The sequence below is a fragment of the Phaethon aethereus genome (genome assembly GCF_964289735.1).
Source record: "Phaethon aethereus genome assembly, chromosome: 3".
Taxonomy (NCBI): Eukaryota; Metazoa; Chordata; class Aves; order Phaethontiformes; family Phaethontidae; genus Phaethon; species Phaethon aethereus.
This window is the reverse complement of record NC_138576.1, coordinates 1,957,255-2,101,433: the sequence shown is the minus strand read 5'-3', so window position 1 is coordinate 2,101,433 and position 144,179 is coordinate 1,957,255. Positions and strand designations below refer to the sequence as shown.

The 144,179-nt window shown below is 44.5% G+C and overlaps 1 protein-coding gene across 2 annotated transcripts; it reads right to left on the bottom strand.

Moving 5' to 3' along the window:
* Nucleotides 1-73,869: 73,869 nt before the first annotated feature.
* On the bottom strand, nt 73,870-132,275 carry FZD3 (frizzled class receptor 3; the record flags this gene model as incomplete). Of its 2 annotated transcripts, XM_081998655.1 has the most annotated exons (6): nt 73,870-74,083; nt 74,784-75,017; nt 76,896-77,044; nt 100,125-101,142; nt 102,696-102,892; nt 132,087-132,275. In XM_081998655.1, 6 exons carry the CDS (start codon nt 132,273-132,275, stop codon nt 73,870-73,872), a joined length of 2,001 nt encoding a protein of 666 aa, XP_081854781.1. The 2 variants fall into 2 exon arrangements, with proteins under 2 accessions (XP_081854781.1, XP_081854782.1); XM_081998656.1 differs by lacking the exon at nt 132,087-132,275 and having other exon boundaries at nt 100,125-100,371; nt 102,756-102,892.
* Between the last annotated feature and the right edge of the window lie 11,904 nt (nt 132,276-144,179).

The following is a 144,179-nucleotide window of genomic DNA, read 5'->3' as shown; positions in this document are numbered from 1 at the left end:
GCTATACACTGCAGAATACCACCACTGAGAAGTCAGCTTTGTCACTGCCCCACGCAGGTGGCCACCATCTTCTCTTTGCTAATCCAAGGCAGAGGCAGTTCCTAAGACCCACGAAAACCTGAAAGATAGCCAAGAAACCAGGTAGCTGGTTGTGCAATTCTAGCATCACATGTGCTGTTGCAATCTGGCACTGCCAAGAGACATCAGAAAATTTGGGGTAGAGCCAGCAGATGCTTGCTGCTGCATTTAGTTACCCCCTCTCCAACCCTTTGCAGGGAGGCAGGACCCACAGTGAACCCCAACGGCTTGCTCCACCCAGCCCCACGTGCCAGATCCAGTCCAGGCTCTTTCCATGCAGATGCTCACTTCCTTTGCCATCCACCTCAGAGCTGCTTCTCCAACCTGCGCACTCAGCATGGTGGCTAAAATAACACACCTCAACTGCATGTATTAGTTTTTAGCGATAGGTAAGTGTCAAGTTTCTAGGCTCGATATTTCATCTATGCCCTTAGCTTCTAGTTAAATTACGACTGCACACAGTGAGGTAGATATTGAGACGTTATTAAAGGTGTCCATCGCATTCAAAGCAATTCCCACAGAAATGTATGTATGTGCAGCACTCTTCATCTTGATGACAATTTTGAATCAAGGTAATGCCAGATGAGAAATGTTGCTGTGTTTTAACACATACTGCTGTGCAAGGCACTTGCACTGACCTTTCCTGCCTGCCATTCAGGGGTCCTTCCAACAAACATCTCCACTGCCCTTTGAAGACACAGCACAGAGCAGCACACTCTGGGCAACACGGCACACATCTGCACAGTGCAGCAACAGCTGACTGGTACCGGCTGAGAGGTGGCATAACTGATGATCTGTATCCTGTACAGGGAGAGGATGGGAGGCCTGGCACCACTGAGACCTGGGGCAGCTCTGCCCACAGGGATGGTAGAGGCTGAAGACACCCAGGAGATGAGAGGCCCCAAATTCACAGCTCACTCCATGCACAGGGCACTTTGCCATCTCAGCAGCCCTCCTCTTCTAAACTTCAAGGAGAGGTTTGAGGCTCAGCACTCAAGGCTGCAGGAGGACCGGAGCTAGCACGGGGTACCCCCATGCCTGTGTAGGCAAGGGGCAGGGGCCAGGCTTTGTTATTTTTTCTTTATGATTAGAGACAGAGAACATTTTTGGCCTTCCCACACAAATCCATAGTTGTATGACTGCCAACTCTTTATCGCTTCCCATTTCACTTTTTTGTTTAATTGTTTTAAACTATGCCCAAGGTTACATTCAGCAAAGGCTTCTCCCTCAAAATACAACATTAAAAAATACTACCACATTAACATCTGGAAATGGCATTAAAATCCTTCTTGAAAGTCCATGCTTTTCAGAAAAAAGCCCCAGTCAAGGAAAAGAGCAGCAAAATTTTTTCCCCAGGTCCCTTTTCAGGTAAAGTATTTTGCCAAGGTCACCTTGCAGGCTGTCCTCATGACTTTCTACATATCAATAACCCTCCATGTGTGCTCAGCCTCTCCTGCCTTCATGGGAAGCAAACACCAGGTGCACACACACATCTATCACACAAAGCAAGCATTACACAGTATCCTTGAATCTTGATAGTGAGTATAAACAAGCATGGGACAGCTCAGGACCTCCTACATCAAGTACAACCTGCTAGGGCCACCAACTCAAAGGCCTCTCTGAAAAGCATCAAACCATTTGAGAAAGAGCCTAACTGGCTGTTGAACTCACCTTCTTTTTCCACCCAAACTCCTGTTTTAAAGCTGCATATCTCATGACTAAAAGACTTTTTCTAACTCTCAGTCACCGCTTATTTGCAGGCTTATAATATCATTTTTCTTTTGGGGATCAACACTGCCCTTTAAGTTAAAGGATTTTTAATTCCCCGCTGTATGGTATCATCTGTATTAAGTATTTAGAGAGAGAGAGGAGAGATAGTAACCCTTCTGCTGCCCAGGCACACCTCTGTTATCGCCCTGCAGCTGCTCAGGGATGCCTGACAGGGCCCCTTTTGCAGCTTCCCTGTCCAGAAAATCACAGAATCACTAGGTTGGAAAGGACCTTCAAGATCATCAAGTCCAACCATTAATCCAGCACCACCATGTTCCCTAAACCATGTCCCGAAGCGCCACATCCACACGTTTTTTGAACACTTCCAGGGGATGGTGACTCCACCACCTCCCTGGGCAGCCTGTTCCAATGCTCAACCACCCTCTCAGTGAAGAAATTTTTCCTAATATCCAATCTAAACCTCCCCTGGCGCAACTTGAGGCCATTTCCTCTCGTCCTACCACTGGTTACTTGGGAGGAGAGACCAACACCCTCGTCGCCACATTTCAGAGAAGCAGCAGTTTCTTATGTGGCAGACTCTTCCAGATCATCTTCACTGAGTCTAATGACTCCAGAGAGATCCCTGGGGAGGGAGCGCTTTACTGCCAGCAAGCTCCATTAAGTATCCAACAACACCACCAAGAAACAGCAATTTTTTTTTTTAATTATAATTTTTTCAAGTTGGCCATAACACACAGAACATCACAGAGCACATGCCTTATAAATGATCTGCACACAATTCTCTGCACTTAATTGGTGGCTGTAAGCAAATGCAGCTATTTCCAAGAGAAGTAACTTAACTCAGGATAACAAAGTAGTATGAAAGCACTGCTTTTACGATGGTTGCCCCACACATCACTTATCAGAGAGGAGAAAGCAGAACAACTGCAAATACTTTTCAAATACTGACACACGGTACTGGCATGAGAGACTTCATTGTTGATGTGGTTTCACGCTGTCGCTCAGCGGATCTAATGGCCTGTGGCTGCCAAAAAGAGAGATCTCTTCCCCAGCTTCCAAGCCTGGATCCACAGCGAGCTGATTCAGGGAGTTAAGCTGGAAGGAAACTGTCTGTACCGAGAAGGAAGGAATCAGATACCTACCAGCACAAAAAGATCAGTGGGAGCACAAAGCTGGGAGCAAAACCTTTCCTTGCAGCACCAGCTTGACATTGTATCAGCTCAGCTACAATGCACAACCACACTCTAAATTTAGATAGCTTTATAACTATAAAGCTGTATCTCACTACCATTATTCCCCTCCCAACACAAGAATGAGCCATTCTGTTATAAATGCTTTTATATCACCATAGCACTCTCCACCCTACAGAAGCACACATCAATAGTGGATAAAGTGGTTCAGCTTTTGAATGTTGGAAAAAACTGAGACAAAGCTAGTGGTGGTAAAGGACAGGTTCCCTAGGGAGGGAAATGATCATAGGCAGAGGAGGGAAAAGGAAAAAAAAACTACACACGATTTACCTGTGCTTGGGTCAGCACTCATTAATGGTCTGAAGAACATCACTTTACGTGTTATAAATTATGCTGCTCTTGGCTTTCTCCCTTATTATCCATCTCAGACAGCATCCAGGATCCTTTTATACACACAATCTAATGGAAACACTTACTCTGAATATAATGAACGTGAGGGGAAGAAAAATGGGGCCCTCTTTCTGAGCAAGAAAAACCATCCAGAGACCCAGCAACGGCATCTGGTTTCACCACTCACTTCTAAGTCACTCTGCATTTCCACCTTCTCCAGAAAAAGGAAGACCTCTCTGAAAACAAACTCTAGGCTATGCAGGCAGAAGACGTGGTTGTTTTCTCCTGTTGAGATTTCTATCTACCCCCTACTGATTTGGGATTTCCAACAGACATTTTAAAAGCTTACCCATTCAGGCTGCGCTCCATTTTAAGAAGTTTCTGGAGAGAGTGAGCTGTGTTCAAGGCAGACATATAAAACTTTAAATTTTGGCTAACAGGCAAAGCTCAGTGTTCAATAGCAAGTAGCCAATTTCTGTCCCAATTTTTTTTGCTTTCTAATCATGGCTTGAAAAAAATGCAGCTATAACATACATTTCACTACTTTCATTTCAATACAGTAAAAAAAAAAATCTTAAATATTTAAATTCAACATCAGACAGTAATCTACCAGTGATATGCCCTTGCCAGCTCTGATAGATCATTCTTTTCCCACATGCTTTCTCATCTTCTGCTAGCATCACTGATAAAATAAACTAATAATGATTGAAGAGTGCTTTAGTCTAAAGGTTCAAGGTTGAAAGACTCCACAACTTGCTGAGAGAACAAAACCCAACTTTGACCAGAAAAGCTAAAACATCCAATTTCAGCCCAAACATTTTGTCAGCTCTCCCTCCCCTTCCTGCTAAATATCTAAAATTATGAACTGTGACAGCAGCAGACTGACACTTCACCTCGCTCTTACAGCATGATGTCAAAGGTAAAAGCATATAGAAACAAAGACACACTTAACTGGCGAACCCACGAGTACCAGTGTAAATTAGTTCCCTAGAGACCTAACGAAGGCTTCCTCTCCTCCTCAAAGGCATCAGCACTGTAATGCCTCACAGTGAGCGCTCTAGACAGAATTAAAAGGACACTAAATCTTCCACAGGGAAAGGCAGCAGCTGGATCAGCAGGATGAAGCAGAGGATCCAGGCGGCCTCATACAGAAGACAGGAGGGGAAAGGGAAGAAGTGCATCCTCCTTTCCTTCGGGGCAGTTTCAGTGCAGCAATGCATTCACCTTCCACCCCTCCCAACTTCAATCTCTCTTCTGAAAATGCTTACAAAGGAACTGCCTTATAAGACCTGAATTATAGTCTGTAAGCTCTATACTGTCCAGAGCAGCAGCTACCACTGGATGCTTTTACAGAGGGCTGAGGCACCATGCAATGCCTCTCAACTCATTCCAGATCCAGACTGACTTAGCACCATCTTTCAAAATCTTCTCCCTCTCTTTTCAACAGCGTAAATACTAATACACAAAACAATAACCTGACTCTTCATAGATTACTAACAAAGATTCGAGTCTTCGGATAAGTTTTTCTGCAGTGCTGTCTAATGTGGGTCCAGGCTGAAGTTCGTTCACAGAGGCAGAGATGAAACCTCTTCTGCCCAACAGCCTTCCCAATGAGTTAAGTCGCACCCCTCGCTCACCACTCTGGACCAAGAGTTCCTCTTTTAAAATTTTAAGCATCATCTTCACAGTGATATGCCCACGACTTCCACATCAGCCTTCCTGCTGCCTGCAGAAAGTACAAATCTTGGCTTGCTTTTAGCTTGTGTGTCACTTTAGAGGTGGTAACAGAAGGAAGGTCTGTAAGAAATAAGTATCCTCTAGTCATCAGCATCAGCAGCTAAACACCCAGAGAGCAGCAGGAGTACAGGAAGCACATGACACAAACATTTCTAGAAGTGAAAAATGTAATATCATTGTTACTATTTTTGGAAAAATAACAACTCTGGTTCCCACTCTTCCTTTGATTTGCAACAGGAGGAGGAAGGAGTGTGAAGGAGGGAAAAACAAGTTGTTTAAACAACAACAGCTGTTACATCAATACCAGCGTAATGGAGTCACAAGCATCCTGTTCTTGTCAGAGCAGTCACTGTTTAAATAAGAGCTCTGCCTTTTGAAGAGGACTTTGTAATCTCAAACACGAACATTCAGCTATATTTTCTTTCTAATCAGAAGTCAATTATCCTGCTGAGTGATGACAGAACAATTCCACAAAGTAAATCCTTTTCATATCAGGGCCTTCTGTGATCAAGTTGCACTGGAAACTTCCCTGCTCACACAAAAGCAAGGAGGATTTCACTTGTGCTTCCCACAATTGTTCCCAGGGGCCTCTCTCCAAACTACCACATGAACCTTCAATGTAGAAAAAGCTTCATCTGACAATGCGAGCTAATGACTTTTATCCAAACCGAAACTTCACTAGTCAATCTTTTATCAAGTCTGAGGCTATCTAGAAAGCATCCAGCCGACTATAGATTTTACACACAGAAGCAAATTAGTGCTACTGGCAAACATTGTTCCCTACTTCCCAATCATTACTCTAGTAGTAGAGAGTAATGGAGAGTCCCTTTAATACTTTTTTAAACCACTTTGAAATAGCTTTATTATAGTAAATCATTACTGCAATATTTTCATATCACAAAAAGGTTTTAATCTGTTCGCAGGCTTTCTACCTTGGAGTATTCTAGTCTCCAGCACCATTCCCTTCCTAGGTGCCCAAGTCCAGATATACTTGCGTTACTTCCAACAGAGCAGGCTCCCAGTACCTGCTTTTGGATAAACAAATGATATCGCACTCATGAGAAATTGAGGGAAGACAGAACTTCTTAAATCAAACCGAAATCTGGCCAGTCCTCAGGGTTACTGACCCCATTCTGACGACAGAATCTTTCAATGAGCACAAACAGTCAAGGCCTCTGCTTTACAAATCACCTGGAAGCTGAAGCTTCCCGCAACACAGAGCCCTCTTGCCCCTCGCACAAGGCGGGGCACAGACATGCTCCTCAGGAGCGGAACCACCTCCTGAACCATGACACGTCACTGCTACAGTACTTGGGGTACTTGATGGAGCAAAGCAAACCAAAGGAACCGTCAGGCCAGATTCAACGAGACTTGTCTGACTACAAGGAGTCACTCACTGCAGGCTCAACTCCTTGCCCTCTGTCCAGCTTCCAAGATGATCTATCATCCACATGCAACATCCTTTTGGCAAATCTGGACATAATTTGAATTTGGACTTATTTGCCTGGCCAGGACACAGGTTAGAACCAAGGTATCCTTTATTTTGCAGGAAAGATCCCATGTCATCCCACAGTTCTCCACGATGGCATAATCCAGCTCTACTTCCAACTCATTCTGTAAATAGCTCTACGAAACTGCCCGAGCAAGCTACCTGGCCTCCAGGGGACATGGTTTATGACCAGATGCTGTTACCCCCAGAGCGGAGAGCACATGTTCAGTTACAGGTTCCCACAAACCATGCTTATAGATAAGTATGAAGAAAAAGCTGGCAGAAGATGGTCCCTCACAGCAAACGTGTGAAAAGCGTAATGATCACCTCAAAAGCATAATGATCACCTCAATGTAAAAACTGCAGGTACAAAGTTCAATAACTCTCTGCCTATTTAGCTCTGCTGCTTTAAGAGTGTCAGTTAATGTTTATCCTTGCTTCAAAAGGATCATATTTCTGAACAGGAACAATCAGATTCTTCCCCCCTCCTTTTTAGATGGGGGCACAAGACAAAGGAGAAGGAAACCGGTCTAGAGCCCTGTCCTTGTAGCAGAGACAGCATGAAAAATACAGCTATGGAATCTGCTCAGACATCCTCTCAAGAGCAGTTCAGGAATGAACCCAAGAAATAGCCTGGAGAAGAACAGCAGGGGAGCTGGAACCACAGCCCAACAGGGGATAGCTGAGCTTCGTTATTTAATACTGGAAAAAACAGCAACACCAAGAGAGTAAGAGCGGTGGAGAGTTGCAGGCCTACATTAACACATTATGGAGGATCTTGTATGCAACATGATGGTTTTAGCCTCACTCAAGCTCTCTTCCTCTAACCCGCTATGTGTATAAGGAGAAAAGAAAGAAACACACAAACACACAAACAGTGACTTATTCTACCTAAATATGAACCAGCTCCTGGAGGGGAAGGGAGAACAGAACCCGAACTGATATTACAGGCTTAGCAAGCAGGAGCACTTCAGCACATACTGCCGGCTTTGTAACTCTCCCACAAAGGCAGCCTGTTACAGCTCCACCATTACAGCATTGTCCGACGCAGCCTCAAGTCTAAACTTCAATGGCTGTATTAAATGAAAAAGCCTCCTGCGTAGTGGTGCTAGCTGGTTTCTCGGAGCTCCCCATTTATAGCATACCGCTTCCCAAGCGCCCCTGCATCACAACAGGGATCCCAGCAAGGTCTCGAAAGTTTCCCTTGCTCCAAGCTAACACATGAGCTTTCCTCTACATGGAGTCTCTCCATCACAAGATATTTTCCTGGGCAGAGCAAAAGTCCAACACATAACTCAGCATTTTACAAGCCCTTTCCGTGCTGGCTAATTATTCAGCCAATATACTTAAATAAATAAAAATAGATGCAGTGTGTTCCACTGCTGTCCAGGAAGAGCTGATCTGATCCCTCTTTCAGACAGATCGATGTCTGGCACATTTACATCCTCTAAGGACTGCCCAGCTAAAAATAACACTGAAACCAACACAAGAAACAGCCTATTTGGCTGTTCTTATCCCAACCAGATTAAAAATTACTCTCCATTTACTATTTTACTAAACTACATCTGAAATTGTTACAGTAGGCTGTCTGCAGGCTGGCAAGCTAGCTTGCGTGCAACTTCACATAAGCACGCATAAAAAGAAGAATGAGAAAGAACCATAAATATATATATTCTATATATGAAGATGGCAAGAAATGAATGAAAAAAACTCCCAGCAACAGTCCTTCACTTCGAACAAGCAGGGGATGGGATACCCTGGGTAGTGCTGGACCCCAGATCAACCTATGGTTTCTGGATGTTTTTCTCTCCCTCTATCTTCCTCCTCCTGCCATACATGTCCCCTGTCCTGGGGGACTCCGCAGCTTGGATTCAGGACTGTGTGAGGCAGCTCAGTGTACCCAGGGTGACATGTCTTGGCAGGCCAGGGGAGGCTTTAGGCAGCTGTTGTTTTATTACCAGTGCCTGGACAAACCTGTGCAATGAGATGATTTTACATTTGTTGACATACTTTCCTGGATACAGCAGCAACACCGGCTTTTCAGCAGGAAAGTGCTATGAGGGCTTGGTCTGCACACATCCATAGGTCTAATTTACAGTACGGTGATCCCACAGACTGGTGCAGAAGAGTTGGCATCAGCTTTTGGCATGGTAGTGGCATAGCAGAAACAGTCACCATACCCTAACAGTGATCAACATAGGCCCCTTGAAACAAGGGGTTGGCTGGGGCAGACAGAAGCCAGGTCCTTTGGCTTCTCTGAACAGAACAAAAGCCACCAGCAGAGCACAGGCAGGCCCAAATGGCTGTGGGTTCTTTGGTTTCAAAAGCAGGAAGGAAGCACTGGGGAAGGTGGCAGAGAGGAAAGAGGAAGAAAAGCCCAGTGGCAGGAAGAGCTGTGGGGCTGGGAAGCGTGGGGGAGGGATGCCCCAGGACTTGGAAGATAAGACCCAACACAGGGAAAAACTGCTCTGAATGATCCATAGAGTTCTGATTCAGTGCTGAGGAAGAGCAAAACACCCAAGTGCTCCCTAGCCAGGTTGCCCAGGCTGCCCACAGGGCAGGACTTCAGCCACCCCTGTGGGAGCCGTGATTCACCTTAGGGCAGCACAAAAAGCCACAGATATGAGTCAGGGCAGATATACAAAACCACAAACTTGTCACAGCCACAGGCATGTCAGTCTGCAGACCATCATTGCCGACCTGCAGCTACAACCCTGGATGTTATAATCACCTTGTATTCCAGTTCTCCTTTTTGGAAGCCACAGCACTCGTAAAATAAGTACCACTTATGCAAAGCACAGGGGATGGAGGGGCATGCCTTTCTCTTGCAGAACCAGTACCTGTTTGACACTGATTTACGTTTATCTAAATAAGACTAATTCTCTCTTTTGACATCATTTTCCCTCTTAACCAATGGAGGGGGGGAAGTTTAACATCCAGAGTGTTTCTTGTCCCCTTTTAGAAGATGCAGTACACACCAGCAACCATTTAGTTTCACAAAATTGCTGCAGGATACAAAGATACATCTCATATCCTGGCTGACAGCTTTAGCACAAAGCCACACAATGTCTGCCAGGGCTCCCTTGTTAATACTATATTGTTCTAGTGACTCAGTGCACTGGAATGTATCAGGTTTAGTCATAGCTCTTCTGATAGAGTCTTTAGATTAGACACATAAACTTCTGCTTTTTAGAAAAAAGTAAGTCTATGGCTTATTATTATGTGGCACATACCAAATTCCTAGTTGCTTTTCTGTGGTTATAAATACAGACAACTGAAGCAAAAGGACAGGCCCTCAGAAACCTAATGGTTCTTTCAAGCTTCTAATAAGTAGACTGTAGGAACATTCAAGAGGTGAAAAAACAGACATGCACCATGACCAAAAGTTATGGAGCATCTTCCGTAAGGACAGCTGAATTGGGATGTTTTAGTCTGGAAAAGAGACCTCTGACAGGGGACACAGTAGAGATGTACAGAGCCCAAAGCAGCGTGGAATTGGCAAACATGCAAACAACAATTCCCTAAATAGGAGTTTATTACAGTAAACTAGTTGGCAGCAGTTTCAGTTACCAAAAGGAGGTGGTTCATCACACAAACATTGAATTAAACTTTGAAATTTTTGGTAACAGGACAGAGGCCAAAAGCACATGTGGGATCAAATAAGAGCTAAATAAATTGATGTGAGATGAAGGCCATTTCTACCGGCCACTGCTGACGACAGGACAGACCTCCAGCCTCCCACAGCTCAGGTGTTTGCCATGTTCTGAGTTTTTAATGGAGCAGGCAAGAGTCTATAGCATCTTCTGATAAGAACAGCAGCAAGAAGCAGAAATTCATCTCCCTCACTGCCCAGTGCTCCTCAGCAGGACTGCAGGCAGGAGGTACAGGCAGCACAAATCCTCACTGCAATACCAAACTGATCTCACTTAGCCTTCTTAATTTGCAGTTGCGAGCGAAGACCACACAAGCACGTACACAGCTAAGCCCAGTGTTTGCATGGGAGGCATCAGACCTACGCTCACATTCATACAGATGATGCCACATCCTCATAGGAAGGGACCTGCAACACAACCTTCCACAATACTTAGCTTTGCTGCCAAGCCAGGAAGCCTTAGGTGATCCTTGAAGATGAGCCTCCTGAAAATATTTTTATATTCTAGCTGCAGCCCTGTTATTTAGATATTTAGTGCCACAGAGACAGTCTTGCGTAAGAATGACTCGTTAAGGACTCCCCTGAAGCAGGTTATTTCCCCATTCTGTTCCATGGCAATCACAGACAGCGTTTCCAGCATCTCTTCTGTTCCAGCCCTCTGCCAAGAACAGCCCTTCACTCAGCTCTCTCCTACTGACCTAAATTCATACAAGTAGTCTTCTTGCTTTAATCACAGTCTTCTGCCCTAAAAAAGGATTCCAAACCTGAAATCCTTGTCTCCTATGTTCATTCTTCCAGTCATCAGGCCCACAAATGCCTAACAGCTTCTGAAGGTCAATGCCGAGCCTGCTGTGCATAACACCAGCCATAATAGATGTTCTGCAGGCCAAATTATGCCCTTGGGGAAGCCTCTGCAGCCCTGTGGCCTTCTGCAGATTGCACAGCTGTCAGGCTGCAACTTACTATGTTCTACTTAAGATATGCAAGGAGAAAGAGAATTCAATGGTATCGACTTATTTTAGCTACTGAAGTCAGCTGATCTGACTCTAAACACACATCGGGATTAGATCTGTCGATTAAGACCATGGCACGATGGCACCCTTGGTCAATAACAGCATCATTTGTTCTTCACATGACCTCTCTGCTACTTCCAGTTTTATTATTCACTACTGTGTGTGTTACAGTAGCTATGTACCAGCTGAGAAGAGAGCCCCCACTGTGTTTGGCACGTTACAAGAGTAGGGTAAAAAGACTGTCCTGAATCCAGACGTGTAACAAGCTAAATCAATGCTGTAATACACAGGAATAGAACATCTGAATCAAAGACATCCTGCATGTCATGCTATACTGGCCAGATCTAGGAGAAGTTAGGAAGCCACAAATAAGTAATCCTCTTTTTCCCGTTCTTTCACAGAAGCACAGGAATTCTCTACCCTGCTCCCAGGATGTATTTAAACCAACCCGATGACACAATCCAGTCTCAAAGTGTATTATTTTGTCCTTGTCTTTCAGTAACAAACACCTTCTGTTTTAAAATTCATCATCCCATGTTATCCTTGGGGGAGTCACCTGCTAGGACTGTTACAATAAACTTAATTGTGCAGTGGTTTCAGTCAGTCAGTGCAGCTTCCACACTCACCTCCTGTGTCTGCAGCTTACATCCAGAAGTAGAGTGTTCTCCCGGCTTGCCGACACCTACAGCAGGCAGTTAGCTGTTTCAGTCTGGCTATGCCACTGCACCAGATGGGCCAAGGTGTTCCAATGAACCCACACTTATTAGCTAGTCCCTCACAGTAGCAAGTTGAAAAATACTTGTGGACATCTCATAAAGCACGAGCTCATTATTACAGTCCATTAGCATGCATGCAAGATATTTTAATGTGTACAAATTCCCCATGAAATAACGATTTTCTCCTCTACTTTCAGAAAAAACCCTGCCACCCTTACCATGAACTAGGCAACACTTTCCCGTTCTTTTTTCTTACCCTTTCCAGCCTACAAGTCAAGCCAAGCCTCATTTGCCCAATTTCACAGGATGCCTTTATGAGTAACCCCTACATGTGCTGCGGCAGGTCCCTCATCCACCTTCCTTACTGAGTTCAATGCCTCTGACAAGGCTGGAATAGAAGTGAACCTTTGCTCTCCTGACCCTAGAGCCTCCTCTGCTCTGCAGCACAGGAAAGCCACACATGACACACTGCTAAATTATGTGGCAACACCTTTAGCGTTGATTCCCCACAGCCTTGAGCAGGTAAAAGACATAACTGCATCAGTTCTCCGCTCTGCTGAAACGTGCACACTACTGGAAGTGGGTTACGAAGAAAATTTACCGCTTCAGATAAAAGGAGCTGGAGCACGCTTCTCCCAAAACAAGAGTTAAGCCAAGGAAGCTTCTATTTCTAGGACAACATCGTCCAAGCATTCAGACTTAATGCTGCTCCCCAAAGAAGTCAATTTTAAGGCAACGTTAGGCACTGCAGAAAATCTTATTCTTGAAATGTTAAGGTACTTACTGTACAAGGTGATCAACTGGAAAACTGGAATCTGTCCCTCTCTGTACCCAACTCTGTACTCATTTGTCTGCAACCTATTGGAGAGGAAAAAAGTTGTAAATGTAAACAAAGCAACAAAATATCCCCCCCCATCAAGTAGGCCAGTTAAGCAAAGCAAAGTAAAACAGACACAGACACACCTCCAACACTGAGGTCAAGAACTGAAAGAGCTTGCAAAGCTCACAGCAAAATCCCTTAGGTAAATGCAGTGATGTTGGAAAACAACTACAGCACCAGCTGCCTCTGGAGGTTCTCAAGATGGTCAGACCTGATCCAATCCAAGAGTAAAGCAAGATACTTATATAAGAGAGTAGCAGCAACAGCTACAGAAACCCAGTTACTACAGAGACAGTGAATCACAGCTCTTTGAGACACATGCTGATCACCAATGCGCCAGTACACACGTGGTCAAGAGCATTACACAGGGAAACAAAATTTTTCCTTACTGGCCGCAAGAACTACTTTATCAAGACACAGTCCTGAAAAGTTAGATTGGCTGTAGTGTAACATGCACCAAAGTTCCCTTAATATATTGGTTGTTTCAACACACTTTATCCCCTTAAGAAGGGGCCTCCCAGCTTCTGCTTAAACCCATTTTGATTAAGCAAAAGATTACCGATAGAATAGCTCTGTGACGCAGAGAAAAGGAAAACCTATTGCTAGACATACACGTTAATATACATCACACACAGACCAATTATGCTTCAGGGAGACATTAAATCCCCGTTCAATTAATAGAAATGCCTCTTAAGATGAGCATTAAATAATTCCCTACGATGTAGCATGACAACTGGCTACTTCAGTAAATTGGAATAGAAATAAGTCCACATCTACCTACCAACAAAATCCCAGTCAAAACTTTACGTTAAAACAGCAAGAGGCCAGTAAGAAGGGATGGGGGGCAGGAATGTTACTACTGCAGTGCTATTACATGCTTATATTAAAGACTCCTCATCAGAAAATTAAACGAAATGGATGCCTTTCATGTTTATCAATAACAGAGCTAATGGTTTTTATGTAAATGCCATTACTTTCAGCCAGATCTGCAAGAGACTCGAGCCATATAGCCCCATCTCGCCTTGCAAGTGACTCCCCTTCAGGCAGCCAATCTAAATGCAAATTATTATCAAACGGCAAAACCAAGAGTTTTCTGGATGATACTGAAAACTTAAAACTAGGGGAAAAGCATACATATTTGAGAACAAACCTCCTCTTTTGGAAAGACCTGCTGATCTCACATTGCTTTTTCATCCTGAACATACATAAAAATCAAAGTATAACTTGGTTCTCATTTACAGCCATATTATTTACTTACACAGCAACGAGTATCATCTTCTTCCATCCTATCGCCCTCAGTGTTAAAACAAGGAGATGGAAGTTTTTTTACCAAGCTATAAAGAGAGGACACCTCTCAGAGGTGTTTCACCCACAATGGGAGCATCCCATCAGCAAGGATATTAAATCAAAGCAATAATTAAGCCCCAACCGGACTTGTCAGAACAAACAGTACTTCCACATTTTCAGGGGGAAATTGCTCCTTGAAATAGAGTTGTTTCATCAATCAGAGGAAGAAGGTGTTATCATGGGAGACAGAGAGGAGACAGAGATACAAAACTGTTGTCAGCACAAGGAGCACCATTCTTGTAGCATAAAAGCTTTTTTGAGGAACACTTAAATCCCAACCCCTACCTGCAGCATACATGAAGTCAAGTACTTTGTGAGCACTGATTAAAACAAGGAACTAATGGCAAATCTGAAAATAACTATTAGAAACTGCACTGTTTAGTAAGTAGAATGCACAGAGGAGAAACTAATAATTAAAACAAAGGTGAAAAATCTGCCAACCTGACTATGGCACAAGTCTGCAAGTGAGTCTCAGAGGGGACTTGCTCTAACTACCACAAGCAGCTAAACACTAAAACTACAGTTCCCAAGAGGGGGACACGTCCTCAGAGGGATGCAGCTAATTAACAATACAGCTAAATATATACACGCTCGTTACATGGGTGAAGAGCTTCGCACTTTGTATGTTTTGAAAGCACATACTACAGGAATATTCATAGAGCACAACCTCACTAATTAACATTAATAAACGAGAGACCACTGCTGCAAATGACCAGATTTTGTGAATTAGCCAGTGAGAGGGTGTGCAAAGCTGGGAAGCAGAGGGACAACGCAGCCCAGCAGGTACCTGGCTCACTTCTTTGGATATCTATAGTTAAATAATTTATCATTGTGCCTCAATGTCTATAAGTGAATGTGCAGCCTGTAAATAAAGCACCTCTTATTATCCAAGGCCCTGCTAAATCTGATTAGTGGGGTTTGACTGCCCATCTGAAGAGGTCATTACATTAAAAAACGCAACCCTGACTACCTTCTCTTAGAAACTTTTCATGTGAGCCAGCATTTCAGAAAACTCATCAACTTCTTTTTCAGCTGTTCTGGCATACTTCAGTTACTCACAGATCTATTGTTTCATACACCAAGATGCTGGCTTTCAATTCTTGATCACAACTTGGAATTGCTAAGGCTCCCTCCTCCTCTTCCTCCAGAACCCTGGTGGAATAAGCCTTGGTGTATAGCCACATGGTGGACCCTCTCTTGCAAAAGGAGGCTGAGGCCCCAACTTAGAGCTTGTCACCACACCGACCACACACGGGATCAACCTGTGAGCAGTGGTTAAAAAAAAAAAAAGGAAGAAACCCTTCCAAAACAAGCACATCTTTTTTTCTCCCCGTGATTTGGACATTTCAGCAACGCAGTCCACAGTACAAGCCTGCAAATAGATACCCTGGCAGAAACGGCAAGCGGCAGCGCTGGGACATAAACAAGCGTTCAGGCATGGCAACTCACAGAGACAACTCTGTCGCTCCAGAAAACATGTGCAACTGCACAGCAGTGCGTCGGTGACAGTGCCACTCAGTCACCCGGGATTTCACACCCGGCCACCATGTGCGAGCATAATCTGATTTAGCAGTCATATTCTGACTTCAGCTGTCAAACCACAACCATGGTACGTTTGCTGCAGCAGCGTGTGCAGCAATGTGCTTGCAAACCAGAGCTGTTCCTGTAGCAAAGCTATTTTCTCCAAGAACCAAAGGTTGAAAATCAGAAATGGCATATCCGCACATCAGTGCCTGGCTGTGTCACACACACCCCAGCCACCACTTGCACGCTGCTGCACACAACCTCAACCACCTATCTAACCAAGAAGTCAGGTGCCAGTGATATAAAGATCTCCCTTTGGGTGGCAGAAACTTCCAACAATCACTTAAATTTTGCAATTTTGCAAAGGGCAGGAACAAAATTGGAAATATTTCCCCTTGCAAACTGCTTCCTAATGACTCCTGTTCCTAGCTGTACAATTCAAGACCATGCTAAACTTACAGCACTATATTTTTTACTTTTTCTTTATCACCAAAACACTTCCTATTACCACATACACTCAAATGCAGCCTGTGGCTTCCCGTGCTAAAGCGCAGGTTTTTCCTTTTGCAAGAGTTCAGGTTTATCCATACCAAAATGGTCTGTTCAGCAGTCTTTTCTTACTGCCTTTTGTGAGAGGCTTCATGCTATGATGAATGTGTAGAAATGCAAAGCAGAAGTCCATACAAAAAGAAGCCAGTGTGTGAGGTGGTTTTGTCTTAAAAAGAAGAGAGGCAGGAATGACTTATTGCCTCATTAAAGAGCTCCAGTCTGCATTTTTATTAGACATATTTAGACTACAACAGTTAAAAAGAGAAAAGAAAAAGCAGTTATATTCTTAAGATATGGCTCAGGACCAGTCACATGGATATAAATGAAAATAAGCACAGCAGATTCTCCAAACACAGGCATGGAAATCATTTTAATGGTGCACATGACCTAAAAAATTTCAAGTAATACCAATCTACACACAGGTGTGACACAATTTAGCTAACTTCAGGGCTGTGTCTTGCCCCCATTCTCTTGCATTGCATATGCCTGTGCGTATATACAGATACTACGGAAGACAGAAAGAGGGAGAAAGGGCAACTCCTGCTTGCTCCTAACACACTCACAAACCCATTCTATCCTTCTTTCTAAGGAAAAGAAACTGCTCTCAGCACGCCTGCAAGCGAAAGGTCCAACTAATGCTGAACTTCGCAGCAAACCGTATCTAAGGCATCAGCGCTTGCTTCAACGTGGCTTGGAAACACACCAAGACTAGGCTTTTCACCACTCTCTCGCCCTAGGATCTCACCACACCTTGCAGTTAAAGGTATTTCTCCAGTGCTCGTATTTGCCAGTTTCCTGATTTCATTACACAGAGTTTGAAAAGTTTGCAAGCTGTCCAATGCAGTTAAAAGGCACGTCATGCTGTACTTGTTTTCCAGTGGAGAAACTGAGGCACAGAAGAGGCATATTCTGCCTAAATTAATTTCCTATCTCAGTGGTAAAACTGAGCTGATATCCCAGCCATCAGCCTCTTCAGAAAGTGTCTTCTATGGCGCTGCTGCAGCCCAGTGTCATCCCAGGCAGCTCCCTCCTCACACTGTTGCCTCTGTTCTGCAAGAAATGCAGCTCCAAGAAAAAACTTACTTCAAAAATCTGCTCTCAAGGTATATATAATCCTGACCTGCACAAAGCAAAAATTACTAATATAAATGATACCTCCCTAGCTTAACGGCAACAACAAATTATGGCCAATCATATATGTGGACACTTGCACTAAACAAAACAAGGTGGCACGCCCAGAGCAAGCATGCCTCACAACCACTAAACACACATCTCTCTGCTGTATGTGGGCAGCAACTGCTGTCCAGAATATTTTAACAGCAGAAACTGCACTGCTTGTTGTAGAAGGAAAAAAAACAACCACCAAACCACCACAACACAAAAACACCTGAATACATTCCTCCTTATAGTCAAAGCCAGAACATAAAAAACAAGCAATATAATTACTTCCACACCAGAAGGAAAATAAACCCAAGAACACACATATGGAAAGAAACAAGCCTCCAAAACTGGAGGTACTTAAGAGTTCAGGGGCTTCTGTGCAGGGCTACAACCTCACAGCAGAAGCTGGGAGGGGCAAGAACTACAGATAAGCCAACTTCAGGGCTGATGCACCACCGCAGGGCCCATAGCACCCCCTCCTCCACTCCCTTCCCCACCTCAGCACTGCCTGGTTCAAAAAGAAAACCTTCCCTGGCCAGCACCCCAACAGTGGTGAAAGTAGCTGCGACACGTGCCGGCCCCAGTTCAAGTGCTGGCTCCATTTCTGCCCCCCACTAGTGGCCTTTGTCATAGCCTGCAACAGTGTCTGTACTGAGGCAGTGCCCCCAAACCAGTGCAGAGCCTGTAATAGTAGGTGCCCCAAATACTGAACATCCTTCAGCGCGTGACCAAGTTTCCGTTTGCCTGAAGTCACCCTTCCTGCAGCACGGCCTCTGTTACAAGCAGAAAGAAAAATATTTCCCTGCCTTCTGCATCAAGCACAAAACACATCAGCCCCGTCAGTGAATGCTAGTCCACCCACCTGCCCAGAGATGCTCATCCACGAGAGGTACGCCATCCCCTGCATCCCAAGAGAATGCATTCAGTGCATCCCGCCCAGGTTCCTCAGCTGGGATAGCACTGGACCCAAAATCCTTGAAGGCTGCAGGCAAACAAACCTTCAGCAGGAACAGAAACTGGGCTCTCACCCCACTATGATTCCTCCAGGTAGTGGAAGCACACTCACTCTTCATGGACAAGTAAAAGCACTTTAAGGAGGGCTTTTTTCCCTCCCTTCACTTTGTTTTAAACAGCTGAAGAATTTCCTCTGTGAATGCTCCCAATTGTGGCTCACGCTGAGTTATTTTTAAAAGCACAGAACCAGATTTTCAAGACCCTGAATGAGGAAGTGCAAAGCTTTTATTAAGCAATAATAGCCCAGACAATGGTCACAATTTCCCAAGGGTCTGAACACCACAGCTGACAAGAAGCTTTATTCCTCCACAAAACCCTCTTCACGAGCTCGGAGGGTTTGCTTTGTATGATCTAGGCTCAAGTTAGAGAGTTAAAACAAAAAGCTCTGTGGTGGTTTTCGGTGCGATTTCCTCCACCAATGACATCTGACCAGAGATACAAAAATCACTGGGAAAAGACCTTTTACGCTATCGTGTTCCTCTCTTTGCTAGTGCAGTTAAGACCCCTCCAAGCTTGCTACCAGGACATCACACCATCCAGCTGGACCCTTTCCTTGTGCATGGATCACAGCTGAGAAACTGGTCAATCCTTCCAGGTTCAAGAGAGTTAAACAAAGCCCTTCAACTTTCTTCATTGATATTTAAGCCATCACACAATGATTCACTTAGAAGGGCCAGAAACATGCTTCAGACTTCAGACCTGCTACCATGTGGTATAATCAGATCCAGTGACCACATCAGCTCTTCCTTTTTCTGAGAAAGAGGAAATTACAGCTACGAGGAGGTTGTACAATCTCCAAAACCACCCAGCAACCAAGGTTTGGCTTTGCGTTAGCCACTTCTCATTCAATAAGGTGTCACGGTGGGCTACAACCGACCACCATTACATTTAACTAGATGGCCTGGCTCTCTCTAGCAGAAGCAGCAGGCACTTCTTAGGCATATAAAACTTGATTCCTTCAAGATGTCTGCTTAGGAGAAGATGAACTGTGCTACAGAAATGGTTGTTCTTCTCCGCTGACTATAAAGCGGCCCTCAGAGAAAGAAAAAACAAAACAAAAACCCCCACAACTTTGTAGTCAACTGCATCTGTATGAAAGAGTCCCAACCTAAATGTCTCCCCGTCAAATGCTGCCCTCACCTTAAACTGCAAAGACGCTAAGACCATAAATTCATTAGCTCTTCAAACCAAAATGGAGGGAGTATTACCACCTCCCGTCATCTCTCCTCTTCCTCATCCCAGCAAAAGCCCAGTGTGGCTGCACAGTGAACTGAGGTTACAGCTAACCTTGCCAACAAGAAGAAAGCTTAGATTCAATCCGATCACTTCCCAATCTGGTCTACGACACAGCCAGGAGAGAGGGACCACAGAACCTCTTTTTTCCAGCTTACCACAACTTCAAAGGGTTGTGAAAACATTTCCTAATCTTCTGCGTATCTGTCAGTCAGTCTGTAACCAAGAGAGCTTCTGCAGCCAAAAAAGAAAAAAGAAATTCTTTAACATTCTTCACAAATACCTGCACCACTGCTGCTACTGGTGCGCCCTCACCAGAACAGCCACCATAAGTTGCAGATGCGAGAAATGCATGCGTCCTGCATCTCGTTTCCCCCTCCACTGCTCATACAGGTACAGACACTGGAAAATGATTTCAAATTTCTCTACAACTTCCTAAGGGAGGGAAAGAAAAGGTGTTTAGAGGATTTAATTCAAAATATGCTTCATCCCTTTCCCTTTTTCAGCCCTGTCTGTAAAATTAGACAAACACCAATAGCCTCTATCATCCTTTGTCTTTTTTACTGTAAGCTTCAAAGACTCTTGACCCAATGTAATCCCTCAACCTGGCTTAAAACACTACTTAAAAATTACTAATAATCTGCTTGTCTGTAAAATGGCTGTCCATATTATATGTGCAAGCAACTGCATATTCTGTCCAGGAAAGTATGCAGAAATTCAGGATATGTTCAGAACGGATGTACTCAGAAACTGAGGATGCCAAACAGATCCAGATATTGCCATTCAGAGAATTCACAGAAGCACTTTTTGTGCAGCAACATCTGTAAATCAAAGCATATTATTTTCCACCCTCATAATCAAGAGATTTTCTAGATTATCTAGAGATCTGTCTGATCATGACAGACAAAGCTGTTGAACCTCATGCAGCTGCCTGAAACGCACACCCAGGCAAAGAGCTTCCTCGTGACACCGAACAATAAACACTGCCTCTTCAATGCTCACTTCCAATTAGCAAAACTCTCGGTGCGACGAGGAAAGAGCCCATCACAGCAAGAGGAGTGGCCACAGGTGACAAATGTGCATGCCAGCAGCCACTGCTTGGCAGACAAACCGCAGTCCCCGTCTAACAAAGCAAGGATCAGAGGCAGACTGCAGTCAGCGCTTCATCTGCAGTCAATGAGAAGCCAGAGAGACTGGAGTATTGCTGGGAGGACAGACAGCAGAACTTAAAAAGGCAGCCTTGACAGCGAGCGTAGCTTCAATTAACAAGCTGTATTTGCAAGACCAGATCCAAAATGCTCCTCAGCAGCCAATCATCTAACTGTTGCTTAAAGACATATCATTGTAAGAAGGAATTGGGCATCAGCTGGCTGAACAACTGATTCTAAAACTACCAGCAAATAGGTCAGTCATATATCCTACACCATTCAAGGCCCTCATATGGGGAACAGTCACGCACAACCACTCATGCACCTGCGAAAATGGTTTGAGAGGTTCCTCGCAGTCTCAAAGCCATTTGCCAAATGACACTTCATTTTGTGGTTCAGGGAAGGCAAATCACAGCCCACCTCATTGCTGAGCATCCTTTTCATTGATATCTTTCCAAATCATGTTATGCAACAAGTAATTCACTCCTATACATGCAGGAGCAAAAATGCCCTTCAGCATTAATAACAATTCTAGATTACTATAATCTTAATAGAAATAAGATCATAGAGATTTTATTATACAACTCTGCAAATTACTTAAATCACGCAAAAAGGTACAAGGTTAAATTAAGACTCCTTTCCTGCTCTACCCTTCATGCCTGCCTGTGAGAGCACACATGACAAAATTAAATACAGATGTTAACTTTCAGATGCAGTGTAACACCTATTTATGGACCTATGGAGGATCCAAGGACATCTCAAAAAGCGTGTGCCAAGGACAAGTTATTCCAGGTGCTTTAAGAGACACTGCTTTCAAAAGGGAGTGATGACAGATACCATCTTTGGAGAGATTCAGGACTGTATTGTACTGAGCTTTCATTGCTGTCAATGACACGATAAATATTCTAGCATATAATGAATTTGCTGCATTACATTTGCTCTCTGGTCTCATGAAGATCAGCTAGGAACTGATCAATTGTAGGCATAAAGCTCCCACAAAACCGAAAGCTACAATGGAAAACTTACTGCCTGCATCAAAACTGCAGCAAAAAGCTGGGGAGGGAAGAGGGGGAGTGAAGAGAAAAAAGGTATCTTTAAAAAAAAAAACCAAAAAACTTATGAGCTCACAATTTGCATAAGCTTCCACCAGATTCACAGTACCAGCAGTGAGATGCCCACAGTCACTCAAGCAGGATTGGTCCTGAAGCTGCATCTTTATTGTTTTGAATCCCAAGATCTATTTATGCCAGCAACAAACCCCTCAAAGATAACCTCAAAAAAACCTGGAGTTTGAAGGACAGGCTGCACAGTAGCTCTGAAACACAAGGAAAGCTGCACATTTTACCTCCAGTTCTGCCATCAGCTCATTCAGATGACTCATACAACTTGAGACACCTCTTGGCATCTCCATTTCTTTGCCTGCTCGGAGGCATCAGTGCTCTGTCATTTTGCAGTAGCATCTCAAAAAACACATGGAGTTGTTCATATCTCCCCAACCCAAGGAAAGGAGATGCCACGGTCTTTCTGGATACCCTTATCTCTGCAGAGGGTAAAGCTTACAAAGAACGCACGAAGCCAGCAGATATCAGCACTGCGTCTGTTGATCTATGCTGGAACCTCAGCCAGCCAGATTGTCTCATTTTTTTGCATCTTATTTTCAACAGATTAAGAAAAATTATCCCAGGGGTATGGCAATGGACCAGAACACAGGAGATCATTTCAAGACATCTATAATAGCACACAATTAACAACAACTCCTCAATTTTGTCTTATGACCTCACTCATTAGGAAGAGTTTTTATCACCCTCAAATAACATCTTTTCAAACACTCCCCCCCATGTCTCTGCCAAGTCTTTCCTTACTGCCACTATAAGCCCAAGGCTTCGCTTTCCTCCCCTTGAGAGGGGAGTCAAGGTAGCATCTTAATTTCCTCTACCATCTGCAATGAAACTGCTTATACACACATGCCAAACAAGCTGGAGTTACACCATTAATTTCAGCTTAGTCAGCTCACACCACAGACTAAGTCAATATTTGACAGATATTTAGCAAGAACTACAAATTATTTAAATTCGGCACATTGTGCCCACATGAGCAGATACAGCAAAGGATGAGAGACAGCAGGACATGCTGCTTGGGATTTGGGGGACAAACACTAGATAACCACAGACTTCTTTCGGCTGGAGACCTCCTGTTGTCAAAAAAGGGGTTGAGGGATGAGAAGGACCAGTGTCTCCCGAGATCAGTCCTCCAAACCAGGCCTGCTTCATGAGAAGCAGCCAGCCTTCCTGCGAACAACACTATGTGTGAGTGAGAACATCTATCTCATCTTTCAGAGAGGCAGGGTTGCTAAGGCAATCAAACAAAAGGCCTGCTGTCTGCGCAGTCCAGAGTTTCTCAACACATCCCCATCACTGCTAGCTATAGGGCAGTTCAGCCCATACAAGAGGCTCCAGCTAAATCCAGTCTCCATCACAAAACCATGCATCTCTGAGCAGTTGTTAAGAGCAGTTAATGTTTTCTGGTATCTTCACAGCTGCTCCACAGCTGGCAGAGAACAGGGAAATTCTGAGCAAAAGGATTTACATGACAATAATGCCAAAGAGGAGGAAGTCAAGTCAGCAAGCAGAGTGAGGACTAAAATAATAATAAATAGAACAGATTAAGCACAACTCCACCATAAATTGCAACCGGCCCACTACTCTTACTCTTGGTTTTCAACAGAAACCATGGAAAAAATAAGAATTTGCAGGGCAGTGTCTCAGCTTCCCACTCCCTTCTGCAACCTTTATAAGCTTCTGAAATCCAGTTGTTTAAAACAAGCACATCCCAGCAGATATCGATGCTGTGAGTCAGCAACGTCTCTTCACAGATGTGATCTCTCCCAAAGTGAGTGTTTTCCAGAGCAACATCTCCAGACCAAGCGCAGCGTCAGCGCAACTCGCTCTTGAGTTTTCTGCCAGCACTGTTTAAAGGAAGAAAAACTGCTGAAACCACCCAGCATGCCAAGTTGGTTAATGACATAGCAAAGAAATAGGTGTCAACTTTCATACCAAGCAGCTCCAAGTTAGACGACTGACGTTTTTTTTTTTCCTTTCTCAGTATAAAAAGCTAGAGAAAATAGAAGCAATTCCTTAAACTGCCACTTCATTTTCTCACGATGACATTGTCTCCCCTCCTCTGCAATTGCAGGCAGATACTAAAGCTTCTGGATCTCTCTAACAGTGTTGCACGTGCTGATTCATCCTGCTAGCTAGCAAAGTTCTTTGCTCACACGAGCCCTGGGAAATGGTGCCAAAATTGAAGACTAGAAGAATATGTCAGTGAAAAATCCCAATAAACAGAGCATCCTGGGGCAAGGGGGGAGAATAAAGTGTTGATACAAACTTCCCTCTTACACAACAAACCACAGTAAGTCCCCTCCTGCCAGCAGACACAAAGCATTACACAGGTCAGAGCTGCCACCAGCAGAGAAAGCAGCTCATAAAAAAAAGCTACATGTGTGAAAAGTAAGTGTTCCTTGTTTTGTACATAACTGTCTGGAAGAGGAGAGTCCAAACACCAAGTAAATGGTCCATGCACAGCCCAAACCAGCTGCAGAGCGCAGAGCCTCCCACCCTGCAGTGTCCCCAGGACCTTGGAGGGAGCTAGTCTTGCTTGGTGAAGGGAAGGTGCCTGCAAAGACGCAAGATCCAAATTCAGGAGAAACTCTGTTTCGCAGTGCTGCAGCTCACCGAAGGCACTGTTTTGTTTTTAATTCAGTCACAGAATAAAACTTAAAAACAAACAGATACATGTCAAGGTTTATAGCAACAAAAGGTTTTAGCATAGCAACATTTTCTCTCACCCCTGGATAAACCCTTTAGCTACAGAAGCTGAAGGAAATTTCACTGACAGCAGTGGACACACATACGTATCCTGCATCTGAAAGCAGAATGAACAAAGCTCTGCTGAATCTGGGAATTAGGAAGCCTGACAGATTTAACTCTGGTTTATCCCCTGGCAAATTAGCTACTGTTTAAACATGGGTCTTGGGCATTACATCATCTTTTTGCAGGGGATTTTTTTTTTTTTTTAAAGCTAAACCATTCTTGTGTTCACAGCTTGAGGAACATCATTCATTCCTAACAAACTCAACAAAATGAAGGGGTGGATCAAACTCTGTGCAAGAGCCCTGAAAGCAGGGAAGCACACACCTAAACTACTTTGCAAGTTCAAACAGTAGAAGATCTTATCTAGAATTTAGCAGGAAGTACCAAGTGCCCCTCAGGTCTGTCTATTCAGATTCAAGGATGAAAAGCCCACTTCTTCAAGTTATGATGTGCAAAAACCAGCCTGATAAGATGGTTGAAATCACACACTCTTCTGCCCTCCCAGCTCCAGTTCTGAGTGGATCTAAGGAGACATGTAGTTGGGTCCTGTTTGGTTCTTCCACTCATTTCTGTCATCTATGCAAGTAACTCCAGCATTTCAGTCCTTCTAGCTACCACGCTGCCTTAACGGACCAGACACAGGCAGGGAAGGACCAGCTGCAAACTGAGCTACTGGAGATACTTCTGGTGCCTGCTCTCTTATTCCAGCTTGGACAATACACTCATCTTAGAGACCTATTTTCCCTTGAGAGACACAGATCTCCATCAGCATAATTTTGTTTCTCAAAACTTGGCAAAACCCCGATTTTGCAGTACCTGCTCTTCAAGGCTTGTTTCACAGAGCTTTCTCGGGTATATTTAAATCACCAAGCCCTCACAGCCTCTCCAAGTACAGCTTTGGAAAACACAGAGTGCGATGGGCTCTCATGTGAAAACTCAAACATTGAGTTGATCTGAGAGGTTTCACACAACCTGTTTTTCTGACCTGTCGATCTCAAGAATTGTCAGATTTTAGAGAGGAAAGAGGAAAACTGCCAGAAGAGACATTTTGAAAGCCTAAAAGGAGGAACCATTGGTTTCGTCCCCAAGAAGAGCAGGTTTTACACAGACACACAGTTTGTGTGGAGTGTGGCCTCTCAGATGTTTGACATTTCCCCATATACCAATGCCATAGTGGGCTATGACCACAATCCAGTGACATCGAGGAACAAGATTTCACAAGACTTTTGCTAAAACTTTGGGGGGGGGAGGGAAGGGGGGGATTTTTTTTTCCTAAACCTGATAAGGTTCTATGATCTAATCATACTATGACCTCTTAAGATAAAAAAGCCAAAACAAAAAAGCCAAAACACCCCACCAAACAAAAAAAACAAAACCCCAAACAAAATCCAACAACAAACCACAGCCCTTTCATCATCACACCTCTAGACATTCAAAAATAGTGAGAATTTTCTCCTTAGATTAAATAAAGAAATAAAACATTATTTTGAAATAACACCAAGGACAAGCAATTCTGGCTCAGTTTAAACAAACAAACAAAAACACAACACCCCAACCAAAACAACAACCCACCCCCAAGTTTCAGAAAACTACATCTGTGGAAGTCCTGTTACAGACACCCTTAACCTTTAAAAAAGCCAGAACTGTAACGCACACAGAAGAATAGGCTTTGCTATTGGAATGTAATTAAAAATAAAAACAACTCACTTCTGCTCTATATGAAGATAGCCAGGAGCTGATCTGGGAGCAAGTCAAGCAAACAAATTTCCTCTGAGATTCCAAAAGGTCATTGCAAACAATTACTAAAATACAATACTGAAAAGAACATATGCCTATTCTTTTTTTTTTTTTTTAGTTTAACAAGGTATCTTTACTGCTCTGGTTATTACTTGGAAAGAGTAATAATCCCAAGGATCACATAGCCAGTTAAATAATTATATGAATACGAGGGAACCATTAAAACTGCATTTCAAAGTGAGTAGGCCACACAACTGTTTGTTTCCTCTTCCTCTCCCTCTGCTTTTGCATAATGCAGTTCCCAAAACAGATCTCATCTGCAGTTAAACTGGGGCCAGAATGAAGACATTCCTTCCCATGTATGGAAATAAGGGAGATTATTAATTTCACTTCTCATAACAGAAGAGCAGAAGTCGTAGTAAGGAGGCCTCAATTTTTTTTTTTCATAATTGCCTCAGACGGCAATAAAAAGAAGCGCCAAAGTCTGAAGAGATTTGTACCAATACCACACGTCTTCCCAGCTGTCTCACTGCCAAGCAGCCTTCAAAATGGGGCATTTTCTTCTTTCAGTGCAACTCCAGTCCCCATTAACAGATACTGCATGTGTCAGCACAAACCTCCGTTTGACCCAGCAGCATGCAGGAACTGAAAAATGAGCATCCTATTCTAGTGACCTTCATAGTCATATACAACAGCAAACCATTCTTGCCCATTCAGCATGTTCATTTATAACAAGTCCCCCAGCTTCATTAAATTACCCTCGTTGGTCCTGAGCAGTCTCCAGCTTTGCAGTCAAGATAAAAGAGCACTGGAGCAGACCTCTGTGCCACTACCCACCCTACATCTGCCCAAGCCTTGCAACACTCAGCCACTCCTATCACTGCCATGGGAAGGGGCCAAGCACATACAGGCACTGCCCTCCTTAAGTAGCAGCTGCCCATCCCCACCATCCCCTCCAGCAGCAAAGCAGCAGCAAGTCCAGCTTCTCCCTGCTCTGCCTCTCACTTTGCCTTTTGAGAAACAGGAACAGGTCAGCTCATACCAGGCATCTATCCCTCATAGCCTTGGGGCAGCAAAATTCAGAGTACCAGGGCTGGGTAAAAATAGCAAAATACAGAGATACTCCCTGCCAAGTAAGCAGGTCTCCTCCTCAGGCACTACCAATGCTCGTATCTCACATCTTGGGAAGAGCCAAGTTGAACTCAAGACAAGAATATCCTAATGCAGGAACACTAAGAAGTAAACTAACAGTAAGGGAGAAAGGGTGCCTAGCAACTCCCCTCATCCTACTGCTAAAGAAACCCCCTCACCTCTCCCCCAAAAAACCCACAACCATTTTTCTTTTGGATTATCAAACTGAGTCACCTCACTGAGGCATCATATAAGTGACAAGGACTGCAAAGGTGTGAGAGGGAAAGGGACCAAGGCCATCCCTTCCAGCAGCAAGCTATGGAATCAGTTCAACCATGTCATGAATCTCAAATCCAAAGGTCAGTGTCAAGAAGTACTGGGCAGTACTTCCTTACGTCCCAGAAGTACTGCGATATGCTCAGATATTATGGAAACATTAACGTCTGTTTCCTACAGATTTATAAAGCACAAAAGCAGGAGAAGGTGACAGAAGAGCTCAGGTATAATCCCCTCCCTCCCCAAAAGGTTCCACATAAACAAATAGTCCGTACACAGTGTGAGTTAACACAGCACTCCCTCAATACGCACACAACAGCTTTTGGTAAACAGGCTAAGAATAGTCACAGGGACAGCAAAGCATCCAAGCAAAGCAGCATTAAGCTTGCAACAGACACTGGCAATGCTGCTTTTGCTTTAATCAGTTTTACAAAGAGGAAATTCACTTTGGTTCTTTTTATAATACCTACTCTATTACATTTGTCAAAGAGCTGCCACTTTCTGTCCCAGATACAGCTGCTTTCAGTGGTAACCAAAAGGATCGCCGTGTCTACACATGTATTATAGATCAGAGATGCCTGTATTAAAACAGACTCAAGATCTGTCTAGAGATTACACATCACTCCTTCCAAGTCAATGGAATTACACAGAGACAAAAGTCGGTGCAAAGCCTGGGTCGTACTTATATAAACTACTCCGGAAGATGCTCTGGGCCTTGCTGCTGGAGTAACATCATCTGAAACGCAAGCTCAGTAAGACAGACATTCAACTGATGCAAAATCATCTTCTTCCCCAATAGTTCCTTTGACAAGGAAGAGGTAATTGCGTTGCTTGGTCTTTCTAATCAAAATCATCGTCTTGGCAATGTAAAAGTAATTTCCAGAGAAAAAGCAGATCTGATTCTAAGGGGTGGGGGCAAATTAGGTTCTGTACAAAAGCCTTGAGATACCTGCCAGCTTCAGCTCAATCGTTACTCCTAACTAACTACACCCTTGAGACTCTTGCAAAAGGCTTGGTGCTATTCATCACTGCCACAAAGTAAAAACAAAGTCAGAAGTCCCTGGAGGCAAATGCGAGAAACCAACTGCAAGATTTCTTTGAATCTTTTTATCATTATTATTTTCATTAAATCTTAATTTTTGTTAAGAATTTTACGATTAACATCAACACTTTGCAGACATTACTGATTTACCGCTTTCCCGTGAAGAAAGGTAGCCTCAAACCCCTTTTATAGGTAAGAGGCGCAAGAAGTTTGCAGGCTGTGACAGAGCCCGACAGCAAAAAACCAAAGAGCTTCTGGATCCATCAAATCCTGCCTGCTCCGCCAGAAAGGAACCACGTCAGAATCAACTCTATGTTCTGCTTTTAGTAAGATCAAATATACCAAATAGAACGAAATAACAACCACTCAGAACACTTTTTTCTTTTTTTTTTTTTTTTTTTTTGCACAACATCGTTACAAGAACAGCTCTTGCCTTTCTCCAGGTCCTTGTTTTTGTTTCCTGGTGCACAGTTGAGAACTTGCAAGGAAAGGCTTAACAACAGCTAATTGTCAGACGCCACAGGAATTAGTGGCAACCTTCCAATGCATCCATCTCTGGCTGGTTTTCTGATAGCTGGCTCCTCCTCAATCCCCACATTAAAATGAAGGTACACAAGGTAGGCGGCAGATTCATTTCCAAGCACCAAGGTCTTCCCAGGAGAGATGCCTAAGGAAAGAAATATCTTACCTAAACAATGCCTGGGATGGGGTTTTTTCCTTCCCATTTGCTATGGGACTGCTATCTTTATTAATAATCTGAGAATTATGTTAACCTATTCACTGACATCTATTATTAGATGTACAATGCATTTCTGGGAGTCAATGGGATCTCGTATCGCACGTTATCTCTGACCAGCAAATTACCTCTAAAAGAGGAAGACGAGATGATACTGTCCTGTCTTCTGCCCACCTGCTGGTTACACACCACAGCTTTGATGTTACTACTCAACTTATATCAAAGGTTTCCAGCCTATTTTATTTGCAGACCCTTACAAGTTTCCCTGCACACAGAAAGGCTTCCAATACTGAATTCAGGACTGCTTTGCTTAGACTTTATAGAGCCCTTAGAAAGAGGCTTACACCATTGCTCTATATATTTAAGCTCTGCTTTCAATTCCGAGGCTCCCCACTTGTTTGGCAGATCTTCTTGTCACAAGCTCCAACGCTTTCATGCCAACCTTTTCCAGGCGTCATCTGCATGTCAGCAGTACTCCACAGCATATACTCCACTCAACACCAACACAATCCAGAACACATCACTTCCCACTAAATGCCTACAGAGAGCAGACCTGCAGTATAATTACTTCCTCACGCCCATAATAGAAACACTAAAAGACGTGTACAAATTTCATCCCAATGCACTCCTGCACTACATATGATGCGGAGGCATTTAATCAAAGAAGGAAAAGATAAAGAAGTCTTTCCCACATTCAGTGACGTGCTTCATTCCATCACATTCAAATCGGGACCCACCAGGTGGGATATATATGGGATGGGGAAAAGAAAAGCTTATCATCACATTGCAAATTGAGACATGCTGATGGGACAACGTAACAGAGGGTGTTGATGGTTGATGTAGTTTGTAGTTTTGTTGTAAGGTGTTGCAGTTGCAAAACCTTTAAAGGCCATCTAGTCCAACCCCCTGCAGTGAGCAGGGACATCTTCAAGTACAGCAGTTGCTCAAAGCTCTGTTCAACCTGGCCTGGAATGTTTCCAGGGATGGGGCATCGACGATCTCTCTGGGCAACCCGGAACAGGGTTTCACCACCCTCGTTGCCAAAGAGTTATTCCTTATATCTAGTCTAAATCTGCCCTCTTTTGGTTTAAAACCGTTACCCCTTGTCCCACCACAACAGGCCCTACTAAAAGACAGAGAAGGCAGCTTCAGTTTGTCCCCATCTTTCTTAGAAACCCCCTTTAGGTACTGGAAGGCTGCACTAAGGTCTCCCCAGAGCCTTCTCTGCTCCAGGCTGAACCCCCCCAGCTCTCCCAGCCTGACCTCCCAGCAGAGCTGTTCCAGCCCTCGGAGCATCGCTGGGGACTCCTCTGGCCCCGCTCCAGTAGGTCCATGTCTCTCCTGTGCCGAGGGCTCCAGAGCTGGATGCAGCACTGCAGGGGGGTCTCCCCAGAGCGGGGCAGAGGGGCAGAATCCCCTCCCTCGCCCTGCTGGCCACACAGCTTTGGGGGCAGCCCAGGACATGGGTGGCTTCTGGGCTGTGAGCACACATTGCCGGCTCCTGTCCAGCTTTTCACCCACCAGGACCCCCAAGCCCTTCTCTGTGGGGCTGCTCTCCATCCCTTCATCCCCAGCCTGTGCTGATACCAGGGGCTGTCCCAACCCAGGGGCAGGACCCTGCACTTGGCTTTGTGGAACCTCATGAGTTTCACCCGGGCCCATTCCTCAACCATGTCCAGGTTTATCTGTTGTTCTGGAGTTTTAAGATTCCCTCCCACCCAAAAAACACAAAAGATTGATTTGCTTGATTTATGAGTCTCGATTTTCTGTATTTCCCTTGATTTTATCAATGAGGGACAAGTCACTTTGTAGTGTTATTGGTTATGTCAACATAGTCCTGAGAAACCAATGTCCACTCACCACAAGTTAGCAGGGACAGATGCCAGCAGAGGGAGCACAGCACACCTACGCATTTCTTAGATGGGAGACTCAGTATCTTAAACTTCCTCAGCAAACACTAAATTAAAAAAAAAAAGGGAACTTGCTTTAAAATTGCTGGATATTCCCTACAAGACTATATCAAGTCAAGGCAGAAGCTACAAGATGTCCTTTCAAATCCATTTGTCATAGATTAGTCAGTCCTCTAAACTGCTCTTGCTGGTAACAGACATCAATTAACTAATAGCAGTGATTTCACAAAAATGGGATTTCAATTTGCACTTCAAAACTTGCCCTGTAACTGCCGTATAGTAACATCAATTTACCTGGTCGGCCAGTGCTCAAGGCTTCCTACGCCCAGGCAATCCAGGGATCGATTAGCTGTAAGCCACAGAGCTGTACATGCTTCTGTCTTTATCCTTCCTAACAAACCCTGAAACCTCAAATTGGCTTTGCACTTCTTCTCAGGTAACATCCACCAACATCGTTTGCATCTGACAAACAGCCACCTAAGCTGCAGGAGCCAAACTCAACCATGACAATCCCCAGTAAACAGTACTTTCAGGTATTCTCCAAGAAGAAAACTATGGGCTCTTTGCTTTTGAGGATATGTCTAAATTGCAACCACACAACTGCAAGCATACTCATGCTCACTTTAGTCCAGTAAGCACAGCCTGTGTCAGGATGGGTTATATGAGACAACTGGAAGTCCCAGCCATGTCTCCCAAATCCCATGTGAATGCTTCCCCTACAGCCTAGCCACATTCTAGCAGAGATATCTGTACTGCAATGGCACGTATCTAAATATGCCTATGAGTATCACTTGCCCTTTTCACAAGGAAGCAAACAAAAACCCCGCATATTTTGCTCGTTGGGTGGTTAAGACATAGGAATCCCAGTCTGGGTTAAGATTCGTTCATTACAGTAACAGCAGAAATTCCACCCTGGGTTAGGAACTGCTTGAAAATGTTCACAGTCTGTTCCTGTCCAAAAAAAAAAGAAGTGTTTAGCACAGATCACAGGTAGAGAAGTGAGACAGCAAGCACTGGGAAAACCTATCTGCTGATGAGGAGACAGGATCCAATGATCAGGAGGTCCCTTCCAGTTCAAGTGTTTTTGTGGGGTTTCCAAAGAAAAAAATGACCCCTGGACTAGGAACCAATTCAGTCGATTGCTGTGATCTTGGCTACAAACAGCTAGCATATGTTGTTAGCTGCATTTCCCACCCCGGTGAAATCATTACGGAGGGCAGGGGGAGGAATATCCTGGAAACAGACAAGGCAACTGGGGGAGGTGACAGGCATCAAACAGCAAGGAGGAAAAAAAAAAAAAAAAAAAAAAATCAGGCAGCAGAGACTGAAAGGAAAGAAGGACAAATACACACAGCCAGAAGGAGAGAGACAAACTCTAAAAACTTCAGATGATGGTATCATGGCATTTCAAGACATAGTAGTCATGGAAAGCAGACTGAAGATGGGCTCCACATATGCCAGCAAGCCCCGGGAATGCATCGACAACATTCAACTTATCAGCTGAAAAGTCCCAGAGCTACAAGTCCCATGCTACAAATATTCAAGGGAACATGATGACGATCTTTCCCATCCCATCTTAACAGCACACAAACAATCCTCCAATTTTGCCATATATTGTTGAGAAACTGTTGAGAAACAGTCTAAGCGAAGGCAATTCAACAATCATGTTTTTCTTGTTTTATTTGCTGCTTTTGCTCTGACTTAACTGCCAAAATCCATCCTCACATGCAAACAAACATGAGAGCTAAAAGCCTCCACTTGAAAAATTAGAGAACTTCAGAAAACTATTTTGGACTTCCCTTCTGCAAGAAGCCATCAACAAGTTTAGGAACTGTCTGTAGCACAGCTGAGCTGCCAGAAGAATTTGGCTGTACTGTGCTCAAATGAAGATAGTCAGTTACCCCTGCTCCAGAAACTCTTAACACTGAGCTGAACTGATGCAAACTCTCATTTCTGGAATGAAAAACTGAAAAGAAGAGGCATCCCAAAGCCATGAGTGAATACAGATAAAGCTACATGTAATGACAGGACTCTCAGATGGTACACGAAGTTAAAGGATTTGTGGAGGGAGAATATTTTTCTCTCTCCCCATCACCACATTATCAGCCTGTGGTTCATTTCTGATGCTATTCTGCATGGAACCTAGCTTAAAATTACTCATTACTTGATAAAACTGGACATATACAAAACATACCCTGTATTCCAAGAACCTTACCATCTTAAATATAAACACCACCCAAAATACATTTGTAACATGTTTTAGACTTTGACATCTCATAGATAGAGATTTCTCCAGAAAAACAGCAATATCTGTAAGATAATAACCTGCATGTGACGCTCCTTTCAAGAAACAAAGTTATTTAATCTTCTTCATGCAGATGTTCAACTTGCAACACAGAAACCCAGACACTTCAAAGCCAAGCTATCATATCAGGATATCAACACACAAAATTTATCAGGCACATGCATAAGCAACAAGAGATCACAAACTAGTCAAGGAGACTCTCAATGTTCGAATTTTAACACACACAGCAACAGCACAGTCTATCTGGAATGTTTCTCAGCATTTTTGTGAATCCTCAACACTATTTTAACCATTTCCAACTCCTCCAGGCTCCAGATTGTTTGGTTTTGGACCCACATAACTGGGTGTTAGCCAGTCAGCAGCAATGTATTAGCCCTGCACTGGTAAAATTTTTGACTGAGGAAAGACCCCTCTGTTTTTGAGCAAGAAGAGACCTCACGCGGGGAAACCAGCTGGGCAAAAAAATAACATGAACCTCAACTTCAGCAAACAATTCACAGGAGCACAACACAAGTGTACCAGAAATGCTGAGAAGCCCAGAGAGACGGCAACAACCTTGTTGTTTCTGTCCTCGCAGTCTTGCAAGGCAAAAGCCCAGCGAAAGCAACAGGGAGTACGCACTGATCCGGGGGGAACTTGCTGCCACAGGAAACTTTGTCAAGTTTCCAAGACACGGGACAACCCTGCAAGGCGGCAACAAGCACGTCGGGGTTAGCGCTTTCGGCGACCGTCGAAGCCGGACCGGGCGCTAGGCCTCAAGACCCCGCGCCGAAACCTTCCTCAGAGCGGGAGGAATGGACTGCACCGGCCATGGGGGAGGCGACGTCCCCCCGAAGTGCAGGAGATGCCACGGGGAGACGGGACGAGCGGGGCCTGCGCCCTGGCCCTGGCAGAGTTAAGTTGAAAGAGGCGGGAGGGAAGGCAGGCGGGAAGGCTGGAGCCTGTCAGCAGCGCCTGGGCGCCAGGTGCCATCGCAAGCCCTCCCGCCATGAGGGTCCCCAGCCTTGTGGGGACACCCCCCGCCCGGCAGCGTCCCTCGCCCTGTGAGACCCCTCACGATGTCACTCGCCCTGTGAAGGACTCTTCCTCCCAGCGTCCTCAGCCATGAGGGACCCCCTCACCGTATCCCCAGCCCTGAGGGACCCTGTGTCCCCCCGGCCTGCCCCTCAGGGACGCCCCAGCCGGGCCTTCCCCCCCCAGCCCCTGGCGCCTCGCCGCCTCAGGGGGCCTCCTCCGGACTGTACCACTCCCGCCACTCACCCGGCCCCACGGGCTCCCCCGGGGGTGGTGGTAAGGGGGTGTGCTACAGCCGTGAGTCGCTCTTTCCCCGCCCTCCCCCAACGTGGTACGGTCCACCCTACCTCTTGGCGCCCTCACTTCACCCTCCTGGCGGAGCCGCGGTCCCGGCGCCCGCTGCGCCGCCCTTCGCGAGTGGCTGGGGGGGGAGCCATAGCCGCTGCCTTGTCTTCCCCCTTCGTCTGCCCTCCCCTGCTCCCCCCCCCCCCGATCCGGACACAGTTGGTTTGTTCCGAGAAGCCGGCCGGTCTTCTCCCCCTAAACCGCTGGATCTCTCACGTCTTCGGCCATTTCCGACTGAACCGGCGGAAGTTGCCGAAGTGGCAGCGGAACTTAACGACCTTAACCGAAGGGTGGGCGGAGATAACCGAACGGACGGCGGAGCTAGCCGAAGGGCTGCAGGGGCGGGGAAGCAGGAACAGCGGAGGAGGAGACTTTTGGATCCGGATCCTGCCGAGAATAGCCGAAGCTCCCCAGCTGCGCTCCGTCTCCAGCGTGGAGAGAAAGGGCCCGAAGCTGGCAAGGACGCGCAGAGACACCACCCGCTCTCTCCCCGCTCTGAGAAGAGGTGTAGGGCGGCAAATCGAAGGGCAGATCTGCCCCTTTAAATGGTGGAGGAGGCGAAGCAGCTGCTCCCTCCCCTCCCAGAGCCCGCCCACCTGCCCTTGCGCATGCGCACTGCGCGGATGGGCTTTTCCCGCCGAAAGGCAGGCACGTGGGCAGCTACCCCTTTCCCGGCTCCTCACCGAGGAGCCGCCATGAGGAGCCGCCGTCCCCTCAGTGCCCGGCAGTGCCTCGCACGGGCAGCCACATCCCAGCCCTTTAGCTATAGCAGCCCCGTCTTTCCCCTGCTGTCCCCCAGCACCCTTGCAAGGCTGGGGATGCCGCCATGGGGCTCTGTCACACGTCAGCCGTGGGCGTCAAACCACAGCAGTGACTGCAAAGCTTGCCACTGATTCCCCCAGAGAGAGGTCCCGGAGACTGCTGGCAAAAGGGGTTATGAAAACAACTATATTGTGCGAAGCTGACCTAAAGACATAAAGACACTGACTGCAAAGCCTGCTGACAGGTACTAGAGTACCACTACAGATTTGAAGTCCATCAAGATCCAACCTGGGGGGTTTGCATTAACAGCACAAATTGTCACTCATTCTGGACAAAGTACTTTTAAATACTAGAGTGGTAAATGTCATTAGTGGTTAAATGTTGTAAGTTAACAGCAGCTATGTAAAATTTAGGGCGACAAGTAGTGAACATACCATACAACGGATGGCGATTGAAGCAAGAGGGGAAAAAAAAAAGCAAGTAATGGTGCCAGCCATCTTCTCACAACAAAGCCAAGTCAAACAGGTTCAGTACCCTGCTTCCTTGCTTTATGCACTTTAACAGTAATTTTGTATCTTAGGGGCTCCATGAAAGGCATTGGTATCTATGGGGATCAAATCTCACCCCAAAGCACACAAACTGGCAACTTTTGGGGAACTAGAGAATTTCACGGTTAGAAATGGGTTTTTCTGTGCAGGAGTGGAGAGGGTGGCAACTGTAGTGTGTCTCCGGCCCCAAAGATCCAGGAATCTCAGCTTTAATAAAACATGAGCACTCAAAAACAGCAAGAAACCACTTTTCTACCACTCTGCGCTTTTTAACAGTCATTTACACGTGTGTAGAGAATGCAAGAGGAATTTAACTTTTGTACCGACATGAAAAAACGGTGGGGGTAAGAGGTCTACCCTTTGATAAACAATACAAAATCCAATCTCACAAGCAGGGGACATGCTGTATTGATGGCCAGGAATAGGTATTGCAAGTTCAAAGGCTCTAACAAACAATACTTTATATTTTCGAGGGGAAAAAATGATGGACTATGACTGCACTGCCAGTATAAAGACAAAATTAACATCCGAATCATTGAACACTCCCACGTTGTCTTAGCACACACAGATATGTTCCCACTCTACCACGGCTTGAGGTTTTGCTCTTCCACCGTGCTCTACCTGGAGTTCAGGCACAAGGAAATGGGGAGACAATAAAATTCCGTCAGGACCTCGCTGAGGAAGAAATACAAAATGGCGAACGTGCACTTCAGGACACGACTCCAGAAAAATTCTTCTCCCAGCTCCCAAAAGGAAACAAGCTTTCAGATACAGCAGCCGGTCTGGTAGGTCTTTCTTACAGAAAGCACTATCAAGGCTATTACACATTATATTAACGAAGACAACTTCAGATTTAATCCCCTTCTCTGTGTACCTACCCTTCGTATTCTAATGTAACAGGAGTTCAGTATTAAAGGGGAGTTTTCTGTTTCCCTTCCACCAAGCCACAAATCCACTGCTTGACTGCCTTCCGTATATCCCAGCAGAAAAATTACCATATTCAAGTATCTTGATTTTCCACCCTTTCTGCCATTTGGGCTTTTTGTTTTCCAGTATCCAAGAACACACATAAAATTTTGATTCAGAAGTGAATCCTAACGGGCAGTCTATAACCTATGATGAATAAGCGTTTAAACAAGAAATTAAGTTGCATAGAAAGTTGCCTGACTCCTTTCCTACAGAGGAGAATTTACTCCTACCAGCTTCTCAGCCTGATTTCCCAAAGGAACAAGTTTAATGCACAGAGCCGACTGGCTGCACAGTGCCAGTCCTGTTAAAGACTTTGAAAGTCCTTGGCGACTTTTAGTTCAATCTGACAGAGGCACAGAGGTCTAAAAATACTAAATCCTGCTATATGAAAGCATGCAGGTGCAATGCGAAGACACCCAAGAAGCAAGAGCTGTTCAGATCTTGCCCCTTCTGTTCAACCTGCTCCCCAACCAAGCAGCCACCTTGTGTGTGAAGCCCACCCAGCTATCCAAGTTGGGTATTTCCAGCCAGCAGCCTAAAGAGATCATAAAATCACAGAAGGGTTTGGGTGGGAAGGGACCGTTAAAGTCCATCTAGTCCCACCCCTGCAGTGAGCAGGGACATCTTCACCCAGAGCAGGTTGCTCAGAGCCCTGTCCAGCCTGACCTGGGATGTTTCCAGGGATGGGACATCGACCACCTCTCTGGGCAACCTGGCACAGGGTTTCACCACCCTCAGTGTGAAAAATTTCTAGTCTGAATATCTAGTCTGAATCTCCCCTCTTTTAGTTTAAAATCATTACCCCTTGTCCTATTGCAACAGGCCCTGCTAAAAGACAGAGAAGACAGCTTCAGTTTGTCCCCATCTTTCTTCTAAGCCCCCTTTAAGCACTGAAGTAGCGATAGGAGGGTTGGAATTCGGGGGGTGCCGGGGGCTACCGCGGAGGCAGTGATAACGAGGGATCGGGGGGGTTACAGTAAGAACAAGAAGGAGGGAGGTTTGGGGGTGGTAGGAAAGGGAGATGGGGTGATGGCCTGTGATGGCACACACCCTAGGCAGAAGAAATGCTAGTCAGAGGCTGCAGGAAAAAGACGAAGTCTAAGAAAAAAACTCATCATTAGTCCCACTGCTCACAGAACAACCTATTTGGACACCTCTGTATGATTTCATGCTGGGAGCCTCCCTTATATTACCTTTTAAGTAGCTCTGCAGTCGGCAGCTGCAATTTAACACAGTGAATGCCATCGCACCTTTGTGTCCTCCTTTTCTCTACTTGAAATGGTCCCCGCTTTACCTCTTTTCCTTACCTGCACCTAATTCCCTCTTCCTCTTCCCACTTACTTGTGTGTGTTTCTCACATCCAACATACTGGTGTCTCCTCACTGCTATAAATTACATCAAGTCCTTTCAAGCAGGTATTAAGGAGTTTCAGAGCCAGCTAATGCACAGTTCCATGGCACACTTCCATGGCCTGAAATAAACCTCATAAGAACATCCATTGCTCCTCAAGGGAATAACAGTCTAAATGGAGGACCCTGAACTTTCATCTCTTCCCTGCTATAGTCCTCTTGGTAAATCTTTTTTAACTTCCCCCCCAACTTCCACAGGAGACAGTACCAAGAGCGGACCATCTGCGGATTTTACAAGTTTTATGGAATGTTTTTAGACCGCACTCTTAACCTCAGACACTTCTATCAGATTTCATAGAATTCAGTCACTTTTTAGCCCCAGGGTGCTGTAGAAGCTAAATAGATAATATACATCTCTCAGCCACTATGGAACGACGACACAGCAATGCTCGATTTTTAATCCTGCTGAGACTCTTGACTGCTTTCGGCCATCAGGTATCCCACGGCATGCTTCATGAGAGAGGAAATGTTAATCTGGAATGCTGGCCAAATTCCAGTTTAAGTAATTAGATGCTGACAATTTACATTCTCCCTGCAGCTTTTAATGGATATGGAATTTTTTTTTTTTTTTGCTCCTTACTTCATGTCATAAAAGCAGTGGCCTGGTCCTGCTCCTGCTGTTAGAGCAGCTGCCAGGCTTTGCAGCGTAAGTAGCTGCATTTCAGTGGTAGGTGAAGCCATCTCGGTACCTTTAAATAAAGCTCTTTGAAAACCCCGTGGGCACAAGAAGAGTTGTAACAACACACCCTAAAGCTGGAGCATGAAGTGAAACACTCAGTGGCAATATCTGTGTTGGGAAAGGAGAGGTTACTGTAAGAACGGACATACGGACATAAAGACTTTTCTCTCCCAAATGCTAATTCAGGTTTTGACCCAATGCAGCCCCACCTGGGGTCCAAAGAGCAAGTACAATGAACTATCAGCATCCTGCACAAGGGAACCAGATCCTGACAGCAAAAGAAAGTGAGTGTATAAAAGCAGCAAAAGGTTTTGACAAGGTGCTGGGATACTGGAGGACACTGCCTGGTAGTAAAAGAGAGTGAGGGAAAGAAACGCCCATTCCATTAATGAAGGCACAGCTACTGTTTTTTATTTTACCCAGCTGTTTGAAAGAACAGGGTAGAAGGTTTTGTTTCAAGGTGGAATATTATGGATCACACTCAGAGTATGTCGAGTTGCACTGCCACACATTTGATGAGGAATAAACTTTCTAGATAACTAATTAAATGACTGTATTATGCTTAGTTTATTAAACCAGACATAACCACACTATGTTATTTTCTTCATGAGAACCACAATGCCTAAAAGGGTAATTTTCGTATTTCAGCAACAATGAATTAAGTTAAGAGAGATTAGGACAGTGGTTACAAATAAACCGTGAGAGACCAGATGGCTCAGAGAGAGACATATAGCTTTCCCTCCTCCCCCAATATGTCCCAGATCATTAGCAACCAAAGGCCGTTACTAGCACTGAGTGAATATTTTTCACAAGTAGTTTGTTGACCAAAATGTGGGTTTCCCCATTCCCAAAACTGCCAACAAACCAGTTTCAGCATGACAAGTCACTCCTGGCTATGGTGGAGCTAGACCCAGTGTGAGCAGGTGAAGGTAGAGCGGGTTTTCTTCCCCTTGTGTCTATAACCACTCACAGTGAAAGCTAACTAACCAACCGAGCTACTTTCTCAATCTTACAGTGTCATTGCTCTCCCACCCTCACCTGGGCCCTTGCAGGATGTACAGTACAGAAAGGGAATGTGTCTGTACAGGCTACTTTTGTTTCATTTTTTAGCTAGACTTATCTCTGCCATTCCAAAAAAAACCCAGGTGAGTCACCCAGCATAAAAAAAAATCTAAAACATATCTAAGTAAGATTTATCTACAGAAATAGTTTTTAAAAATCCCATTAAGAGACTTCCATATTGCAATACTTCTCGAAATTTCAGTGACTGTTAAGAAAGACGTGATCCAAAGCAGAAAGCAGCAACCCAGCCTGGTGACAGCCAAGCAAAACTCTGAGTGGATCTTGGCAATGACTGAGTAATGGCACATAATACCAGCGCTGCCTCTGTGCTTAAGGCTCTGTCCTCTTCCAAGCCCTGCTACACTAAGGAATCAGCTGCATTCTGTAAAATTCCCTTGAATTCCTTGAATATTACAGCTAACCATGCTTCCCCTTTATCTCAAAACAGATGCTTTGAAGTCTTCCAGAGATACCCAAGAAAGACGACACATCCAAATACCTACGCTACCCCCAAACTCCACCCTGGAACAGATGGTGAGGTTATAAATACAGAAGCAGCTGGTAACCACTGGTATGAAAAAGCTGGCAAGCAACAGCTTTTCCTATTCTACTAAATATTCCATAATTTGAACTATATTTAAACAGGAGTTAAAAATAAACAATCATTTTGTATGTATATAACATAATCCCCAAACACCTACATATTGTAACTGCAGCATAGCTTGGGCGTTACACTCTTGTCTACCAAAAGCACTTTTTTTAATTAAGCATTCAGCACTGTCTAAACTGAAATCAAAAGTGACTGCAAAACAAGCAGTTCAGTAAAGCATAAAAGCATCATTTTAAGCACGTGCTTTGTTGCCCCAGACTACCAGACTCAAGGCTGCGAGATTCCAGCACTTCAGTTCACCCTTAAGTCCATGCAATTTGAGGGTCCTTGACAACCTGCCAGATTGCTGAGAGTGCTTGAAAAGACAGAAGACTCGGGGAACGCAGACTCCGCTCACAAGAGACCTATGTGCTTAAGCCAGCTGTTTAATTTGTCCCCAGGTTCAGTTACTGCAATGTAAACTGAGGATAATTCTTCCTACATGACTGTCAGAAAAACAATCTGTTAGAAATTATAGTCATCATATAGTAAGAAGGCCAGTAAACATGTATACAGGCGGTTAAAAAAACCCACCACCCTTAAAGCTCCAAACTAAAGTCAGACTCAAGCATGCACGCTACTACCCACATAACCTCAAATCCACTTCCACAACTCTATTTTAATAATCTTTTGGGACACTGCTCTGCGGTTCCTTCTGTGAACTGAGTGAATCATCTGTGTTTGCTAGAAATCCAAAGCGATAGCATGCATAAAACGATCGTTCTGGATTGAAGTCACTTTGGGAAAAGACTGTAAAAGGCTGTCTGCTGGGATTGTGTTAGAGGACCGCTGGAGACCCCACCAATGGATTTGGAAGTGTGCGGAGAGCTTTAAAAAATGACAAGAGAGAGAAAGAAATACTCCCAGGAATTGGCTGATAAGGGAGTCTTACATTCCAGATACGGAAAGAAGAACAAATACTAACAGCAGGGCCCTGTAAGTCCGGGATGTAATAGCCAACAGAATTCTTTACAAAACAGGCGCTGAGCAAACGAGAGGTGATTCTGCTGTAGACTTTCGGCAAATAGTGAGGATGTTGTAATAAAATGTTGTAATAAAAACTGCTTCTGATCACTCAATTCAAGCCAATTTTCCACAAATTGGTTCAGTTTAAGCAAAATAAAACCAGGTCTGCAAGGTTTTCAGTTTCAAAAAGAAAAGTTGAGGTAATTAACGGAACTAGTTTGTGAAGCTGATGGGGTTGAATGGCTGAAAGGCTCCAATGAGAAGACCTTGAAACCAAACAAGAAAAACCATCTGCCATTTGCATCCTGCATAGAGGCGGCAAATAAGAACCACACGCAGGGAAGCAACGAGAACATGCTGGAGATTGGAGATAGTCATGGTCAAGCCTGCAGACTGAATACAGATGCTGCCTTGCTGTTGAGTTACGAGGAGAGCATAGAACATAGCGGTAAAGGCAGGGTGAGCTACGAGGAAGTCTGCCTGCAATTTCTCCAGCCAGGGGAAAGTCAACTACACTGCTCAGTGCACTCTGTTCCAGGCTGCCAAAATTTCAAGTCCGTTAGCAAGGACTTCTAACAGGCCTACACAGTCCCTCAACTAAAATTCAGAAACCTTCTTAATAAAAGCTTAGAAGTGCTGAAATGAACCTCCCCATCCCACAGCCCATGTCTGAAAGTGCTGATGTGTGTGTCTGATGTTCTCACGTAACCACACGGCATCCCATCAATACCAGCCTACTTCAACCAGCAGCTCTCCCAAATCTCAGAGACCTCTACGCAGAATATCTCTACTTAAGGAAGGAGGGCTAGAGACGGCAGCGCTCGGAGAAGCCACAGCTATCAACTGCAGGCACGACTTGAGAACAGAGTCTGAAGCAAAACATAAAAGGCATGGAAATATAGAGTGTAAAGTGCACCGTGAGATCAAAGTTACATTGTGCTAAAATAGCTTGGCACCCATCTTTGATAAAATAACCTCTTTCTTTTGACAAAAAGGCAGTTGGTCTTATTTATTGGGATTTTAGCAAAGCGACAAAAAATCTGGGAACTATTAGTAAAAGGGGAAAATGGGAATCGATAAAGAGAATGGTGAGATCAATAATAAACGCTAGCGTGCATTAAGTGCTGCAGGTTTTTTAAAAAGCATCATTACAAAGTTAAATAATAATAAAACATTGTCAGCATTTTGAGCACAATCTATTTCAAGGCCTAACTTTACTGTAATGTACCAAAATGATTTAGATTAAAAAAAAAATATATCTAAGCAGTACAGGCCTGCTGCCAAAATCGACCACTAAAATAGGGAAACAGTTGCCAGCTGCTGCTTTTTCCCAGTGCAGAAAGGATACTTCCTTCTTTCCACAGTTCGCTCAGTTATTAGTGCATTAGAAACAGAGAAACCAACTTCAAGCTGAATCATTATGAAAATACGTCTTAAAATAAAAACCTTCTATGTTTTTTCTCATACCTGCAGGATTATTAAGTGTATTTGCAAAAGCACAGGACCGGAAATCCTGAGTCTGATCCCATAATACTGAAGTCAACCACATTGTGTAATCTCATTAATACATTTATCAGGCTCCATCTTCACAGTAATCAGGTTTTTAGCTCCTATTACGCAATTCCCATTAGAAGGCTATTCAAGAACCTCACTTGGTTTGAAGCCATTCTGCTCATTTCCAGCCTGAACCTACTCGGAGCCATTTGTTCTTGTGCCAGAATTGTCATTTAACTTAAATAACTCTTCTCCCTCTCTGGTATTTACACTAGTGTATTTATAGAGAAGGAATATATTTTTCCTCTGCCTTTTTTTGTCACTGGCTTACCATCCAGGCTCATTTTGTGAACCAGCTTCTCTGTTCTCCAGATCGTTTCTAGCAGACACCCTCCTCTGCACCTTTTGAAAGCAATCTTTCCCCTACATGGTCCAGGAACACATGGTACATTTTAAACAATGCCTCACTAAAACCTGTTGCAGTGGCATTCGCATTTCCTTGTCACTAGTGGAAGTAACTTGGTTGACAAATGTGATCCTGGTTTGTATCTTTGTCATTGGGACATCAGAATTACCCTATGATTGATGGGTACGTTCTAATTCCAATATAGGAAACCCAAGTTTCTATCAGAGCTTGCATTACAAGGCAAATAGTCCTAAAGTCATTCATTCTTCTGGCGCGACGTCCTATTTTTCGTCTTTTGATGACACCTCCAAACCCATTCATTTCTGCTGTATCATTAGTCAATACATTAACACTGGTCTTGAGACCAGTCCTTGAGAAAGACTATTGCTAACTTGCCCAGCAATCCTCTTTCAACCATCCTACCTTTTCTCCTGTGACTACAGGATTTACTGATGGAAAACAGAGAGCAAAATACCTCAGTTCTAATTGATTTAAACTGTCTTGCTTTGCATTTTTTGTCTTCTCTTTCTTAACTAAAGGCTGACTTTTGCTGGTGGAGAACAACAAAGGCATATTTCTCCGTAAATCAGGCCTTTGGCTAAACTGGGAAGCTGTCCTCTTTTTACAGTTGGGCATCTGTAAAATTAATAAACTATGCAAGTCAACACGTTTTATGTTAAAAAAGGTAAATGAAGTTTCTTAATGACTAGCCTGATTTTTTAATTGTACTTAGGATTTATGTCACAAATTTAAAAAACAATTAGAATGTATGAAAACAGCATGTAAAACTTGTAGTTAAATAAAATTAAGCTAAATGTGCTGAATACATAGTTTAAATTAAAACAAACGGGTTTATTGTACAAAAGAACTCTGCAGCCTATAAATAGAACCAATTTCTATCTGTTCAGCATGTCTTCAGATTTTCAGAACTTGAAACATAATTAATTTCTGTTCTCATGCAGAGGAAGAGCTGATGCTCAAGTAAAATGAATGTGGCAAAAACTACTTCATCAAACATTTTCTTTTAACTCAGATCACTTCTGCAGTTCAGTTGCCCATGCAGCTGTGCCTGTGTTGTTAGCAATGCTTTTGTTAGCCCGCTGAAGGAAGAGCACTATCAGCAAGCAAAGGTGGGCAGGGGGGAGCAGGTTCTGCTAATTGTAGTCCTGCCTAAAATGTTCATGAAAGTATATTCACGGGCATAGTTTTGGGGCAGACTGAGCTGATGTAGACTGTACTCGCTGCAGTCCTGTGAACTTCAATGGGCAGTTGCGTTTGCAGTGTCTTATGTTGGCACTGGTGATGGCAAGATTGCAGAGCAAGACAGTTCCAGGAGCTAATAAAAAACTAAGTCTGCCAAGGAAAGTGATTTCTTTTCTGTTTTTTTCCCAAATGTAAAGCCATGCATTCAGAGCTGGGTGATGGGTGTGCAAATGCTGGCTTCTTAAATTTGGTTATTTCTCATAGATCTCCTTAGCAGCAGATTGACTTTGACAACAAAAAAAAGTCAGTAAAACTGTGGTTCTCAGCAGAGGTGGATGCAAGCTGCTTGGTCCTAGTGGAAGAGAGGACCGTGCACTCACACAAGCCCAAGCACACACACTGTCCTTCTCCCATCCCATCTCTCCCCCTCTATAAATTCATATCTACTCACAGGAACCCTGCGGAAACACATAGGCTGATGACACCACGTCAGTTTGAAATCTCATCAACTACAGAACCAGGCAAGGAAGCTTTTTACAGTGTAAATGCAGAAAAGCAGAGGTCAATGAGAGGGGTAAACCAGAGAATAAACATGGAAATCACTCCAGCAGATGTGGGAAGGGATTTGATCTAGTGCAATAAATATGCTGCTATGGATCAGGGGTTGTTGTCCCCAGTAGTTGCTACCTCAACCTGAGCCCTGGAAAGTTCCTTCAGTTTCCTTATCGGTAGAGGAAGTATGGGTGACATTCTCCAAGTCTTCTTCATTCACCAGTCTTGAAGTGCGTTGAGATCATCCAACAGATGGCGATACTTTTGTTTAATCAGTACTAGTACTGGCTCTCAAGAGAGCAAAGAACAAACAATAATCTGCCCTTCCGATTATAGCAATGTTCCACTAAAACCACAATGTCGAGTTTTAAACTCAGACAAATTTAAAGATTAAGAAAAATCCTCCCTTTCTCTCACCAGTAACAGAACAATACTACACTTTGTCTTTTTTTTTTTTTGTAATTAAAAAATAGGTTGAACTTGAGGAGTGTTATTGCACTTGAAGCAGCAGAAGCAGCTGAATAAATTGCATCATAAAAAGATGCCACTGGGATCAGTTAAAGCCAACAAAATTGAAAACATTTAGAAGGAACGAAGCCAAAAACACAGAACCAGATTTAAACTTGGCGTATGCTGTGGCAGGAGGCCAGTGGAAGGAGAACTTGCTAGAGGAGTAACGAGAGGGAGGGCTCCCCACTGCAGCCCGCAGATGAGGTATGATGGGCCAGATAATCAGGTGTCATCAATGGGTGCAGCTGGGATGAGATCAATGAAGCAATGCCAATTTCAACTTGCTGAGGCTCTGTCCTGGCGTATCTAAACTCAGCTGTAAAAAATTCTCATCACATTAAGCCATGCCATTAATAAACATTGAGCTGTTATACACCACTTGCCATCTTCAAAGAGCTTTAAAACCAATGACTAATCCTCTCAACCACCTCCTTAGATGCAGGAACTGTTTATTAAGATGGGAACAAAGGCAAAATGGTGAAGTTGTTGGCCACAGCTCCTAAAAGGCAATTTTTAAAACCCGCCGAGCACAAGGCAGAAATTCAGGGCTCTCAGTCACATAGCCCCTTCACTAGGCAGGATTTCCCTTGCGTTTCTTTAACAGCAGAAGACACCTACAACTTAAAATAATTGCCCCCAAACCTAAAACCTCATATGTAAAGTTACTTCTTAAGCAGTTATAAGACTGATTTTGTATCTTCTCTGCACAGGCAGGTATCAGCAAAGCAGCAGAGGAAGTAAAATGGGTGAAGTGATGGTACGATGGAGATCAACAGGAAGTTTTGGCCACTAAGTTGCATTTCAGTTGGTGTGGTTCAACCAAGGAAGAAAAAAAAAAAAAGGCTCAGCTAAGCCTCCTCACTAGAAGGCTGGTAAATCACAGTTCCTAGATTCTCTTCTCCATCTCAGTTTTTCCTCCAGCAAATAAAATTACCTTAAAATTCACAAGAAAGCTATGAAACAAATTCAGGTTTATAACAAACTCTTGGAGGAAAGATGATATGGATGTAGAGAGTATCTCTGTTACTAATGCTCTGCTCAGCAGAGATCTCCAGAGGAGACTAGAACTGAAAAAAATATTTTAACAAATGCCAGAAACAAGAATAAGTTACTAAGAGGAGAATAAACCCAACACATTTGTGTTTCTAAGCATCTCAATAACATTATCAATAAACCCAGATGCATCCTTTTCACAAATGCAGCAGCGACAATTGATTCAAATGGATGACACTTCTGTAATGCGCCTATTTGCCTCTCAAGCTGAAGCAGATAAAAATTCAAAGATTGGACTTCCTTGGTATTTGTATGTTAATATACGCAGCTTTAGGGAAATTATTGCAACTCAGCCTACAATTCGTTCTGTGCAGTCAATGACATTCAAGTACATACCAGCAATTTTCATACGGCTCACAATATATCTTATAGGCTGTCATCAATCTGATGCATTATCTATTTTTGCAAAAAATCTGTCATGAGGGCCAGGCAGGCTTCCCCTTGGTTCAGATAGGCAGGAGTAGAGCTGACTTATCCTCTTTTTTTCCCTTTCATCCTGATTTGTATTGTCTCCTTTTCAGTTTAGTTTTCCCATGTTACACAAGGAGAAGGGGTCTGGACACATATATTTATAATGTGTGTATATGTGTGCAAGGGATAGCAAGAGAAAGAATGTATTTTTAATCTCCACCTATTCCTCTTGCTAACAGTTCCTTTTGCTTCATCTCCTTGGAGGTATTTTATTATTAAAATCAAATGAATTCTCCTTTCCTCTTGCTTTTGTTGATGGAAAATAATAGGACTTGTAAGGAACCCAGCTAGGAGGAAACGTTCACAATCTGGAATCCTTGGACCTGCTGAAGTCTTTTGTTTCTACAGAAAGCAGGCAAGCAGCTACACCTCCTACTGAGCTGAAGGTTTCCCCAGCACCAGCCAGTTTCTACTAGGGCTAGTTTTGCCCAAACCACCACCGCATTTAAACTGAGAAGACATTTTACTGCAAATAGAGACTGCCATCCATGGGCCTGGGGTCTACTAGGGCAACAGAGGGGCCACGCTCTAGCTCCAGTTGATAAATCTCATGACCTGGAAGATCTCTGCCTCATGGGGACTGTCTGGTATCCACTCATGCAAACTGGAGCCGCACCTCTCCCCGAGGCTCAGTAAGTACCTGGGCTGTCCCTCATGCCTGACTGCCTGTTTTTCATGAACTTATGCAACCTTAATTACCCCTGCAGACCTGTATCTCTTTGTCAGGCTTGACTGAAACAGGCCGACAGGTTCAGAAGTTATTGGGGTGGTGCAAACATACATACATATGGGGTGATAAGAAACCTGGATGAGATCGAGTCTCATTTTGTAAGAAAACAACACGGATGTTGATTGTAAGGGCAAAACAAGGGAGTGTCATCATGGACCTGAGCAGAGATCCCAAGCAGTGAGCTATCTGCAGTGAAGCAACCTCAAGATTTAGGTGTAGCCACCTGGAAGAATCAGTATTTGAATGTACTCAGGAATAGGCAAATGTCTAAAATACCACATCCATAAAGAAATCTCTAGTCCAGCTTCTTTCTTCAAGACTGATGAAAGGCTGCATCAGCCAGCACTATAATGACACTGCCAAGGTCTCAGGGCAGCTGACGCCAGACGGGACCACTCATAGCAGAATCAGAGGTTGCACCAAGCTCCCAAACTGCTTCCCAAACCGTGGGGTTGGACCACAGAAACACAGGAAGAACAGAGCTGAGATGGACCTGGAAAAGCTTATCCCTTTACTCCAGGCTGTACGAAGTCTTACTTATGTCATTTTTTCGCAGTTGTCCACCCAAGGTTCTCCAAGACCTCCTCAGATTTGTTAGGCTCAGATCAGTGACAACCCATGTAGAGAAAAAGCTCTAACTCATTAATCCCTTTAATTCTTTAAGCCCTCTCTTTTCACCACCATTGTGATTATGTGTTCCTCTTAACAAGGCTTGGAACAATGATGAGAGATGTGCCACGTGAAGGCTTACTTTGGCATCAAGATGCAGGAAGCCCTTGCAGTCATGCGATTGCCATACCGTTTTCAGAGTCACGAGGTTGACCTGGACAGCAAGGAAAGAGCACAGAAACCAGCACTCCTACTTCAAGCTAGTGCCAAGATGCAAGGAATTGAGAGATTTATGTAAATTTAACAGCAAATGCAGCCTACACTCAGGTAACAACCTACTTTGCACTCAAAAATTATGATTAATATTATGCATATTTCCTCATTGACAGTCACAGGGTGAGAACTTGTATTTGTGCATACGATGGTCGCTTGTACACAGCTACCGGAGAGCATCCCCACCCTCCTCTCCTGCGGTCAGCATGGGTTAATGCATGGTGCAAGTCCTCGCATGCACAACGCGTGCAGATACAACAAAAAACACAGCGCCGCTAACGGCAGTGCATCACCAGTGTGAGCTCTCCTCCTAATGGGCCTTCAAGGCAACGTGAAACACAACTGAGCGATGAGCAGAAAAAGTCCTCAGGTGGCCAAAGATTCATTACAACAGGTAGAATCATTCCCTTCATCCTCTCTCCAGCCCCCCCCCCCCCCCTTAATTGAGTAGCCTGGTAAATTGATGAATTACAGTTAAATGATCTCGCTGTGATGCCGCTGGCTGATGACTGAAGAATACCCTGCCAGAGTCTCCTGATTTCAGGTGATGGATTTGAGCCCAGGCTGCAACACAATTCCTTGTGACTGACAAGCTCAGCTATTTTCACTGTTAATCTTGATATTATTCGATTGAATAAATCCAAGATCATAATTTCCTAAGTGGATACAGTTGTTCAAAATAACACCAGCCCTCCAATTACTTTTAACTGCATCAGGTGAAGAATATTCATGTAGAGGCTGGTAAGATCTCAGCTTTGTTGCTGGGAAATACCTACACCCAAAACACACCTTTGCTGGAGCATGAACAAGCAACTGTGAAACTACGTTTGTCATCTCACTGCCCAAAGCTCTTATCATCCAGACCTCAAACTTCAGGGACACGGACCCCTGGGGACTAACATTTCTCATGTTCGGTCACAGTCCAGAAGATACTTTCTTTTTCATGTTGGAAGTTTGATAGGAGACAGCTTGGCCAAATGGGAGTGATTTGAAGGCATGGGAAGCAGGGAAAGGGTAACTATTACTTTGCATCACTTTCTTTCAGCACATACAAACACTTCATGATGGGGGGGGGAACCTTAGAACCCCCATGCTTGAGCCTTAGTGAATACTTTTGGGATGCAACCTGATTTTTCCTTCCCATTGTTTTCTCTTTCAAAAGGCTCAAATGGGATCAAAACCTTCTCCAACCTGGCTGCACAGAACTTTCACACAGATCTCTGCACAGCATCAGCTGGATTGAACGATGTTGTGTCATGCGTGAAATATTCCAGCGCTTCATTGTGCAAGCTCCTAATTATTAATGTCTAGTCTCCATATTTCTGCAGCAAGATTTATGATGTAGCTTAGGGTGGTGGATTTGAACTAGTTTCTCCTCAAATCTACAGATGGGGAACCACAGGAATGGTTTTTACCCCCTCAACTTCTGTAGTCTCTGGTGCAGAAAACCCCCAAGGAACAAACAAGCCCCTCCAAAGAGGAATCTGGGGGAAAACTGTCTTCCTCTGCCTCCACCACTACCACAGTAGCATAACTGTCCTTTAAACAACTCCACGCTGTCCCTTGGGAACAATACAGCCAGATGTTTGCAAAATTTCACTGTTGTACCCATTTTTAGGGGATATAAACCACGCCATTGTGAGTCTCTTTTCCTGCCACCGAGGCCTCCCAGGCCAGGTCCAGAAGCAGGACTGCAGGAGGAACAGGACACAGATGGTCCCCTGGGATTGGGAGAAAGGAGGCAGCCGATGCAAAAGCCATCAGCCGTGCGTAACTCTTGTGGAGGGAGCCAGAAGCTGCCCCCACTGAACAATAGAAGGAGACGCTGTCGCTGAGCTGGCTGCCTTCAAAACCAGTAGCTGGGGATGGAAAAGTCTTGCAAAGGAGAAGCAGAAAGCTTCTGGGGACAAACGGTTTCACTTCTGCATATAAATTTTCACAGCAAACTGAAAGGGAAAAATTTTAAGTGTGGAAATTAAGCTGATTTTGGAGGTAAACGCATGGTTGGAAAGTCAAATGAAGCTAATCCCCCTTCCTTCATCCCCAAGAATATGATACGTCGGAAAAACCTGTAGAGTAAGCAACCAGTACCCAGACTAGCCGCACACACTGCTCTTACTGGTCTAACAGGGATTAATAGAAACGGCTTGTTCTCCAGAAAACAGTCATATTTATATATTCATATATATGTGTGTGTACGTATAGACATGCTGGATGACTTTTTCTGCAAATATAAAAAAAATATATCTTTTGGCTCCAGGACGTAGGATTTAAAAAAAAACAAATCTACACATGCTATTGCAAGAGTTGCAATAAAATAAGCACTGCTGGTGCTGGTGAGTTATAGGTGCTCGCACCAGGTGGGATAATGGGATTTCACTGTGTTTTGTTTCTTCGGAGGTAACTGCACTCTTATCAGGACATGCAGGATATGAGGCTCTGACACTTCTCTGCTCTGATTCACACACTGGAATAAAGTAGACCGTTGATGGCATCTGCATGGCTGACTCAGTCGCGTATCTTTGGTGTTGATCTCATTGGTGCTGGGGAAAAAGTATTTTGGGGGGAGAGTGCTCTTCTTGCCTGCACGCAGCAGGCAACACGGCCATGGCTTTGCTGTTTTGCCTCAAGGCCTCACTGGTAAAAATAGGTAAATAAATAAAATAAATGCATTCCTGCCTCCATCCCCATCCCACATCCACCAAAGCAAACCTTTAAGCTGGTTTTCTCCACCCAAACTTGGCAAAGCAACTTAAAAAAAAAAGAAATCCCAACTGCTCCGCTTTTGGAATATATTTGAAATTAAAACAAAGTAAACCTTGCCCTGTCTTCTCCCTGCACTTTACTCCCAGCCAGCCTCCGAAAAAGGTGGAAGACAAACACTTTTCTTGTTGAGGCTCATTCTATCGCCAAGTGGTTGATTCCAAAGTCAGGATTTATTACTTTTTTTTTAAAGTTTAAGCTCTGGCACATCTGATTTTCCTCCTTTGGGGGAATAAAGAAGAGCAGCAGCCCAGCACGTAATGAAGCAGATTCTCCTCCAACTGTAAAAGTACAGACCTGCGACCAAGGAGGTGACAAAGGTGGTAAACTAACACCTTAGAAGATTCTAATTACACGTGGGAGTGGTGCTTTCCAGCAGGCGGGCAGTTTTTGCCTTGTCTCGTGCTCTGGCAGCCCTTGGTGAACGTGCACAGCCCCACACACCAGACCCACACAAGGGATTGCTGCTCATGTTCTCCTCCTGCCAGGCCTTCGCCACCCACAGCTGTGATGGCTGTAGCTCCTCAACCTCTTCCCCGCTGTGGCTGCAGAGGGGCTGTGACACTGTCTGCATTTAGAAGTGGGCAAGAAAAAAATCTGCCGCTGTATGTGTAGGTCTTCATGCCCATGGCATGACTCAGGTTGGGTTATCTCGTGTTGGACAAAGGTGATACTGGAGAGGACTGGCTATGCCTTATGTCCCTCTTGGTATCTTGTGTCCCTCTTGGTATTTTATTCATCAGGGGTGCAAACAGGACCACAGGTTGGGTCAGACTAAAAGTCCTCTCCTCTGCTGTCCTGTCTCCAGTGGAGACACGGTGCAAGAACAAATGCTTTCTCCTTGCACATCTTCCCAGCCTGGCTCACTTGAGCCCACGCAGCCAACATACACAATGTCCATACTGGCTCCGTAGACCTTTGGGATAAGCCAGGAGAAGAGCATCCCCACGGGCTAGTGAGGCAGCCGAGGCCGTGCCAAGTCCCAGCTCCCACCCTCCTGCCTGGCCTGCAGCAATGGCCCCACCGAAACCAAGACCCAAAGGAGCCAGAGGATTTACAGCAAACAAGAACAGGCCTGGGGTTGATGGCCTCAACGCCTGGTGCCAGGGCTAAACCTCCTTTCCGGGGAAGCCGTGTCTCATCAAGTGCAAGCCTTGACTGAACGCTCTCCCAGGCTCAGGCATGCCGAAAGGCTCTTCCCAGTGCAGCCTGGCCAGTGACTAAGAACGCATGAGCTCACCTCTTTCCGCCGCCGCGGCACTTCTGCCAGCACCCATGCATCTTGCACAAAGCACATGGGGTTCCCTTCCCCCGAGACCCCACCGCTCTACCGAACATGGTCAAAATTGATTCCAAGAGTCATCGGGGATGGACAACAAACAGTATCTCATTAAGCCTCCTGGTTTTTGCAAGCTCCCTCCGACTACAGCCCTCACGGACGTCACTTGGTGTGTACAGCTCTTCAGGTGCACCAAGCAGCAACCCCTGCCCGCGCCTGCTGATGCTGCCTGTTGCATTCACCTTTGGAGCTCGACACTCGCTGCATTTTCCCCATTCCAGTTCGTTTCTGCTGTTTTATTAATCACATACAGAAATGCAGGAGAGGGTGGCTTTTCTAGGAGGGTGGCATTATAGTCATTAAATAAAATATAAACAACTCATCAATACTTAACATCAGGTTTGATCTTCACTGTTTTCACTCCCCTTTTTCAAGGCAATTTGCAATTTCTTTGGGATGCTTTTTGGGAATTGAGAATGTAGGGGAGGGCTGACTTACTGCTTAATCTCATTTTTGATCTATTATTAAGTGCCTGCTTCCTTTTTTTTCCCTTTTTTTTTTTTTTTTACCCTTGCTCTGCAAAGCCAGAAGCCCCAGCAGAAATTACAACCAGAAGGAAAGGTGAACTGTGAAATGAAAGCTGGGGGAGAAAGGATTGCTTGGGCTTTTTTTTTCTTCAGAGTTTTCTCATTTTCAGCTATAAGAAATCTCTACCATGCCAGTCAAGTAAAAGAAAATACGCTGAAGCTGATGGAAATGCAAAGTATTGGCCCCAATCCCACCGCTGACATACCTGGCCAAACCATCCGATTGAGGCTGGCGCATGTGTCCCCACAGGATTCCTCCACGGAGCTGCTTTTCAAATACAAACGCGCTGACATTTCCTCATCCTTTTACCAGCATTAGTAATTCCCTAGCAAATTCCCAAGCTCGGGGAATGGTGTTTGTGTGCCATGAAGCCACACACACATATTTGCAAACCGATGCCAGAGGCAGGACTTAGCGAAAGTCCGGGACAGGACTGCAGAGCACGAGGCCAGAAGCACTCAAGGCATCCAGGACCATCTGTTTTTTAACCATTTTATATACAGCATCTTCAAAAGGTTTGATGGGACTGTAGCAAATCACGATCCCTGCATGGAGTTTACGCAAACCTGTAGCACACAGCCAGGCAGAGCGTGCTGCAAAGGCACAGCAGCATTTAGCGCCTGCTGCCTTCGCTTTAGGGTGCTTTTTAATAGCTTTCTGATTATTTGATTACTTTATCCTCACACGTTGCTAAATAACAGTTTGTATGTTTGGGGACAGACTTTTTAGCAGGACTTGTTGCAATAGGACAAAGGGTAATGGTTTTAAACTAAAAGAGGGGAGATTCAGACTGGATCTAAGGAAGATATTTTTCCCAAGGAGGGTGGTGAAGCCCTGGCCCAGGTTGCCCAGAGAGGTGGTGGATGCCCCATCCCTGGAAACAGCCCAGGTCAGGCTGGACGGGTCTCTGAGCAACCTGCTCTGGGTGAAGATGTCCCTGCTCACTGCAGGGGTGGGACTAGATGGCCTCTAATGGCCCCTTCCCACCCAGACCCTGCTGTGATTCTGTGATTCCATGATTCTATGATTCTATGTCTGCCCCCAATCCGTGAACTCCCCTGCCCCAGCTCACCAGGAGAGATTTCGTTCCAAGCTAGCAAAGCCAGTCCAAGAAGCAAAGCGATTCCCAGGTGGTTTCTTTGCCCTTTGCAGCCACTTTACCAGGGTCAGTGCTGGCAGATGGCTTAAAGTTGATCCAGGGAAGACTCACTGAAGGAATTCCCACCATGAGGCAGGAAGACAAGTCCAACACTATCTGTGTCACGCTCTGAAGGTGGATCAGTTTGTTCCTAAGGCCATGCTGGAGGTGGCTCTACGTTGATGGGGGCCCTGAACAACATTAACCCATCTTGTGCTTTTTCATCACCCCTCTTGGCCTCCTTACGTCACTGGAAGTGATTCCTCTGTCTGCTGTATTTGCAGAAAGAAGGAGTTTCTCCTCATTTGGCACCAGGACACGCTTCCACCTCCCAGCCAGATCAGACCGAAAGCGAGCATCGCTTTGCTGCCAGCTCCTGCGGAGAGCTGGATGTGCACCTCCCCACGCCAGCCGTTTGGCTGACCCCCGTGTGAAATAGGGATGCCCAAATCCCTCCGCTCCCACATCGGTCCTCCAGCTGAGGCTCGCATGGAGATCACCTCTCAGCAGCCCCAGGGAAGGGCAAACGCTCCTTAGCATTTCCTATTCATTTAATTAATTAATTTAAGCATTTCCTATTCATTTCTTACTACAAACATTGCCTTTTTAACTAGTGAGAAGACAGCCATCCCCTAACGATCGGGAACACAACCCAGCGAGAGTCCCTGCTACCAACACTGTTCTGGGGGAGAAAAAGCAGTTTTTTAAGTGCCTTTATTTTTAAAGAATGGCCCAGGCAAGCAGCGGAAGATTTTGCAGCAGAACTGGACAGGTTCAAACCCATTTTGGAGGAAAAAGTATGCTCAGGCAATGTTCCATGGAAAACCCTCTGTTTTTTCCAGGGGAATGCGGACAGGACAGAGGCGGCACGCAGCTCAGAGAGCAGCCGGGCAAGATGCCACCATCTCCTTCTGCCCCAGTCATAACTGGACATCCCAGTACCTCCTCTCTGGGAAAAGCCAGCGGATATTCAGGAAAGACATCAAAGAAACGGCACATCCAGAAAGAGCCATCCCTGGGGAGGGAGCAGTCAACAGCTGTGTCCACCCCGTGTGACAGCCACCAGTTCCCACCTCTCCTCTCCCATCCAAAAAGCCACCAGGACCCTGCCCTGGTCCGGCTATGAGGTAGCACACGTCATAAAACCTTCTGTTTGATCACAGCCAGCCAGCAGCTCCCAGGGGCCACCAGAGAATGACTATGGATGTAATAAAGACAAATACTGACACGGGACTGTCTCCCAAGGGAGACCAGAGAAATAGAAAAGATGAAGGAAGCAACCATGAACCTTCAATTCCAACTCACCTAACGACAAAATCCTTGTTGGGATCCCCAGTGATCAAATCACAGCTGCCATGAAAATTGATGTTGGTGACACAGGAGCAGAGGTTCCCTCACCTTCAGATTTTGGCTGGATATTGATTCAAGTTTCTGCACAGGAGTAAAGCTGGAAAGAGCTTGTTCCCAGAGATGCATTTCTCCTAAAAAACCCCAGAGCTGGATGTCACCGTGACAGGAGGAGTGCATGTGCCTCCTCCTTTCTCCACCTCCAGCCTAAATCCCCTCCTGCCTCCCCTTAAACTCAGCAAAAAGGAGCCAAGTCAAAGCAACTGTCTTACATTTGGCTTTATCTGCTACGAAATGTCAAACTTTTCAACAGGGTTGATTACATTTCCATCCTCCCTCCCCGCAAAGCATGAAGACTGGTATAAAGAAGTCAAGAACATACCAGAAGAAAGAAAGCATCACCTATGCCGGCCACAAACGCTGGGAAATCAGGACTGAAGCCGGAGGTCTCTCTCGGAGAACAAAGTGTCCTGCTGGGGAAAAACCCACCTGGGTTTTTCCATTCCTTCGTGTCACCTCCAATTTTGCTTCCCATGCATTTGTTTCTACGGAGAGTGCACGCGTGGTAAAAAACCCCAAACCTCTGCATACTGGAAATGTTATGACTAATGGATGGGAACCTGCACAGTGTGTAAAAATCTTCCCTCTCTCCCTATGTAGCAGCATTTTGCATGCACTTTAGATATTGGCACCTACGTTTCATCTGCTTCCTTGTAAGATGATGGAATACATTTAACAAATTACACTGATCTTAAGTCTCAGACGCAGACTCTGCACTGGTGTCACTGCAGTGACATAGCTGCAGGCTCCCCCCAGCCCATCGCTGTGGGGTCAGTGGGCTCACGTCCCCCCTCATTTTTTTTTGGAAGAGCACATCAGGGCATAACACATCATTCAATTTTGATCTTCCCCCCCCAACACCCTGCTTTCCCCAGCATCCCTGGTCTTTGCCATCCACCTGGGTGGCCCCAGACTGCAACTCCTCGCACGTCCCATGCCCCGACCCTCCCGCTCCCACACATACATGGTGCCCATCCTGCATCGCTGGGACCGCACAGGCTCTTCCAGCAAGGAGAAAGCTCTTGCTCGAGGTCTCCGTGCAGGCAACTGGGATCATTTACAGCCCCATATAAATGATAAGTACCGGAGCCTCCAGCCCTGAAGCCCCCTCACCCCTCGGTTCCTGCGCTGGGGAGGCACATTCCCGTGCTCCCTGGGATGCATCTGAGCTCCAGCTCCTGGACTCGGCCAGGCCTGCAGCAGTGGGGATGGGTAGAGAAATATCTCATGGCTTCTTTTTTTTTTCCTAACACCCCTTCCAGGAACAAAAATAACACCAGCTTCCCTCACTGACAGCATCCTTTACCTCCCAGCCGAGCAGCACGAGCCACGAAGCCAGCATGCATCCCTCGGCAAGAGCGCACAGCCCTGACTGACGCACAGCCGCTGCCAGGTCACCGTGCGCACGCTTTCCACGGCTGCAGCATCCCTCAGCCTGGTCCTGAGCTGCTTCGTGGGGCTGGGGCTGGAGCAGGAACCCCGCAAACCCCATCCCCGTGCCGACCGAGAGGAGAAACACCCAAAGGAAGAGCACGCTGGAGGCAGAGGACAGAGCAGCCTCCGCAGGGAGCCAGGTTTGCAGAAAGGAGCAGAAGTTTTTTTGCTCAGCCACTCTGATGAGTTTGAAGGTGAAGGTTGGATGCAGAAGCATTCGTGGCCTTAGGGAGCCCAGAATGCCCAGAGCAGGGTGGAAAACAAAGAAACCCAACCTCGGCATGATGAAATACAAATTTATTTGCTTTAGTCCAACTTCCATCCCTGGCACAGAAAAATTTCTTTACTGCTGCTCTGGCTGGGGCCTTTTGGGCAAAACTGAGGATTTTAACCAGCCAATCGACCCAAAACACAATTTGAGGAAGCTGGTGGGTCCCAAGCACCTCCAGATCTATCCCATGAAGGGGCAACCAGGCAAGGAAGCGAGACCGGGGTGACCTGACTCCTCCAAGCCCTTCTGCTCTCCCCACGCTCTCCTGGTTGACATCCCGGGACAAGGAGTTAACACAGCCACAGCCAAATGGTGGAGAGGAGCCCCTAAACCAGCAGCGACGGTCGTGCCGAGGCTCCCGAGATCCCTCCCCAAGGGGAAGCCAAAGCCGTTCCTCTGTTTTCGGGGGACACTTGCCTCCTCTCCGGCCACCTCGGGCTCTCCCTCCCAGCTGGGATTTCTCCTTGTGGCTCAAAAGCCCTTTCAGAGCGGCCAATTTTCCTGGCAACCCCCATGGGCCAAACTGCCAAACTCGAAAGCAACTTTCACCGGGAGCAGAGGATCCCTCGCCCGCTGTTAAACAGCTGCTTTCTCATGAAGCTTAATTTATGTTGCACCGTCCCAGAGCAGCCGGAGATGAGCAGTGCCAGGGGCACAAGTTTCCCCTAAGTTTGGGGGTCTGGGTGCAAACCCAATTCCCGCTCCCCACAAGGAGGCAGCCGCCAGCCCAGCCAAGGGCTCACCCGCTGCCGATGCTGCCTCCCTGCAAGCACCGCAAACTCCCCCGCCCCGGGGACGCCCCCAGCCCGGGATGCGGAGGGGAAGGTGGGTGATGGGTTAGAAAGTAAAATAAATTAACTTAATTAATTAGAAGGAAATAAATAAAATATAAAATAAAATAAAATAAAATAAAATAAAATAAAATAAAATAAAATAAAATAAAATAAAATAAAATAAAATAAAATAAATACAATCAAAATAAAATAATATTTTAAAATTAGAAAAAGTAAAATAATTAAAACAAAAGATAAAACTATAAAATAAAATAAACACACACACACACCCACACCCCCCCCGAAGTAGCCGAGGTCGCCTTGAGGGCCGGGGGCAGCGCTTACCTGGCGGCGGGGGCTGCGCGGCGCTCCGCCGTGCTCCGCGCTCACCCTGCGGCCGCAGCCGGGCGTGCGGAGCGGCGCGGAGCCCCCGGCCCGGCTCGCTGCATTGTGGGAAGCGGGACCCAAAAATGGGGGCGCGGTGCCCTCTGGTGGCAGGTCCTCCGTGGGGTTCCCCTCGGGTGGGAAGGGGCGGGGGAGTGTCCCTGGGACCTGGGGAGTTGATTTTGGGTCGTAAGATCATATATCTATAAGTACCTATGTACATTAAACCCATATGAACCCCCCCAAAATCCCCCTCTGGGTCTGTACCCCTGATGGGCTCTGACCCTGCTGTGAGGAATTTTGGGGGGCCTTCTCCTGGACAGCCAAAAGCGGGGTGCCAGGGAGCAGCAGCAGGGACTGGCACGAAGCTGCTGCTTCTCTCCACCATGGCAATGCAGCACCCCAAATCTCTGCCCGCTCCCACACGGCACCCCAGACCTCTGCCCGTTCCCAGGCAGCGCCCCAGCAGCACCCCAAAAAGGTGTCTCAAAACGCCGCCCAGAAAATAAGCGATGTGGGACGCAGCGGTCTGGAGAGGAAGGGGCAGATGTTGGGGCACCGTCAGCTTTTGGGGTGCGGCTCGTGGCGGGAGCCGCGTGATTCCGAGTATTCCCCTGGTTGCAAGAGCTGATGTATTAGGCACACATACAGAATAATGTATAGCTATAGAAATGTATAGATTTACTGTATATACCCCACGGGTGTTGCAGGAGGGATGTGAGGCCGGGGTGGAGCTGAAGGGTCTCTGGGTCACAGCCCCAGTCCCAGCCCCGACTCTTTCTGCCCCACTTTTCCCCGCAGGCATCTCCTCTCCTCTCTGCCCGGGCTGCTCAGACAGGTAATTAATTAATGCATCTCGGGAGGGTAATTAATGCAGCTCGGGAGAGGGAGCAACTAAATACTAACGAGACTTCGTGGCTGGCGGGAGAAGTCACCTCGCCGGGGCACCGCTGGAGGAGGTTGGCTCCACTGAGCCCAGCAGTCAGGTCGTACTGAAAGGCCAATAAATAATTCAGTAAAACCCCAAAGAAAAGGGATCCCAAGGGGACGATGACCACGGCAGAGCGGGACCCTACTCCCAGCCAGGGCAGAATCGCCCCAAAAATGGGGTTGAATCCCAAATCCTCCTCTGAAAGGGGGTCAACAGGAGAACCCACATGCTTTGATCCACATTTCCAGTTTGCAGCAGGCTCCTGTAATATAATTCCTGATTTTTTCCACCAGCAGAAGCAACTGCGGGTCATGGACAAGACCTGGAAAAGAGACACCGGCAACGACGGGGGAGAATTACTGCAGGAATCAGCGGAAAACCAGAGGCAGGAGCAAGCGGGCGTGTGCGCAGCTTGAGCTCCAGCTTCGTCTCGCTTCCCTACCAGGGCAAGAGCAGCCGAGCGACCGCGGGCAGCCTCGCAGGTGGGACCGGGCTGTCCGATGCCGCCCTGCGTCTGCGGCAGATGTGAAGTGACATTTCAAATCCCGCCGGTAACTCGCCCCGACTGAAAAAGCCTCTTTTCTAACCAAATTCCCGTCGGCTCTGTTTGCATGATGCCTTCCCTCATAATCCCATTGCTTCCCAGGAGCGGGGATGTGACCCTGGAGAGATCAGGGTCCCTTTCCCAACCAACACTTGGCCAAATTTTTGGGGGGCTGCAGAAATTTCTCAAATCCAAGGGAAGCTCATGTTTTTCTCCTACAAGATGGGGTCTGTGCCAAGTCTTATGTCCGGAGTGGTGATGGCTGTTTCATACAACCGCTTAAATAAAGTTAGACATTAGGGGGGCCCCTGGGGCTGACCGAGGACCAGAATAGGGGGTCCCCTGCGGGAAATTTTGCCCATAACTGATTTTTCTGGCACCGTTTCCTCCAGCTCAGGTGGCAGCTTGGACACGGATAATCCACCGTCTTCGAAGGGGCCGGGACCCTCTGGAGCGGCACAGGGAGGGGATTTGAGGAGATTACGAAGGCTCGAAACGTCCCTCCTGGCTACGGAGCACCCAGGACTGGGCAGACCCACAATGGACAGATGGACAGGGCAGAGCGAAGCCACTGAGCCCACCAAGGAGCATCTCCTCTCCATCGCCTGCCGCCGGGCCGCTCCCGGGGTACCCGGAGGGGGTGAGTTTAATCTTTTCCATTCGATTTTAATCAGCTCATCAACGACGGGCACTGACAGCACGGCCGGCTAAGAGGCTTACGTCTATTATTCCCGGAGGATTAGCCTTTCTGATCTGAGCGGAGGGAGGCGGCTGCGTCTCAAGCCTCGCTGGGGGCGTGCGTCACGCCAGCGATCGGCCGCAAAACCGTCTCCCCCCGCCCCGTTACGGGGCAGCAGGCAAACGCTGCTCTCTTTCTTTGCACAGCCCGGGGGGCCATCTCCTTCCATCCAGCCGTGTGTCCAGCAAATCCCTCCACTGACTTTAGGGGCATGGTGATCCCATATGGAGCCTATAGGATGGGGGGTGCCCTCCCAACAGCCTCGATGGGACCGTATGGGGTGCGTGGCCGTGCTCATGTATTTGCACATGGGCCCTTATGTGTGTGCACACTTGGGGGGGTACTAAAATAGCAGAACCTGACCCTAAAAATGCTCAGGGGCAGAGGGGTCCTGTCCGGAAAGCTTCTTGTCCCTGTTTGATGCCCTGAAACGGTCTCTGGGATATGTGGGCACAGAAGGAGTTGGATCGTGATGGTGGGTTGAAATTCTGGGCAGCTGAAACTGGGGACATTGTTCCACTCCCTCCTCCTGGGTGCTCATCTCGCAGGAGCTGAGCTGTACCTGGAGGCACCCTGGGGTGCCGGGGAGAGACCCGTCACCCATCCGTCCTTGCTGCTGTAGCTCTATTGGCAGCGGGATTTCAGCATGCGTTGCCGCTGCCTTAAACATCGCTCTAGATGTGCACAAAATGATTGCTTCCCCCACAACCCTCCTATAGGCCCTGCAAATCTAGTGTGACAACTAAATAATCCCAAACATCCCATGTGAGGATTCTCCCAGGTTGATGTTGGCCCTTCCTGGGGCTCAGGGCAGGGCTGGGGACACAGGACTCCCCTTGCAGGGTCAGAGACAGGATATTCCCATGCCCCCGCCCAGGGCAGGACACGGAGCAGAGGAGGGGACCGTATGGTCCGGGAGCTGCTCACTGGTGCGGGCCACCAGCAAAGAGAGAGAAGAGCATAAAACAGTATAAAACTCCCTTTTGCAGCTCGAGAAAGCACTGACTTTGATGTGATTTCTCCATATTTCATGTTTCTCTGACTTTTGTGGTGTCCTTACAAACCACAGAAATTTTTGGCATCTGCAGGATCCCAATTGCAACGGGACCGAGTGATTCCCACGGGGACACAGCCTCATCCCTTCCCCACTGCTGCCGTGCCCCGGGCCGTGTCTCCCACCCCCAAGTCTTTTGATCCCCAGTGCCACCACCCCACTCTGCTGGGGCACCCCATCCTGCCTGGCACCCATCTATGTCCCAGCCAAGGCCACTTGGGCCACCGGTGCCGCTTGCCTTCGTAGCCGGGAGCCTGGGGCTCGCACGGCGCACGGGGAGGCACTATTGCCTCAGAAATCCCGACTGGCCTCTGGGGCTGCTGCTTTTCTGGGATGATTCCCTGCAGCCTTCCTGGCCCCAGGGGTTTCCCCGTGGGCTCCCCAAACCCGGGGAGAAGCCGGAGCAGACACTGCCCGGCCCGGTGCTCAGCCTCACCTCGATGAGACCTCACATTGCTCCGGGGCTTTTCCTTTCCCAGGGCGATGGAGGCATTTCTGCTCTGGAGTTTGGGGTGGAAAAGCTGCTGTGGGTCCTGCCAAACTGCCCTGAGGAGCAGCAGCCACCCAAGAGCCAGTGCGGGACATCACCCGCGCTCAGGACCTTGCACAGGATTAACATCTCGGCTTCTCCCATAATATCCTCGTCACCTGCCTGGGGCAGCGGCTGCCTTTTGGTCCTACCAGGTATTTACACCGCTCAACAGCTTTGCAAGCCCAGGCTCATTTTCTTCACTCCAGGCAGGCACGATCTCAGGCTGGCTCAAGGTCCCACCCTCCTCACCATGAGCAACCATCCCCAAGAGCATCCCTCCTTCCTTGGGAGTCTTTCTCCCTCCTTGGGAGTGTCCCTCCATCCCCATGAGCATCCCTCCCTCCTCATGAGCATCCCTCCCTCCCTGTGAGCATCCCTCCATCGCCGTGAGCATCAATGCCTCCCCACAAGTATCCCTCCCTCCCCACAAGTATCCCTCCCTCCCTGTGAGTACCGCTCCATCCCCATGCGCATCCCTCCATCCCCAGCAAAGCATCCTCCCTGCACCCAAGTTGCTCCAAAAGCTCTTTTTTGAGGCCCCCATTTCCTGCTGTCCCAGGAGGGAGGAAAGGCCTTTAAGGACAGTTTGTGCTTGGGCAGACAGGGCATGGGGGGGCAAACGTTTTACAACAAGCTCTGCTTACAGTGGCAGCAGAGGAGGAGGAGGACGACATGGCCTTTGACATGGTCCCCCACAACAGATGTCTCTCTAAAATGGAGAGAGATCGATTTGATGGATATACTGTTGGGTGGATGAGGAACTGGTTGGATAGTTGCATCCAGAGGGTCAACAGCTCAATGTCCAGATGGAGATCAGTGATGAGCGGTGTCCCTCAGCGGTCCATACTGGGACCAGTACTCTTTAATGTCTTCATCAGTGACACAGATAGTGGGATCGAGTGCACCCTCAGCACATTTGCAGAGGACACCAAGGTGAGTGGTGCAGCTGACACGCCTGAGGGATGGAATGCCATCCAGAGGGACCTGGACAAGCTCGAGGAATAGGACCGTGTGAACCTCAGGAGATTCAACAAGGCCAAGTGCAGGGTCCTGCCCCTGGGTCAGGGCAACCCCCGGTATCAGCACAGGCTGGGGGTGAAGGGATGGAGAGCAGCCCCATGGAGAAGGACTTGGGGGTCCTGGTGGGTGAAAAGCTGGACACGAGCCGGCAACGTGCGCTCGCAGCCCAGAAGCCACCCGTGTCCTGGGCTGCCCCCAAAGCCGCGTGGCCAGCAGGGCGAGGGAGGGGATTCTGCCCCTCTGCCCCACTCTGGGCAGACCCCCCTGCAGTGCTGCATCCAGCTCTGGAGCCCTCGGCACAGGAGAGACACGGACCTGCTGGAGCGGGGCCAGAGGAGGCCCCAGCGATGCTCCGAGGGCTGGAACAGCTCTGCTGGGAGGACAGGCTGGGAGAGCTGGGGGGGCTCAGCCTGGAGCAGAGAAGGCTCCGGGGAGACCTTAGTGCAGCTGCCAGGGCTTGGAGGGGCTGAGGAGAAAGATGGGGACAGACTGTTCAGCAGGGCCTGTAGCCACAGGACAAGGGGTAACGGTTTTAAACTAAAAGAGGGGAGATTCAGACTGGATCTACGGAAGACATTTTTGACAAGGAGGGTGGTGAACCCCTGTCCCAGGTTGCCCAGAGAGGTGGTGGATGCCCCATCCCTGGAAACAGCCCAGGTCAGGCTGGACGGGGCTCTGAGCACCCTGCTCTGGGTGAAGATGTCCCTGCTCACTGCAGGGGTGGGACGAGATGGCCTCTGACAGCCCCTTCCCACCCAGACCCTGCGGTGATGCTATGACAGGGGCTCACCTGATGCCGGGAGCCAGGTCAAGCCCAGCACAAGCTTGCGGGACGGTGCAGCTCCTTGCCTGCTCCTGTACCGTCCCCAACCTGACGAATTTGACTGATGCAAAGCCCCAGAGGGTGTGGGGCAGGGGCAGCATCGGGAGTTTGATTTACTGCTGCTTGAGGCGGGGAACGGAGGCGGCCCCGTGACAGCCAGCGGCGCAGCGGGGCCGCGGGGCTCCTCTCGCCTTTAAGCAAAACCACAGAAGTTTCAGTCCTGCCGGTCACGGCTTTTCCAGCAGCAGCCGCTCCGTGTTTTCTCCCCCGGTTTATCCCCGTGCCACCGATCCCGCAGTCTGCAGCACCTCCCGCCCCTGCTGAGGGTCCGCGGGGTGCCGGGGTGCGGGGCGGGGGGCTCCGTACCCCACCACGGCCCTGGGGACACAGGCTGCCGCTGCCGTTCCCGGTGCTGCTGATGCTGCTCGAAGATGGATCAAAAGCCCTCCCTGGCAGCTGGAGGGAGAGATGTCCCCCCATCCAGGTCGAGAGGGTCTTTCACCCCGAGTGGCGGGGGGTCAGGGTTTTTTGGGGGGTCCGGGGGGTGACCCAGCAGCTGTTAACGGTGGCAAAGCTCAGCACCTCCTCCTTGCGCCGCTGCTAATTTATCGCCGCTCCGGAGGCCGCCGCGGCGAGGCCGTCACTCCAATTAGCGCTGTTGCCCTTCATCCTGCTCATGGACTAACGAGGTTTGGCAGGATTTGGGGGTTTTGCTCACAGTTAAAGGCACCCGATGACCAGCATTAACCCTTCAGCTGCCGAGCCGTGCCCAAGCAGCGCTGGGGGCTCACGTTTCGCTGGGCTGCCACCAAGTTCGGGTCCCCCAAGGGAGCTCCAGGAGCTTTTCCAGGTGCTTCAGAATTGCGTTTAGGGAGGAACTTTTCAAGTGAAAGAAAAAAATTGAAATATAAAGATGGCTTCTTGTTTTTGATGGGTCCAAATGCTTGCTTAGCCCCAGATTTTGTTGCTTTTCCATGAGCTGGCACATCGCTGGCCCCACTCCCTCCGTGCATCAGCGTCACCGTCCCCAGGGGCTTGGCAGCCCCTCGTCCTGGCATTCAGGGACTGCAGCGAAAGCCCCAAACCGCCCCTATGCGAGGGAGAACCTGCACGAGGAGCCAGTTCCCCCCCAAAATATTAAAAATTAGGAGCAAGGTTAGCTTTTGTCTAATCCCACTTTCTGCAGCCAAGCAGATGTTTCGTGTCTTCTGGCAGGGGCCGAGCCTTATCTGACGGCCGTGTTTCCACGGAGGAGATCAGAGGGCTTTGAAGGCGTTGCGGCAGCTCGGCGGAGGTATGTCGGGGCTCGCCGCTTCTGACAAATTCCAGGTGGGATTTGTAGCTGGATTATGTTGCAATTCGGGCCCTTAAGGGCTTTTTTCAGCATGTTCTCCCGAAGGCAGGAACCCTCCGCAGCAGCACTGGGCCAACAAGCGCGAGAAGCAGCGGAGGATATGTCTACGCCAAACAAGATGGGTTTAAAAGAAAGAAAACAGAGGTTGTTTTGTAGATCCCAAGACAAAACAGTAAGAAATAAAGTCAATACCTGAAGCTCTAAGAGCCAAAACCGTATCCGAATCCCCTTGTTTTCAGCAGGGCTGCAAAGCTGTGAGCAGACTGATGGGCACGGGACCCCCGCACCCTCCTCGTCCTCGTGTTGCAAACATGTTGGATATATGGATATATTGACATATAGGTCTGTGTGATGTCATCATTTTTTGGCCATATTTATTACATTTCCTATATTTTGAAATATATATTTAATATTTTAATATTTCATTCTATTTCCTTCTATTATATTGAAAATAAGTGTTATCATTGTTATAAATTTATAAAAATGTTATAAATGTTATATAACAGCAGCTTGGGATGAGGCTGGCAACCATTTGGCACTTCTTCAGCTTCCCCACCATTTCAGGCGATACGTCCAACTTGCCGAGCGTCCACGCAGCCCTCCCTCAGGAGACATTCCGGCCATCCAGGAAAGTTCTGAAAGCCAGCCCTGACGCGGAGGCAGTGGCTTCGAAATGCATCGAAGCGCGGCAGGGGCAGTTGCGGAGGCGATTTGTTCGATGGGGGCGTGAAGCAAAGGGTCCCGCTGGAATTTGGATTTAATAAAACACAAAAGCAAAGAGATGGGCGAGGAGATGGGCAAGGCTTTCCCCATGCCGAGCTGAAGCCCTCGGAGATGTCCCCGTGGGATAGCGGGGAACAGGAGATGCCGCCAGGATCGCGGGAGTGCAATGTGGGTGTTGGGAACAGGCGGCGAAACCAGAGACTGAATATCAATCAAACGCACTCTGAGTATTATTATAAAAACCAGTCGGACCGGTAGCAAAGCACGTTTGAAACGTGGATCCCAGCACATGGTCACGCTAAAGGGTCGGCAGCTTCATCCCGCTGCACGGGAGCAGCACTGAGCTGGCGATAACGCCTAAGGAAAAAGACTTTTTTGAAAAGATCTTTCTGTTTTCACCCATTTCGCTCCAGTCTTTTGTTATCAAGGAATTCTTGGAGATTTTAATTTCTTTAGGATTTGTGCATGGCCGGATGCTCTTCTGCCTTCAAACTGGTGAAGAAATCGCAATGAGGGTGCGAGTTGGCAGGGCTGAGGGGCAAAGCTGGACCCAAGCCAGCAAACAGGGTGTTAAGGTGCATCAGGAACGTGACAGCAACTAAAATTCGCTGCCCTTAATCTCAACCCCGGGGAGGAACGGTCCAGGCTACCCTCTGCCTCCAGCTCTGGCCAGGGTGTCCCCTCTCCCGGCTGCTCTTTCTTATTTCATGCTCCTCCCGTCTTCCTCGCCTGCAGGTCGTTAAAACCACCTTTAAACTTCACTTTCTGCGCATCCCAAGGGCTAAGCGCATGCCAGATGACTCCGATCTCCTCCCCAACCCCTTGTCCCCTCCATCAACCCCTTTGGGACCTGCTAATGCGGGGAGATGCATGAGGTAAGCTCCGATTCCTCAGCCCTGATGGTTTCAGCTGTGGTGACAAATCCCCCCGGCTGCCCCAAGAGGCCGGATCGTTTCTTCAGCTGTTTGACTTCAGAGCCGGCACGCTCACAAACCAGAACAGCGGCAGTTTCAGTTCAGGGAAGAGGGAGGAGAAGGGATATCGTCCCTTCTGCCACCCCTGCCGTGGTGCAGGTCCTTACGGCAGGAGGGGCAGCTGCCTTTTCGGTGTCCCAAGCCAGCTCCGTGAGTCCCCAGCGCTCGGCAGCAACAGCCCTGCCTTCGTTGTTCCCTAGGAATCGTTTCCCGCAGCCGACTGCCACCTCTCCGAGGGGCTCTTCGGGTGCTGCAGTTGCAGCATCCCCGGGGAGGCCGATGCTTCGGGACAGAGCTGCTCTGCCGAGGATGCTGCGCAGGGCTGCGTGCACGGACGGGCTGATCTCACATCTCCGCGTGGCCCTGCCGGACCTGTGTCTTAACCAGCAGCTCCTGAAGTTTCATCCCCGAAGTGAGTTATTTATCTTAACGAGACCCAAAAGAGCACCACGTGTTAGAACAGTACCATCTGCGATTATTAAAACTAGCTATTTTACCACCAGCCATGCGAGACTCGCAGCATACGGCTTCCCAAACTGAAATAACCACGTATCCGACTAGTAGCTAGACAGCTACTTCAAAAAAAATTAAGTCATCTTGTTCTTGGGTTTGATTTGGCAATAAAAAACACAGCACAAACCCCCAAGCACCCTTAGCATTGCTGCTGCAAGCCCGGCCGCCCTTCGTTAGCTCGCTCGTCTCTTCTCCTGCGAAATGCCGGTGGTTTGAATGGTCTGTTGCTCATAAAAGGGTGGAACAAACCAGAGCCCCAAGTCTGTGGAGAGCTTTGTGTTTGCTGGAAGGGTGCCCGGCGTCCACGAGTACAGATGTCAGGGAAAGATTTAAGTCTAGAAAGTCGTTCTTCAAATTCAGAGCGCTGCTACCAGAGTAAAATTTCATATTTAAACCTGATCTGCCTCTGAACTGGGTTTTTAAAGGGGGGCGTGTAGGTACGCACATCGGAGAGGGTTTGAAAGCCTGTTGACAAAGAGACTAGGATTTTTTCATCATTTTATTAAAAACTTTTAAAGGTTTAAAATGAATATGTACACCTACTACAACATAATCAGTTTGTACACTCACAGTTAAAGTGCTAAAAATTAAACGTTACAAAACCGACACTGGACCACTGTAAACAAGTCTACCAGGAGCCGAGTGCAAGTCGAGTCAGCTACGGTCGGGTGCCACCCCATGCTAACAGCCACGTGCACCCTCTACGTACAGCTCTCACGAACACGAAAGCTTCCTCCCTCATTCAGAAATGGCTGAAATTACAAAACGTACACGAGCGCATCCAGGGAAAGCGCTGGATGAGGCGGCAGCGCCGTCACATGCACCGAGGTCCCCAGCGCGCGGACCCGACAGCCCTTCGCGACAGGCAAAAACCGCGCAGAGCATCCCGCCTCGGGTGGAAATAAATCCCCATCGGGTTATAAAGGAAGTACCTTGGGATAGGAGTGAGATTTCACATTCAATTCGACACTCTGCTGTTCAGGGTGAGCCTCGGGCTGCTCCGCTCTGCACCCCGCTTTCACGCTACAGCCGGGGTTGCCCATTCCCTGCCGCCATCCTTTCCGGGGGTCCTCACCCCCCGACCCCGGTCGGCTCTCCTGGAAGGGTGAGCATCGCTCCGAGGGCCGGCCCTGACTTGGCAGGCTCTCTGGCCGTCTCCCAGGCCCTTCCTGAGGGATTCTCCCTCCCCTCCTTGCTGGAACGACTTGGCAGCGGCGTTCAATTTGGCTGCGGCTGGATTTCGGCCGCCCAGTGCAGCCCCGTGCTCACCACCGACCCCGGGCACAGCCTCTCTCTAAAGCTTCCCTAGCAAAATTTTGGTCTGAGCACTAAGACGACAGAGAGCACTTGACAGCGGACAAATAAATTTACAATTAAATGTGTCTTTTTGCTGCTCTCGGATTTTTTTACGCTTTAAATCAAGACGAGCGCTACCAATCCAACAGGAGAGCGGCTGCGCGCGGTCCTAAGACAGCCTTTTCCATGCGACGCGACCACAGCTCTGATTCGCAACATTTCAATGAACGACGAGGACGACGAAGGGATTAAGAAAGAAGAAACATGACAAACTCGGGGGAATCTGTTGTCGGCGGCAATCGGGCCAATGTCCGCACTCACCAGCCGCAGCCGAGCGCTCGCCTGGCCCCGGCCATCTCCTGCTTTGCCTGGGCAGGACAGCTAAGGTCCAGCCTGCAGGGAAGACCAGGGTGACCTGCCACCACCGTCACTTCTCGAGGACGTACAGCTGCCAAGGGAGCGGTGTGTTCACAGATAAAAATGGAGATTCAGTTCCCTGGGAATACTGGGAAGAAGGCGGTGCGGATTTTATGGGAAGCTTTGATATCACAATCTTGCAAAGCAGTTATTTTGGGTATCCAGTCATCGTTACACGTGAGATGGATATCTATTAAGCTGCTGTTGGGATGAGCTGAAGAAACTGGTCTATTTACAACTTCTCTGCCTGCGTCAAAGGAGAGCGGGTCAGGCCTTTAGCGGCACGCACCTGCTGGTGAGGGAGAAAGCGCAGCTGCTAAATGACGAGGAACGCGTGTTCAGCCACAGGGACGTCAGCCCAAGCCCAAAGCAAGCGGAGTGCTGCAGCGCCTGCAGAACTGCCGTCCTGGGCCGGGGTTCAAGCTCCGGGGGAATTTAAAGATTGGCACCGATCCCAGAAACCAGGCGCCCGGACTGGAGCTCTCACCGGTTAGCAGGGGGTGCCAGGTAGGAAAGCACCCCAAAAACACGCCGAGGTACCCCTGCCAGCGACGGCGGCTGGGCTGCATTCGAACTCGGACGTGCTTCGGAGCCCCCCAAGCGTGGTGATTTGGGAGCTGAAGCCCTGCGAGTGCCCCGGCTGGGGCATTGCACCAGGGCTGGGGCAATAATCTTAGATGTGAAACCGGACATAGTCGCTGGTGAAGGGCTGCGAGATCCCGGGAAGGAGCGGTTTGCAGAAACAGAGCACGGCGTGCTAATTCAGGTGTTGAAGTTAAAGGGAGGGTTGGGGATTAGAGGTGGGGGGGAGGGCATAAAACCCATCCAGAACTCGAGTTTTACATTTTAATCACCTCTCAGGGGTGAGAGGAGTCTCCCTCGTGTACAGGATACAGGAGCAAGGAACAGCTTAGGTATCCCCGTCTGGAAATGATACAGGGACTCAGGGACTAAACCTCACAAATTAACACAACTTCAAGCAGGATATACTTCAAATCTCCATCATCATTCCCCTCCCTGACACTAAACAAGTCAAAGCACTGCTACAATTTAAAAAAAAAAAAAAAAAAAAAAAAGAGTACTAGAAATCGAGCCAAGAAGATCAACGTGAACACTTGAGCTTTTTTAGTTTGGGTACGGTGTTTAAGAAAACTCAGCTACTCGGCTCCTTTTGCAGACCCAGATTCCTAAAACTATCACCCCTTTGAAGCAGCAAGTCATTTAGTAGAAGCTGAAATTGAAAATAAACCTTGGTGGATTACAGGGAATTGTAGTTTTTCCAGTTTAAGTCACTCAAAAGGTTTTTTATACCCATCTGCTTTGAAAGAGGTGACCTAGTGTATCTGGACAGTTATCCCTGTGGATGTCCCCCGGGGCTGTTTGCTGAGCAAAGGCAAAGCAGAAAGTCTGCTCTGCCCCGGGGCGGTCGGCGCAGCAAGCTCCCTCCCTCGGATTTACCATAAAGAGAGCGCAGAGTTGTTGCTAAGCTTTGTTATTCCGTGTTGGGTTTGGTTTGTGCTTCTCCTTTGGAGCAAAATTCTGGCGGAAGCAAGAAAGACAATTTACGGTAAATATATTTCTAAGACACGGTGACTCCCAGGGCAATGTCTGATTTCAGAGGGCACGGTTACGTGCTTTGCTGTTGTGTCATCAGCTACAATTAACATGAGTAATTGTAGCACGGCTCCGCTTCTGCTGTTCGCGAAAGCCTCTGAAGGACGCACCACGGGTTGTTGCCCTATTCCTGCCCTTGAGGTTGTGCCATCTAATCGTGTACAAAGGCTTTTCAACATGCCTCAAACAGGTCAAAAAGGGAATTATGTAAGGACAATGAAAAAATAAGTATTCATTTCCCAGCAATGATCTGTAGTAATTACTGAGGTAGGTTTAAACGCAATCAGTGTTTCCTCATGCTGAATGAATCTTACAGTAGATGCTTCGAAAGATCTACTGCACCATCCAAGACATGCCTTGACTTTTGCCTGCAGTGTCAACGAAGACTTGCTGTACTCCAGCAGATTATTTACACACAAAAAAGCCCAAACTGAGAATTCTCTACCGTGAATCTGTAGGAGGGAACGAAAAGAAAATAACCTACAGCAGAGGTCGATTAGTAAATGCAAGCTCCTCGGCTGGGAAGGAGTCAACAATTTACAGTGGATACTTGTCTCCTCCTCCTCAGGATGGCAATGCGGAGCGCTTCCCCACCTGCGGGCAGCTCCTGCCCCGATTTCTCCCACCCGTGTCTAAATTCCTGCTCCCTGCTTGCTCGGCGCAGAGAACCCTCCCCCAAAAATAGCTGCGAGATCGTGAGGAAGGTGGCCATCCCTGATTAAACTCCTCCTGTCTGTTTTGGCCTCAGCCTTCCTCACCCAGGCTATGGGGTTTGTAAACAGGATTTGTTCTGTTTGTAAGGAAAAGGCTGCACATTCCAGCTGGGGCGACAAATTCCGCTTTTCTATTAGTATTGTTTTTTAAATAGATCAGGAACAGGCAATCTCAGCTTTTGTACATTAATCTAAAAAATAAGTGGCTGAATATTGTCTAGATAACTGGTTTTAAAATTGATCTCTTCCTACGTAAATTGTAAACAAGTAGAAAATTTAAATAGTATTTTGTAAAAAAGCAAGGACAATACAAGTTATAAAAAAATCACTCTTCCCTGCCTCTCTCTTCCCCCCACCCTCCCACCCCATCCCAACAACTGAGCCTGAACAGCTCTGGTAAGAGCTGGTGATCGTCAGCGGAGTTTCCTTTCCTTCTCCAAAATGCTCATTCCTGTGTTGCATTTCCAGTGTAACCATTAAAAACGCCTGTCGATTCGCACAGATGTCCTTTATACAGCATTTAATATGCATCCCCTCCCCCTGTGCTTGATGAAAACGAGTATAGGTTTGTTACCTAATCAGAGAGGCGCGCGGAGGAATTCCTTCAATATTCAAGAGTTCCCCTCATGCCTTATACGAAAAAATCTCAGTGAGTTTTCGAGGGTAACACCTACCGACATGCAGAGCCACCGGAGGGAGGGGGAGATTCTTTCCAACCAAGAGTAAGAAATTCAGCAATGGTGTCTGATGAGTAACAGTTATCGAATAAATAATTACCTACAGATTAGGTTCAAATGAGGCAACCAGCTTTTTACTCAATAATTCAAGACTGCTGAATACTCTAGCTCCGATGCAAGTTCAAGAACGCTGGCTTCAACATGAAAAAGCCCATTTCGGCTTCCTGACGCACAAAATCAGCACCTGATGAGAGGCATGATAATACTGAGCATTATCACATCACTGAGGAAGGGACCGCGAGCCGTGCACCCACATCGACTACTCCTTTCCGAGAAAAGCGGCTCAAGCGCTGGTGCCATCCTCTTCGATAACGCGGTTCATGCTGGTCCCGTGCGTGATGTGTGTCATTGGGTTGCTGCTGAGATCCCTGATGCTGCTGTGACGTGACTGTTCGTTAAGCCGATGAGAACTGCTATGCCTGGAATGATCAGTCAGTCGTGACATGCTGCCGTGAGGTAGTCTTTCTTCTACGCCTCTGTAGCTGCAGGGAGTGTACCTAATTTATAAAAACAGAGGACAATTATTACTATTGTTACCGCCACAGTCATGAAAGAATGTAAATAAATCTCGGTGCATGTGCACACACACGCACACAAACCCTCTTCTTTTGTGAAAAAAGTCATTCTCTGTTTAGCTTAGTCATTTAGCTTATACAGCCCCCAGGCAAATTGTTTCAACTCCTTATGCAGCTTGGTTCTTACTACTACTACTACTACTACTACTACTACGTATAGTATTGATAATTAGGTGAGTAAAAATGATAAATTGTTATAAACCTTAACTACACCTCAAGTTAGAGTGGCTAACTTTTGTTGTCATTTTCTTCAGCAGGGCCAGGACTATTTACAGAAACAAAATCAATTCACACACAGACAAAAGCAGCCACCAAAAATACTAAGCTGACTTTAGGACAGATCTGTTTTCCCATACACTTAGATGGGGTAACACAGATAGCTGTCTTTGCAGGAAAGCCAGCACTGAACGCATTCACGCCATGTAATTCATGAAGACTAGCGTAGACTCTGAAAATACGATTTTTTTTCCTCTTTCTAATCCAGACACTAACAGGGAGAGGAGATGCAATCAGAGAAAGTAAATATTAGCAGGACATCCAGTTTTAGCAACATGATGGCCAAACGTCCGGCTAGCAGAGGCTTGTCCAATTTTCTAGAAGATTTTAAAGAGGAGAGACCTACCGGCCGTCACGCGATCGGTGCAGGCTGCCGTGGTAGCTGCTCACTTTGCTGTGGACACTGCCTGCCTTGCTCCTTTGGTCGTCCATCATGGCCAGCTGGGTGGAGGAGGCGTGCGTCGAGGTGCCCTGGGTAGAGGTGCCTCTTGACTTTCGGATGATGGGGGTATTGGGATCTCTCAGAAGAGACTGAGCAAAGTCTGGCTCCTGCAGCACCTGACGACTCTCATTTACAACTCTGAACAAGACATGCAGTTTGAATAGTTAACACGGATGACTGCGACATAAAAGTGATCGCAGTAACAGCACTGCAACTATTTTACAAACAGGACAGACAAATATTACAGCTTGGCAAAGACGACCATTTATTTACTTTAAAATATCTCCATTTGCCTAATTTTGAAGCACCTCTACATTCGGATATTTTAGCAAAGTTCATATTCTTGAATCCTTCCTACTCCCTGTCTCTGGCCCTCCAGCCTAGACATGTGGAATAACGGCAGCATATTTGCCGATGGCCTTAGTTTACGAATATTGCTACAAGAAAATCCTTGGGACAGCGCTGCGACTCGGCCAGCTCAGATTGCCCAGAGAACTGTCCCTCAGGGAACACGGGAAGCCGCTTCCTCACTCAAACGAGCATTTAAAATCTGGATTAAAAGTGGCAGCAGGAGGAGAACACCAGATGAAATACAACATACCTAACAACGCATGAGCAACTGGCCTGTCGCCCCTAGATCAGTGGTTACAGTCCCACAGCTGCTTTGTTTGCTGAAATCCCGTGCTGGGAAGGGCTGGCAGAGGGGCACACACTTGGCCGCTCTACCGTAGCATGATGAAAGGAGGTGCTATCACATCCTTGACGTTCCTTTTTTTTTTAATCCCTTTTTTGTGGGGAGGCCTTTTCTTCCCCTCCCACTCTCTATATGATTCTTTCATGTTCCGTTTCCTCTGCCGGGCTAGCCTTTCCTCTTAATTTTCCTGCTCACAGAGGATCACAGGCTACCTAAGGAGGGAGCTTTGTATCGGCTCTGCCCCTTACTGCTCAGTGAATGGGGCCGGCGAAGGGATCTGGCCCCGGCCAGACGCTGCGGTGCGTGGGAGCTGCTCTGCTGCCGAGCTGCACCAGGAGAGAGGACGGCACTTCCAGGAGCCACCCAGCTCCCCCTGAGATAGCACGGCCAAGATAAGACAGTCCTGTAAAACAGCTTCCTCGGCCTTTGTTAACTCTATTCCTGTCCTCTACCCACCAAACTAGTATGTCACCTTTATGTAAATCCTATCTAAATGAATGTACACGTATTAAAATAATATTAAGTCGCTTGTTGACCCCGTGCATATCTGAGTAGTTTATCTTTCAAATAAAGAAAAATTTACTCCAACTCTGCAGAAGGTAATTTCACTTTAACCTCAGCAGATGGCCGGTTCTGTTAAGGATGTACAAGTCAAAGTCATGGAGTAGTCACTTAAAGGCTTGCTATATCTGTGCATCTATTTTGAAACACCTGCTTACAAGGCAACATGTACGATTGTGAAAATAGCTATTCACAGGTATTACGTAATCAAAATTTATGCCATACCTTAGTCTAAATACATTTCAATCTCACAGAAGCTATAAGACATTCTTACTGTCATTTTATCACACTGTTTTTTGGCACTAATGCATAAGGGAAATTAAAAGCAGAGACAATTGCCTTTAACTACAATGGTGGTGAAAAGAACTTCTGTTTAATTTCAATGTAAAGGTCTGATTCAGTTGACTAGATAAGCACATTTATAAATAAAAACTTTCAATTCCACCTCTCAGTAAATGACAGGTAAGTTGTAATATTCCACCGAAACCTAATTCCTGTTAAAAATGTTTTGGAAAGAGACAGCAATGTCAATTTGATTCTGGGACCAGAGAATAATTCTTTGGGGTTTTTTTTGAGCTGTTACTTGTCTTGTCCTTCCTTGCTCCATTTTAGATAGTGAGAGATTTCTACGAAAGCTGCCCCCATCTGTTCCTGTCTTTGCCTCCATGAAAAACTAACCAAATACTCTTTCAGGACTACAAGGGAAGAGGAGATGAGTTGCTGGTACTCAACCACTTTATCTGCGAGATATCAATACTCACTCTTTTTTCCTGCGTCCATGGAAAAAGCTAGCCCACTCAAAACAGGTCTTTTTGCTTCCAACCCAGAAGACAGAGGGTATCCCAACAACCAAAGCCATGAGATATTTCATGAGAAAGAGAATCAAATCTGGACGACTCATCTGAGTGACCTAGAGAGAGGGGGAAAAAAAGATTATACAAACCAGCATAGTTCACTACTCTATTTACTAACTCATTTAAAATAACTGTCTCTGCCTTGTAAACATCAACAAGGTTCCTTTGTTTCGTGGCTCTAGAGAGCATGGCCAAGTGTCTTGTACAGCCCACTGTTGAGTAAAACAAAAGATTCAACTGCTGTGAGGTCCTGGCCTTTATTGGTATTTCTGGTCTTTCATTTATGCCTTGAATAATTGTGAAATATTTTCTAGTCTACAAATGATAAAGACTCATTTCTTTGATGGAATTAACCTATATAAAAGCAGGTGTTACATTTGCTGATGGGAAAAAGCCCAACAAAATGGTTCATGGGAAAAAGCCCAATGAAATGCTCCGTGGGATGTGGAATGCTGATCCTTTATTCCTTACCCTTCAGTGGAGGGTCATACCCATAGTGTCCCTCCCTCAAGAACTCAAGGCATTGGCAAGGTACAACTGCTTAATTCTTACTGGTCCAGCAAAACTCCTTCCTCTCCCCAGTTGTTCAAAGGGATCATCTGAATTTGAAAAAGCTCACCACATCTATTTTTTCAAACGTTTTGATATGCAAAGGGTTCGTTTGGAAAAGGCGCAGAGCAGACACAAAGATATTATTTCCAGGAAGGTCTGTAAGGTAGTCTTAAAACAAACAAGCATCCAGGGGCTCTTGAATCGATAACCCAACTCAAACACTGAACCTTCAAGGACAGAGAACTTCAAGTGCAAGCCTGAAATATACCACCATCTTCTTACAAGAAGGCTGTAGAGGAGAGGAACTAACTTACTCTGGTGTAATGAAGTCTTCTGTAAGCATTTCTGCGACACTGTGACCATGGAAGATACATCCACTAGCTGTTAAATGAGTTGGGGTACAGGCAGAGGTTCTCTGCTTTTTGTCACAGCTGAGAAAGAGTTGGTCAGAAAACCTAAATGAGGAATCAGTCGAAATACTCAGAGTCAGCAACCAGGGAAGACAATAAAACTGCCCGCAGCAGGGCTGAGTCTGAAGGAACGGGCCTGCAAAACACCTTGAAAAATGGTATCGTAACAGGGGATGAGGGCTATGAACAGAGATGGCTCAACAAAGGAGGAGAACGGATAGTCTTGTAAGCAGAGAAAGAAAATGAAGACAACCAGGGACCAAGAGAGAATGTGAACGATAAGCAGATGATGTGAAAGGATGGGAGACGTGATGGCAAGAGCAGAAGGCAGACCAGAAGGGAGGGAAGAAGATCCTATAGCTGGGGACTCCTTGGTAAGGACTGGCAGGCCTTTAAACCAGAGTGGATCCAGAGCAGAAGGGTCTTCTGCCCGAGAGGAGCATGGCTAAAAGCAGCAACGTGAGGCAGAAAAGGAACTTGAGAGGCAAGGGGAAGATGTCAGTGACCGTCTCATATCGTGACGCGTGACAGTACGAGGTTCCCACTAGAATTGGCTTTAGGATGTGTAAAGCTAAGGCTGGGAAAGATGTTTAAACAAGTGGAAATTCGAATGATATTCCATTAAATTCTCCTGATCCGAACAGAAATAAAGTAGGTACATAATAGGATAAAAAAGATCCACAGATGGCTCAAGGATTAGTACCTGGCAGGAAGGTTTGGGGCTGCTGAATAGTGGAGAGACGCTCATGAAATTAGGTCTCTTTCCAACAAGGAGTACTTGCAGCAACAGCTTTGAGACTGATGGCGACACAAAAAAACCCCAACATTATACTTAGGAAAGCAAGCTGGATATCTACCGGCCTGTTTAAAGCAGAAGAAAATATCAAACAAGCTGCTTCAAGTCAGGGTAACATTGCTCTGTACGGTAAGAGGGAGACTGAAACACTTGGTACAGTTCTGGGAATTCAGTTTGAGCTCATCTTCCTGAAAAGCAGAGGTGTAGAGAAAGGAGGAGAGGGAACAGCCAGCCTATTTTGCAAGAAGCTTGTCTGGCCTATAAAGACTCAAAGGTGTGACAAAAATAAATGCTACAGAATATGAAATATCTAAACACTGAAATGTGGGAAAAAAGCACCTAGGAGTATTTAAGATAAGCAATAGGAAAGAAATATGGCTGCATCAGCCCTGAAGAAGTGCCATCCTTACAGGAGCAAGATTTCAGAATAGCTTTCAAACAAGAATTGTGGGGACAGGCATCAGTTAAGGCTGAGTGTTACCAGTTTACAGAAGCTGTTAACAGTGAGAGTCAGAGCTCCTCTCTGATCCTATGAGGCTATATGAATGTAGAAACACGTATACAATCTCCTAAAAGAACATCAAGAATCATTTTTTTTTCCCCAAACTGAAAATCTGAATTCAGTGTAGTCACTGTGTTAAGACAGTTTGCCAGAAATAGCCCCATTTCCAACTATATAACGCTGAGGGGAAGCACAGCTTCTACACAGACCACTGAAAATACAGCAATCATTGTTTTAATACTTTGTATAATTACACATTTTTTAATAATATCACTGTTGTAGATGGAAAATGAGAACTTAAGAGTCTTGTCCAAAATCAGACAGCACAGCTGTGGCAGGCTGTCTGATGACAAGAATTCAGGACCATCGATACTGGTCCTCAGTAACTACATGCCCATCTTTCAATTACATGTAGAAACATAATGAGCATTATTATAAGAATTTTCTTAGAGCTCATCTTCATATGAAGCGGGATCAAGGCTCTCCCCACGTCAGCTCTTTCCTCAGCACTGCTTAGCATGCTTCCCATCAATCTCTGCTCCAGGAAAAACACCGGTGTTGAAGGACTTTGACAACGCTATGGACCTTCCCACGCTTGCAACCGTTTAACTATGCAAAACGCGTCTGAAGGCTTTCTAGGTGGCTTTGTAGTCAACCTGTGAAATCCCACTCAAGAAAAAAAAAATTAACAATTACCCAATAAAAAATTATCCAACAATATTAAGCTCTCAAAAATTAACCTTATTATCTCATTTCATAATGTGCAAATGTGGTATTAAGTGGAATAAACGGTGAAATTCATTGTTTCTTAATGAAGGTAATATTCAGGTAAATTTTTATATTTACATATAATGCTTGTCCGCTGGGCCAAGTCTCCCCTGGCATAACTACCGGCCCAAAGGGAATTTAATTTTGATTCTTGCATTAGGAATAAAACAACAGTTCTAGTGCTAGAGCTCTCAATTGCTCACTGTACTACAGGACGTCTTTATTTTATTGACTGAGTCATACTGCTTTATGTTAGAGCCAACAGAAATCAGGTACCGTGAACCATACTATTGCCTATACGGAATATCTGACAAATCCCTATTTCACAAAGTAAATTATATTATTCCCATGAAGATATTCTATTAAATCATTTGATATCAAAACTTCTAGCTCAACATATTCACGCTGGGTGTTACAAGTAATTCCAAGCAAAAATTAAAATAAATATATACAACAAATTCCTTCAGGAGAAAGGAAGAACATCCTACTGATTGGCAAAGCAAGTTATTAAACATCGTTACAGACATTTCTTGAAGATAAGCTTCTTTGCACAAAGGAAGAATTCAAGTAGTAACACATTTGAGACTCACTTATCATTAATACTAAAGTGACTGCACCTGTTTTACACAACATATATCTGCAGATTATGAGACATTTATAACAATTAACACAGGAAAAATAAAACTTGAAATTACTATTCCAGGCTTATAAAACTGAAAATACCAGGTGTTTAAACCCAAAACCTCCAAGCCCATTTCCCAGAAGCATGACACTCACGTATCTCCAAGCCTGAAACGCTGCCATTTTCTTTCATTAGGATAGAGAACAGGTTTCAGAGTTTTTAAAAGTAGTAAAACTATGCAAAAGCTCACTTGTGTTCACCCTCAAAACTTAAATCCAGGAGATTTTAACTTTTGCTGTGCTGCACGGCTCTTTAGGAAGGGTAAAAAATACAACTTACAATAGCGAATGTTTGCAGACTTTGATGCGGTTAGATATTCACAATACATGAAATTATAATTTGACCTGGGACATCCAAACTTCACACACCACTTTACTCAAATGCAAAACATTTTCCAAAAGCATCTGCTAATGCGATCTGCTTTGCCACACAACCACAGCATTGATAGTTCTAGAAATAAGGGTCCCTATTTATAGTAAATCCCCACTGACAGCAAATATAATGTTAAAACTGTTTCAGTAGCACTTCTGCTATTTTAAAACCATTTTTTATATACCCTCAGCTTCCAAATCTCAGCTTGCCTATTAATATTGATGCTTCCTGCTGAGAAAATCCAGGTAACTGGGACTACTGAGGCACATACGGATCGGCTGAAGCATCAACACAAGCAATTCTGGCACTACAAAATCACTTGCGCTTCTTTTTCTCAATGAAATCATTGTGCAGGACCCAAATTCTTACAGAAGTACCCAACTCCAACACATGAAACCTCAACAATTTTCGGGGGGGGCATACTCTGACAAAAAGCTGCTGCAGTGACACTGTCCGCACTTCTAAAATAATCAGCATCTATTCTTTACAACTCGTCTCAGTTGAACGACTGAAAGAGGAGACACAACACTTCACTGAATTCCAGACTTGAAGGCCATTTGACATCCACGGGTGTAATCGCCTTTGAAGACGACAGTGAAAACTGGACAAGATCCCCAGTTTCTATGTATCTTCTTGGAGAGAAAAGATCACGCAGGGAATATATAATGCAGTCCTAGATGCTGTAGAAGACCGTCTTCCCACGCCTGCAGAGATTATAATTTTCTCCTCTTCTCCAGCCTGTTAGCTCAGCTTTGTTTGATTCTTTGTAGAAAGCCTTTGAGGCAAGAGAGAAGTCATCCAAACTTTGGGTATAAGAGAAATGAAAAATGGGCAGAGGGATTAAGCAACAAATGAGACGCTCGGGTCTCTGATGCCGTCCATGCTTATGTAATAAGGTCACTTGGTGCATTTTCCATCCATTTTAAAGATTCAAAACATAAGCAAATATGAGCTTAAACAAATGCAAACTTCTTTACGCACTAATTGGGTCTATGCAACTCCTTAAAAGTGAGGATATTGGAAATATCTAAAGAAACGGTATGTATTTATTGTTCTTTCTAATAGAAATATTTCAACTTCGAGTGAAAAACAGTTGCAATTTTAAAACTACTAAAATCGAAGCGTGACGAAATATGCAATTTGGAAATTGATGGATGGCAAGAACACGAAGACAAGTTTTTCTTTTAAAATTGTATTCTTGGAGAAATCTTGCTCCAATAAGAAGTTTTGAATGAAAATGTGGCAGTTCTTTTATGAGGAGAACAACAAAATGGGTAAACTTACACCACTGATACTGTTTAATACAAATATTGAAGTTGATTTAAGAAACATCTCTGAAGGCTAAACTATTGACAGAACTGAAAGGAGGAAAAGAAACTGAAATGCAGTTACTAAGAATTTAAAATGTGTTTTCATCTCTTGTTTTTCTACAAAACCCTTCACAGCTGCTGACTTATGCTGAGCTCCATATAACTACACACAATACTGTAATAACAAGGATTAAAAATCATTCATGTGAACTCTCTATGCAGAATTTCCTCTTCTTTTATAGAATTACAATGCAAGCAAAGCACTGCTAATAGTTATTATGTTGTAATTTACTCAGGAGATAGACTGTTAAACATAATAAAAAGCACAGTCTCAGCAGCACAAAAAAAAAGAGCGTAAGAAATGCAAACTGTTGTTGTTTGTGCTTTGGTAAGTGCATGCTATGTAGCTTCTGAAGCTACAATTAAAGACATAAGAGTATTTTAGGAAGGTATGTTGAAGGCGTTCTTTGTTACTTTTTTGGGCTACAACACGTTACTGATTTACTGTGAAAATTTTCGTATAGTAACACGCTACATCCCTCTACCCATCCTGCAGAGGTGTGGGACATCCTGATGCCCTCCCCCAGTGGTGTAAATACGGAAGAAGCTTTGGATATTCAGCTTTCAAAGCAGGGATGAAAAGGGGTACTTGATCACAAAACACCCTCTGCAACTGCAGCACCATCCAGCTCATCCTAGTTGTCTATTTTAGGACTTCAATGTTAACCACAGCTTATACATTATGGTAATTTCCCTTGAAATTAGTTCTGTATGAGCACTAACTTCAGCTGTCGGTTCTGTTCTGCAAGTAATCCAAGTTGTGAGATGCTAATAAAAAGTCCCAACGTACATCTAAAAATAGAGGGTGAACACTGTTTCAGCTATAAAATAACAGCTCTCAAATGCTATTACGTTTTTGGCACGGATGGAGAAGCATGAATCCATTAGAAAAGCGACCCCGTTAATATTAGAGATCGAGTTCTACTGCAGATGCAGCCAATGAGGGAAAAAACCCTCTTAAAACCAGAACTACAGTTTAGGCCTGCTACACTCACGTTATCAGCTGAAACAATAACTGTGAACATCTACTAAGTAATTTAATTCAGTCATTTCTTCTGTTTCCCACTTGGCACCCTTGACAGATCCTTCCTTACGTCCGGTAACCTCAGCGCTCCCCTCGTCATCATGTGCGAAAGGCTTTCAAAATCCCTCTTATATATTGGCAAGCCACTGACTCAAGTCTGGAGACACCGCAGATCTCCTCTGGGCCTTAAAAAACTGTGATAACACCCTTCTTTCTAGATAAAAGCTTGTCTTACAAGCACGCTGGTCTGCTCTGAACATCAGGAGCTGCCTTTCCATGAGGGCAGTGTCAAGGAAACGGAGACCAGAAGGCTGCCGGTGGCGATGGCCTTCAAGACGAGAACCTCTCCGAGAGGAAAGATAATACTGGTGGCGAGTCTCCATTTTCCTTCATACCTGATCGCTTTCCCGGAGATGCAAGAGGGGCTCGACCACTCAAGCAACATGAGAACTTGGCAATTTGGCAAAGCTGGCATGAATCAGTCAGCATCGTCTTGAGCGCCATTGCACACTGAGTGGAGCTGCCGCAACGGCAGATGCGATCGAAAAGCCTTGACAGGCTTCATGCGGACGCCCGTGCGAATGCTAGATTGCGCGGATCTAAGTCCCTGAACTGGATTTGTCTTGCTGCGCAGCTCTAGGCCTTCAGAGGCATTCAGCTGACACGAGAAAATAAGCAACGAGATGTCGGCGCAGGGGCTTGGGTCGCGTGCTCTACGCTCCGCGCTACTCTGTTCAGACACGTCTCGCAAGCAGCACGGGCACCGATGTTTCGGCTAGCGAAGACCAGCAAACAAGTTCTGTCAGATACAAAGATTGCATATGCGATAGCGAGATTTCTATAACCCGTTTTTTTGCTCCCATCTGCTGGGTTGGTGTAGCAGCTGGGGTGGTACAGATCATCAAACAGAAAAGTACCTTCCTTGGTGAATACAAAAAGACATTAGTTTGATTGCATTGTTTCCCTACTGAAACACACAGTGGCAGGTGTTCAGAAAGGAGGTTAAAAACATCAATTTTAGCATTCCTCCAGGGAAAAACAACGCTTCTTTGTAGGCACACTGTTAATTTAAGATGCTTATATAACTAATTTCTGAATATTTTCCCCTTCTGCCCCTGAACGATCAATCACAGTTGCTTTTTAGTGACAGAGACCAGTGGCCTCTTCCCACTAAAATGTATGAAACGGCAAATTAATGAGCTTGCTGCATATGTGAAGTGAAAGCACAAACACAGCACCTGTCCCCCTCCTTTGGGGCACGGTTCCACAATAACACTGATCATTTGATATTTCCCTAAGGATAAAAAGCAATGAAATTCAAATTAACCCATCCTTTTGTTGAAAATATGAGAAGTGGGGGAAAGACCAAAGGGAATCTGATCCAAGAGTCTCACTTTCATAACAATTTCCATCACTGTCATTGCTTTGAGACTTCGAATATTATACTCACACTGCTCATTTCCCAGTAAAATGCAGTAGCACTTATTACTGTAAAATAAAATTATTTTTCCAAGTTATTAAAGTCCTGCAACTTGCTTGTTTTACTCTTATCCACAAGCAAATCCATGCCACCATTCTGGCTACTAGGCTGCAGAAGCTGAAAAACTGAGAAACTAAAAGCACCTGAGAGAAAGGTAATGGCTAACCTGACTTGGCCCTCATTTAAGAATCAGAATCAGGGAATCGTAGAATGGTTTGGGTTGGAAAGGACCTTAAAGGTCATCTAGTTCCAAACCCCCTGCCATGGGCAGGGACATCTTCAACTAGATCAGGTTGCTCAAAGCCCCGTCCAGCCTGACCTTGAACACTTCCAGGGACGGGGCATCCACAACTTCTCTGGGCAACCTGTACCAGTGTCTCACCAGCCTCATAGTGAAGAATTTCTTCCTTATATTTAACGTAAATTTACCCTCCTTCAGTTTAAAGACATTACCCCTTGTCCTATCACTACATGCCCTTGTGAAAAGAGCTAAGGGCAAAGCCAATACATAGTTCAGGAGCTTCAGAATAGCTCAAGTCTGTGTGAAACTGTCTCAACAGGATCAGGAGACTTCCCTCCATCCAACAGAAACAAAAGGAAACTTCTACAGCTCTAAATACCAAAAGCCACATGGCTCACGAGATACCCGGACTGTCCCAAGCAGAATAAATACGACCATTCAGACCACGGGATTTCTGAAGGCGCAGCTCTGCACTGCCACGTGAGAACACGGATGCTTTTCATTTCTTGCTCTCAGTTGCACTCTCCTCAGCTGCAGGAGCATGAAAGCACCATGCATTAACTTTGCCCATTGGCTCACATGAAAACAATTAAATTGTTAGAACAATTATGAAAAAGCATTAGTAACTATTCTCCAGACTTACTTAATAACTACCAGGTTGCAATATACCCAGAGTGGAAATGATGGCAAAGTGATCAGCCTGTGCAAGACCTGGAGCAGTAACACATAGCTTTGAAACCTAACACAAGCTAAAAATAAATAAATAAGACACTGTAATAAAAGCTTACAAAATTACCATCTTAATGGGATACAGGTTATTCTGGAGGAAGCTTATTCACCACAGAAGTTAAGTGTTAGCCCAGGCACTGCAGATCCATATCACCATGCCGAATTCATCTGCAATACATTTTTTTCCAAGAATTTAATCTAAGTGCCTAAAAATTACATCTTCGTGAAAACTGCCTCTACGGAACATTAAAAATGCAACGAATTATATTTTAGAAGAACTGCTGTTGAGTTTCTCGGGCATGTCATGTGAAAGAAATATATGGGAAAGAAATCACTCAGTTCATAGAAGAACTACACTGGTGTTCACCAGAAGTCATACCTTGTCTGCATGGTGCCAGGGGAATGCACTGGAATCTGATCATCTGCTGTAAAAATAGCTTGAATAAAGAATAACACGGCAAAGAGTGGCCTCTGACAAGGTAATGCTGCAGGGTTTTCCTCATCCATCTCCTTCCTGAAAAGGGATCCCAGAGGACAACTAAAAAGGTCCTGACTCATGACTAGAGTCTAATAACTCACCTCCAACGCTTTTGCCCTTCAGGCCCTGCAGTTAGTCACAGTGTCAGTAACCAGCAATCATCAAGAAGTTCGATGCTAGCTGCTCTTGCGTTCATGGGATGGGAACGCAGAAGACTACAGCTTCAGTGATCGTCGTACAGATATCTCGCAACAACCTTAGGACAGGCTGATTCTGCAGCTTCAGGAGATTACTTCTGGGAGAACACCCCGTTTACCAAGGGAAAGCTGAATCTCAATGAAGGTATCGGGATGTCTGGTAGTTTGTGGCTTTATCTTGAAGCATTCAATCATGGCAACTAATTTTTTAAGTGCTAGCTAGCCATGGTTTGTAATTAGCAAGATTGCTCAAGCACCTGCCTTCTGTTTTACCATTAGAAGGACCTGCTGTCATGAGTCTTTTAGCACTAATGCCAGGCATTAAGCATGGGAAAAGCAAGTCTGCTTGAGCGTGCTACCCATGAGAGACTTGAACTTCTCTTTCCTTTTCCTGCGGACATGTACAAGCTGAAGTGGAGTGTCCTCTGCAGAGAGAAAAAAGTAAACAAGTCCCCACCCACCACACAGTTGTCTTCCCCAGCACAGTTTACCTTTCCTCTTGTCACTGGAATAAAAGAATCCTATCACAATTCCCGAACATATTCCTCACTTCAGACCATTTCAGCCCCTCTCCCAAATACCGCCTTTCGGATGAGCTGTAACTGTCTGACCTAACAGATCCAAGGACCCATAAACTCTTTTTTTCCCTTACAGACCTGTGACTAATGCACGGATTAAAATGACAGAGTGTCACTTCAAGTCAAGGCATGACTCACCCGAAGGTGTCCAGCACAAAGGACAAAAGAAACCCAATCTACTACAATTTCTCTTACTTAAATCCCAGTGCTCACAAAAAAAAAGTCATGCAGTTGTCCTTAGCCCCGCTGTGGAACCAGACAGCATCACTGTAGTATTCTGTCTTTGTGCAAACAGGGATCGCAGTTGGCGTGGGCTAAAATGGGTCAATAAACTTACAGCTGAAAAAAAAGTTTTATCAGCAAATGCTTCTTTACTGGCACCCACAACAAATTGCTTGATATACCTATCTTTCACAGAGATTAAGACAAGATTAAAGAGATGTCCACCTGAATTACTGGCAAATCTGTCAAATCAGGGATAGTGAGGGGTTGCTGCAGTAGGTTGCACTTGGCAGATTTGTCCCACGGCCAGAAAGGTTGGAAGCTCCCTGTTGCTATTCAGAAAAAACAGCATTTTTTTTTTTGTGAAAGAATAGCACTTCATTGGGAATTAAACAATAAGTCAGGGAAAAAAACCCACACTAATGAATCAGAAAATCTGATTTCTGTCAACCCTGCTGCTAAAAATATACTTGGACTAAAATCTATGCAGCCTTAATATCTATTTTGGCAGTCGATATTCTTTCTTGAATTTATTAAATTCTTGCAAGACAAAATTTAGCAAGCTTACTACAATCCAGGCTTGGAATATATCCCCATTAATGAGCTCCCACTACTTGAGCGAAGAGACTTGGCATTAAGAACACGAAAGAAAAGAAACATTCTCGGTGAAGTCAAGTCCTCCACTACGGCAGCCAGCAACAGCACACAAGCCTGTCCAGTTATCCAGCTTTATCCTGAAAGCATGAGTTCCCCCCTTCAAATCCTCAGGTAATTGTCTAATTTCCAACTAAAGTTTATTCATGGCCACGTTATCATTCTGCCAGCACCGCCATTTGACTTCAACAGCTCTTTTTTAAATGTCCGTTATGTATTTCTAAAATTGCAACTGTGTCCCTTCTTACTCCTCTTTGGCAAGGCTACGTACGCTCTTAGACCCTCCTGCCCCAAGGACAAGCTCTAACAGAACCTTATTCCTGGCACCTTTTCATTACTTTTCATTTATTTTTGTTTTCTTCTTATAGTCTTTCTCGCAAGTAATGTAAGATGCAAGTAATAGCCAAACCACAGCTTAAAGCACAAGTACAGAACTTGGGGGAGAAGAACCAAATAGCTATTTTAGCAAACATGGTATTTATAAAATATTTCTTAGTCTCCACAGACAGAAAAACTATGTTCATTAGTCTAAAGGCCTTCTTTTTCAAGTTATGGTGTGAGCAGAATAATATTAATGATAATTTACATTATTTGACTTCTAAAAATCAGTTCAGCCGAACCTTTGAAACATAACTTGGTGTTGGGGCTATTACATCTATTGAGAAAATTTTACAAAGCAATACTGAATGCTGTATTTTGTAAGGGTGACTGAACAGTGGAACAGGTTGCCAAGAGATGTTGTGGAGTCTCCGTCCATGGAGGTATTCAAAACTCGGCTGGAGGCGGCCGTGAGCCACGTGCTCTAGGTGTGACCCCACTTCGAGCAGGGGCTTAACTAGAGGATCTCCACAGGTCCCTTCCACCCTCAGCTATTCTCAAATACATGCAAGATGAAGAGTTATCAATGCCATATTTCTACTTAAAACTCCTCTCGGTTGTCTCTCAAAATAACCGCTTCAGGACTAGAGATGAATTTTTTTTCACATATTAAAATGGGGCTGTTAAACCTACGTTAAACCTAATAATGCATTTCTTGAAAGACAAGTCCCAAACTTCAAACATGAGGAGCAACATAGTCTGCTCAAAACATTATAAACCTGATCTGTGAATGTTCTGCACCTGGAAGACGACACAGCTCATCAGTTTTGATATTGCTTATCAGCTTTGATACTCATCAGTTTATGATACTGCTGCTCAAGTTTTGTGTTCATATTTTGACTCTTTCATGGTGAAAATGAGAAATAGGCACTGGTCTTAGCTTTTCTGAGCATAAACAGATATTTTAACATAATTCAGCATTAAAGATTAGACATAATGACTTCAGAAACTCAATTAATAAGAAAAAATACATAAACAAAACCAAGAAAATAAACTGTTAATGGAAAACATGTGAATAACCCAGCTCCTTAGATAACTCAAATATAGTCTTTTTTCTGTATAAGAAGATTCTTATTTATATTAAAAAAAAAGGTATTTTTATGTTCCTCAACTGAATTTTGAAGCTGCACCTGATTCTTGAGTGGGATCGGCTCATGTGGAAAGCAAACCTTCATACATGTTGGGAAGAGATACTGTACTCTCTGCATTTACTTTTCTAGGAAAGAGTAATTTTCTGTTAAGAAAAAAGAACTAATAGAAGGATGATGCTGGGGAGCACTGTTTGAATATGAATAATGTAAAGGAAAAATCAAACTTGAAACGTGCAAGTATTTGTTACATTTTCATGCTGTATAGCCCACCCATATCTAAGCTAAGCAGATGTTTACCAAGATCAAGGCACATACAGAACAAGTCCAAGAGAACTGGACCAGTCCTAAAGGTGAACTTAGTTCATATATCTCATTATATTCCATCATTAGGATAGATCTATTATTTTTAAGCATAGTCTTTACTTAGTAATACTGATTTCAGGTCTAGAAACAAATTCTTTTAACGGAGAGAGTAAACAACTTTCTGTATTTGTGTATTTACAGACTGTATTCTGAACTGCTTTATGTTACACCACTAAGCAAATCTCTCAAAACACTCACCGCGGGAGTTGGTTGCCCAGTTGTGCCCCGTGGCATTATAGATTACGGGGACTGCAATCACAATTTCCTGAAAAGCCAAAGCTTTCAGAAGAAAAGCTATTGTCAGCAGTATAACTGTCAGAGATGCTTAGTCCTGAGACCAACGACATTCAAATCTAAGTACCCTTCCAGGACTGAAGTTTTAAAATTTTTTTTAAAATACTAACGATACTCTGGAATCACTAGGAATAAATGCGCCAAAGTGCAGTATCTCTGGAATTTATTGTACCTTGTGTTTCTGTGCTGACAGGGCATGTCGTTCAGTAGTCAAGGAACGCTACAGAGAGCACATCAAAAACCACCTTACTGAAATTCACTCAGATGCAGAATATTCAGACTTACAAGCACCGAGGTTCAGCATTTGCTGAGGTTTTGGCAGATATCTACAGTTAACACCCCATTAAAGATTTTCTCTTTGCAAGCTGGTCTACAGCTATTTTGACGTGACTGTCCAGCATCTCAAAGCAACTCTGAAACCCAGTGAAAGACTCATAATGGTTACATGAATGCCTTGCTATTCAGAACTTTCAAATGCAAATTATAGGCAATTTCCTTTAATTTATTAAAATTAAAAGTTAAATCTTTTTTTAGGTGACTGATTTCTTAACACATGTACTGCAACATTCAATTCTGACAGTTAAGAGTGACTGGTGCTTCAAAACTAGAGAAATCAGACCTCCTAATTTATTTTTTGTTGCCATTTTAATAGCAATTAAAAGAGTCAGTAGCAAAAGAGAGCTTCCTTAATAATGAGACTTAAAGGCTGTTCTAGTTATAAAACATGCTTATTAAAAAGAGAATGGAGTGAAACTGAGAACTCAAAAATAGCAAGAGCTCACCTCCTCTGGCAAGTCACTCCCAGCAAAATACTGAATAAAAAGAAAGAAAAAAAAGAAAATGACCTTGAGGAGTCATACTTGGGTACAAGTACAAATCAACCTGTCTGAAGATAATGGTTGAGAAATCAACAGTCCCCTTTGTCTCTAGCTCAGTCAATCCAATTAAAAAAACAGTCAGAAACGAGTGATGTGAATGAAACGGTTGCTTTCACTCAATATGTTAATTGACTGGAAATTGCAGACATGCCAAGGTGAGATGAGAGAATACATTGCATCCTATGTAGGATTTACCCAAGTCCTGGAGGTGCAAGGAGACAGGACTGGTATTACTAATGCTGAAAAGGAGGATTCTGAGAAAATGACTTGAGTATGTTCTTCTCCTTGAATATATTCTTTTTCCTAAGCATCTAAACCAGGAGACATTAACTGAATCACTGCTAGGAAATAGTGTAATACTGCGATTAATGTTGTTCTGAGCCGACATTACTTTTGTTTTTGAAAGAAGCCTAACTCATGATTCAGATTTCCTCAGTCTCTTCTGAGTAAACAGCAATATGGAAACTTCGGTTTTAGCTCAACCTCTTTTTTTTTTTTTTAAAGATGGAATAATTACATTCAACAGGAAACAATTCCTTAGGGCAGATTTAAACAAATCCATTACCTCTTCTAAGAGGAATTCTAAACAATAACTAATGAAAAAGAGGGGGGAGAAGAAATCTAGATTTATAGACATCTCTAAATATATTCTCTTTATGCCCGTGCCACACACAAACAGTGCTAAGACATTTCTTAACAAAGCCTCTTTTCTGTATCCAGCTTAGTGCACTCCCCCGCATGTTTCTGAAGACTCTCTGTAACACAGATGGTAAACCAGCTGAGACGTTTTGTATTTAAAAAAATAGTGGCAAAACCCCTGATTAGCAGAGAAAATGGCAAAAACTGGAAAATGTCGTATTTTGCAGCCAATAAAAATGGGGAAACTCCATCTCAACTTAATCAGCACCCCAAAACACAGGCTCTACGTCTCGACAATTACTTCTTGCCACTGTTTTTGGCAGGATGTTTGCAAGCCCCATCTTTTCTCCTCTTTGGTCCGCGTGTGCAATTGTTCTAAAGCACTTGTGCATGAAAATAAAGCCTGTGTCAACAGGGGTTACTCCTCACCCACAATGCAGCCATGGGAAAAGACAGTCTGCTACAAGAGCGTTTCTTAAGCTCATGCAAGTCAACTTTGCCATCACAAAATTTAAAACCTCTACAGTAAATTAAATATCAAGAATTTGGAGGGGCAAAAGTACTGTAAAACCCAAATACAAATACAACTTATGAAGTAAGCTTTTTTCTTTGTTTTTCTTCTCTTCTTTGGAGTCATGGGGGAGAAATGAAGAGATGTAGCTGCAAAACCTGGTAGATGTAGCTGGAACTTACAGCTTCTTGTCTCGGTGCCTCTCTTGCTTCTGCCCATTTTATGTAAAAGTAGGCACTATGAGATCTAATATTCATCAGAGTGAAGTAACAGCAGAGCAGATGATTAAACACTCCCATACTCTTGGCTCCCAGCCTACCATTACTTTACCACCATAGTCGCTTTTCAGTTGGCACCTGTTCATAAAGAAAGCTTCCCCGTGTTGAGCAGTTCTGCGAGACGGCTACGCGTAGTCTCTGCTTTCAGTAACGTTCCTGCGGTGTTTATTCAGGGCACCAGGCATAAAATAAAGGAAGGACAAAGCCATGCCAAGGGGGAATGAAAAACACTTGAAAATGTTCCCCCTACCCGTCACGTGGGCAACCTTTAAAAAGGATGCAAAACAAAGTGGTTTATAGTCGTTAGTGACCCACGCTAGCCTGAAATGAAGAGATTTTTGTCGCCACGGTGTTAATTTTGAGACATCTAAAATGACCTTGAAAATTTACAGTAAAAAAAATTAGCTGTGAGTGGATCAGAAAGTACATTTGTGAAAATGGGAAATGAAAACTGACAAATTCTTGAGCCAAAACCATTGGCAGGTGACAGAAATTAATCCTAATAATAAAATCAATTTCTCCAACGTTACCTGTGGAATAATGCATTAAAATAATCTGTAATGTGGTATAATTTCAATATTAACAGAAATATATTAGCGAGCTTGTAGTTTGTTTTCCTTTGTGCCTGTACTAGATACATATAACCGCCACCGACAGACGAGAGGTACTATTAACAAAACATTCTTTCCATTGACGCTTCTGGTATCTCAGGCAACCACAGTTAATCCTCTCTTCTCCATCCACCACCAGCAATGAACAGAAGTGAGTGGGCGAGAACCCCCACCTTCAGTAAAAACCCGTTGGACGTTATTAGACAGCAAGACTGGGGCCTCGTCTTGGAGTGAAATAGGTAGAGCAGAGAGGAAAAAAAATCGCCTAGATTGACTGTGTATTTTTGCTGCCGATCGGAGTGATACTCAGTATTACATCATCTTACAGCATTGCTCTTAATAATGAAGTCCTTAAAAATACGGAGGCAGTTTTAATTTTTTGGAGAGTTGAGAGGCTTGAGAGGTGCGGCCGTACAAACCTCATGAGGTTCCACAAGGCCAAGTGCAAGCTCTTGCACATGGGTCAGGGCAACCCCAAGCACAAATATGGGCTGGGGATGAAGGGATGGAGAGCAGCCCCATGGAGAAGGACTTGGGGGTCCTGGTGGGTGAAAAGCTGGACACGAGCCGGCAACGTGCGCTCGCAGCCCAGAAGCCACCCGTGTCCTGGGCTGCCCCCAAAGCCGCGTGGCCAGCAGGGCGAGGGAGGGGATTCTGCCCCTCTGCCCCACTCTGGGCAGACCCCCCTGCAGTGCTGCGTCCAGCTCTGGAGCCCTCGGCACAGGAGAGACATGGACCTGCTGGAGCGGGGCCAGAGGAGGCCCCAGCGATGCTCCGAGGGCTGGAACAGCTCTGCTGGGAGGACAGGCTGGGAGAGCTGGGGGGGCTCAGCCTGGAGCAGAGAAGGCTCCGGGGAGACCTCAGTGCAGCTGCCAGGGCTTGGAGGGCGCCTACAAGAAAGCTGAAGTGGGACTTTTTACAAGGGTACATAGTGATAGGACAAGGAAGGAGAGTAAATTTATTTTAGATATAAGGAAGAAATTCTTTACTGAGGGTGGTGAAACACTGGCCCAGGTGGCCCAGAGAAGTTGTGGATGCCCCATCCCTGGAAGTGTTCACTCCAGGTTGGACGAGGCTTTGAGCAACCTGGTGTAGTGGAAGGTCACCCTGCCCATGGCAGGGGGTTTGGAACTGGATGATCTTTAAGGTCCCTTCCAGCCCAAACTATTCTATGATTCTATGATGAAAGCGAAGATGACAAGGAAAATAGAAATGATTTAAAGAAAAATTATCTGTCCATGGGATTTACAAATGCAAGCCTATGTCCTTCCAGGTACTGTGGTCTTAGGTGCTTATTTATGTCCTTTCTTCAAAAATGAACAAAAGACATGTTACTGAGTTTTCTTTCTGGAATGACTGCTATCCAAGCCAAGAGTGGCCAGGATCTAGAAAGTGTGTATAAAAGGTGTTGAGGGATATTCTGATTTTTGAAGGGGACAGATTGCAAAAATGCCAACCTCTCCTATCCCTTCCCCCCAAAATTTCCCCCAAAATTTTGTAGCCAAAATTCCTAACATAAAAATATCCAATCAGAACAAATGTGACCTCTTCAAACAGGTAATAAATTAAGTCAGGGTACAGTTCATCTGAGTGTCCAATGGATCACTATAAAAATGCCCATTTCTCTGCTGCAGCTAGAAAAGAAGGCTAGTATGCTTGGCTCAGATGGAGACATCCAAAATTAGATAAATGAATGCTGCTCTCAGTAGCTGTTCTTGATTTTCACATTGTTTTCATTCTAATATATGCCCATTATTTAATCTCTGAAATTCCACTGGTTTATATGAGGTCAAGTTCAAAGCTAACAAAACAGATGATACAGTGAGGAAGACACTGCACAGGCACAGTGCCGTACGTTGCTAAGTCGGTTATAAACAGACTCCATAGCTGGATCCATACATTTCAATGCCTTCCATGTCTAAATGTGCTCGTCACCTTTTTTACTTCTGGTTCTGGGCTTAGGAATCTACCTGGAGTACATTACAACAATGACTGAGCAAGACTGGATGGATATTCAGCATCCAGCACAAAACAGAGTTGCTAATGAAAAATAAGAGAGTTTCCAATACAAAATCAGGGTTTGCAACTTGTTCTAAACTCACCCTGCTATCAGGTCTTCCCCATCAACAGTAAATCAAATGTGCTATCCACATCTGCTTCCATTCCTCTAAGTAATATTGGAAAGATAAGCAGGGAGCACCATCTTCGCTCTTAGCAAGTTAGCACTAAGGTCTTTTAATCCAGTGGAGCCACAGGAGTAGGGAAATGATCAACATTAGGTGACAAGCAAAGATAATTCATCCTGCTTAGTTTCATTTCTCAAGGACTCCCACCAGGGTAGCATCTATCTTTGAAACAGTTTATTTTTCTTTTTTTCTCTTCAATATCTAAATTAGATGTCTCTTGCATCAGCACAGTGCCTAGGCTAGTCCTGAGGCATTTGTGAAAACTGTGGAGAGTCTATCTGGATTTAAGAGAAATTAATCTTAACTCAGAACCTTCTTTACTTTGCAGGAAATCTGATTTTGTGGTTCAGCCCACAACCTTTTCAGACCTAAACTAGCTTACACACTCCAATTATGGGACTAAAAAACAGAGGTAAAAGCTTTTAACACCATACTTTCCATCCCAAGAAAGCAGACACGTTTCCTTATCTTGGGAAGATGACAATTACCACTTTCTTCCACCTTTGAATGTTTCCAACTTGATGCAGCCCTTTCCGTTTCTCTGGGCTAGAAAAGCTGTATAGACCATTTGAACTCCTACTTTTCATAAGAGGAATGTGCATTACAGCCAACTTTGGAGACAGACTTTGCTGAGTAACTGTTTAACTTTGTGGCCAAATTCATCCCAGTTTTAAGACATATTTTCATAAACTGGGGCAGGTCACTGTGTCCCAGTTTGATTGCCTTTGTAATTTCCAAGAGGAACAAAACTCTGACACTCTCCTTGTAAAGAACAAAACACTGTGGTGCCTGAAGGACAAGAATATGTAACAGCAGCTAAACGTACTTAATTTTTTTTTTTCCTTTTACCCTAATTTTTACCTTACATCAGATATTTCTGAGGTTAGATGCCCGACAGAAAGGAACTTACAGCTTTTGTGGCAAGAGGAATTCAAAACCTGACTGGACACGGTCTGACCCTGCTTGAGCAGGAGGGTTGGACTAGATGATTTCCAGAGGTCCCGTCAACCTGAGCAATGCTGTGCTTCTGTTGAGTGACTGACCAAAATTTTATCCCGGTCCACCATTTCATCTGAGTTAGTTCCCAGAGCATGACATGCTCCATCAACATACAAGGTCGAAATTGGAAAGTAAGAGAGGAAAGAGACAAACTTTGAAAGCTAACCATTGGCTCAGGACTGCAGACTAAAAAGCCAAGCCAGTATCAAGAACTTAAGAATGGTAAAATTACTAGAGAGGTGACGATGATGATGGCCACACTGAACAGCAACAGGAGCATGCAGAATCTTATTTCCCCAAATGTCCCTCCTTAAGCCCAACTTTGCAAAATCCAACTCTCTGTTCCAAGGTTCTGCCCTCTGAACAACAATATGATATTGGTAGAACCACCACTCTTACAAACAGAAGCAGAAGGAGGAGCAGCAAAACACGTATTTTCAACCGTAGCAAAAGAGATGACTAGATGTGATTATTTTATTATTAGATTGTGTCACGCTTCCCTGCTTTCTTCCCTTCATTTCTGCGTTTTACCTTGACGTAAAATTGCACTATACCCTCATAAAAAAGATTATATATGAGATAAAAGTCTGACCTGAAGAACATGTAATGCACACAGCCCAGATAAAGTGCTATGGTTTTGATGGGGGTATCAGGTTCTATAGCTAGTGAAAATTAATTTCATTTTCCACTGCAGGAACTCCTCCTGCACAGACACATTAATCCATTTTTTGAGGCCAAGCATGAATTCATTTTTTAAGGCAATGAGAGAAAAAGTGGGATACCAACATAAAATGCAGCTCCTCATTTGAATATTAATGTGCTGAAAGTATATTACAAAGGCATTGTTCCTCCCTCCAGAGAAAGAAAAATGTCCTGACCTCGGTGAAAAGGAGGAGGATGGGTTAAGACATTTTTAGGTTGCTGTGAGCAGATATTTTACAGAGAAGCAATACTGACTGGAAAGATTACATCGCTGCAATTACTGCAAATAGTCCTAGCATCAGAAACAATAAAAATAATTATTTGTGGTAACACCTTAGTCAATTTGCCATTATTCTTATTGAAAGAAGGTTGCTTTAATATAGCAACCTTGATATTTTTAACTAAATTAAGAGATTTGTCCAGGTTGATAAAAAACACAGCTCCCCGAGTTGCCTGTTTAAGCTGACATCCACAAAAACAATGCATTTCCCCTGCAGTGGGGACAGTGCAACTAAATTTCTTAATCATATTAGACAGATTGTATATACAGCAAACAAACCTCACCTCTCAATATAATAGCTGTTTTTTTCTTACTAAATGCGACTCAAGGAAACAATATTCACTCCCCTCAACTTTTGACGGCTCATCTTGGAGCTCCTCTGAGCCCTCACAGCCACGGTACCAGAGGGGTGACTGCTGCCTGTTTTACCTGCTGTTGCTGCCCAGGCAACCGATTAAAGTTTATTAACTTTTTGCACCACGCCACATTTTTGCCCTGCACTTACTCCTCAAAGAGGGGAAATACTGGGATATTGATTTCCTGTCTGTGTGGCAAAAAAGTTCTTATTTCACAAAGAAAGCAACAGATGCCTCCCAGACCTAACAAATAACCATAACAACACATAGCGAAGGCAACCCAGGAAACATCCAGGTGGCCAGAAATCAAGATCGAAGCATGAAGGTATCTTGCTGCTTCCTCCATTTTGGGAGTATGTAGCCCTTTAGGTAGCAAAAGAAACATGATGTCTATTTTTCATTTGACCACCAGCTGCAGAGGCCCTCTTCTGTTTAGCACTAGCCAGGAGAATCTCCAGCAAATTATTAAGCCCACGGTACCTCCTGCATGAAGCAGTGACACGGGAGGGAGGCTTGTCGCAGCTGCATACTCCAACTCCCCCGTCAGCAATTTTCCAGGAGAGTTCCTGTGGCATCATCGTCTGATGGTAAAGATGATGTAGCGGTTGAACGGACTTCAGATTTGCTGGTGTTGAAAAAAGTGTGCTTATGCAAATTCCAACTGCCACAACTCTGTGTAAGTTTTGCGCATAAAACCTTATGTCCACTGTGAAAGCAACTACAGCTTTCAATTTGGGATAGTCTAAACTCAGAAACTGATATTCAAATATTTGAAGTTAAGTTAAATAACATCCAGGCTTAGAAAAAATATGGTCTCATTTTGCAAGTGAGTCATACTCTCCGCAAAGCTTTAAATTTCCCCCCAATTTAATAATATATTTACTAGCATGATCTAAGGATAAAATTATTTTTCCCCAAAGCTTTGGAAATCTGTTTCAATTATAAGTTTGGATATTTTAATTAGGGATGCATGTTTAGTTTAAGAGAAAAAATTGGATGAGTTAGAAGAAAAAACCTTCTAATACTCCCTAGGGTCTATGGGTCCTTCAACCCAATTTGATGTGAATGAAACCATTATTGTTCTTTTGACCCCCACTGAGCCATTATGTTAACGGTTTTCTAGAGATCTGAGTAGCATTTTACTACATGTTTTCGTTATTTCACTAGCCAGGATTTTAGCCCTCAGACATCAGAAGTTTCAAGGTTTAAAATAGCTTTTGTTCAACATTCTGAGAAAGCAATATCCTTTTCATTTTACAGATTCTCAGACAAATTTTAGATTGGCATATGGTGGGTATTTGAAATTAACTGAGAGAAAGTGGCATGTCCCTCTTTTTCTTTCTTTTTAAGCATCAGTCAATTTAACATATTAAAACCTGCAGCAATGAAGACTCAATCAAGCAAATGAAACTGAACACACCCATTGACAGATATTTCCTGCCATAAAAAATGCTCACACATTGGAGGGAAGAGTCACACCCTAATAAAATCTAACAGAAAAAGCAATAAAAAGGATTAAAATGTAATAAAAGGATTATTATCAAGCTATATTGACTAAGCCAAACCTTTAAGTGATATTTTGTTGCATTAAAATTTGAGCTTTGATGATCCAGCTGGTGTTTTAACTGCTTTAGAGCCAAAATACTAACTTTTTTTTATACCCCTGTGTGTGCAGCTACGTAATAGATGCTTGCTGTACAACCTTCTTGAAATAAGGTTGCTTTCAAATAAGTTGCAGAAAATATTTATGCAATACCATTCCAAAACCAATTTGCCACGTTGGCTCCAAAAGGAAAATAGGCTTCAAGTAATTTATGCTTACAATACTTTCTTTGCAACTGCACCAGCGTAATGAAGTAAACAGTGGACAGTTTGATATCTAGTGCTCTTAGAGGTATCTGTTCCTGTGATAACTCAGTTACACAAATTGAGCAGGTAAGTGTAATTTTCTTGAAAAAAACCCCCAAAACTGATGAGCTGTAAGCTCTGGTTTTCTTCAGATGACACTTGAAGTAAGATTTTATATAGACGTTTCTGACACGTGCATAGACTGCTCTAAAATGAGCACAAAACCTCTAGGCTAAACAAAGAAACACAACTGTTGCAGATGAACAACAAAAACTAGAAAAAGCAGTAATCAGGCTGATGACAACTCAGTTTAAATGTCAAAATTCCTTCAGAGCAAAACTTCTAAGACATCTCTAATAACCAAAAATAAACTCATTAAGTCCTGTTCTTGAAGTTGGTTTAAAATAGCATCTTTATATCCTGTATAGATCCCATACAGCCTAGAAACTCCACAAAAAACCACCAAGCAGCTGATGCAAGCCTCCGATTTTCCAATAAAACTTAGTCTTCCAGAAGGCCTACTGCATTATCCAAATAATTTGAGTATGGCAAGAACATTCACTTGTAGGAATAGCAGCACTTTCAGTTCGGGATGACAAGTAGTCTTAACATATCCCCTCATTACCCATTTTCTGCACTCCTGAATATGTCATATTGGTTTCCTCACCTGATAGGGACACGGGATGTGATATTCTCTGCAGCGTTCTTGAATCCACGTCGTCTCCCACACACCTCGATAAGCCTGCTCATAGAAATAGCAGCCAATTACAACCAACAGTGGCACGAGGTACAGAACACTGAACACGCCAATCCGGATCATGAACTTCACTAGTTTGTCCTGGTTCTCTTTTTCTAATGGGATTTCAATGCGAACCCGATTGAGAGAGATAATGCCAGCTAGCAGAAGGGAAACTCCAACAACAACATACAGGCAGAGAGGTGCAAGTACAAAGTATCTTAATGCATCCACATCATAGAGGCCAACAAAACATACGCCGCTAATATTGTCACCTTCAATTTTATTCATTGCTAAGAGGATGATGGTTAGAGTTCCTGGAATGCCCCAGGCGCTGGCATGGAAGAGCAATGCTTTCTTCTCGATTGCTTCACTGCCCCATTTTGGCACAGCTGCCAAGAACCACGTGATGGTAAGAATGACCCACCAAACACTGCCAGCCATGGTAAAGAAATAGAGCACCATGAAAAGCATGGTGCAAGCTTTGTTGTGAGAGCCCTGTGTCACTGTGGAAGCCTTGTACTGGGCAGGGCTAGATGCGTTACATGCTACTCGGTCTTCAAGCAGAAAGCCAATGAAGAAAATTAATGACACCATCATGTAACAGACAGCATAAAATATTATCGGTCTTTCTGGATAGCGAAATCTTGTGACATCGATCAGAAAAGTTAAAAAAGTAAACAAGGTAGCAGAGAGGCAGACGATGGAGATCACTCCGATGAAGTAGCGAGCAAAGGAGAGCTCTTCACGCCGAAAGTACATATTTGGGCAAGGAGGGGAGCAGTCCCGTACCCTCAGGAAAGAGTAACCCAGATCAGGGTCTATTTTCAATTCCCGAGGACACCAAAAACCATAATCCCTCTGTACTGCCATTGGCGCCTCTTCTGTGGGCTCCCCAGCTAAATTGAGGTCAACAAGACGAGGATATGGCTCATCACAATCTGGGAATCTAAAAAAGTAAGAAGAGAATTATTTACAAGAAATATACACATACTTTGCAAAGACTAGTAACCTTATTCATATGTCTGGCTTTAGACACACTAACTGGAACAAAACCAAAGACAATCCAAATAATGGGTAATCCATGAAATACTGCATTATGTGTAAACAAACTCTAGAGCTCATTGTCCCAGAATACCGTGGATGTTGACACTATAAAATAGGTTTAAAAATAAAACAGAGCAAGAAATGGACAAGGGCTAGGGACTTTAAGCATAAAGTTGAGGACACAAAATCCATCTATCTCAAGAAGTCTATAAATTTAGGCTTACTGTAAACTGAGACTACGTGCCCAAGCAAGCATGATTTTATAGAACATTTTAAAACCTTTCCCTAAGCAACTGTACTAGCTGCTATCAGACAGGACGGTGAACTGGTTAGACCGAAAAACCAACCTAGCACTGCTACTAGAATTAATAAATTGAGATTATGATGAAGATATTTCTGGAATTAAATAAAGCTCTGACTGGAGGCTAAGGACTGCTGGAGGTGCAGTCTGAAGTTTTGAAGGAGAGACTGGAGGAGAGACAGCATAGCTGTCCAGTTCCTCTGCTAGGCATTATCGCCTCAGCAAGCGCAGCATAAGCTAAGTATGCCTGTTCCTCTGCCACAGTTCATGTTCTGACACAATGGCACTAGCACAGCACCAGCAAAGTTTCAGTAGTTTTAGCTCTGGTTTTGAAATTTCACTGCCTGGGCTTTACTGAGGAGATGGGAGGACCGAAAGGGCCCAGTCATCTGTTCGGAGTATGAAGTTAGAGCCATCTTTGATCCAGATTATCAGGACCTAGAAGCATCCTCTGACTTATTCTTTTGCTAAAAGATGTTATAATTGTTTTTCATTCTCTCCAATCCAACTGTAAGAGAGACTATTTCTTCCTGTTTGTGCAGTCACTTACAAAAAAAAAATAAAGCATAAAGATACTGTTTTCAATTTCATGTATATTCTGTTTCAAAGAGATTGGAACATCATCGAATACTCTTCTAGAAAGTTATTTGTGTAATGTAAAGCTGAAAACATGTTTGCACACAAGCTCAACAAGAGCTAGATGCTCTGAAGACAGAGCTTTTAGATTTTATACACTCATCAAGAACAGCCAGCTCCCTCTTTAGAAAATGAGACTGTTAATCTCTAGTGTATGTAATTTTGCCTAACTCTCAGAGAAATTTATAGTAGTATCACCCATTAAAGCGGTATAGCAGACAAAACCAGGTCAGCATAAATGACAAAGAAGAAAAATAGATGAGTATATTCATTCATTTAAGAATATGCATGTGCAGTTTACAGTAATTGCCCACAGAAATTTTCAACTTATCTCTTGGACAGATGATAGAAATATGAACTCAGTTTCCACCCCAGGAAACAGGCTGTTAGACAAATGGAAGGGAAAATAAGGGCACTTGTAATGGAACACATTTTAAATGTCTGTTTCAGATCATAAAACATCCTAGATCACACTAAAATTTTATCCTGGAATTCTGAAAAAAACAAGATTCACTCACCTGGTGCACTCCATATCCTCAGGCCAAGAGACCCCAAACATCTCCATGAGTTTGGAGCACTCGCTATATGCTCTTTGACAGAGCCTGCGACAAGGGAGAGTGACACGGCCGTACTCCATGCACACAGGAGCATAGAGGGCACACAGAAATGGTCGAAAATCTCTGGAGCATTCCAAATTCACCATCGGATGAAACGGCTAGAAAAGAAAAAGGAGAATTCAATAACTACGTGTAGACTGCTTCAGCACGAAGCTATAATTTATCTCATGAGGTGTTAGAGCTTTCACAAGCATAACCACGATCTGCTTTTTCTGAACTTTGTCTGTCAGAAGAAGTGATCATCATAACACAGCGCTTATGTGTTTTAGGAAGACAGGCAATCAAGAAGCCTGGGGACAATGACAAAGATTCACAAGGGACATTTATGTATTTGATTTGCATTAAAATCAATGGGAATTAGACAGCTAAACACCTCTGAGGATTCAGGCTTAGCTTCACGCTCTCCAGTAACAGTCATATAAACTTGATTCCTTTTAGTGCTTGTGTAACTGACAGATACATCATGAACTGCTAGCTCCGTACTTCAGATAATACGAAAAACTTGCATTTTGTTGATGAGATTACAATCCGAGGAATGTTAGATAATGCAAGATTCCTTGAGACTATAGAAATATAGCATACTGTCATCTTTCAAATGTTATTTTCAGATCATGGCATAATAACTGTAAATAATATCTCTATTTCTTGTATTTCTTCATCAGGGCAGTTTTCTTAATATCTTTTTACAAAATGCAAGCACAGGACATTTTCCATTGCGTTCTTCGAGCATCTTGCCCAACTGAAGAGAACTCATCTGTTAAAATCTCAGTTGTACCATCAGAGTATATGTGTAGACAGAAAACAGTCCCAATGTGCATGCTATCATTGTTATATAGATTCTCATACAGACATTGAAGTTTCTAGCTTCCAGAACAGGGCTGTAGTCACAGTGAAGTCACATTAAGTATGTCATCTCTTCACTAACCATCAGAAAGCACTGTGAAACCAAAGCCTGAAAAAAATTAGTCAGAAAAAAATTTGATAATAGGTTTAAGTAACAGTGATAGCAACACTCCTTGGAAGCACCAAGAAAATCTATCATAATTTGCCAATATACAGCTGTTCCTAAGTATTTATGAAGATGAAAAAGAAGGGAAAAAAGTAGGACAGGGATTTACGTCTTAATAAAAACTGGTGCACATTGATAATCCATGTTATCTTCTTACTATCCAGTGTGGGTTCATTTTGTTCTTGCTTATTATGGCTTGTCTTTAAAACTCTCCAGGAGTCAATCAATATCTTAGTCTGAGTTTATGTGGCACCTACCACTACACAAAGCCTCACCGTATCTTCAGATATTAATGTAAGTTCAATTATATTCTCTTAAGAGCGGAACTACAGAATACTGAAATACATTAGGACTTAAACTCTAAAATAAAACAAAACAACATATGAATGCTGAACTACTCTGCTACCTCCAGACTGGAAAAACAGCAGTGACCTTTTAGTAAGCCACTTCTTTTCCTTGACTTGTATTTCAAATCAGAGCTTGAAGGGAAAAGGTGACGGTTGCTTGATCAATGGCAATGCTAACACGAGCTCTGTTCTACATAGATTTTTATTAAAAGTCCATTATCTTGATACCAGAGCTTCCTCTTCTCCACAGCCTAGCAGGATTATAGAGCAAGAAGCCTATAATCTTCAGAATTTGCGATGCAACAGCAGAAGCACAAATGAACCTGATATATATATATTAAAAACCCACAAATCTTATTATAACTGAAGCTGAAGAGTAAGCTGTAGAAAGATTACATTTTCAGACAGCAATTTCCTGAAGAACAGAACAGACCCAACAACAAAAAATAGGTCATCTTCTGTGGCAATATAAATGACAGTTACTAGAAATGATGAGGAAAAGTTTCACATTTTGGTTCTTCCTTATTGTCTGCTTACTCTTCTCATTCTTCCTATACACCTCCTTTGCTCTGCAAAAGGTTAATTTTTGGAATACAAGATACAATCATGCTGTGATTTTACTAATTTTTTTAAAAACATAATTGTTATTTACCAAGCTGATTAAATTCTCTTCAGTGCTATGCATTTTTGAAAATGTTGTCACATGGCAATAGCTTGTATGAAGAGCAGTCTAAGCCTTCAGCGTTATTGACAAGGAAAAAGGAAGCAACTGTTGGAAAGTATTTACATTTACAAGATCATTGCTACTCAAGGAACACTTTCTATTTGGCTGGACATTTACTTCAGATGCATGTATGTATTTATTTTTAAGTAGTTATTGCTTGTAACACAATTGATGCTATTATTTGACAACAAGGATCCCAGAAATTGATTCTAGGTAGTTATGACACCTGACATGATTGGAACAGCTTAAGGTAATAGTCTTCCTTTATTTGATGCAAAGGGAAAATAAAAGGAAAACTCCACTTTTATTTTGGGAAGTGTTTAACTTTCCTCCTTTTCAAAGAACCTTGAAAATAAGAAAAGTTATATCTTTATGAAAAAGAGCTACTGGCTTAATGCCTGCCCCCCCAAAGTCTCGCCTCCTGCCACTGCAGTTTTGCACATACCAACACCTAAATTTCAAGTTCTCCTGACAAATGTTCTACTGCTCTCCTCTGATACGCCTTTCTTGAAGAAAAGATGTTTCTGAAATTTCTTTTTTCCGCTACTTCACTTTCATTAAAAGATCTGTTTGGTTTTGGTTGATTTGCAGAAAGCTGTACCACTTGGGAAGATTCCAGACTAGCTCATGGTGTGCACGTAGGAAAACTGTGCAAACAGAGCTCCAGTTCATGGCTATTGCAAGGCAAAATAGTAAAGCAAGTTCAAGGGAGCAGAAAGGTACCAGTATTTCCTTGTATCCTGTTGATCCTACTACAAGCAGGTGGCTGTTGTAATGGCTTTCAGCCAGCTCCAAAGGACACTGGGCAATGGTGTCCGAGGGGATATTGGAACTGAGACAGGAAACATCCAAAAATGGGGATGCAGATGGTACTCTTTGGCAATGGCTCCAGGGTCTGAAAGAGCACTCTCAGTAAGAGCAGCGCATTCCCTGGCCGTCCCCTTCCAGCAGCCCGAGGGCCAAGTTACAGGGTGCTCAAACACGTAGGATGAGACAGCTGCCTAAACGCCGGCTTCTCCTGCTATCTAAGATGCCATTTATCTTCCAAGACATCCACACGGGCCTGGATGATCAGGCACAAGATCTGTCCTCGCTTGGGCCTGACAGATATGATGCAGGGTCTATGCAGAGACCCACTGCCTTCTGGCACGGCAGCGGGAGGCTGGGTTGAAGACGCTGAAACATCTGAAGCAACACTAGTGTAACCGAATCTTCCCTGACAAAGTTCCCCAGAGGGCACGTTAGCTGCACTTGGGGTTCTTTGGAGCTGCAGAAAACATGTCTGGTTTTGAGCGTGGCCTCGGCATGCTCTTCAAAACACAGCATATATACTAAAACCCAACAACACTGAAGCAACACACTTAAGTAGGGGTAATTTAATAGGACTGTTCCCCCAGTGCTGCCTGTTCTGTTTCTCAGCAACTCCAGGCCTCTCTCACACCATTCTGACTCTCAAAATAGCAACTGCAGGCAGACAAAAACTCTCTTATGAATTATATCAAATAAATTTATTTTAAAATCATGAAGAGGCTAAGCTAGACAACAGAGGAAGAAAAACCCCTACAACCACTCCTCATAATGCAAGAAAAGAGACTAACTTGCTTTCGACCAGTAACAGCAGCATTTGTGCCTGTAAGCAGCTCAGTCTGTAAGCACCGTATCTCTAAAACAATCTTACTCCATCACAGCTCCTAAGATGAAAAGTCACTTCCACCTACTGATTATGTTGTTCACTATTAAAAATAAAGCCAGGGAGATTAAAAGACTTTTTTTATGCTCTTGCCCAAGGACGCAGTGCAAGTTAGGGCATTTAGCCCTACTCCACTGGTACCTAACAAAAGGCTGTTTACATGGGACGTGCTTTTGAAGAATGCCTGTTGAACAGCTCAACGTACAGAAGAGAAAGGAGGAGGACAAGGACAAGAGAAGACATGATAGCCAAAGTGATTTCAATAATTCGGGCCAAGTCCTGGGAAATTCAGGAAAGGGAAGAGATAAACATTTAAGAAGATACACACACTTCTTCACTCCTGAAGGTACTTAAGTATTTAAAATATGCCAGATCACATAACTGTGTATCTACACTTGTACAGCCACAGTGGTCCTTCCACATCAGAACAATCTTTATGACCGTGCAAATTCCTTCAAACCCAGTGATAACAGCAGCATTATGAACTCAACTTTTTTCAGGCTGAGTTGGAACACTCACACCTCCTTTTCTTTGCCATGCAAGTGCTGTGGATCAATAACATGCCACCAGCAGGTACCAATGCTTTCCTCAGAGCAGTCCCACTTGCAGTACAACCTTACCTATCTCTTCTTTCCAACCTCCACAGAATTTTTTTGCTGGTAGCAAAGTTGCTTCAAGAAATTTCCCGATTCCCAGCTCCTTCCCTCCCTACAACTCCCATCTGCTGAGAATGTTTTAATGGCCATGCTCTAACAGAGAACAGAAATTTCGTGCTTGCCTTTGGTTTTCTTTTGGGTTTTTTTTTCAGGAGGGGATGAAAGACAAAGGAGAGTCAGAACGACACGTGTAGATTTTTCCCCAAAAATATTTTTTTAAACAAATTCTCACTTTTGGTTACAAAGCAATAGCAATAACTCTAACTATAAATGCACTGTGGAACTGTGTTACAGTTTCAGACTTCTCGTAGAACTGAGAGATAATAAATCAAATTCTACCTTTTATTTTACGCAGCAGTAGCCATTTAGCTGGCTGTTATTGGGGAAGTGACATTACTACAAGATTTAAACGAAATTATTTTGGTGATCTTTCACTATTATGCCTGTTATTCCTTTCTTTTAACAGAAAACTAAACAGGAAGCATTCTCATAAACTCACAGATGGAAGGAGGGAAGTTTTCTTCCCTCAGGCCCATGGGAAAAGACTGATGCTATGACTATCAATTACTGTTGCAATTCTCTGATGGAAGCGACTGCCTCAGGGCATATCCTGTCTCAGGCCAGCCGCATGACCCGCTCCTTCTGTCCCGCACCGCTGTGTTTGAGTTTAGCTTGCTATTCATCAGAAAAAAAATCTTGAATTGTATCTCAAAGCGCCTGGGCAATAACGCTTTCCAGGCTACCTCCCGAGGAGAATCACGGAAGCTGCAGCTAGATTTAACACCTCAGACAACTGCTAGTTAGACTGAACGTGTTACTGCCTCTTGCTTTTGATAACTACTCGTCTTCTCTGATTGAAGTGCTCTCAGCTCTGACACTTTGCCTGAACCCTCTCTAGAGACTGTTACAAGCAGAATTGGTTTTCCCGAGTCAGGGGAAATTTGTTCTCCCATGGCTCTGATGCGCATCCTCCTCTGAATCTTGCCAGGTTTGCTGGAGCCTACAGCCCACAGTTATGCTGGTACACAAATTTATCCTGAAAATATTTGTTTTAAGTTAATATCCTGAGCTGAACAACTGCTGTAGTACTTAAACTGCCAATGGTAACTTCAAATGAGGCTGTACTTGAGAGTCCTGCCTTAACCTAACTGGTGTTTCCTCAAGAAGATTAGGAAGTGCTCGCACAGGCACAGCAGAGCTGGTGACTTGTGAAGAGCAGGGATCTGGGGCACTAACTTCTTCAAAAAAACAGAGCTGGATCTAACTGAAAGCTACTTTTTTTCCCCTAAGTTTGGCCTTGACCGCGTAAGCAATGGTTGCAGGAAGGGCCAGAAACACAGTCAGGTGTGTAAGTCCATTTCTTTTGGAACCAATCCATGCGTGCTCAACTTAATGTGACTATGGAAGTGCAGCTTTATTGCACAGACACTTTATTCTGTTTTCAAAAGGCAACAGGCTAATTTGCCCAAGCCTGCTTTTAATGCACAGTGCCAAGACAAATTTAGGGTAGAATACTTAGCATAATGTACATTCAAAGCTTACCTCACCATTAACTTCCTTGTCTGGAGAAACTTAGGTATACTTTTTTTGGTAATTACTTTTAGCTTTGCACAGTGATACATGTATGAAAAGCCAAACAGGGTCACAGTTCTGGCCGCCTGTTAAGCTTTCCTCTTCAGCATGGAAAAAACCTATTCTGACATTATCTGTAAGAATCCTTATGAACCACATAACCCACTGTCTTCTGATATCCCCTGTCTCATAATTTGATGTTAGCTGGAAAAATTATGGTTGCAACGAGGATTGCACTGTACTACGTTAGGGACTGGGAAGTAAAAAAAATTCAGATTGTTTTACCTTAATACTAGAAATATATACGTCCGCATTTAAATAGCTATTAAGTAATTCCAACAATAAAAATCTCAAGTAATTAGTATGGTTTTAAATTATATTTTTCTCATGCTATAGGTTGAACCAGAAAATCACCTTGTTATTGAGTTTAAAACCTAAGACCAATTATTTTACCTGCCTCACTTGTGAAAGGGCAGCAATCATGCAAACCATCCTAAGCTTTCTGGTCTGTAAAAAGAGTTTAAATTCTCAACTGCAGAAAAAAAAAAGTAGGATAAAGATGAAAGTAGTTAAAAGACAGCAAATGACATTAATCTGTCTATATGACTAAAATGCAAAGCCATCTGCTCTGATTCTTTAAAGAGGTCTCCTGCTCCATTTTAAATTCTGAAGTTCCTTTGGAAGACACTGAAAAGATAGCATCCATCTGTCAATTTGTACTTTTTATAAATGTGATCTTTATGTTTTAGGAACCGATGAATGCAGGTGGGTGGCCCTGGTAACAATTTCCATTTGCAAGAAGTGTTAGTTTTTATAAGACAGCTGAGACTGCTTGGACTTCCTCCTTCCTCTCCATATGCCTGCTGTGATGGGCTTGGGAGAACTCCAAAGTATCACAAAGAAATAAATATATAGTCCTCTGGACCGTATTTTAGAGACTATTAAGTTAAGACCCTATAAAGCACACTTGCCTGGACAAGCAAGAGACTATTGGGCAGGAGCTGTAAGACTCGACAGAATAATATTTTTAATTTAAATGACACATTTCTATCTCCCTGTGGTTGCAAAGACAACCTTCCAAGTACCAACTGAGTGTGATCACTGCTTTGATGTCTGCCGAAAAAATGCTCCAGTGCTCTTGTCACTGTGGGAAGGAGAAAGATACCCATTACGAGAAGTGGAGCGTTAGTGGTAACAACCTCTTCTTTCCCTCAGCCCTGCCACTGCAGACTGATCTGCGTGTCAGGGACTCAGGGACTATTTCTGCCAACTCAGGGGAGGTCTCTCTCCTTGAAGAATAACAAGAGTGAGGAGTATAAACAATTCACTGCTGGAGCGATGCTCAGAAATTTATCTTGCTGAGCGAAGGAGGAAAAGCATTTGGTATGAAGATTTGTTAGAAGACTTGATGCTAACTTGAGAGCCCACAATGGAGTCGGTAGCCAGATCAAGTTCTTCAGAGCTCATAAAAAGGGAATTTCTAAAAATTGGAAACATGAGGCAAAGTACAGATAAGGACACAGCCAAGATTCAAAATCACCAATCAGATTCGCTCCACCTTTTCATTTTTACTGCCATCAACATACAGAATGACAGTATCTGCCACATAATAAACAACATTAACACCCTGCAGAATAAAATTAGACAAGTTGGTTTTCTAAAATACAATGAAAGCACCACTGAATACGCCTATTGAAGAGAATTTACTTTTATGTCTTGAGGCTTGATGACTTCTACTATTTCATGTGTGATTTCGCTAACTGTGGTTTTTTACACAGCTGACGTAGCAGAATATCTAAGAGAGCTTAATATCGCAAGCCGATGCAGACTACATGAAGCTCCATGTTCTCCTCTGGGATGAGGACGGAAGGCGGCTTCTGGTTTCTGAATTCTGACATTCAAGTCAAAGTGCTTCTTGACAAACTAACCAAGGGAATCTACAGTATGCTGACTCCCTTAAAAGTAAATGTGAACTATACAGTTATCATTGTCACCTTCCTATATGGCTGTGAAATGAGGACAAATTACCGTTGTCACCTAATGCACTTCAAGGTGCAGTTTCACAATGGGCCTAAGTTTATCGACCGTTGTCCTCTCCCCTGCCACCAGACTCCTTCACACTGACCTGGGTTTAAGATTGATTTAAACTGTCCATGAAACTAACCTCAAAGCCACACATGCCGTATTTTGACCACTAGTAGTGTAAAAAGTCAGGATAAGATCCTGAATGCTGAGACCTTTAAGCGTTAGCATCTACATATCTCATGTATAATACACCCAGGCTGATCAATGCACTTTTTTCTACACTTAAGTTTTTTACTGGTTTAGCTCCTTAATGACCTTACAATAGGTTTGGGCAAACTCTGGTGGCCGTGCAAGAGGTGCAAAAGGGACGTGTTACTGGAGGACGAAGAACAGGGCACAGCTAGTTAACGTTGAACCCTAGCTGTGCTTCTCAGGACATCTGGTGTGTTCATAACCACCTAAAATGGAGCTCAACTGCCCTGGACCCAGCCAGACCCAGACCCTACAAGGATAGGTTTAAGGTAAATCCTTTAGTTTTATAGCATTAGCTTCACAACACAGAAGACAAAGACTTCTTGCTATGGCAGAGAACAGCCATTGATGCTTTTAAAACCCAGGAGCATAACCTTTTGTAGACAGAAGGCTGCAAGAGAAAAAACACACTAAATTAATTCAGGAAGGTCTATTTCCTACTCCCTAGGATCAACATCTCCTTGGGCATAGGTTAAATGACTTAATATTGCTCCTATGAAAGCCCATAATGAATCTAACCTAAATATTTCACGGAATGAGCTTGCAATATCCACTAAGACTGTTGCTTTGGAATGTACTATTATATATAAAACCCCAAAAACAGTTGTGCCAAATTATTTTACAGATGTGTTTGGCTACATATCGACACTGTTCTTGACTCTGCCCAATATTTATTGTCCAAACTGAAAATCAAAAGGAATACTCAGGTAATATAATAATACATCTCTAAGAACGGAAAAGTCAAGAGTTTTTGGAAAGAAGCAGAGCATGACACTAATCCAATACAACTATGTACATAAATAACATGATGCAAACTGAAGTAAGAACATAATCTGTTGGATTAATGCTATAAAAATTATTCTGAATCGCAAACAAAACCTATCTGTAAAAGGAATGTTAACATTTTAGCAGCTGTGTCTTAATCTAACATTACAAACCATCTGTTGTATCTACATACCAGCAAAACCACATGCACACACAAAAGAGACATACACACACACAAACACACACACACATGTGTCAACAGTTGGATAGGAGAGAAGGTTTGCATCTTTGGGCCTCAGACTTAAGGATATTTCACTGGGCAATATTTAAAAGGTATTGTCTACTGGCTTGACTACTATGTATTTTCTTTCCCTCATGCTTAATTTCTAGGAAGGTCACGCTATCAGTCTAGTATACTAAGCTGTCTTTCGGTATAGTTAATTCTAAAAATTAGCAGGTTGTTTCACATGCATAAGTATGCGGGCTGGTTTTCCTGGATGTGTGTCTACACTCTACACACTCCACAGCCCTGCTGTCCCCTATATGCATTCGCCAGAGTAGGATCCAATCCAAATCAAGCTGCAGCGTCTCCAAATCTCAATTCTACAGCACCTTCCACTTCATTTGACAGAGTTACTCTACTACAGCTGTTACCACTTCTCTTCTCTCTCATATACCAATTACAGTTGGTAACTGTAGGGAACATTGTCTCCAAGGACGAGGACAAGGCTGAGGTACTTAATGCCTTCTTTGACTCAGTCTTTAATAGCCAGTCCAGGTATCCACAGGGTATTCAGCCCCCTGAGCTGGAAGATGGGGATGGAGAACACAATATACTCCTCATAATCCAGGAGGAAGCAGTCAAGGACATGCTAAGCCACCTGGACACCCACAAGTCTATGGGGCCTGATGGGATCCACCCGAGAGTACTGAGAGAGCTGGTGGAGGAGCTTGCCAAGCCACTCTCCATCATTTATCAGCAGTCCTGGTTAACAGGGGAGGTCCCAGAAGACTGGAGGCTTGCCAATGTGACGCCCATCTACAAGAAAGGCCGGAAGGAGGATCCTGGGAACTACAGGCCTGTCAGCCTGACCTCTGTACCAGGGAAGATCATGGAGCGGTTGGTCTTGAGAGTGCTCACAGGGCATCTGCAGGATAACCAAGGGATCATGCCCAGCCAGCATGGGTTCATGAAAGGCAGGTCCTGCTTAGCCAACCTGATCTCCTTCTATGACCAGGTGACCCGTCTAGTGGACGAGGGAAAGGCTGTGGATGTTGTCTACCTGGACTTTTGTAAAGCCTTTAACAGCATCTCCCACAGCATTCTCCTGGAGAAACTGGTGGCTTGTGGCTTGGATGGGTTTACTCTTCGCTGGGTGAGAAACTGGCTGGGTGGCCGAGCTCAGAGAGTTGTGGTGAACGGCGTTAAATCCAGCTGACGGCCGGTCACAAGCGGTGTTCCCCAGGGCTCAGTTCTGGGGCCGGTCTTGTTCAATATCTTTATTGATGATCTGGATGAGGGAATCGAGTGCTCCCTCAGTAAGTTTGCAGATGACACCAAGCTGAGTGGGAGTGTTGATCTGCTGGAGGGTAGGAGGGCTCTGCAGAGGGATCTGGACAGGCTGGATCGATGGGCAGAGGCCAACTGTACGAGGTTTAATAAGGCCAAGTGCCGGGTCCTGCACTTGGGTCACAACAACCCCATGCAACACTACAGGCTTGGGGAGGAGTGGCTGGAGAGCTGCCTGGCAGAAAAGGACCTGGGGGTGCTGGTTGACAGCCGGCTGAACATGAGCCGGCAGTGTGCCCAGGTGGCCAAGAAGGCCAACAGCATCCTGGCCTGTATCAGCACTAGCGTGGCCAGCAGGACTAGGGAAGTGATTGTGCCCCTGGACTCGGCACTGGTGAGGCTGGACCTTGAATCCTGTGTTCAGTGTTGGGCCCCTCACTACAAGAAGGATGTTGAGGTGCTGGAGCGTGTCCAGAGAAGGGCAACGAAGATGGTGAGGGGTCTGGAGCACAAATCTGATGAGGAGCAGCTGAGGGAACTGGGGTTGTTTTGTCTGGAGAAGAGGAGGCTGAGGGGAGACCTTATCGCTCTCTACAACTACCTGAAAGAGCATTGTGGCGACGAGGGTGTTGGCCTCTTCTCTCAAGTAACTAGTGATAGGACAAGAGGAAAGGGCCTCAAGTTGTGCCAGGGGAGGTTTAGATTGGATATTAGGAAAAATTTCTTTACTGAGAGAGTGGTCAGGCACTGGAACAGGCTGCCCAGGGAGGTGGTGGAGTCGCCATCTCTGGAAGTGTTCAAAAAACGTGTGGATGTGGCGCTTCGGGACATGGTTTAGGGAACATGGTGGTGCTGGATTAATGGTTGGACTTGATGATCTTGAAGGTCCTTTCCAACCTAGTGATTCTGTGATTCTGTGATTCAGTTTTTAGCCTGTTTTGATTGTAAGGATTCTCAGGGGATTATATCTGCTTTTGCCATTATCTTAGCCAATTTCTAACACAAGAAAGTACAGCTGCAGTACTTAGAACTCTTCACATGCACTGACTGGGTAGACGTGGGCAGATGATGATATAGTCCAGATTTTATTTAGGAAAACTTGTATATTTACCTGCAAGTTTGAGTAAAAAAACAACAGTGTATGTCTCAGTGTTACCAGGGGCTCCACCCAGAATCAGCCTCTATTGTTGCTGTTACTGTGAGCAAGTACAACAACGCCAATACAAAAATAAAAGGTGACCCGGCTAGTTGAATCTCAGGATCAGCTTTCTAGATTTTGATATTACGCGTGAAATTCTTCCCATGTGCTATTTGTACAGCACTTGCAGCTGGACACAAACAAAATGGAAATGAGGTGGCTTTGGGGGAAATCTGCAGTCTTTGGAAAGAGATTTTTCTTTCATTATTATAATGCTACAGTGAGTCTATACATTCTGAACAAACACTGACTCCAGTTATTGGATGGCTTTTTTAACTTTTAAAAGAGATTGCCCATCCCAATCTATATTTCTTTCACCCAATTACAGAATTACAAGAGGGCTACTAAATGGGCCTCTCTACGTCATCAGACAGTAATACGGAACAGAAACGTTAAGACTGAGAAAATCTCAATTTACTCCAACATATTAAATGAAAATTCATTTCTGCTGAAAATAAAAGCTTTACTATAATTAGTTGGTGACTTCAATTTTTAACCATTTTTTAAAAACATGTGTTCAACAGCAGCTGTAAATTAAAATTTAAGATTCATCAGGGGATACTAGCCCTCCCATTTAGTGCCAAGTTAATGAGGTCACAGATTAACTCTACAGGGAAGGCTAGGAAAAAAGAATTAAAAATAATTGCAATTGTACAACACTTTCCCACTGGACAGAAAGCTGTTATCTGCCTCACAAACATCTGAATGACCGATTCTGAAAGCCTCACCAAAACTATCAAATTAAGAATAAAACCAAGCTCCCAAAGTTGATTTTTCTTCCCTTCAGTTAATAATTTACCAGATAAATATTTGACAGGAATTCCCACAGTGCCTCTGCTTATTTGTTTCTGCGGCACCCTAAAAGCATGCTTGCTTCTCTCAAAATAGATTAAATAATATTTTGTCCTCAAAGGTCCAGGAGTTTCCCCCTGTTGAGGACAGAAGTTTATGCCTAGTTGTCTTCTGTACCACTAACCTAGTTTTGGGAAAAATTGCTCCCACAGTGTGTCCTGCATGTCTTTGAAACACTCTAGACAAGTGGGACAAGACCTAACACAATAACAGGATTAACAAGACAGTGGGAGGAGAGAGGGGACACGGATGGAAGGAAACAAGGGAAGACAAAAAGATTATGCAACTACTCTGCGAGGCCCCTACACAGGATGATAGACCCAAATTCTTTTCCAGTTAAATAGAATAAGGAGAAGCAAATATCTATGGGTGCTGTGGAAGAAGTACCTCTTCAAAATGTATCTCAAACAATAAGTGACACTCACAAGCATTCTAAATGTACACCGCGTGTCAGGTTCTGTCTGGAATACACTGCAGGGGTGTTTGCAACGGGGGAATCAACATAGAATGGAAACAGTGGGATCAAACTATAAAAGAGCTGGTCAGATAAACAGGAAAGACTGCATTAAATTGCTTGGAGATATAAGCATTTGTGGGTTATGCAAGAGACACGAGGTGGTAAGCGTGTTTTCCTATTGATTGCCTCTTTGAATAATTGCCTAACACTGCAAAATCCCTTTTTTATATATATCTGTGTCTAAAAGGATGGAAAATGCAATTGAGCGAAGACCAGGTGTGGGGCTATAAGGTAGGGAAGGCGAAAAGAGCTGGAAGCCTGCTGTGATAAGCCCCTTTTGGTTAGATACAGCAGGGCTCATCTGGCAGACCGCAGAAGACCAGTCAAAGAGCATTTCTGCTCTGAAGAACCATAGGAAGTTCATACAGCAGAGCTGGCTTTCCAGCTCCCTTCATCTCTTAAACCTCAAAAGCAGCAGGATGGGGACAGGACAGTGGATAGGACTGTAGGTACATGCATTTGTTAAGGTTTCAGGATGAGTTCTGCTCAATAGCTCTTTGCTGATTTCACTCATACTTGGCTCCCACTGCCTCTCACCTCACGGATGAGGACTAACACCCAGAGACCAAAAACATGTCCTTTAATCCATCACACTGGCTCTTCTCTAATGGGTATAACGGGATGTGTCAGAGGAATCGGCTACCACTGTAGAAGAACTGTAAGCCGCAGATTTTTTACCGTCCTGGCTTCAATTCAACACCCTGTTCTTGAGTCCCCTCCGTGACCCTGGCTACTAATAGCAACTAGTACAAAGTGGGAGGGGAACCAAAGCCTAAATGTTAAAGGCCTGGAAGCTGACTATTTCCAGACACAAGCAACTGCCTCCCATTGTGTCAGAAAAACGTAACTGATGGATCTGAAGAATTATGTTGTCTTATTGTGATGCCACTTAATTAAGGTTATTCTGAATAACAGAAATGATTTGCCCATAGCTGCAAAGTATGACTGAGGAAGATGTAGTCCTTGGGGTCTGAGATTTTTCAGTGTTTTAGACACAAGATTTTATACAAAAGGACAAATTTTCAAATCAGACCATTTAAATGGTATTTTTTCTATGAGGTAAAGACTATTTTTCTGTAAGAACTACACAAACTATTTGTCATTCAAAAAGCTACAGAAGAAAATCTGAAGATAAAGTAACTGCACTGTTCTTTAACAAAAGTATATCAAACTTTAATTATTTAAAACATTTGTAAAATATGTAGATACAATGCCCCAAAAGGCACTTACTATCACGTGACACACATTTTTGTTTTCTTGATTTTTTTTCCTTCATGATTGACAGTAAGCATCAAAACTGAAACACAAGGTCAAACTTTGTTACCCTATTCTTCTCTGCAGTTGATTTCCATATTGCACCTGCCCAGATCAGACCACAATGCAAAAAATGTGCAATAAGAAAACAAAAGGAATACTCATGAGCAGGGATTCAACTAATGAGTCTGCTGATTCTAAGCAGCATATATTCATCCACTGCTCCACAAAAAAGGATGCACAGATGTTAGATAATTGACAGTACGATTGAATCATTATGAAGGGAAAAAGTGTAATACATGTGAGTTTTCAGAGAAAAATACTAAAAACATGAATGATGTTTTTGAACCTGTGAGGGGAAAAAAACTAAATAAGTGGCTGACCAGAATTGTCTCACTGAATTTAAAAAGAAACACTGTCCCCTTGCTCAGTGCCACAAACATGACAACTTTTGTTCTATAAATCAAGAAACAGGGAATATAAACAAGTTTACAAATTGAAAGCAACTTTTAAAAGATAAATTTCAGGTTTCTACAACACACAAAGATGAACTACAAGGAGCCTTCCTTCCTTGTTCAAATTCAAATTAACCAGCCCTTTGTGCTTCTGTTCTCTCCTCTTCTCTTTTCAAATTTCCTTCCTCGTTTCCATGGGAACCCCCTGGCTGACAAGCCTCCGAGCAGAGCAAGAGGCCAAGCTTAGCAAGGGGTGTGAAAAGGGGAGAGAGTCAAAGGGCAGAATTTGGCTCGGGAGAATCAAGATGCCAACCTTTGTCACCCCACAAAGCGGGAGGTAACCATAGGAACTAACTCTGCGGGACAGGAGGAGGGAGTAGCATGGCCAAATTCACAAGGTGGGAAACAAAGTGGGAAAAGGTGGCGTTAAGAACGCAACGCTAGAACCTACAGTGGAAAAAAAAAAAAGTCTTACAACTGAAAAAAAATAAAATAAAACTTTAAGGAGAGAATATCCAGCACAGTAAAGACATGGACCTGTTGGAGCGGGGCCAGAGGAGGCCCCAGCAACGCTCCGAGGGCTGGAACAGCTCTGCTGGGAGGACAGGCTGGGAGAGCTGGGGGGGCTCAGCCTGGAGCAGAGAAGGCTCCGGGGAGACCTTAGTGCAGCTGCCAGGGCTTGGAGGGGCTGAGGAGAAAGATGGGGACAGACTGTTTAGCAGGGCCTGTAGCCACAGGACAAGGGGTGACGGTTTTAAACTAAAAGAGGGGAGATTCAGACTGGATCTACGGAAGACATTTTTGACAAGGAGGGTGGTGAACCCCTGTCCCAGGTTGCCCAGAGAGGTGGTGGATGCCCCATCCCTGGAAACATCCCAGGTCAGGCTGGACGGGGCTCTGAGCAACCTGCTCTGGGTGAAGATGTCCCTGCTCACTGCAGGGGTGGGACTAGATGGTCTTTAATGGACCCTTCCAACCCAAACTATTCAATGATTCTATGCTCCAACTTTGTGCTAGCTTTAAGTACATATAATTGCATCAAATTAATTTGTATGAGACCACAGAGAAACTGGGCAGATCTGATTCTCCAGTCCAACCCAAATATTTAATGTTCTGCTGAAAAGATGCTGAATACTGCCCTTGACTTTGATGGGCTCTGAAGATGTTTCCAGTTAGCTGTGAGACATTTAGAAAACAACACAGCTTCGGGAAGATTGCTACTGAAGTGTGGCTTCAAACATGCAGAACAAGTTTACACTCATAGTTCTGCAGAATATAGGATCATAGAATCATTAAGGTTGGAAAAGACCTATAAGATCATCAAGTCCAACTGTCAACCCAACACTACCATGCCCATTAAACCACGTCCTGAAGTGCCACGTCCACATGTTTTTTGAACGCCTCCAGTTTTACTTCAAAAGGAAATAGGCATTCTGCTAGGTCTTAAGTCGCAAACTTAAGAACTTTATTGAAGATAGTCTAGTCCTTATTGTTACTGCAAGAGCAATGTCACAGAGTAGATTTACATACAGTATATTAACAGGGCACTGCATTCATATACTACATAAAAATATAAATATGGCATACCTCTATTCTTGTACCCTGTAAAAAAGACAGCAGGAGGATGAGGCATGAAACAACTCTATAAAATCACAAATGATACATAAAGGAAAAATATGGTGCAATTGTTCACTGTATCTTCAGCACAAAAAGTAGGGAACATAAAAACAGCATGTGGTTGGTTTGAAGATGGAAAAAAAACCCCAACAACAGCAAATTCTTCATAGAACACCTTTAATTTATGTAACTCTGCCACAGATTTGTGTGTATGCTAAAAGAATGTTTGAGTTCAGAAAGAAAACTGATAAATTTGTAGAGCAATACATCAAAGGTTACTAATGCAATACATCATTTCCAAGCCACAAATTGCTGAACATGGAAGAACAGCCTGGCTAGATGTAGGTGACATACCTGAGCTGCTCTTATCTGCTCCATACAGCGCCCATGGTGGGCCACCGTCGGGTAACAGAATACCAGGCTAAACAGATCTCTGGTCTGACTTGGTATCACTGTTCTTAGGTTCTTACATTTATCCATCTCCATTTTTCCTAGCCTGTCTCTCACACCAAACAGATTCTTTAAAAGTGTATTTTATAAAAAAGTTATTGTTTTGGATGTCCAAACTGTTGCAAGACCGAATAATGAACTCAGTTCAAGAGCACTGGGTTCCTCAACCATTAGTGACATTTTGGAGCCCAGAGGCTATTTACTGTCGGCACCAGTTTGGTGCAAGAGGTAGGACAAACACAGGCTCAGTTTCCTTCAGAAAGTCGCAAAACCCTCATGCAGTTGCACCTCTTAATGACCAGAATACGAAATGGGTAGTAAGGTGGCAATGCACAAGTGAGGCACATGTGAATTTAAGAAGATTTGTCCTTTGAACATTAAAAACATGCTTTGGTGAATTATTCTCATACCACAAAACACAATGGCTTCAGAGCCACAAAGGAACATCCCATTGACACAAAAACTATTCAAATCCATAAAAGCCATCCTAACTTCCTCTAAAATCACACAAATGTCTCCCAAAAGAAAGAAGAAAACTGCAGCCATACCTTCAAGACAAATGGTAGAATATATGGCAACTGCTCCTTGGCATTTAAGTTATTTCATACTTGAAATTTCATTTTAAAAATACTTTCATATTTGAAACTTGTTAGTTCTCTTGCCTTGTCAGTCTGATGTGGCTTTCTTTCTGAATCCAACTATCCTACAATTGGAACCATCATCACACACTAGAGAAAGCAAAAAACCACCACTTCCAAGTGACCAGCAAAATAAAAAGTACATCCTAGCCAAGCCACACAACTTGTAAGTAGTCTACCGTTATTTACATTACTGCCAACTTTTTGCACAAAAAACATGTTCTGAAAGAATGGCAAGTCAAAAGGACAGAAAACTAAAAATATAAAGCTACAACTGACTATGAAGTACATTGTCACTTAACTATTCAAAATAAATTCATGTCTGTTCCACCTTTCTTAATAATTCCTCTTTAAGCCTCCACCAGATGCTACAGCATTAGCCACAATGCAGAGCCATCTGCCTTCATGACCCTAAAAACAAGCCCACTGTGAATAGATGTTGATTAAGATGTAGATCATTCGCTTTAAACTGAATCACTACATAAAACTAATGTTTTTTTCATATGCTTGCACTAAACTATTAAGGCTAAACTTCGTTTCCATATTCCACTTGAATCATCATTTAGAATTAATCTTTTATTCAGGAAAATATGATGATGACAGTTCACCTTCAATGTGCAAGCAGTAGTTTATCAATTTAACAAAAAACCCACAAAAAACAAACCTTACTTCTCTTCGTTTTCCCTCTCAGTACTAGTCTGCATTCTGAAAATATTCACATGTCATCTTGTTCTCATTAACGAACATAAAAGATTAGAAAACAGTATTTCTAAAATTATTCCCTGGAGAATGTCTGTTAGCCAGGCAAAAGAAAGGCAGGGTTTCTAACACCTGCTATCTAGCTCTACTATTTGAGCACTGATGATCTACATGCAGAAGTTTTAACCCTTGTGTTCTTTGTATTCATTTTAGAAAGAAGCATCTCTGTAGTACTGTGTTCTTTCATGCTGCTCCATACAGCACAGAACTATAGTACCTTTATCCGGTTTCTTGAAGTGCAATGATATGGCCCCTGGAGATAAAAAAATCAGACTCACCATTGTGAATGCTCACATTAAACAATCATAGAATCATTAATGTTGGAAAAGACCTCTAAAATCATCAAGTCCTACTGTCAACCCTACACCATCATGCTCATTAAACCAGGTCTTCCAAGTGCCACTTCTACACATTTTTTTGAACACTTCCAGGGATGGTGACTCCACCACCTCCCTGGGCAGCCTGTTCCAACGTTTGACCACTCTTTCAGTAAAGAAATTTTTCCCAATATCCAATCTAAACCTCCCCTGGCACAACTTGTGAGGCCATTTCCTCTCATCCTATTGCTAGTTCCTTGGGAGAAGAGACCAACACCCACCTCACCACAACCCCCTTTCAGGTAGTTGTAGAGAGCGATAAGGTCTCCTCTCAGCCTCCTCTTCTCCAGACTGAACACCGCCAGTTCCCTAAGATGCTCCTCATCAGACTTGTGCTCCAGACCCCTCCCCAGCTCTGTTGCCCTTCTCTGGACACGCTCCAGCACCTCAACGTCCTTCTTTCAGTGAGGGGCCCAACACTGAACACAGGATTCGAGGTGCAGTCTCACCAGTGCCGAGTCCAGGGGCACGATCCCTGCCCTACTCCTGCTGGCCATGCTAGTGCTGATACAGGCCAGGGTGCTGTTGGCCTTCTTGGCCACCTGGGCACACTGCCGGCTCGTATTCAGCCAGCTGTCAACCAGCACCCCCAGGTCCTTTTCTGCCAGGCAGCTCTCCAGTCACTCCTCCCCAAGCCTGTAGCGTTGCATGGGGTTGTTGTGGCCGAAGTGCAGGACCCTGCACTTGGCCTTGTTGAACCTCATACAGTTGACCTCAGCCCATCGATCCAGCCTGTCCAGATCCCTCTGCAGAGCCCTCCTACCCTCCAGCAGATCAACACTCCCATCGAACTTGGTGTCATCTGCAAACTTACTGAGGGAGCACTCGATTCCCTCATCCAGATCATCAATAAAGATATTGAACAAGATCAGCCCCAGAACCGAGCCCTGGGGAACACCGCTTGTGACCGGCCGTCAGCTGGATTTAACACCGTTCACCACAACTCTCTGGGCTCGGCCATCCAGCCAGTTTCTCACCCAGCGAAGAGTAAACCCGTCCAAGCCACAAGCCACCAGTTTCTCCAGGAGAATGCTGTGGGAGATGCTGTCAAAGGCTTTACTAAAGTCCAGGCAGACAACATCCACAGCCTTTCCCTCATCCACTAGGCGGGTCACCTGGTCATAGAAGGAGAACTGATTGGCTAAGCAGGACCTGCCTGTCATGAACCCATGCTGGCTGGGCCTGATCCCTCGGTTGTCCTGCAGATGCCCTGTGAGCACTCTCAAGACCAACCACTCCATGATCTTCCCTGGTACAGAGGTCAGGCTGACAGGCCTGTAGTTCCCAGGATCCTCCTTCCGACCTTTCTTGTAGACTGGCGTCACATGGGCAAGCCTCCAGTCTTCTGGGACCTCCCCTGTTAACCAGGACTGCTGATAAAGGATGGAGAGTGGCTTGGCAAGCTCCTCCGCCAGCTCTCTCAGTACTCTCGGGTGGATCCCATCAGGCCCCATAGACTTGTGGGTGTCCAGGTGGTTTAACATGTCCTTAACTGCTTCCTCCTGGATTATGGGCAGGTTATTGTGCTCTCCATCCCCATCTTCCAGCTCAGGGGGCTGAATACCCTGCGGATACCTGGACTGGCTATTAAAGACCGAGTCAAAGAAGGCATTAAGTACCTCAGCCTTGTCCTCGTCCTTGGAGACAATGTTCCCCGCCATATCCAGTAAGGAATGGAGATTGTCCTTGCCTCTCTTTTTTTTGTTAATATATTTGTAGAAGCATTTTTTATTATCCTTTACAACTGTGGCCAGACTGAGCTCTAGCTGGGCTTTTGCCTTTCTAATTTTGTCCCTGCCGACCTAAGGAGATCCTTGTACTCTTCGTGAGTTGCCTGCCCCTTCTTCCAGAGGTGATAAACTCTCCTCTTTTCCCTGAGTCCCAGCAAAATCTCCCTGTTCAGCCAGGCCGGTCACCTTCCCCACCAGCTCTTCTTATGGCACATGGGGACCGCCTGCTCCTGTGCCTTTAAGATTTCCTTCTTGAAGACTGTCCAGCCTTCCTGGACCCCTTTGTCCTTCAGGACTGTCTCCCAAGGGACTCTCTCAACCAGTGACCTGAACAGGCCAAAGTCTGCCCTCTGGAAGTCCATGGTAGCAGTTTTGCTGACCCCTCTCCTTAGTTTGCTCACAATTGAGAATTCTATCATGTCGTGGTCACTAAGCCCACGACAGCCTCCGACCACCACATCTCTCACCAGTCCTTCTCTGTTTGTAAAGAGCAGGTCCAGCAAGGCACCTCCCCTGGTGGGCTCACTCACCAGCTCTGTCAGGAAGTTATCCCCCACACACTCCAGGAACCTCCCAGATTGTTTCCTCTCTGCCGCGTTATACTTCCAACAGATGTCCGGTAGGTTGAAGTCCCCCACAAGAACAAGGGCCAGCGAATGTGAGACTTCTGGCAGTCGCTTATAGAATGTCTCATCTGTCTCTTCATCCTGGTTGGGTGGTCTGTAACAGACTCCCAGCAAGATATCTGCCTCATTGGCCTTCCCCCTCATCCTTGCCTGTAATCACTCTACTTGGTCTTCACAATCATTGATTTCTATGCAATCAAAACAAGCTGATGCGTTTCAGAAAAGCCTCAGGTATTGCTAAAGCAAGAATTTCTAAGCAGTACATTAATAGGAACTTCTTTGCCCTGCCTGTACTCTGCAGAATCATCTTTGCAATTCTAGCTTTAAGACATTCTGGTTTAACAATAAAACAATCTATACCTTTAGGTGGCTATTTCTAAGGTAAAAATTCAGAGCCGGAGTAAGAGTATATAACGTTAATGAAAGAGTAGGCTTTAATCAGCTGGTGCACAGTTTGCATTCTTATGATGATGTACAGTTTCATTGTTCTGCAAGCATCATAATCTTACACACTAAAGAGAAGATCAATCCCTACTACAAATTAGTGTCTAAGATTAAGGTGCTTACAAAACACCAGCTGATTAAAACCTACTTTTCTATTAGCTTTACATTCTTACACTTCTATGAGTCTTGGATGCAGAACTGAAGAACACAGAAAGTCAAGGAAAAGTGCTGAGATTTAGGAAGATATAGGCAAGAGAAAAGAAGATGGGAGATGGAAAAGAATAAAGATGGAATTAAGGAGGGAAGAAGTTAAGGATTTTCCACCCTACATTCTCCCCATCCTTGCTGATCAGTGGGAAAGGAAGGAAGATGCTTCCTACTTATATCCAAAAAAATCACTCAGAAATAGGAGTAGGAATGGGGCAGTACTACCTCCCAGCTCCAGGGTAGGTAGGAATCCCAATCACATAAGCCAAGATCAGTGAATTTGGCACACTTCTCCTTGGCCCTTATGCAAATCAAGAATTAAGAGACGATACTCCATGTTAAGTCCAAACCCTGATTATCTGAAATCAGCAGTAATATATGCCTGATAGAAAAGCTATTTGAAAATGAGCCACTAAATAGTGACCTACCTACCCTGGAAAAATACCAAACTCCTATCCCATGTGTTAAGACCAGGATGGGAATAAATATAGCTATGTCTTCTGTTGATGTCACTTTTCAGCATACTCTGGTGCTCTTCCACTTAAAGACAAAAAAATGAACTAGACTCCAAAGATCACTGCTGGGAGGAGAAAAATACAAGATATATTGCCACAAAAAAGAAACTGTGCTATACACACAGAAATATAGTTAGCAAGGGTATGCCAATCTTGCAGCATGTACTCTGCTCTGCGTGATGCATCAATGGCATTATCCTCTGCAAGAATCTGTACAAGCAAGAAACCACCAAATTTGAAACAGGGTATGAAAAACCAGGTGTCTTCACATCTGTAGTGGCATATTCTGTGACAAAGTCCATTAACTATTCACTAGATCTGCTTCTAAACATTCAAAACTCCATGACTAGATAGTTTATTTATGTTAATCCAATGATTCCCAGCTGGTGAACTCTGCCATGCCGATGGAGTCGGAGTATATGAGTCAAAATTACTCCTCTCCCCTTTCAGCTACCTCCCTCACACTATAAAAAACAAATCAACGGTGGGATGACATTATATCTCTATCTCCCCCTTTGCATCTCCCACCTACACACTACCCAGCCTACCTACAGTGCATCCGTAAGTCCCTACTGCTGCTCTTTTCTGATATGCAAAATGGGAATGGAAGTTGTGATAGAGTGCAAAGGAATAGCATGTTATCTCCTCTGCCCATACGGTGACTGTATCACCTAACTTCTGCAGCATTTGACCTCTGGTATAATCCCAAAAGACAACGCTTCTCCGTTCACTCAGAGGGACCCATTTAGCCCTCAACCATGCCTGGTTCATGTCCTTTAAAACCTTTTTGACTCCTAGTATCATTTGTGAGGTCCCATAAAAATCAGGGTAACGAGAAGGAAGTGCTGACAGTATATTTAACTGCAACAAGGCTGGTATTAAACCACTTCTCTTCATCAGTGACAAAAGCTTTAATAGCATGCTCCCAGGCTCCAACAGGCTACCAAGTTACACATTCTCTGATAAAAATATTTGTCTACAAATTGCATTACGGTTGATAAAAAACACTGCTTGCTAGTCTTACATATAAGCAAATCCTTCAATGCCAAAGAAATATTAAATGAAAAAGGGACAGAAGAAAATCCTCTGTAGCAATAATAATCCAAGAGATGGGTAAACAAGGTCAGATCCCTCAAGGGGATAGGGGTAATTTAACTTCTCCATTGCCACTGCCTCATTCAGCACACGATCTGTGTAATGCAGCAGAAGTCTGGCAGCAGCACAGGGCAACATCACCTCAATGTCATGCTATCATCACGAACGTATTTACAGGAAAGTTTTAACAGCATAGCTGAAACCAGCTATGCTGGATAGTTCTTGTAATAACACAACCCATTAGCAGATTATACAAAACTTGAAAAATACTTTTTATAAAGTTCTACACAACAGCATGAAGCAGATAAAAGGAATGACCCCACAGAGTCGGGAAACACGAGGCCCTGACGTGCACAGCGCTGCCGCTGTGCAGTACTGCGGGGCAGGACAGCTCCCGGCTCCGCTCCTGCCTGGGCAGCTCAGCCGAAAAACACATGCCCTCACACCTATCACCTCCCCATACTCTATCACGTCTAGTGCGTTACTCTATCTTAACCGGCATTACTCCTCCTAGAAAGAAGCAGATCTAAAATGACTCTCATTTTAGTCTCCGCTATAGCCAAGCGGGTGTTAACAGAAGTTGGACTAGTGCAATTGGTGTATGTCCCCTATCAAAAGGAGTAAGCCCCTTTAGAGATACTTGGGGGATACAATAACGCTCTGGGCCCTTGAATGCAGAAAGCCCTCCCTTCAGTCTTCCTGGGTTAAAGCAGGCCTTGCTCTTGTAGCATCAGGAATTATCTTTCCTAGGAGTAAATAAAGGCATAGGAACTGATTACAGTATGGAGCAGTACATGCTAAGAGGGACTCCTGATGTCATATCCTATTTTTCTTTGTTTAATCAAGATGGTTAATACCAATATTGCTGCATCATAACAAGACAACACTAATGACATGACTTATTAGCCTTTATTATAATTATGAAGGAATCATATTAGCAAAAAGTCTCAAAAAGGCAACTTACTGATTTTTTGAGTTTTCAAGAAATAATGGTAAGTTTTGAACAGTTCCCTCAATGAAGCAGTGAATGTTATGGGAAAAGTGCAATGAATTTATTGATGGTAAGACAACAGCTTTAGTAGTTCTCTTTTTTACTTCACATTCACTCTTTCTTGTAGTAGAAGCTCTTACAAATTCGATTTATATAAAACTGAGAAAACAAAAAAACCCAGGCCTGGGTTGCTAAAATAATACTCAAGTTTTGTTTTAAAGCATCCTTTGGTATTGAATTCTAAAGATTAGACTTTTTTCTTCTAATTCATCTGCTTATCATGGCTAGTCACTAAAATAGCAAGTGTGGCACCATAGTGTAAACCCACAACCAGAGCAAAGAAATCTATAGTACGAGTAAGATGAATTTTTCTTGTGGGTTTTATTAGGAACTGTTGTGAAAAAGTGCTACAGACAAAACTATGATAATTACAAGGCCTTCCCCTCCCAGTACACAAGATGAATCACACTGATTCTGCTGCTATATTCTTTTATGCTCACAGCAACTAGGGAGGGCTTGGAGATGAGAGGTGTTTACCAGAAAATGCCACAATGCAAGTTTTAACAGACTTAATTCCATGCAAAATTTGAGTGCTCCATTCATTTGACTGCAGCATTAAATAATGTCTAAAAAGCCAAATAATAGAAACTTCCTTCTCGCTAAGTACAGGTTTAAGGGGCAATCTAGGCTAGTACAAGGAGTGGAAATACACTTACACAAACCTGTGGCTTTTCATTATTTTTTCCTGTTCAAACCCCTAAAAAACTCTACAATGGAGGCGTGGGCCCCTGCATAGTGAATTTAAGCTTGATAATAGCTTATAGTTTCCTTGCACAGCCTTCACCAGTTTTCATGAAGCATTCAGAGGTAGCCCATAGTCCATCCCCAGACTGAAACCACTGGCTTAAATGCTAACTATATTGGCAGAAGGGAGTACTATACATACACCCACAGCACCAAAGCACCCATGCTACGTTTAAGAATGGCTTTGGCACCAAGCTAGTATACAAATTGCAGCAATACAGTGTTTCATGCAAGCTAATTTATGCTATTAAGTTGAGCTTTATACCACAGAGTGCAGAGAAGTAATATTCGCTTCTCAAATGCCTCTCTGAAGCAGAAAGCTATTTATGAAGATAAGAACAATTACACCAGTTCTTCTGCATCAGATTGAATGTCCATAGAATTACTGCTCTGCTTCCAACAGTGTCCATAACTGACTGTTAGTGAAAGTGATATTTTTGACAGTTCTCCAAAATCATTGGTTTAACATGCACCCAAAGCCAGAAAAATGAACATAATTTGGCTATTACCAGGAAGCTATTAGCAGCAAAAAGCGTGATTTTATAAATAAATCCCTCGTGTGCCACATCTGGAGTGGCGTGCGATTCTCATCTCCACACCTCAGCAAGGACAAGGCTAGAAAAAGGGACAGAGAATGGTAACTAAAATTATTACAGGAATGAAGCAGCTGAATTGCAAGAAGAAAGCCCAAACAGCTGGAACACTTCAATTTGGAGAGGAAAAGCCTGGGGGATAAAACTGAGGTTTCCAAAATCACAAGTGTAACAGGATTTAACTGCAGCACAATATTGCACAATACTGGAACAAAAGGATATTAAATGAAACTAGCAGGAAACTGGTTTAAAACAGGTTAGAGAGTAAGTACTTATTCACATGGTGGCTAGGGAACTGGTTGACAGCATTGTCTTCATAAAATAATTTAGAGAAATTCATTGATAATAGATCCATTAAATGATACTAAAGGGACCAGGCAGGGAAGTACCTTCTACCATCCATAATTCAGGGACTGTGGATAATGGGGAAGCAGGGGCCCACAGACAAGAGGTCAGGCTTCCATCCTTCCACTAAATAGCACGTCCTCTTGCCACTAGCAGATACAGAACACTTGGCAAAATGCACCACCAGCAGGACATTTCTTACATTCCCTAAATGCTTTCCCAGCCTGTGGCAATTTTCTGCTAAGGGGAAGAGCCCGAAGTATTTTTTTTTCTACCGAGTCACCCTCATTGACATTATCTTCCAAGTTCTGGTCCAGTCTCCTACAACTTTTTGCATCCACAGTACTAAGAGTTTCACAGCTCTACTGCCAGCGGTTTGAAGAACCACTTCTTCCTCTTTGTTCTGACTTGGCTTCTACTTCATCTGATGAAGCCTAGTTCCTGTGCTGGAAGAGACACTGTACAGTCAATCCCTATAACCCTTTGCATATCACTTAGGATGGCAGTTGTTCTTGGCTGAATTTTTTTCTGTTTTAAAAGAAGGCTGAAGTACCCTGGCATAGTCAACGCTCCTGTCATGGTTTAACCCCAGCCAGCAGCTAAGCACCATGCAGCCACTCACTCACTCCCCCACAGTGGGATGGGGGAGAGAATCAGAAGAGTAAAAGTGAGAAAACTCATGGTTTGAGATAAGGACAGTTTAACAGGTAAAGCAAAAGCCATGCACACAAGCAGAGCAAAACAAGGAATCCATTCACCACGCCCCATGGGCAGGCAGGCATCCAGCCATCCCCAGGGACGCAGGGCTCCATCACGCATAATGGTTTCTTGGGAAGGCAGACGCCATCACTCCGAACGTCCCTCCACCCCCTCCTTCTTCTTCGTCCCAGCTTTATATACTGAGCATGATGTCATATGGTATGGAATATCTCTTTGGCCAGCCCGAGTCAGCTGTCCCAGCTGTGTCTCCTCCCGGCTTCCCGAGCACCCCCAAGTCTGCTTGCTAGCAGGCCAGCACGAGAAGCTGGACTGTCCTTGACTGCTTAGCAACAACTCAAAACATCAACACGTTATCAATATTTGCTCATCCCAAATCCAAAACACAGCCTCACACTAGCTTCTGTGAAGAAAATTAACTCTATCCTGGCTGAAACCAGGACAACTCCTCATACGGGATGTGTTCCATAAGCCTCTGGTTGTTCTTCTTGTTCTTCTCTGGACATCTTTCAGTTCAAACACATTTTTTGAGATAGCACAGAACTTCATACAACACACCAGGTGTTTGTGAGCCACAGGATTATATAACACCACTGTAATGTCTGGTCTTTATTCCTAATTATTCCACGTCTGATTTGCCTTTTGGCTTTCTTACTGCTCAGTCAAGCTTTCAACTCATATTTCAATAGAACAAACCACCATAAATCCAATGAAATAAGCAGACCACCACCACTGATGTGAAAAATATTATTCCCCCCAACACATACATATTTATGACTCTGAATTTCCTTGACAATATTATGGCTCAATGTATCTCAAATGTGAATCTCAAGATCTTTACAAATCTTCATTCTGATTTGACCTTAGCTTTAAGTTACTCGCAACAGTATCAATAGGCCTTCTCATCTTACTGCTAGTCTTCTCTTCTAGATCATTCAAGAAAATACTGAACTGCACAGGTTGCAAAAGACTTCCACTGATAACCTACTTCCACACCAAGAGGTGAGCATCTACTTCTCCAACCACCCAACAAAAACAAATCCCACTGTCTCCACACCTCCGCAAGCCAAGTCCCAGAAGTCTTCAATCCAGTTGGTTTCATTGATTCCTTCAATATCCTAAGTTTCACCGTTCAAAGATGAAATAACAGTTTGTACACACCTAGTTTTTCCACACTGTTATCCCAGTAAACTTGCTTTGGCTTCATTTTTCCCTTTTACAGTTAGATCTTCAAAGGTCCTCAGAACTTACCAGAACCAAATCTAAAATAAAACTCATTCCTGTTGCTATGTACTTAGTATAATTGGAACCCCTGGCCACATCAAAATGAGCCTATGCAAGTCCATAGTTCTTTCAACAAAGTGAATTCAAGAATCTCTATTTTCTTCTTACAGTAAAACATCTGTCAAGTCTGGTTCACCATTCTTCCATAGAAAGACTATATAAAGCCTTGGCTTTATATTATTTAACAAGAACAATTAAATCAAGTTTCTATATTGTCAGGAAGAGCATCCAAAGATGAAAACATATGATTACTCTTTCTGTTCTCAGTATACAGCACACCCCATCTACCAGCGAGGATTCCCAAGCACTTCAAAAATACAAATAAACCTAATGTGCACAAATCTTTCATGAAAATTTGCATAGGCTGACAGCGAGACTTGCCTAATATTCTGAATTTCCATCCATTTTAGTCATATCACAGAATACCAAGTAGAGGAAACTCCTTACTTGGTAAGGGTGGCAGGATAGAGAACAAACTGAAGTAGACTTAGTACAGACTACAGCTGAAAAGAGACTAAGTGTATGGTTGAAGTCCCATTGGGAAAGTTCTCCAAAGAAAAGTTAGAAAAATATAAGTGGAAATGTGTTGTTTTTTTTAAAAAAGGAGAAAATTATTATGCCTAAGTCCAAAGAAGGTTTTGGGGGATAATGGTAACAGTAATAAGGTACCTTTGTAACAGAGAAAGTACAAGTCTTTATCCAAGCTTGTCTGCCTGGATATAGAACAGAAGCATGTTAACTAAATTGTCTGCAAGACAACAGACTTTCTTGCAGCTGAGAAAAGCAGTACTAATAGACAAGTAATTCCCATTATTTTCATGGTATGTTTTCTTATTCTCATTTTCTTCACACCAAACTTTAGGCGAGTAAGAAAAGGCCAAATATTACAAAGCCACCAAGGAACATAGTCTTCAGGAATAAAAATCTTCTATTCATTGTTCAGTATGCTATTTTTCCGGCATTTAGTTAAGTGACAGACCATTCAAAATAGGCATTCTTTATCTAAATGTTTAAAGGAACACACTAACATACAAACACATCCAGAGTATTTCACACTCAGTTATACTAAATTAGGCAAATTTTGTAGTCATAGAATATTTTAGTATATATTACAGTACATCTTATGGAAGTGGTATTTGTTTTATATTTAATTTATTAATTACCTTGATTTTTTTCATTTTTATTTCTAATATAAATATCTTCCTGGATTTTAGTACCAATTATTTGTCAAGAAAAGGCCAAAACCATATATATTGCTGAAAAAATAGTCTTACCTCCATTGCTAATGCTGCTGTTTGCTGGTCATAATGATTCAGAAGATTAGGCATAAAGGTGGTATTGTAAGGCAGATCCTGGCACATCCGCAAGATGATGGGCTCACAAGAAAATAAACTGTGCCCTCTGGTGTGCCCCACCAAAACATCCAAAAGCCAAAGGTAACAGAACATCCAGCTAACAGCCATCCTTCCACACTGGGAATGGGGCCAGTTCTTGGGCCTGGTCAGAAAGCTCTTTCAGCTCCTCATGTACCCTTAGATATCACTTCAATGACGATAATTTCAGTCCTTGTTTAAGGTTCCTCAAAACTGGAATGCTCTTTGTATACAACATTCTTAGCTCAGTCCAGAAGATGATGTATTTGAGACAGACATGTGAGAAATCCTGCCTCTTCTTTTCTCAGTATTACATAGCATGTATTAGGTTAAGGTATTAAAATGTTTAACCACATTCCCACACAATTGACCCCATCGTGACAGAACAACAGTTGTTTTACGTTCTTCTTCTGTTAGGTAACCTAGAATAAAAAACACAACAAACAGAATACAGTAAAAAGCCTTGTAATTGATTAAAATATTTTAGCTCTAAATAGCCTGGTAGACAAATTGCTTCAAGTTCTCATGTGCAAGACTAGAGGGTCCCCTGACAAGTTTTAATCCTGGTTTCAGACTATTTCTGATGGAAAAAAAGCTGGTATGCTGTAAAACTCTACCGAAAAAGGATGCTGAAAATGTGGAATATATTTACTATGAAGAAAATGTTTTTAGAAAACCCCACACTTTAAATTTAACCATTTGAGCATTACAATTGTTGACCACAGTGAAACCAAGCTATTTATGACTCAGCATCTCCACTGGTACATTCACATCGATAGCATCTCTTTAGTTGCATGGCCTTGTAACTTCTGCTGAATAATTATAAAACAAAAACAAAACAGTCACCACCACCAATACACAAGTCCCAACTTGCAGGACTGAAGACTACTGTTCTGTCCAACAAGCTACAGTCATGGTTTGGCTACCTGTATTCAAATATGTAATTTTATTGCAGTTGTAAACAGCTTTTTTGTTGTCTCTAACCCATTTTAATTGCACACATATCTCGTATCTTCCTCTCTAGAAACCTTCATAACAGCTAAGGATAAGCCAGAGGCCAGCATTCTTTGACCACCCCTTTCTCCACACGGTCTCGATGATGGAAGCTGCAAAGGCAGCTACATATGGCTGTTCTGCCAGTTCCACTCTACTTATGGAGCCAATTTAAACAGCAGTCCTTCCCCAGGGCCGGATCTGCATTTTCTCAGCACTAAAGGGCTGGAGTGGAACAAGCAGAGCAGAGACTCAGCATATCGTGCTCATCGATTGGAGAAACAAACTCTGAAATTTGAGGCTAAAGCATGGAGAAAGCTGACAGATCCCTAAGAGTACAGAGAGGCCCTTTTCTTATAACAATTTTGTCTTAAAGCAATGAAATTTGCAAAATTCAATCTGTAACCAACTGCTTTAAAAAAAAATGTGTCGTTTGCACTTAAAGGTAACAGAAACTTAGTAATTCTGTTTGAACCAGAAAGCCCCAAGTACTCCTTCAATACTCCCAAGAGTAGGCAAATTTGAACAGACTTCCAATCTTGAGATAGTAATGTTTTTCCTTAGATATTCAGGAACGGAGATAAATTATAAACCTCTGAGAGGGAAAAAGTTTTTCCTTTCTCCCTAATGCAAAACTTAGTGAGAGAGAGGAAAGAGTTAATTACCAGACTTTGGCCGGTATCAGCAGATCAAAAATGTTATGCACGAACACTTCTGTTTACATAGGCCCATCTTCTGGTCAGAAAAATTAAATACCATATACCTCTTTAAACCTTCATATACTTTGTGGGTTGGACCAGATAATCTTGGGAGGTTCCTTCCAACCTAAACAGTTCTGTGCTTCTCTTTAAGATCATGTGTGGCAATGTTTTTGGCTGTAGCTGTTCAAGACAGGTTGGTAAAAAACAAACATGCAAACAGGAAAAAGACCAAGATGCTAAACATAATCATGTTAAATTAAGTTCATTGACAACTTGCTTTCACAGGCTGCTTACTCTCTCACAGTTATTGATGAGCAATATATGTTTGAAGCAGCACTGAAGTACGTAAAGAAAAAGAACACAAATACTAAAACTTACAAACCCAGGAAAAAATAAAACATGACTGAAAAAGCAGAAGAGAGAACTATCTATGCCTTAAGCTAGGTGGTAGAACCAACCAACACAGCTCAAATCACAGCATCTTGCTTATATACTGAAGCAAGCAAATGTTGCTGTGAAGAGCAGTTAACACACTGAATTTAAAAGATCAAAATTAGCTACAATATTTAAGACATGCTACATCTAACCACATTTGATTTTAGTCCAATTTCAAGTTCACATGGCCTTGAAAAGCTATATCCTTCTGATCTAGGAAGCCATGTCTCAGACTTAATTGTTTAAGAGTTTGGCACCTCTCAAAAAAAACCCCAAAGACCTGAACTATCCCATCTTCCAGGCAGCATTAATTAACCCTAAAGGTTTCTGCGTATTCTCACATCCTGACCAGAAGATTAAAAGGTATAGACAGACGAAATCAATTCCTACTTAGTTTTGTACAAGATGCCTAATGCCCCTTCAATCTAGCCTTTTGATTTTGACATTTTACTAGGTTTCCCAAACTGAGGAAAAGAAGCCTTTTCAGTTTGTTGTCCTCTCCAGAACACTGGCTTCAAGCAATTTTTTTTTCTTTTTCCCCAACACTTTGGCCACCAACTCCAAAAGACTTCATTCAACAACTTCAGTGAAATCAACTTACAGTGTGGATTAGCAACTAACTTTTTAGCATGCTCCCTAATTCAGGTGCCATTCCAACAGTGATCAGTTCTCATTAAAGAAGTTCAGAGGCAACACAAGATGAACTGTACTCACACCTGGTATTGTGTTAAAGCTGGAAGCACAAACATTGGGAAAATCCAGGTCAGGATCTAGAGTCTTGGCAAAAACTCCAAGAACAATTCACACAAATCATCATATTAATGACATTCAAAGTAGAGACTCCAAACAAATCCACCCATCTTCTGACTTCCCCACAACCTCACACTGAAAAAAACAGTGCAAAAACCTCGACTCAATCAGCCACAAAAAGTTTTAACTTGTGCAAAAAGCAGGAAAAAATTTCATCTTCTCCTTTCAGGACTTGTCCATTTTATGCTCAAGATCTTATCACTATATAGTATCATAAAGGAAATGAAGAATATTATTTACTAGAGCCAGAAAAGAACATCAAGTTATATAGCCTAGTCATCCTTTCACAGGCAAAAAAAAATTCCAGGTGAAATTAAGAAAAAAGACAACCATACCATTGCGAAAGGAGACGAAAGTTTTGCAAACAAGCGTATAGATGACCTATTAATTGGTGTAGACAGATGAATGCTGTAATAAGCAACCTTTACTGTCAAGATAGTTTCTTACCACAGATCCAGTCTGTATACTCTTTGTTAAGCCTCTACATATGAAATTTTGTGGTTATTTTTATATGTACATAAAAACAAAACAGAACACTTTTGATGACACTGGGGATAAAAGAGGAGGAGGGGATACCTACCCATCTACCCCGAGGCACTGCAAAAAAACCTGTGGGCAAAAGGGGTAGGAAACAGCTAGTTTGTTAGTGTGGTTATGGATTTATATGTTATTTATAATCATAAGAAGCCCATCCAATTCCTGCTGTAAAGGATAAATTAAGACATGCAGAGAGGACTACTATAAAGAGTGAATATCATGAAATGAAAAGGTTGACTCCCACAAGTGAATATTTTTTTTCCAAATAAATTTCAAAGTTACTAAGGGATCAATGAGTAGGGGGCAATGAGAAAAAAATCAGACTTTAGAAAGAAAATACGTAGGTGGATTAATTCACAGTTATCTGTCCCAGAGAAATGGGATGATAAAACAACAAACTATAGACTCCTTCTGTACAAGTGAGAAGGCAAGAGGAGAATGTCACCTTAGTCATTCCCCACCCAGTTCTGATCATGGAGAAAGGAAGGGAACTCACTCATTGCACACAAGCACTGGCAGCATTTCCCCAACCCATTCCCACCCACATGAAGGCACAAAAGGAGAATAAATTATTCTCCCAGCTCCATTTTAATTAGTCAGTGGGAAAGAAACTCCAGTGCTGTACTCCCCTGTTCCACTTTTGTTATGTACTAAGAGAGAACCACACTATAATCCCCCACATTCTCTATGTCAACTAGGAGGCCATGGAAGAACGAAGGCACATGCCACACTCTCCCACTCTTCCATGCTCGTCCTCACTGTACTACAGGGCAGATGAAGAAAGATGCAGAGCATCTCCTCTTCCCCTCGCCCCTCGCACAGTGACACCACCACAGTCCCTGCTCCACTCCCAGCAGGGAGGACGGAAAGGCAGAAACCCTTGCTGGTTAGATTCTCCATGTGTATGGACAGACAAGTCTAGTGTGTACCTCCATTTGAGTTCATATTGCATGGGGAGCTAAAGGAACTGGAGGGAGAGCTAGCCATCATCCCTTAGATTGGAAGAGGAGGTAGGGTGCAGACCGAACTAGCACCCCCTTACCCCTTGAACCCTCACTGTGTTTTACAGGCAAAAGGAACAAGTGCATACACGGGACTAGCATCCTCTTGGATTCCTGCTGCATTGCAAAGGAAAAGGAGGGATTTAAGTTGGTAAAACTAGCACCCCTTCCCCCAGGGTCCCCACTGCATTCACTGCAAAAGGAAAAGGAGAGTGTGTGTGGATATAGCTAGTATCCCCTTGGATCCCTACTGCGCTGCAAAGGCGAAAGGGCGAGGGAGGCGTGCATGGGGCTAGCATCCCTCTCCTCCTGGGTCACTGCTACCGCGCCGCAAAGAGAAAGGAGGGACGCGTGGGACTAGCAACCTCTTGGGTCCCCAATGCACTGCAGAGAAAAGGGGGGGGGGGGGAGTGGAGGGGGAAATGACACCCTCCCTCCCCGGGTCCCCAGTGCACTGCTAGGAGAAAGAGGGGCAGCGCGTCCCCTTCCCTTTCGGATGCACACAGAGCAAGGAGAAAAGGGTGCACATGGACTAAGATCTCTCTCCCCCGGGCTCCCAGAGCACGGCGAGAAGGGGACAGAGTACCTGGGGCGCGCATCCCACTCCCCTTGGGTCCCTAATGGGAAGAGAGGGGAAATGCATGGGACGAGCATCCCCTTCTGCGGGCTCCCCAGCGCACTGGTAGAGACAGGGCGAGCGGGAATGGACGGGACCAGCATCTCTCGGCCCCGAGGCGCTGCTCAGGGAGAGGAGGTGGATCCAGCACCTCCATGTCGTTCAGCGGAGGACAGGACTAGAATCCCCTGTCCTTCGGTCGCCCGCTGCCTCGCACTGGAGGACTTAATCCTCCGCTCCGCTCACCCCCCCGCCCAGAGGACGCTTCATGGCCGCCCCCCACAGCGCCGTCTCCGGGAGCGAGTGTCTCTGCCCCCGGCGAGCAAGGCGGCCGCTGTGGAGGTGAAGGAGCGACATCCCTGAGGGAAACCCCCTGCCCATCGCTACATCCCAGCCCGCTCGGCGCCGCCCGGGGCCCAGGTCCCCGCCGTTACCTTAGCGCGGAGTCCCGCCGTTGCGACCCCGCTTCTCCCCTCAGGTGGCGGCGGAGGCAGCGGCCGCGCCTCCTCGCGCCCGACCCCGCCGCAGCGCCAGCCCCGCCCCGCGCCTTCGCCCCGCCCCCCGCGCCGTCACGCCCTACCGCGCCCCGCCCCTCTCCCTGCCGAAACGAACGAGCCAATGGGAACGGGCCGAGCAGGTTGCTAGGTAGATCGGAACCTCCGGCCGTTCTGTCTTCCCGCCCCCCGCTGGTAGGACCTGATTGGCTGGCGCCCTCCCGCGGGGAGGGGGAGGGGGCGGGAAGCGGTTGCCATAGCGACGGGAAGCGGTCTTACGGGAGGAGTAGGCCGCGCCGCCCGCGGGCGGGAGGAGGCAGGTGAGGGGCGGCTCGGCCCCGTGCTGGGGGCCGCCGGGGACCCCGAGCTCGGGGGTGACCGAAGTCTTGAAGGGACAAGGGGCGGATGGATCCCCTGAGAGAGCGTGGAGCACACGGGGGTGGGCGGGGGTGCGTGGTGAAGGGGTACAACTGAAGTGGGGCGGGAGGGGACAAATGCTGTGGAACATTGAGGGGACAAACGCAGTGTGGCATGGGGAGGGGGATACAAATGAGGTGGGACAGAGAGACAGTGGAAAGAGAGGGGAGTACAGACTCCATAGGGTATGCGGAGGGGATAAGGCATTCAATAGGCTGCAGGGAGGGAGGCTGATGGGAAGATGCCGCTTTGCACCAAGCAGGGCCCATGCTGCAAGGAAAGGGGTCTCTGATTGCACCCAGTGGAGAAGGTATAACCGCTACAGTGGGGGACACTGAGGCACGAAGGGCCTGGGTTCTGCCCATCTGCCAGCTCTGTCAGGCCTGGGGCCCAAGGGGATTGTTGCCTTTGGGTCCCAGGAGAGATTTCAGTGTGTGAGTGGAAGGATTACTTAGAAATATCAATGTTCAAAGGGACAGAGCATAAAGACATCATGCAAAGAGTATAAACTCTGTAAATGGCTGGAAAAAGCACTGGTATCTATTGTCACAAGTACTGAGCAGCTGGGGTTTGCTACCACCTTTTAAAGTGGGGTGGGGAAAGCTGTCAGGGCATCACAGGACATGGGGACTCTGGGCAGCGTAACTGTACGTGCTGCAAGAGTAGAGAAGTTCTGGTGGACTTTGAGGTAAGAACATCATGGATTGTCCAACTGCATAACAGAATATAAATCCAGTGAGGTTTGGGGTAGAAAGGGAAATGCTTTATCCTCTAGAGATAAAAGGGACCTTGCTGTTGTCTTAATTAGGAGAGAAAAGATGTTAGGGATCAGTACTGATCAGTTCCCCTGGGTGTAATGTCATTGGGACTATGCAGTGCTGTGACAGCTCCTGGGAGGACATTGGCCCTGCAGGACACAAGGAAACTGATGTAGAGCAGGAGTGGGAGTCAGTGCTTCTGGGCTGGGAGCAGATCCTGGAGAACATCTGTAACAAGGACACAGAGGAGAGCAGCCAGGTATTGACACCACCAGGGAGGGTAGATTGCTGGGTTTATTGGAGACCAAAGAGGGTGCCGGTCCTTTGGGGCTGAGTGACGCTGTGGGGTGAGACACTGGCACAGGTTGCCCAGAGAGGTGGTAGGTGTCCCATCCCTGGAAGTGTTCAAGGCCAGATTAGACAGGGCTCTGAGCAACCTGGGTTAGTGGAAGGTGTCCGTGGCAGGGTGGTGGAACTAGACGGTCTTTAAGGTCCCTTCCAACCCAAACCATTCTATAATTCTGTGAATAGGATAGGATAGTTCCAGTTGGAAGGGACCTACAGGGATCATCTAGTCCAACTGCCTGACCACTTCAGGGCTGACCAAAAGTCAAAGCATGTTATTAAGGGCATTGTCCAAATGCCTCTTAAACACTGACAGGCTTGGGTTATAGGCAACCTCTCTAGGAAGCCTGTTTCTATGTTTGCCCACCCTCTCAGTAAAGAAGTATTTCCTTATATGTAGTCTGAACCTCCTCAGACGCAGCTTTGAGCCCTGCTTATGAAGAGAATGGGTATGGAAGTTAAAGCAGCATATGGAGGTACCACTGCCTTGGTGGGCATCATGGAACAGTGAGGAATGCAGAGTTAGTTTTCACTGCCTGGAGTAAGGAGGATCATAGGCATACTCAAACCTTGGGTTCTAGGACATGCTGGCAGCAGTAAGGGTGTTGGTCTTGTGCAGTGCAGGGTGCACAGAGGTGATGGTGCAAGACAGAGGCAGAAATATCGGTGGCACAAGGTGCTGCAGGTGTTTGGGCTTATCAGTCCCATGGTGATGCCATGCTCTGGGGTTTATTGATGCTGTAGATTGGTACCGCAGAGGTCCTCGAAGGCAACTGGGCAAACATCTGTGTCAGGGTCACAGAGCCTTCCACGGGACTGGGGACGACCGTGGGAAGACTGGTGCGGTAGTGAGGAACACTGGCAATATATTGCAGTCAGAGAGGACGCATTATCTGAGGACAGGACTTTGCTATGCAAAGTGCAGGTGATGAATGTGGAAGGCTGGATGATATCAGTGCCCCCTGCCCTTCTTGTCTTGCCATCATTCTAGGTGTCCCCCTGCATAAGAGGATCTGTTTCATGTTATCTTTTCCACCCAGAGCTATCCTCTTGAATTTTTCCATTTTGAACGCTCTATAGTTTGGCCTTCATTCTAGTTTGTTTTTCTGTTACTACTGTTTAAAGCATTTCTTCCATAGCATCAATCATTGCACTGTTTATTGTTGATATAATAATTTACAATATAAATTACTTTCCTGTCTTGAGCTTGAGATTGATTCGGTTAAATTCTGTTTATTCACAACTGAACTCTGCTACTGTGCCATTGTCGTCACGTGGATTAATGTGATTAGACTCTTTCTCTGCAAAATGCATCCTTAAACCTCTGAGTGCACCAGGCTCTGTTGAACCACAAAGGCTTACTGCTATAGAGATGTGGTCAAAAACATTAATAAAGCAGGTCTGCTTCTGAAGGACTTGTTTTGGGTATGGTTTGCACAAACCTCTGGAATGCCATTCCAGAGGTTTAAGCAGAGATTAATCCAGCCAAAGGAAATTATTCCAATGCCCTTAGTTAATATGATATGATCATTATTGTATTGTTAATCTTTCTAAATGCAATCACATTTTTTTAAACCAGGGGCTTGACCCAACTTGTACTGAAATCAGTGAAAGTACTTCCATTGGCTTCAGCAGGATTTCAATCAGTCTTGAAATTGTCTCGCTGTTAGACAATGCCATTCGTCTTTCCTGCCCTATATAATTAATGTATGTCTTCTTTATACATCTCAAAAAGCACAAATCTCTTGGATCCTCACTCAGTATATCTTTTCATTCCAACTGTGAACCATTCCTAGGTACTGTCTGTCTGTAGTAACCCGGGCAGTTTTGCTCTTTTTTAACATTTGCGCTCTGCCAGACTCACCTGCTCTCTGCAAACTGAGTAAGAGAACTGCTTTGAAACAGCTGGAGATCTCTGACCAACTTAGTGTGAAGTTAATCAAACATAACCAGCTTGAAAACACTATATATACTCACAAAACTTGGTCTTTCCCCCAAATCTCTTTTGCACTGGTATTTGCTATGCCTACCACCCGCTCCTACACTGCCTTTTTATTTTTCCTAGAAGAAGGATAATAGGTAATTTTTTTAGCATCATGTGTCAATAGCTTTTCCTCTTCGGGTAGTGAACCAACATTTTCCTTACATATACATATTTAAAACTTGATTTCTTGTTAACCTCACCTCACATCTCTTGCTGGTTGAATGTTTTCAGATCAGCTGAGCTTGATGAATTTCATCCCAGGATATGTGAAGAACAAGTTGGAGCAATCTCTGGAATGTTATTTTGGGCAGCTAGTCCAAAGATAACGAGTATTGCAGGAGAAAAGTGGGGCCCTGGCTAAACAGCTTGACAATTGCTGGTCTGCACAGTACACCAGCCGCTTTTTAATGCGTACTGAGCAAGCTGCTGCAGCCACCTCAGTATCATGGCATAGATTAACTCTGATCAGAGTTACTCTAGGCTCTTGAAGAAGCCAGATTAGCTGTTAATCCTGCCAGGGATAGGGAGTTCAGGGTGAAGACAAGAAGTGCAGGTTTTCCTTTGGAGAACAGGCAGCCAAGTTCTCTAGTCTTTTCTTACAGGGCCTATAAAGAACTTGACATCCAATTTTTAGGCTGGTTGCATGTTACAGGTAAGGTACTTCTAGATTTTTTTAATGCTGCTGGCTCTCCTGATGCATGCCATGAAATTCAAGGCCACCTAATAAGCACAGTGAGTCCCAGCACGTACAGCGTGCCTCTGAGGAACCCCCAGTAAAAACACATGCTCTGAAGTGACACTGCGCAGTCCTGACTTCACCAAAGAATTCATCCTGGAAACACACGCTGCTGAGGTTGGATTTGATGTTGCCTTCCTCCCCTCATCACGATTTTGAGTGTAGCTGGGGAGGTGAGGAGCAGAGCGGACGGTGGTTGTGCGACTGTGCTAGCAAAGAGGTAGCGAGGGAGGGATGACAGGCTGGCACATTGCGTACGAAGGTAAACTGTTTGGCTATGCTTACCTTTTTGCCTGATGGTACCTGCCTTTGCAGCCCTATTTATTCATCATGCTTGAACATCACGTACAATTCAGGCAGTTTTATGGTATGTGCAGCTGGGAATATGACTTATGCCAGGTGTGTTCTGAGCCACATTTTTGGCACAGGAGGCTCAAAAGAGGGTCCAGAGGCACAACTGCCTCTTTGGGCTACGAGCTGCTAACGCGCCAGCTCACGGAGGTGCTTTGTGAACGCAGCTGCCACAGTACCAAGAAAGCATGTCTGTGTAGGGAAACTGGAACTTGAATCCAGGGTTGGGAGTGTGCAGCAGTGACAACAGATATTTTTGTGACTAATGTAGAAGGTTGTCCCTGAAAAACAGGACATGGTTGCCTGAACCTGTTTTTTTGGCAGCGGAGATGTTTCTCTAGCTTGTAATGTTGTATTTCTGTGCATTGAAAAGGGCAGGGGCCTTGCAGAAAAACAAAACAAAACAAAAACAACCCAGTAAGTGATCCCAACATAATGCATATCCCAAATGCACCTACTCAGTTACACAAGAAGCCTCTAACATTGGCCAACTTACAGAATGTGAGGCTCTGAAACCTTAGTAAGTCTTCTAGCTTTCAGTGGCTTCTGGGGAGGAAGTTAAAATTGCATTGCGCAGACAGTAAGTTATTTAAGGATCTCTAGCAAAAAAAAAAAAAAAAGAGAGAGAAAGAACTCAGATTCTTGTAATTAACTTGTTTCCTAACCGTGGACCATATTACCTCACCAAATGCAGAAAGATACAACATATTTTTCATTTTTTTCTTTATATTTCTTTGATTCCATAATAACTTAGGAAAGAAAGGGAGGAAAAACTAATCAAAAAGGTGATGTGCCCAGACAGATCTTGCAGTGGGTTTTGAAGATTAATCTTCCATTGATACAGACAGGAATCTTGTCTGGGTAAGGAATGGGGGACTGGGCTTTCATGAAGACATGTCTTGTGAGCCTCAGAGCTGTATTGGCTAGAAAGGTCGTCTTGCTGGGTGGGTTTTGAGGTACTTGGCTTCAGAGTATGCTGGCAACACAATATTGGAGTTACTTAGTGGATTTGCCTTTTCTTTTGCTCCAAAAGTCCTATTATTATTCACCATGCCATCGTTATAGCAATCTGAAGTGTTTACAGAAAAATTGCCTAATAACTATATGCAAGGAACTGAGATTTTTTTTAATGTGGCCAAGAAATTACTTGGTTTTCAGACTGCTGCAGCTTAAGCCTCCAGTCTGGAAATTGGATGCCTGAGGTGAGCAATGACATTATCCTGCTGAATCCAGCTGCAGGATAGAAGATGAAGGAAAAAAAGCTTTTCCTATGTTTGGGCAAGAATTTATGAAGAAATGACTTTGTCTGAACAAAGTCCAGTTACTTTGTGTCACAAAAGAGAAGGGAAAATTTTGTTAAATGTCTGATTTACTTCACTCACTTTGTAGAAATTTTTGTTTAAAAGAACAGCGCAGTCGATCCAAGCCGTTAAAACTGATCTGCCTAAACACAGGACTCTGACATATTTCAGTCAATTCTGAACCATTCTGGATTTCATTCTTTCAGTTAAGTGTTACAGAAACAAATTGGCCCTTTGAGACTTGGTATTATATGGCCATCAAAATCAGTAAAAACCTAGCTAGTGTCACTTAAGTGGATGCACAGGTTATCTCCAATTTTCAGTGCCAACAACTGTAAAGAGAAATTTAATGTACTTTCTAGCGTGCTGCAAATACCCTGTTGTGATCATTCATGCAGCAAAAATCAAGGGCCTATTCAATAACATTTGTGATGAGGAAGATCTGCTTAATTATTAATTATTTATATGACATTAATGCACAGATGTTCCATCAGGAAATCTGGCCTTTACTGTCA